Source organism: Desmodus rotundus, chromosome 6 (genome assembly GCF_022682495.2).
Source record: "Desmodus rotundus isolate HL8 chromosome 6, HLdesRot8A.1, whole genome shotgun sequence".
Taxonomy (NCBI): domain Eukaryota; kingdom Metazoa; phylum Chordata; class Mammalia; order Chiroptera; family Phyllostomidae; genus Desmodus; species Desmodus rotundus.
The window spans coordinates 139,144,486-139,259,142 of NC_071392.1; the positions used below are offsets into that span (position 1 = coordinate 139,144,486).

A 114,657-nucleotide genomic window follows, 5' to 3' on the forward strand; every position below is an offset into this window, starting at 1 on the left:
ACACACATGAGGGGTCCAAATCTGCCTCAGTCAGTCACTGAGAAGTGCAGGCAGGGCCTGGATGCAAGGACCTTTTTATTCCCAAAGCCCTCTTGTGGGTAAAGAATTTATTGTCATACAGAAGAAGTGTGACTGCTTCTCACACAGTTTTGCCCACCTGGATCAGGAGAAATTGTCCCAAGCAATGTGTCCTTCTGACAGAATAACAGCACGCACACACACACACACACACACACACACACGAGCAAAACGCCATCCTTTAACAGGCTCCAGGTAGCAGGAGCTGGAAACTGGCTAGTCCTCATATCTAAACATACCAGGTGCTCCTGCAGAGAAGGCAGAAGCTGGCAGCATCTAATGGTTTGATTTACAAAGTGTCCTGCAGCGGGCAGCCTGTGTATGTGGCTGGAATGCAAAAAACAAAACAAAACTAGAATTATCTTCTGGAGGGCAGGCCCCTTGTAGTACAGGCTTCCCCAGCAAGGTAAGTGTCCTAGGAACCCGTCTGTATCAGTGTACCAGTTGGTGGTGTTGTGAGAGGCTGCGCTCAACTTCAGGGAACTTTTTTGAAGACTCAACACATTTGCACGTTTCTTGATGGGTGATTTAAGAGTGCACCTAACCACACCATGCTGAGTGTTCAGCAGTTTTGACCAAAAACGGCATGACCTCGTGCCCCACCCTCCCTGTTCACCTGATCTCACCTGGAGCAACTTTTTTTTGTTTGATGTGTAAGAGGGGGAATAGAAAATGGGAGAAGCACTAAAAGACATCAAAATTGACGAGTTCAAACACTGTTTGGAGCAGTGCAAAAAACATCTCGATAGGTGTATTGCCTCAAATGGAGAGTACTTTAAAGGTGACTGAAGCTTAAACATGTAAGAATAAATACACAATTTTTTATAAAATAATTCCGGTTTGGGGGGAACGCCACTCATATTTCCATAGACATCTGATGTCTTCAGAGGAAACCCACAGTGATTACAATAATAACTCACACTTCTGATGGTGGTGCTTGTCATGTCTCATTCAATCCTCTGGGCACTACTTTTATCTTCATTTTACAGTGAGGGAATTGAGCCTTGATAAGCAGTTCACTCAAGGTCTCACAGCTGAGTGCGGCACAGCCTGCACTTGGAGTCAGGGATGTCTCACCCCAAAGCTCATGCACTTTGACTGCTGCACAATAACGCCTCCCTAAAGAGAGAGATTTGGAGAGTGCGCCCTCTGTGCCAGGCAAGGTGCCAAGCACTCTACGTTCCTAGATGACTGAATTTGAGCTTCACAACCACCGTGCATGGGAGGTATTATCAGCCCCAATTTTTAGATGAGGCATCTGGGGTTCAGAGAGGTTGAAGATCGTGATCTTAACCGGGTATCAAACTCAGATCTACTTTATAGCAAAGTCATGCTCTTTGCATCCCACAGACTGAAGAGTGTGACACTTGTGGGGGTAGGAGGAGTGTGGTTCTGGTGTCATCAAGTCTGGAGCTCTGGGTGCCACTCCTGGTTCTGCCCCTAAGGCTTTGTGTGCCTTCAGGCAAGACTTCTTCCTCCCATGGCCTCAGTTTGCTCATCTGACAAATGATGGCACCATACTGGCTAATCTCTCAAGCTCCTCCTCTCAGCCCTAAAGTTTTTCTAGTTTCAGATTTAAGAAATTCACTTTGGACCCTGTAGCCTGGCATCAGCTTGATGCCCAGGAGTGAGGATGGGGCATGCAGCCCAGCCTTTCAGAAGAGAGCTGGTCCATGCTGTACTGTTAAGGGCTGGGCTTCACCTCGGCCCTCAGGGTGGAGGGCCCCAGCTGGACAGACTTCCCAGAAGTCTTCAGGGATCCACGACTTCCCTCAGGTTCCACATGGGGAGGCTGGAGGCCAGATTAAGCCCACAGGGGTGTTGTAGTTGGCTCTCACAGTGTTTTAAAACAATTGGTATTACTTACCAATGTTTTTACATCAAAAGAGACATTACCTAAAATCTGGATTTATGGATTCTCCTGAAAAGTCTGAACATTTGGCCACTTCAGGCCCATGTTCCCACTGGCCACACTGGCCCAGGTTGCTGGCTTCCGGCCTTTCGGCTGGGACAAGCTGCCCTGCTTTGCCACTGCTCCCATGGCTAGCCCACACACAGCCTCCCGCCTATCCCTGCAGGTACTGCAGTCTGTGAGCCTCGTTCAAGGAACCAAGGGTGCTCTTTTCTGGAGGGAGGACCCAAAAGGAGGGGTGGGCTCTGTGCAGCATTTGGACATAAAAACAAAAGCTCCTTTTCCTCCAGATATGACCAGAGCACTGGGCTCTGTTAGCCATTGACACCATGCCCTGCGCCTGAGTGCAGGTAGGAGCCCCTACCCAGGAACAGAAACTGAAGGTGCAACAAAAGGAGGGGTTTTCATCCATCCGTGAAACTCTCTTTCTCCCAGCCGCCAGCCAGATCTCTATCTGCCTTCAGGGACTCAGAGTAGATCAGCAGGCATGTGTCACTTCCCTGGATAGGGGCTATAATGGCAACATTGTGCTGAGTGGAACAAGAGCGGTTTTCATCCAGCGACCAGCACTGAGCAGACATTCGAGCAGGGGGTTCTGGGGCTCACCCTGCACAAAGGAGCTCAGGAGGGGTCCCTGAGATGAGGAGAAGCCCCATGAGTTGAGCTGCATGTCTACAGCATGAGGCAGTGGGGGTGGAACACAGAGAGGCATCGCTCAGGCAACACCTCATTGTGATGTCACTTCCCTCTGCAAGTAAATAAGCAAATACACAACCCCAGAGGCTAAATGCACCCCCCATGACACATGCATCCATAGAAGCCTCCTGAGACTTGAGCATTTATTCTCTGACTCACTCTACCAGCCATTAGCACTCACTAGGTGCCAGGCATGCACTAAGGATCTAGCAGTGAGGAAGACGCAGCACCCACCCCGCAGTGCTTGCAATCTGGGGGAACACGGAGAGGTAAGGAGAGGAGGAAGTAGGAAACTGTACGCTGGTGACCCAATGGAAGAACGGAGGGTCACAGAGTGACAGAGTCAGCTCAAAAATCCAGATTCGAGCCCCCAATCTGTGGTTTTTCTTCTTCTTCCCAAAGTATCCTGAGATCAGTGTTTGTCTATTCTGAGGAATGGCGGGTTGGGGCTCCATAAAGAAGGCACCCTAACTACCATAATAATGAGGGCAAGGGGGGCCATCACATATTTTAGGGGGCATTTCATAGGGATTGTGGAATGGTCACTCTGGTGGCCAGGGTAGAAGCAGGCCTGGGGCAAGGTGACAAGTTAGAAAGTTAGAGTATGTTTCTGTCACTGGTCTCCAAATTTTCCTTTCCCAGGGCGTCCCAGTTCCACCTGATAAGCTAAGAATGAGACTGAAGAGTACCATTTGTTTTCACAAGACCGGAACGTGAGGGGTTGAGAGTGTTCTTCCTGGTATTGTTCACTGGGACTGAATCTGATATCTTTGGGAAGGGCTGAAGCTCTTCACACAGAATTCTTTAGACAAGCACCAGGCTTTCCTTGGTATGGAGCAAAAAGGAAAGGGAAGATATGAGGCAGATGCTAACAGTCCTTCCCAGAGAGTTGCACTCTAACAGGGAAATGGGAAGGGGAGGAGAAAACCAGGCCTCCACAGCCTCCCTCCCCATCTTCTGCCCTGTGCTTCCCACCCAACCCCACAGTCCAGCCAAACCAAACAGCGCGGCAGACGCCCTGCAGTTCTCTATCTCTGTCTTTGCGCTTGCTGTTTTCTCTGCCTGTAACGTCATCTCCTCCGAGCAGCTAGCTCGCCAAATGTCCGTCACCCAGTAGGTCACCATGATCAGTGAGACACTTTTGCTTTGTCTTGGTGAACTCCAGAAAGCACTTTATCTCTATTCTGGTTTTCTTCCCATAATAATTTGTACCTGCATTTATTTTATACATATTTATTTCCTCTACTACCTTGTGGATTCCTTGAAGAGATTACTCCTACTTAGTTCTCCCAATAGAAACTTATAGAGTACAATAAATATTCCTAAATGAACTGATGAAAAGGTGTAGCTTTTAGGGTAACTGTAGACCTCATTCAAAGCAAAGTACAAAATATATATACAATTATTCCTTATCCAAAACCCACAAGTTGCCTCCTCCTTCACCTCATTCAGTGTCCCTGACAACCAAGCTGTAGCCAACTCAGTCAACAGTGCCACCCAGTGTACGTTATGGGTAATTATCTAAAGAAGAACCACTACACCCAGGGGTGTCCAACCTGATGCTGCCCAACACAAAGTTGTAAATTTACTTCAAACATGATTTTTTTGTGCTTTAGTGTTTGTATATTTAATGTGTGGCCCAAGACAACTCTTCTTCTTCCAGTGTGGCACAGAGATGCCAAAAGGTTGGACGCCCAGCATTGCTAATCCTTAGAACTGTACGCAGTCTGTGCTCTCCCGTTTTTGCGTCTTTCCAGACCACAGCTTGGTGAACCCACCTCACGCATCCTCCTGCAGATGCACGCTCTCGCATAACGTGCTTCTCACCCTTCTGACTTTTCCACTTTTCTGATAAACCTCCAGTGTTCCTGAAAGCTTCTGAAAGTTAATCTACCCAAACCTCCATTTCTAAAATATTTTGTTCTCTACATTTAAAATTATTTTAAATGAAACATTATGTTTTTAAAAGTATTAACGGGCAAGCCTGGGAACCTAACTATAATTTTTAGCCTTAACTCCAAGTGTCTGAGAGTTCAAACAGTGAACTTCTGGAACTTCATCCACTTGTGAATTGTTGGTTGTCCGCATCAGAATTTAAACTGACCTTTTCAAATGGGGAAAGTGGCAGGAACAAAAAGGAACTTGGAAAATAAGAATGGCTCACATTTGTATAGCTATTTATGGCTTATGAAGTGGGTTTGTATCATTATTTCACTTGCCCTGTGCACAGCCTTGTGAGGTCAGTGTGAGGTTATCGCCCCCAGCACAGTGAGCAAGCAAGCCTCACACGCTAAATATTACACATTTAGAAAGGAGCAGAGCAAGGGCTCACACACGTTTCAGACTTAAATTCCATCGGGGGGTTTTCCCTACACCACATCTCCTCTAAATGCACACACAGGCACACTAAACAAACTACCCGTGCAATTTTGGAAAGCCAGCATTAATTTCAACCTGCCCATAGAAGCAATGGAGAAAGAACTCCCCAGTCCAGGAGGGTGCAGGTTGCCCTTTCCCAGGACCTTCCTTGTCTCTCTGCCTTTGCACAAGGTGTTGGGTTTCTTAATTATTATTACTTCACCCCTCTTTCACACCGCTGTTGACACCCCTGCATAGCACCCGGTCCACTCACTGGGTGTCAAGGAAACCTGTTGGCTGGAGACCATAAACCCAAAGCCAGGAAATAGGTGGCAGCTGCAGGGAGATAGGTTTTCATTCCATGGTGGGGAATGGGGGAGCACGTTCTAACGATCTCGGCAATCTGAAGACGGGTGGGCTGGGAGATACGATAGTGAGCTCCCCATCACTAGCAGAGAGCAAGCAGAGCTGAACACGGCCTTGGTTCGGGTTGGAGGGGGACGCGCAGCGCGGGACCCAAGCGCGGCAACCGGGAAGTGAGTCCTGCGGACCTCAGCGGGAGGGGCGTGTGGAAGGAGTGTGGAAGGCAGGGCGTGGCACGGGCGTGTGTGGGACAAGGGACACCGGCCGGCGGCCCAGGGGGCGAGGCGTGCTCCGGGTCTATTCCGGGAGAGGCGTGGAGGGGCGGGCGGGGGTGCCGGGCTAGCATCCTGTTTGGGGGAGGGGACGCGCGGAGGGCGCTCCCGCGGGGCGGACTGGAAAGCTCCGTGCGCCCGCCGCCAGCAGCCCCGCCGGAGCCACCGCAACCTGAGCCACGAGCCCTGGGGATCGGCCGGCGCCATGGACCGAGGCCGGGGTAAGAGGAGCGGCAGCGGCCGCACTTGTTGCTGCGCCGAGCAGGGAAGGGAGAACCGGGCGATCTAGAGGCCAGAGAGGAGGGAGAGAGGGATTGTGGAGCCGGGTGTGGGGAGTGGAGGCCCGGCGCTGTGTGTGCAGGTGCCTCCTACAGCCCCTGGCAGCCCGGTGTCTGTTAGTCCCGGGGATGAGAGGCCCTCTACGTGTAAAACCGAAGTTTCATACACTCGGACTCCTAACCTCGTTAAACAATCCCCCACAAGATTCCTGAGTCCGGTGAGCTTTCCCACCTCAGTCTCCTCAGGAAGGGTACAAAAAGGTTGACAGGCTACAGTCCAGAAACACCCAGCTTGTGAAGACCCCTCTGTGTGCCTGGGGAAAAGCCCCAGGAGTCCAAAGCCTGCAGCTGCCTAGGGCACTGGGCGGAGGAAGAGCAGGCGCAGGGGTGTCCTGGCTCTGTTCCTGACAAGCTCGGTGACCTTAGACCAGCCCCTTCTGCCCTCTGGGCTGCTGACAACGTTGGACTAGATCGTCTCCGAGGCTCCTTCTTCCTTGAACTCTCAGGAGATGAGTGTGTTTGATAGGAATGTCACAGAACTGTTGGGGGCTTGCAGAAATTGGAGGCGACAGGAGAAAAGCGGGCCGCGTTCATACAGGGCTGTGCTTCAGAAAAGGCCCAGCCGTCTCAAAGAGCATGGGTCTGGAAAGCGGTGGCCTGCTGGGACATGGGGACTGTGACTAAGGCTGGGACACCAGGGTCCTAACCACCCACTTCTGGCGTCCAAAGAGATTACAGGTGTGAATATACTTGGTACGTTAGTGAGTGTGGTACCAACAAAAGAAGCATGATTATTCTTGTTATTATTATTAATGGAAAATTCTTCCCCATCCCTACAATAATCTTACACACTTTCTCCATCTGCCTGTTCGCTGTGCTGAGGCCACCAGTGGGGAAAGGAGTGACCAAGGTTGTGGAAGCAATTAGGAGGGCATGGCGGGGGGGGGGGGGGGGGGGGGGGCAGAGATTCCACAAGAGCAGTAGGTGTCAGGTTCACCACCCCTGCACGCCCATTATAGATTAAGCTGGAGTTCAGAGGGCTGGAGGGGATCCCTGGCTTCCAGTTCAAGATTTATAAAGCAGTTCTTGCTGTTCACTGACTCCTAGACAAGTCTGCAAAGAGTATGCACACTCCCAGAGGAGAAAAAAAAAGAAAGAGACAAGAGGCACTGATGTCCCTCAGTCCTCCATCCCCACCTCCCACATCACACTTCTAAAGCAGAGCACCAGCCCCCACCCCCTTACCTCCCACAAGTTGTCAAGTTCCGCCCTGTCTGGTCCCCAGCACAAAAATCCACAACCAGCCACCCCAAATTATGGAAAGCAGAATACGTCCTCCTCAGGCACACCAGGGGTGACAACGATTCACTTAGTTTTACACATGTAATAGCCAGGGCTTCACTTCACTCCAGAGCACTCTTCCTAGGAAGCCAGACTTCCCAGGAATCTGTTAGGGCTCCGAATGTTCTAGGGCTCTGGCCCTCTACCTACTGAAGGCTTTCCGGAGCCACTTTCCTTCTCCACAGCTGTCGTCACAGTGCGCCCTAACTAAGAGTTAGTTATCCAACTACCTGTTAGTGTCTACCTCCCCTGCCCCACTGCAGCTTCCGGAACACTGGGGGCGGATCTGCGGGGTCAGTGTGCTGACGGGGTGCCTGGCACACCATAGGAGCTCCCTCACTAACAGTGGTTCAGTAGTTAGTGATAGGAAACATAGTTTACAGTGCGCCGCAGGTTAATTGTAATGCTGATTTTTTAAAAAGAAGAACGTTACTATGTCCTCACATCAGAACAGTTCTTTGTGACTCACAAAGGCTTTCCCAAAATGCAAGCAAAGTAGACAGGCACACAGGACTGGGTTATCGATCCTTGGTTGTAGTTGTCTGCCATGATAAATTACTGCAAGCACTTTGTGAATGAAAGCAAACATGACTAAGTATTAATTAGAATACAAAAATCTATGTGTTTTAAGATGAAACATGAGACTTGAAAAATCATTCCAGCAGATCTTTCTGGTGACCCTGCCCCCAGGTGAGTGTGTATGCACATACTTTCTGTTGTCAAGGAAGCTTTCAGAAGTGCAGGCCTCGTTTCAAGCCCAAACCTACCATGTGGGGAGTGGGACTGCCATGACCAGGGCGCTGTGGAGGAAACCACACTTCGGAATCAGTAACAATGACAAGTGAAATCATCGAACTCTTACCATACACCAGGCACCACATTCAGCTTTTTACATGGCTTCTCTTGGAACAAGTGATGAGACGGGACCGTGATCAGGTGTTATCATCAATGCCAGTATCACAGGACAGCAGGTGTGGCCGGTATATTAGACAGCTAGGGCTGCCTAACAAAATACCATAGTCTGGATGGCTTAAACAGCAAAAACTTATTTTCTCACAGTTCAGGAGGCTAGAAGTCCAAGATAAAGGCGAGATCTTTGTTCTGAGTGTGTAGATAGCCTCCTTCTCACTGTGTCCTCACATGGCCTCTTCTCTGCAAAAAAGCAGAAAGAGCTCGGGTGTCTCTTCTTAAAAGAACACCAGTTTTAGAGGATTAGGGCCCCACCTTTATGCCATCATTTAACCTTAAATACCTCCCCGAAGGTGCTATCTCCAAAGACAGACACACTGAGAAGGTTAGGGCTTCAACATATGAATTGGGGGAAAGGGAGACAATTCAGTCCATAACAAGAGGTCACTGACAGTAACTCCCATAGTCAGGCACCGTGACAGAAAGAGAGCTGGGTCAGAACTGAAGTCCTGATGGTAAGCTTGCCTCTGACTGCCTCCATGGTGGCAGCTAACCTGCCCAAGTCCTGGAGCAGGGCTTGGATGCCAAATATTCCTGCGATGAGCACCTGCCCTCCACCCCGTGCCTCCAGCGTGCCGGGGGTGCACTCTTCAGATCTTCAGTAGCAGTTACAGCATCAAAGTCAACTGGAAAGTGGAAATAAACCTGGGAAGTAGGATTTCTCTTCTGACAGTGTATGTGTCTTTCCATAACTAAAGCAGGATTCGTATGATGTAGTAATGGACTTCGAAACCACTTATAGAACTAAGGCCTGCTTGAGTGTGGTTGGGAAGGTAATAATATGGACATAGTAATTTATAATTCTAATTTGAACGTTTCACCTAAAATGTCATATGGCATGCTTGAGTGTGATACTGTTATGTTACAGAATTACATGCTTACGATTTTATAATAAACATGGGGCATTAGTTGTGCCAGACCCCGTAATATAATGAAATTCATTCCAGCAGGATTTCCTGATTCCTGAATATTGTACAAAGAGAATTAGCCTTTGGTGAAGGTAACACCTTCACTATAGACTAATAATACACCACCTTCTACAGGACAAGTAATTAACTTATCGTCTTATTAGGGTAAGATATAGATACTGGTAATACCTATTTCTTGGGGTTGTAAATATTAAGTGCGTGGAAAACACTTCACACAATGCCTAGCACATGGAATCCACTCAATAATGCTTGCTATTGTAGTAATTACAATCTTTTAAAATCAGGTTTAACATAGTAAAATTGCTTTATAGAGCTCTGCTTGGTCTCTCCACACGCTGGTCTGCCTCTGATGACACCCTCTGAGTCCCCACTTTAAATAATGAGTTGGTCAGCTGTTGTACAACGCAGAGACAGGGCCCATGTCATAATCTTCTCTGTATCCTGGAGTTCCCTTATGGTGCTTGTCTCTTGGAAATGCAAGTTCAATAACTGGACCACTGTCCTACTGACATTTCTGAGAGTCCATTTTCTCTTATTTATTCCATGTATTCATGCCTACTAACCATGGTTGGATCTTCACAATTTTGCTTTTGCAAACTTTCCAGTCTTCTCAAGTCATCTTCACTTTGAAATCTTTTGTCTAGATTTTCTTTGATTTTTTAATATGCCTTCTTAATGTCCAAGGTTATGTCTGATCTGCCTGGCTCATATGCAGTCATTGATTGCCCCAAGTTTCCTTTCCTTTCTACTTTACAACTAATTCTTTCTCAACTAATCAAATTCAACCCAAGATGGGAGTTTCTTTCGCTGCATTCTATATTTTTGGGAAATCATATTGTCTACTGGGCAACTCAAGAAATAATGTGAAGCTCTGCTTTTCATTAAATGAAAATTTTATTGTTCAAGAGATGATAGAAGAACCCATTCTGTGTCTTGCCTTCTGTTACACCAGCTAAGACATGATGGTGATGACAATGATGACTGAAGCCACATCTTCCCTATCCATAGCATTGACCAAGCAGCCTGTAGCCATTCCCCTGAGGAGCCCATCCCCATGGCTGTGAATCCCCATACCTCTCCCCTGACATCCGAGTTCATTGTCTCCACCATTTCTATCAGTTACTGGCATTCTGAAAGAATACTCATCCATACTCACCTTTTCCATCCAAATGCATTCCATAAGGTCACCTTCAACAGCCTGGTGACTCAGTAGAACTGAGTGGTTCAGTTCAGAGAATGGACAAACGGGTTTGAGTTTGACTGCAACTTTCTAGCCATATGATCTTGTATGCATTGGGTGAATTACTTAATTCCTCTGACCTCCAGTTTCATTTCATCTGGAGTGTCATGGGGAAAGCTAGCACTTAGGAAGTATTCAATAAGTGATAGGTGTTATATTTATCAAAGATCATTACTTGGATCTTAGCCACACTCTGCAGTGGACATGTGTGGTCATATGGGGCCATGGTATTTAACCTCACACTCGTCCCTGCAGAGGTTTCTGCTGGTCACTGGGCACCACTTCCATTTCCTTGTCCCACTCAGCCTCCTTTGTGTGGCTTCTCCATTATAGTCAGGGTTTTTTTCTGCCTCTCCCTCAAATATCAGTTTCAGGCCCCACTTCTCACATGGGTGAGCACCCTGCCAATTAAGTCCCTCCCTCCCCACCCTCTGCCAAAAGCATTATCATTTTTCCATTCTGATCTTTGGTTTGGAAAAACAATCCTGTTTTGGGATATCACCAGCTTCTCATACCCATCTTACCCTCTAAAAAAAAATGCAACTAAACAAAAAAAATTAATCCCCTGTGCAGACACATACCCCCGCCACGCTAAGCATTTTCCTCTTTCCTTTCCCAGCCAAATTTCTCAAATAAATGATCGGCACTCACAGCTTCCTGTTCCTTCCCACACACTCTTTCACTGCCTGCAGTCTCACTTCCAATCACACCTTCTGCTGAAAGCCCACTCTTAAGGGTTACCAATGGTTTCCGTTTTGTCTAATCTTGGCCTATTCAAAGTCCTATCTTCTGGACTTCTCTGTAGCTCTGTTGATCTTCTACACTTTTCTAAATGCACTCTCCAACTTTGCAGAGATGGGAAAAGCATGGATTTTGGAGTCAAATAAGTCTAGGTTAAATAACCACCACTCCATCCCTCCCGAAAGCCTTTTCTGCCTCTCCCATGCCCCAACCCCAAATTTATACTTGCTTGTACCCTCTGCTTCTCCTGCCCTATGGCCAGTGACCCAAATAAGCCTTGGTCCCTCAGTCTGTAAAGCAGCAAGAACGATATCTAGCAGTGAGGGGCTGAAATGTGGTCATATTTTCCCAGCACCCAGTACCTGGCCCACAGTGAGCGCTTACTAATTGTGTCCCATATTTCCCTCTGACTCACTTGCCCCTTCTTCTTTGATGTCTCTTGCCCTCTCTCTCCTCCCTTATCTCTTCACCAGCTCAGCCCCCTCTCTCCATACTCACTCCTGTACAGAACCAAGCCCCTCTAAGAGGGGGACTCTCGATGTCTATCTTCAGCCATGGGTTACTCCTGCATTACCTCCTGCCTGTGGTATATTTCCATTCAGAGGTCAACTCAACCTCTGAGTGACCCAATTTTGAACTCATTTTACTCACCACCAAATCAGATGACCCTTCCTGTTTCTCTTTTTCTGTTAACACAACCACATGAGGAACTACTGAAGGAAATGGGGCTGTTTGTAGAATGAGACTAAATTTGAATGGGGGGACATGGATTAGTCCTGTAGAAGAGGTAATAGTGTCTCCAGGAAGCTAGACAAGAGGTTAAACAAAGAATTATTTGGGCTCAATGTAGGAGGAGCATACAAATAAAAAAGAGGTATTCAATGATAGAATTAGAGTTGCCCAGGGACATCATGAAGCGGAGGCTGAGTGGCCACAAATCAGAGAAGACACAGGATGTCTACTGTGGGGACCAGAATAATATATAGGTTAAAGACAACTGTTACTTAATATTCACGTTGTTTCCACAGACATGGCCCTTTTGCACATTATAGGGAACAGGACTTCTAAGAATGTATACTTCAGCCTGAAGCACTGATCTTTTAAATATACATTGTATCATAGATTTTATTGGACTTAAGAATTATCTCTGCTAGTGGATGGAATTTGGGAAGAAGGCAGGATGCAATTAAAGACAGTTATTTAAAACTATAAATCTGATTATGCTTAAACCCTTCAGAAGTTTCCCAATATTCTTAAGAAATAGACTACAATCCTTGTGGTAGCCCTCAAGGTCCTGCCCTGTCTGTCACAAAGTTACTTTGGGCCCCTGTCCGTCTCTTACTGTGGGCTCTCCCCACACTGGCCTTTGTACCTGCACCTGTTTAGCTCCTACTCATCCTTAGCAATCTGCTCAAGCATCCCTTCCTCAAGGCAATCTTTCCCAGTCTCCTAAGCTACATCCCTTTTAAAGTGCTCACAGCGCCCTGTATGTCTCATTGGTCACTGTTTTCACAATTATAATTAGTTGTGGGATTGAATTAGCTGTTAATGTGAGCTCTGTGAGGGCAGGGCTCTTCTCACCTGCCCACAGCTCTTTCCCCAGCACCCAGTTTAATGCCTGGCACATAGTAGGTGCTCAAAAACTATCTGTTGAGATGTTGAATAAATGAAAGAAAAAATTCACAGGATGGGAATTGGATATGGCCACTTTCAGCTCCAGGATTCTCCATCAATGATTTTCATTTTAGGTATGGAAACGTAGACTTTGTGATTATTCATCATTTCCTTTGCCTTCATCCTTTATACAATAAGACTCCAAGTCCTATGGACTTTCATTGGAAAATCTACCTTGGATGGCTTCTTCTCCTATACCCCGTCATCTCCTATAGGAGCTTCCTCCTTGTAGTCTCGCCTTCTCCAGCCTGCTTTAAGGACCCCTCCTAATCTGTCTACAGCAGTGGTTCTCAGATCCAGCTGAGCTCAGAATCATCTCCTATGGAACCTACTGGAAACATATCCCACAATGGATCTGATCACTGGGTCTGGAGTGAGGTTTTTGAACGTGTATTTTTTGCAAAGCTCCCAAGTGAGTCTGATGTGCTCACTGTTGTAATGCACTGCTTTCGTCATGACCCTTGACCCTGCTCAAACACATTCTGGGATTCCCTGTTGCTCACTCTAGCACTGTCTTAGAAGGAACCCAGGTAACATAAGAATATTCAGACTGAGAATTGACCACTAAAATGCTTTCTCTGGGGACCCTTGCACCCTGCACTTCTCTTGTGTGGCTTCTCTCACCCCTGGCAAAAGCCATGTGAAGTGGACAGCTGAGACATTTTTCCCATTGGACAGGATGTAAAAAGTGAAATTCAGAAAAAAAGACTCTGCTCTTCCCCTTCACTGAGAGAGACCACTCAGCATCATCTTCCTGGGAAAACTCCCCTGCCACATCCCCTCTTCAACCTCCTCTCTGACTTCAGGTTACCTCCACCCTCGTTTAGGAGATTTCACTGCACTAACTTAAATGCTTCGTCTATGCATATGTGAGTCCTGTGATCTGAAGCTGTCTTTTTATCTCATTGCCAGTGTCTGACATGTAGCATAGGTTTAATAACAGTAGCCATGAGTGCTCACCATGACAGAGGCAGTTTACATGTGTGCACTGAGCCATTTAATACTCTCCACAAGCAGGAAGTTGAAGTAGTTGGCTTTTGTCTTCACAGAATATGTCACTGACTTTATTGGGGGTGAAATCCCACCCAAAAATGTTGCCTACAGCTATGAGTTCAGAGTGTCTGTACAATGTGTAGCTTCTATTTTCTAAAATCACAGATGCTGTATATGTGAATTATAAATGTATAAACATAATTTTGTATTAAAAATTCTGTCATTTTTGGCAAAATCTGGTTCTGTGGTAGGCTAATGAGGACAGCCCTGTGGAGGAATGTTTACGGCAATATATGAATGCATAGACTATTGGAAGTTTTTGATATTAATATATTTGTGATATTTATCTTCCTTCAGCACTGCAATCCCATCCCACCAAAGGAAATCAAGTGGGAATGTTTATTGTGACGTTGTCCTCTGTTACATTCAAAAGTTATTTCCTGTTATTTATTTTCATTACATAATTACAAATTTGTTATACATATAGTTATATATTTAATTATATGTATTTAAATTTCCACATTTTACAGATGAAGAAACTGAAGGTTAGAAAGTTTTATTTACCCACCCTGCCAACCTCCAAACCCAAGTTTTTTACCACTGCTTTCCACCACTTCTCCATGAATGCTGGAGAGTGACTCCCAGGTCACTCCTGTGAAGGACTTGTTAGATAAGCCACAGGGACTTACCAGGTAAAGATTTCAAGGTGAGGACAAGGAGTCTGCCAAGAAACAGAGGAGGAAAAAGGAATGTGAACAGTAGGGCCAGGCAGCTGCCAGTGAGGTTTGATTTCTTACCCTTCACACTCCGGCTGTGGCCCTAGGAGTTCTGGTGTTTAGAATTCGAGAAGCTCTGATCCTCCTGGAATTAATAGAGGCTGCCCCAAAAACACCCAGACAGGGCTTGTCCTCCATGTAAAATTCCACTCAGGAATCCCAACCACACCCCAGGTCGGAGAGGAGGTACAGAGCCAGCCAGGCAAGACTCTTCCCCCTGACGCAGTTGTCAGGCTGCAGTGGGGGCACAGCACACATTGCAGTCATTCCAGCTCTGGGGAACTGACTGACAACAGGAGACAAGCCTGGCTTTTTATAGCCCTCTAGGACCGAGGGCAGAAAACTGATCTCGGTTCTGGGACCTCTAAGAACCGAGGAGAAAACTGATCTTCTGAGAGGGAGAAGTGGGGCACGTGTCTTTTCCAGGCACCATTCCCTCAACTCTAGTTCTGGGGTCAGAGTCATGGTTAAGTGAGCAATGCGGGGGGGGGGGGGGGGGGGGGGGGCGGGGGGAGTGAAACCGCACTCACGGTCCGGGAGATGGAATCACAACCAAACCTAGTTCCTTGAATCCTCTCCTTGGGCTTCAATTTCTTCATCTGTGAGGTCGAAGTAATACAGTGCAGGGGTCTGCACACCTCAGCCTATGAACCAAATCCAGCCCACCACCTCTCTTTGTAAATAAAGTTTTACTGGAACACAGCCATGCCCATTCATTATGCATTGTCTATGGCTGCTTTCTGACTACAAGGGCAAGAGTTGAGCAGTTGCAACAGAGGTCATGCATGGCCTGCAAAGCCTAAAGCATGCACTGTCTAGTCCTTTAAAGACAAAGTTTGCCAACTGCTGGGTCAGAATGCAGGCAGTTGGGAATGTCTGCCTGGAGCACTGTGGTGAGTAGGATTCTGAGGATATGTCCAGACTGAGGAATGAGGCCCTGTCCTTGTGTTACAGAGCAGAGGGGGGGGGGGGTTCACGATAAATTATTACAGAAAGGATTCCCCCTTTCTGTCTCTGGAGGTTCCTTCCCCCACGCCCACCTGCTAGGTTTGAAATGCCCGCTGCCAGAGGAAAGACGTCTCTCAATGCCAGAGACTGGTGAAAAGGAAAGGAATTGTTTATTTAAAAGTTACACAAACTTAGAATAATGACCTAATGTCTTCAATAAGATAATAAAGTCCTTTAGAATACCCACAGATGCACAGTCCTTCCCTCTCCCTGTGCCCAGTCCGGGGTACCGTGTCTCAGGAAAAGAAGTAGAAGTCCGTGATTCAGGCTCCCGGCACCATCAGCTGTGTGGCTGCTGCAATCTCCAGTTAATCCAAAGCCATGTGGCACCTTCTCATGGCCCACTAGCAAGAGTCCTTTCTCCCCTTTCTTCCTGGCAAAGTCTCTCCTGCTGCCTAAGCCGCGTGGCAAAAAGAAGCACTCCAAAACCTCGTGGTCCTCTTTACTCTCCTTCAGAACCTTGTGGTACTTTTCCCCATTTACTTCAGAACCGCATGGTCTACTCTTTACTTTGGAGCCGCGTGGTCTACTCTTTCTTTCAGAGCCGCATGGTCTCCTCCCCATTTACTTTGGAGCCGCGTGGTCTCCTCTTTCTTTCAGAGCCACATGGTCTCCTCCCCATTTACTTTGGAGCCGCGTGGTCTCCTCTGTATGGCTGCCGGGCCTAGGTTTAAATCCCAGCGCCCATCTTCCTTTGCAGCCCTTTTCTGACTCCTCCTACAGTCAGTTACACCTGCCAGCATCCCCGTATTCTTCCAGCTTTACTGGGCTGCCATAGTAAGTCTGGGCAGGTGTGGCCCCATGGCATGGAGCCAATCATCTCCATGCTCTCACAGGCCCTGTAACCAGGGGGAGTTACTTCCCAGTCCCATCCTGGGTGGAATTTGGTCCCATCCCCCTGGCTCAAAGCATGGCCACAGCTACTTAACACATCCATGAAACCAGTTAAAGGTTATAGATATGTTAAATGACTGTGCCAGGGGTTAGCTGCAAAGCTCTTGCTACCCAAAACAGCTCTGAATAGCCCTGTTCCATGTGTCCCATCCCCCCTGGCTCAGGCCTGTGGGGATGAGGACATCCTACATACATTTTTCTAATATTTCCTGGACACCCCAAGTCCTGGACCCCATTACAAATCCCTTCTTGGGGCCCTCCTCTTGGCTGCACCCTGCTTCACTTGGACCATACACGAGTGTGTATTCAAGACTAGTGTTGGAGGAGTATCACTTACAGTGGTTTTTGAACTACATTTAGCCCCAGAATCTTTTTGCAAACAGAATCTTAAGCAATAGAGCTGCTTTGGGTGAAGCAGAAATGAGAACACTGAGTACAGCCCACTCCATCCCTTCTACTCCCAAGGCAGCTCCTAAGGAAGCTATACCGATCCCGCGGTTTCATCAGCATGGCATTTGAAAACCACCTATCTAATCCTAGGCCCCTCGTTTTACAACTGGGGAAACTGAGGCTCAATGGGTGGCATCTTGCCTAAGGTCACATGACCATCTCCCAGTTGGCTTTCCACAGAACCAATAATGTGGTCATAAGTTATCAGCAGAACACAGACACATCTCTGCTGGGGAGAAAAACCTATCCAATGGCTTTGGGGGCTTCCAAGCTGCCATCAGTGCTGGTGGCCATGACACGCCCTCACTGACCCAGGAGCCCATAGGGATTCAGGGCTGGGACTTGGCCAGGACACATTGCTGATGCCTATCCGTGCTTCACAATGACTTGGTCAAGGCTTGGGAGCCTTTGATCTGAGACCAACAGAGACAAAAGAAGGAAATAAAAATTGAATTGGACCATATTTTTTAAATTTCATTGGTACCAATTTTAAAAATCAGAGCACATTTGGAGCTGTTCCTCTCAGGAGCACACCTGTGCTTTTCCCTTCCCCCTCTTCTTCCCCTCCAGGTGGGTTACCTTTGCCTTTCTCTCTCCTAAATTCCAAGGGCCCTTCTTTCACTTCTGTAACTTGTTTCCTGAGCCTACACAGCAGAGCTGATTTACTTCTACTACCTCTATAACTTTCTAAATAAACTTTCTCTTACAATTTGAAAAAGGAATCAGAACATTATCTTATAACTGATATATTAATCTATTTCTTTTTCTGCACTTTTTCCAAAAAGCTGGGTTTTTTAATAGATAAAAACATCTTAAAATCAGTGGCATCTTAAAATAGAGAAATTATGCTGATTTATACCAAAGCTTTCTTTTGAAGATGGAATTATATTTATTCATTTGTAGAATAAATATTTATTCTTCCTGCCCTTTCTTACTGGAGGGTTTGCTAAGAGTAGATCCAGCTGATATGAAAGCAAGGGGGAATTTTTTTAGCTCCACTTGAACCAAGAAGAAAACTGATCTAGGAGTGTGCTGGGAAGCCAGGGAGATAGGTCGTTTCCTCACCTCTAGCCAGAAACCAGGTGCAGCTCTGAGAGATTACAGAGAAGAAACTCAGGATCCCTGTACCCCAGAATCTCCTAGTGAGGCAGAGAAAGTAAGACTAGGTCACCAGTGCCTATGCCATGAGGTCATACCTGGTCATTGTCCTTCAAAGAGAATATAAAGAGACCAGAGGGCTCAAGGGACACTTCCTAGCCAGGAACCTCAGAAGCACTGAGAGATGGCATTTTAGGTGGAGAAAACAGCAGGGGAAGAAAGGCACAGAAACGTGCTGAGGGTGCAAATCGAGTCAGCATCCCTACAGCCCAGAGGAGCAGGTAGAAGTTAAATGGAACCTCTCGAGTCCTTCCCAAGAGAGGGGACTTATCCTCCAGGTCCTTTTAACTGAGTGTGCCCCAGTCCCTGAGAGGCTATGTTGCTCGATCTGTAACTAATAATAGAGACAGCATACTGTGGGAACTGAGTGCTTTGCCTATGGTGTCCAGTTGCCGGGTTTGAATCACAGCTCTACTCCTTCCACTTAATCCCCTGAGTTTTGAGTTTCTTCCACTAAAAATGGAGATAACAATCTCCTGCCTACCTATTGGGGATCATTGGACAGATGCAAAGAAAGCACTCAGCACTACGAAGCGTTCAATTAAAAAAAAAAACACTAAAGCTTAAAATACAGGTTTGTAAATGATCACCTTTCTTAATGAATTAGAATGGAATCCAAGTTCTCTCTGTAACACTTTCCCTGGGCTTCTCTCTTCTCGCCTGCCCATCCAAAGGATGGAATTACAAAGGAGTAGGGGATCAGCCACAGGGAGCGCTGGCAACATGTGGAGTTCTTTCATCATCTGTGTCACAAAGGAAACTGGTGTCTTGCCCTGGGGAGTTCCCGAGGAGGTGTGGGCGGTAGGGTTGTGCTATGTGTTGCCATTTGGGGAATTTATTACAGCCAGCAGTGAGCTCACATCAGAGCAGAAAGGGAGTATTGGCAAGAAGTGAGCAGTTAAGAGCTACAGCAAATATTGCTGGTGAGAAGCAGACTGAATAAGATTAACATGTTTCAGTTAAGAACAAGGTGAGATGCAACTTCAAACTCTGTCCATTTTTAATAGCATTGATTGTGTAGAATTGTTGGTCTAATGGAACAGCAGAGGAGACATTTGTCTGGGGCTTGTCAATTCTCAGGACATTCATTCCCAACATCTTCAACCATCATTTCCTTGATTCCTACCCCTAGTCCTAGAGGCAGAAATCACCCCAGGGTCTTCCAAAGTCTGCCCCAGGATGGCTGGGCTTCCTTGGAGCTGGATTCCTGGGCACCTGGTCCAGAACCAAATCCAAAGTTAGCACTGGGAGGCTTTTGCAAGTGAGGAGAATGAAGGAAGGGAGGGACTTCCTACCTGGACAGCAGTCAAGGCGGGCAAACTGAGCCTGACCTTTAGCCTCCCATCTGAAACAGTCAGGCTAACCCCCAGGTGACGCTTGAATCCCCTGTGACTGCCAATAACATCAGTAGTAACAACCAAACTTGACAGAAAGACTCCTGTGTGCTCGGCACAATGCTCAGCACTGCACGCCTCACCTCCCTCTCTGCTCACCACAGCCTTCCGAGGGGGGCGCTCTCATGACCACAGTTCCCGTTTTAACAAATGAGACAGCCAGGCTGCCATCACCTGCCTGGGGCCACTGGGCTAGGGTTTGACTCCAGGTGTTTTTTAACCCAGTAACCCAGTGTCTCAACTACGCACTGTACTGGTTAAACTTTTGGAAGGGACATCTGCTTCTCAGTTCAGATTTCTGCCCTCCAGTGCCCCCAGTGGCCCAGTGCTCTGCCCTCCCTCTCCCCGCCCCCCAACATGAGCCCTTCTGCTCTGGGAGACAGTTGTCATAGGCAGGATTTACAGCCCTCTCCCTGGTCTGTGGTCCTTCCTCTGAATTCTGGGTTGTCTGTTTTTCCATTCCCAGTCACCTGCTATATACCCATTACTGCACTGGGCACTGGGCAGTGGTGGCAGGTATCAAATCAGACATCATCTCTGCCCTCATGGGCTCACAGTTTAATGGAGAAGAACACTGAACAAGTCATCTACCTTGAAGGGTGTAACAAGATGACCTCACCTGTCCAGGAAAGCAGGATGGGCCCCCTGGAGGAAGAGGTATCTAAATAAGCAACTCTCAAAGGGTGTGTGGCGAGTAGGAGAAATTTTAAATAACAATAATAGTCAACTTGGCATGTATCAGAAACTGCTCTAAGCACTCCCTATAATACCTTACCGGGTCCACATGACAACCCGATAAAGTGTCGGTATTGTTATTATCCCCATTTTGCAGATGAGGAGACATAGAGAAGTTAAGTAATTTGCCCAAGGTCACACATCCAGTAGTGGGTAGCAGAGGAAATAGCATGAGCAAAATGTACTGGGGTGGGTGGAGTCCCAGATATTGAAAATAGGTAAAAAATAATAAAAAATAATAATTTTTTAAAAGACCCATCGAACATAACAATGATGAATTCATAGTATGTTCCTATTAGTGCAACCTGAAGCATCTATTGAGGATTTCCTGGTTCTTTTATCACACTGAGGTTTCTATCGACTGTTGTCAACCTAACCTTTGCTCTTCAGAATAGAGATTATGTTCATTCTCACCTCCTGAATCCTACACAGGTTCTGTTGTTTGACTGGGGAGAGGGGGAGCAGGTGGCACATATACTATTAACCACAATTTACAATTGACAAAACTTCAGGGTCACATGCTCTCACTTTTCACATACCTGCCTGAGAGGCAGGCACAGCAGTTATCATCACCCTCTTCAGCGTTCAGGAAATTGAGACACAGAGACATGAAGTAATTTGCCCAAGGCTACACAGCCAGTAAGTATGGAGCTGGGGCTTGAGCCCTGGGCTTTTGACTCTAGCTCCTGTGTTTTTCCCTCTATACCAAATCAGTGTTCCATGGGAGAGCAGAAAGATTCACACGTGGCACCTGCGACCACCCGAAAGTTCCTGAGCCTCTCTAGGCCTCAGAGGTTTGTCAGTAAAACTGGGATAAGAAGAGCTCCTGCCATATAGGGTTGCTGTGAAGATTAAATGAAGTAGTAGGCACAGAGTATTAGGCATGGAGAATGTTCCCACAATGAAGTATCACACAAAACAGTGAATAAACACAGTAACAAGAAACGATTGGAGGAATCTTAGTAATATACTAATAGTAAAGAAAAAAGTCACAAAAGATTACCTCTAGCATTATACCCTTTTAATAAAGTTACAAACAACTTAAAAATGTTTAAATGTGTACGGGCACATCTACTTGCAATGACACTACATACAAGGGAAGGCAAGAGTGTGGAGAATGCAGCATTTAAGACGGCAGCTAGGTTAGGTGGGGGAGGCAGAAGCGTGGGGTCATGGGGGGACATAAGATACCGTCCAGATCCTGGCTTTTGCTTTGAATGGTAGATTCATGGGTGCTGACCACATTAGCAAAAATAATGACTACATAAATAAGCAACTATATATGAAACTATATGGAGTATGCATGGACCAATGATGATAATATCTCATGAAGCAAGAATTAGAATTAACCCAATTTTTTCTATCTGAAGTCCTATTTATAAAAAGAAATAAAAGTATTAGGCACAGTGCCCTGCTTATAGGAAATATTCAATAAATGTTCTCTGGGAGAACATTCTCTGTCATTCTTGTATATTTTTATTATTATCTGCATTACCTGCCTACCCCCGGCCCGCTGTTCTTTCTGTCTGCCCCAGGCTATTGGTGAGATAGGTCCTCCAACTCAAACTTCTCAGAAGCAGAAAGCCCAGCCCCAGCCAGGCCTCAGGGCAGTGCTCATCCTGTGAATGGACACTGCTGGGGAACAGTTCTGAGGTGCTCACTGCTGGTTCCAGGAAGCTGTGGGAGTTGGACATCCCTGTCAGAAGAAGAGAGCAGAAGGTATGGTGATGCAGCAATAGGCAGCTTAGGCTCTAGGGCTGGGCCTGCATTTGAGTCTTGGTTCTGTGACTGAGCCTCACTTGGTTTAGAGTAAAAACAGTGTTTCCTCACATGGTCATTATGAGGATCAAATGAGGTGATCAACACAAAATGCTTAGCACAACATCTGGAACACCACTTATGAGCTCAAAAATACTACCTGCTTTATCATTGGGGATCCCAGCACCCGCCCCCCTCCCGGGACTGCTTCTGTTTCCCCAGCTTTGGGTGAAGGAGATGGTGCAGACTGCGGAAAATGGAAACAGCTGCCATCTTATGGGGGTTGGGGGTTGTGAATGTGTGTGTCACAGCTTTCCACTTCCTCCTGGAACCATTTCCTTTGTGAGCTAAACGGGGAGGAATCTGCAGACAAAGGAACAATTCTGGGAGAGTCCTGTCCCACAGTCTAAAGTTATTTCCTTAGAAGTCAGTGGCTTTTCCCTCCTCCTGTGTAGAAATGGCTCAGTGAGAGGGAGTCATGGCTTCCCTGGTGCCCACGACTGAGAAACAAGGTGCCCAGAACAAGGCTGGTGGAGGACAGGACCCAGGCAGAACTAGAAAGACCACTAAGATGAAGGGCTTTCCTGACCCTGTCACCCTGGCCTGACTCCTGGGAAGAGAGTCACCCAGAAACAACCCTACTGACCTGTGGCCTCCTTGACCTCTGGCCTCCCTGTCTTCCTGAAATAACAGTAGATCAGAGAATTGTACTACCTACTAACCCTAACAATAATCCCCACAATTTACAGACCCTCTCCTAGCCATTCCCCATTGCGCCCTGGCACAAACCAACACGTGGGGATACAGAAGAGAAAAGGGACACTCAGAGGGGCTGACTGACTTGCCCCACATTTTACACTAGTAAGTGGAAGGAGTTAGAACCCAAACCAGATCCTCTTATGCCAAATACCAGATCTTCCACTTTTCTTTACCACCTCCCTTCATTGGGATTTCATGTTTCTGTCCCAAAGGGTCAAGCTCCTACGATTCTCTTCGGAATAAAGGATAGTCAGTTTCCTGCCAGAGCTTTAACTAACACACACACAAGTCTTCCAACGCGACCTCGCTCCCCTTGCTTTCCCTCACACCAGCACTATATTTAACTCCTGGAAAGCAGTAGGCACTAAGGCATCAACTTTGCAGCTGGGATTTCTTTGCTCCTCTTTTTTCATTTTTTTCCAGCCCCCATGAACCATCATCTTCCCTGCACACTCTGGGACAGCAGGAAGTGATTGTTTTAGTGATCAACAATGCCACTCCAACCAGTGTGGTCCCCTCCGAGTAATGCCACTGTTGGCCTTCACTTGGATTTAGAGAAGTGCTTCTAAATTCAGAGGAAGGAAGTGAGCCGTCCCCACGGCCCCAGATGGGTAGATTTGCAGCAACTTGGAAGAGACCCAGAAGAAAGAGACATCTCTGCACCCCTGAAGTGAAGGGGCAATGCTACTGGCCTCACCTGTGTTGCTAGAGTCTTCTCTGCTGGTTAACCCAGAGCTGCACATAGACAAAAGTAGCATCCTAAAGGAGCCCTGGGGGAGGCACCACTGAGTGGCTCCTCAGTGTCCTTCCCATTCTTCAATCCTCAGTTCCCTCACCTGCAAAATGGTGCTAGCCCACCTCTTTGTAAGAGTGAAATTATGTAACTAATACATGCAAATCTCTTACATAATTATAATGGAAGAGGATATAGACAGCTAACATTTATGGAGTACTTACCAAGTGCCAGCCACTGTTCTAGGCACATTCTCATGTGCTAAGGCCCATTCCCACTGATGAGCTAGGTGGGTGTACTCAGAGGTCACCGATGACATACATGAGGAATGGGGCAGTTGTGTAAGTATCCCAAAGGTGCGCACTAGGAAACAGGGAAACAGGACAAGAACTCAGGTAGTTTGGGTTGCTCAATACATGTTAGTTTTCATTTCCTAACATATGTCAAGGTTAAAATCCACCAACTACAAGATGGGCATCACTAAATAATGGGCAGCCATATCCACACAGGGACACAAGTTCAACCAAATGGGGCTTGGAGAGCTGAGCCAATGCGCTTCTGGTTCCTTTTGGTCCCCAGGGCTTTTTGTGTCCTCTTTTTTCTTTTTTTAAGCATCTTTTTACTATGCTGAGCCACTATGAGGACAGACATCGCTTTAAAATCACATTAACTAGCCAGAATACAGGGTCAGGCAGAAGTGAGGCCTGCTTGAGTGTGGTTGGGAGGGTAATAATATGGGTGCAGTAATTTATAGTTTTAATTTGAACATTTCACCTAAAATGTCATATGGTGTGCTTCAGTGTGGCATTGTTATGTTACAGAATTACATCATGCTCATGATTTTGTAATAAAAGATTATTTAATAATAGAGGGGCGTTATTTGTGCCAGAACCTATACTTTATTAACTCTGGAGAAAAATTTGCTTCAAGAATTAATTCATTCCACAAATATGCAAGCACTCATCTGTGTCAGGCACTAGCAACAGCAGGCACTGTTCCTGCCCTCAGTGAGTTCAGGCTCATGTGGGGGAAACGGACATGAATCAAAGAAATACATGAGTAAATGTAACATCTCACCGTGAAAAGCACCACAGGGAGAGTGGCGCTGTGATAGCATAACTGGGGGAAAGGTTGTGGTCCAGAAGACAGGGAACCTTTCCCTTAGGAAGTCCCGAGTGAATTAGAGCTGCAGGGGGGCAGGACTGGTCTCAGGAGAAGGGAGCTCTGACGGGCAGAGGGAATAAATAGCACATGCACACGCCCTGGGTTAAGAGGCTGAGGAACAGAGCCTGAGGCAGCCTGGAGGGAGCTCCCTTTGGCAGGGCCTGCAGGGTTGGAAGGCCACAAGAAAGGCTCCTCCTCCTTTCCTTCCCCACCCCCCCAAACACTGAGGTCACACCTGTAAAGTGTACTGCTTTCCTTTCCAGGGTGACTTGCCTCCCCACTGCCTTCATGGGTCATACCTCATTGATGTGCTAGCTTGTTAAAACACAACATACAGAGTCATCTCTAAAATCATGATCAAAACTCTTAAAATAATGCACTGGTTCTCTCTCCAGGCCAGGAGTTTTTGTGAGATGAAAAGTGGGTTAGTTTGCTGTTTGGAAATTAGAAAGGAAATCTGAGTAAACCCAAAGAAAAATTGTAGGCCCTCTATAAAACCACATTCTGACAACTCATCCAATTTTGCATATTTAAATCATGGCAGTAGCATTTCCTCTGACTTTGGAAACAAAGAAGGATGAGTTATCTTTGTCCCATAGATGCTTGTGAAGTAGTGAAGCGGGGAAAGGAGAAACTGTGATTCCATCTACTGCTTTGCAGTTACTAAAATTCTAACTTGTAAGCTGTTTCCAAGCATTTTTGTAAATTACAGAGTCTAAAAAATGATCAGGATTGAGATCAGAAGTCAGAGTACTCATTGAGCCTACCTGGCAGGAGCCAAAACAAAGGTTGTTATTCCTATGGTTTGCTAAAGTTTAATTTATTCACTTCTTTCTTGTCATGGAAATTAAGACTCAGTGTCTTTGATACTTCTAAGTAAATCCCACCTTCCCTGCACTAGAACTGTACTGGCAGTGCTAAACACCTTTTGCTTGAAGCTTTCCCTCAGGATGCATCAGGGGTATAGACTAGGGATGCAGTCCTGGGAGCAAGTATAGGGCTTAATTTCTGCTCTGTACCTTTTGATTTCAATTATGTAGCAAGGGTAGAGAAGAAGAGAGAAAACTGATCTTAGTTGGGTATTCACCAGGAACAATAAGCACGCTGTAGTCTAATCTTAGATATATTTTAAAATAGGTTTCTAATTTTATTTGGCAAACTTTTTTGCATCCCAGAGAACAGTTACAGCCCATCTTGGGTTTCTGTGCCTGCCCGCCCCACATAAAGAAGGACTGAAGATTTATAAACAATGATTAAACTATTTCTTCCTGTGCTTTTTCCTCATTGGAATTCACTGTACCTCCCTCCCTAAGGCTTAACTTAACCAAACAAGATCAATGAAATGTATTCGTGGTTCTAAATAAACTTTAGACATAAAAGACAGTCCTGTCCTTGGTGCCCCAGTCTGTCCTCAGAAAGCAGAAATGATCCAAACCAGGAGCAAAGACTGGAGGGGGCAGGTCAGTAATTGGTGGGGATCTTTCCTGACTGGGGACGGCAAGAATAGGGTTTCTGGGTTGCATTACAGCCCCTTCAACTGGAAGATGCTGTCCCCTCACCTGACATGGAGGGGTTCTTTAGAACATAAGCACCCTGAGGGAAGTAGACCCACTGCCTCCCACAGCCATAAGCACCCCAAGCTCATTGTCAGGCCCAGAACCATGAACAGTGGTAGGGCTGCAGAGTACCATGACATCCCCTTGCCCCCAAATACCACACTCCCTTGAGCTGCAGCTGCACCAGCAGCTGCTGGGAGTCACGTATGATTGAACAGAGTGCCTGTCGAGTACACTGAGCGCCACACACATCACTTCATCCTGTCTTCACAGTGACTGTGCGAAGCAGCCACTGTTACTACCCACACCATTTGCAGATAAAGAACTGGAAGCTTAGCAAAGCTGAGACACTTTCCCACTGGCCACCGGCTGGAAAGTGGCAGAGCTGGGTGAGTGGGGCAGACTGCACACAGCCCGCACTCCTCTGTGACTCCTCTAAGCATCAAGCTTTGTGTGAGTTTAACACAAGGTACTTTTAGTTTCGATTGGTTGTGTGGCCATCGCTAAGTCAAATGACCTCCTTGACCCACACGTCCCTCATCTTTAAATTGAGAGAGTTAAAATCATGTTCATTAAATAAATGCTCATTAAGCATCTACTAAGATTGAGACACAGTCCCTGTCCTCATGGAGCTTGTCACAACAACTGTAGCAAATCTGTCACGAAGTACTATCTGATCAATACTCTGGAGTCTGCATAGTCCTGGGGAGCACTGAGAATAGCAGCAGCAACAAACAATGGCCCTCATGCAGTGAGTGCTGTCTCCAGGCAGACCACCACAGTAAGTGCTTCACCAGCACGACCTGGCCTAGTTCTCCCGCCTTGGAGGCTGGACTGCTATGATTCGCAGCTCACAGATGAGAAAACAAGGGCTCAGAGTTCTCTAATGGGCCCACTTGTACAGCTTGGAGATGGCAGCACAGGAATTCCAATTCACACAAGTCTGACCCCACAGCCTCATCGTGTTCTTCTAAGCAAGATGTCATGCTCCAGCTAGTTATAATTTTCTGTAGAGACTCTTATTCCTACCTCAATGCTCAGTCATTTCAGAAGGGGACATCTAATGGTAAATTTTTAAGGAATGAGAAGGTCTTCCCATGTTCCTTATGGTCACAGACATGCCCTGTAGTATGTCTTTGCTGGTGGAGTATTTTTACAGATTGAACCTTGGACTGCCTACATCAGAATCACCTGGATGACTGGTCAGTGTGTCTTGGTTGGTTGACTGTCATCCTGGGCACCAAAGGGTTGTGAGTTCGATTCCCAGTCCCAGCACATGCCTATGTGCATTATATGATTTTTCTACAAATTAAATTCTCTGACAGTTTAAATCCCTGTGAATTATCTGGCCTTAAAGACAAAGCTGCCATCAAAGGCTCCTCTGTGTTCACTGCACCTGACAGCTGGCTTTTTGGGGGAGTTCTATATTATCCTTGAAAAACTGAGCCCTAGCTGGAAGCTTTCCTGTATGAAGTATAAGGTTCTCTCTGGGATGAGATCCCCCTATTAAGTCAGGTGTATGCTTTGAGTTACATGACTTTGAGCTTGTTCTTCGTCTATGAGATATTCACAATTAGGACTCTGATGTTCAAAGGGACCAGTGGGGAGAGGCCCGCTGAGCAGGATTTTCAGACCCACAATAAGGGTCTCTTACCCATCCAGTGAGGGGACCCCCAGGTCAGGAGCCCCAGTGAAGTCATAAACCAAAGCCCTCAGCAGAAGGGCTTTGAGGGGCTGCCTGGCTGCTCCCCACCCCAGCCTGGCCTCTGCTTGCTTAGAGCCAGTCTTCTGATGGAGGATTAGAGAGCAGGGGGGCAAGCTTCGAAGTCAAACAGACCTGGACTCAAGGCTGGGCCTTACTGTTTACTGGCTGGGTGACCTCACTTCTCCTAGCCTCTGTTTCCTGCTTCATAGGGCACAGACAGCAATAAAACATACCTCTCGTGAGGTTTATGAGGATTAAATGAGATGACACAAGCTAACTGCCCAACACACAATAACGGTCCGGTTCTAGGGAAGGGTGCTTGCCCGTTCACTGTCTACAAGCTGTGCCTTCCCCCAGGGCTCACACTCCCTCTGCCACCTGCTGCCACCAGCTCCTCCCAGGCTGCAGAAACCATCACTAGCCCTGGGCAATCCTTCATGCCCTCTGCTTCTCCCAGAGTCACTTGGCTCCCTCATTCTCCTTTGCACTATCTGGACTTTTACGATCACATCTCAGTTAAACAAAAAACACTTAAAGTCAAGGTCCCATGTTAGGAACCCTATCAAGCAATAGGAGAAAAAAGAAACCCCCAAAAAAGTGTAACAAAGCTTGACTGCTATAGTTCATGTTTGTATTTTTTAATTTTTATTTATTAATTTGAGAGAGCGATTTCTTGCTCCACTTATTTGTTGACCCTTGTATGTACCCTGACCAGGGATCAAATCCACAACCCGGGCATGTTGGGATGACGCTCTGACCAACTGAACTACCCAACCAGGGCCTAGCTCATGTTTCTTAATGCAGAGAACTCACTCACAACCTAATAGCCATTACTTTAGAGACCATTATAACAAAGCTTACATTGGAAGCAGGACTGCTGCCACACACAGGCACTTGCTGATAGCAGTGAGAACTCTGTGGGACCTCTGTCGCAGCAAAGGGAAAGAGGAGGAAAGGCAGAGGCGGGGTGGGGGAGGAGAGGAAAGGAGGGACAGAGGGGATGGCTGATATGAATATTATTCACCAGTTAAAAGGAATAAAGTATTGATTCACACTGCAATATAGATGAACCTTGAAAACTTTATGCCACCTGAAAGAAACCAATCACAGAAGGCCACATTGTATTTTTTTTTCTTTAATTGACATGAAATGGTCAGAATAGACAAATTCATATAGACAATAGATAGGTAAGCAGCTGTTAGGGCTGGGGACGAAATGGGAGTTGGGAGTAATGAAATTGTTCTAAAGTTTATTGTTGCAACGGTCTTACAACTCTGAAAATATAATGAGAACCAGTGTATGGACACTATTTTTTTAAAAAGTCCAAAAAGTTTGAGGTCATTCATTGAAGGACAGTAATTCTCAGGAAGGTGTGATTGGGGAGAGGAATGCCTAGGAGGTCCCCAAGATGCTTTCAGAGGGTCCATAGGTCGAAACTACTATCATGTAGTACTAAGGCCTTACGTGGCTTTTCACCCTCACGGTCTCACTGGCATCCAATGGCATTTTCCAGAGGCTCCGTGCCATGTGATAACATGGTAGTTCTGAAGGCTCATGGGCTATGTGCCTGGGTATTGTTGTGCTTTAAAATTTTCTCTATCTTAATTCTTAACACAGTCAATGTTGATAGATATAATCCATATAAAACAAAAGCTCTCTGGGGTCCTCAATAATTTTTTAAAGTGTGAAGGACTACTGAGGCTAAGAAGTTTCAAAACCACTGCTAGAAGGATAAAGAGCCACTGCCCCCATAGCCCTGACTTTCCTTCATGACAGTGGAGCTGTGTCCTGGATTCCCAAACATGAACTCTGCCTGCAGGCCCCAGAGAGCTCCGTGGTGCCCTGCAGTGCTTCCTCTGTGAGCAATTATGTGTGTACGGGGGAAGTCAGAGAATGCCCACTGGAACAATATTTTATTCAATTTCTAATTCTCCAAGGGCCACATAATTAGTGCTCAGGAAGTATTTTGGAATTGAGTTAACTGACTTTTGGTGTGTCTGTTGAGGGTGCTGGAGAGGTTTGTGATTCCATTTGAAAACATTTCCTTCACAACAGCTAAGATGATTTTAAACGATTTCCTACTTCAAAGAGAGACTCCCCCTCTACCCCCAGAAGCCTCCATCACACGCCACACCACATGGAATTGCAAGGATGCAGGCCCTGAAGGCAGCAGGGCCTCGGGCCCCTTTCACTCAGGATCTGAGTTGCAGGTGCCCCTTGCAGTTGCGTGACTCAGAAGCTCTAGGAATCACACAAACTTGAACTCACCCTGGCTCCCCCTCTTTCACACTGTGCAACCATCCCATAGCTACTCTATCTTCTGGAACATAGGTGTCCTGATAGGACCTGCTTACAGATGTGGGCATAAAATGCAACATTGCACGGGAAGTCTAGACCTCAGTGCCCCAAGGTAGAGAGAGCTCATGAAGTAGTAGCTGTCAGCCCTCAGCTCATTTCCAACAAATTCAAGGCGATTTCCACAGAGAGAGGCAATGTCACATTTTTCCAACAAGTAGCACTATCTATTACCTAAGATTTCTATTTTTTAAAAAGTCCTTCTGTGGTGACCTGCTCATTCCCTCTCTCCTCAAACCCACAGAGAGCATCCCCACTAAGCAGGCCCCAGACTAGATGCTAAGGAAGCTGAGATTCACAGTACCGTCTACACTTGTTAGAGCCTTGCAGGCTGCGGAGGGAGACAGATGCTCACAGAGATCTGCACAGCACAGACCAGCGCACTAAACACTACGATGACTGTAAAAACAGCTGACTTGGCATGAGCATTTACTACGTATGGGGCAAGGCACTTTTCATGCACGGCATAATTCATCTTCACAGTGACCCTAAAAGGCAAGTACTGTTATTACCCCCATTTACAGAGAAGGAAACTGAGTCACAGGCTACGTAACTTGCCAAAGGTCCCACAGCTAATGAATGATGGAGCCTGGACTTGAACCCAGGTTGTCTGGCTCCAGGGCCAGTTCTCTTGTGCAGGATGTTATAGCCCCTCTTACCCATCAGACCCTGTGGTGGTGAGTCAGAGTCTCACCATCTCCTCAGGAGGGCCCAGGGTGGGGAGAAACCCGTGGAGCTGAGAGTCAAGAGCCTAGAATGAAAAGTCCTGGCCCTTCTGCTTGCATCTGTGCAATTCCAGCAGGTTACTCCATGTTCCCTGAGCCTTGGTTCCTTCATCTGAAAAGCGAGGGCGATCATGGGGCCTACCCCACGACTTGTCGGTAGGGCTGTATAAAATACTGCCAGGCAACACAGTGCTATGGGCAAAGGAACAGAGCAAGGTACCAGGCCCAGTCAAGGCTGTGCTGGCTGAGTTACCCTGGGGAAGTTATTTAACTGCTCTCTGAGCCTTAGGGTCATCCTCCAGATAAGGGAGATAATAAAATTCTTGATATGAGATTTAAATAAGACCACAAGTATGAAAGGGCTTAGCACAGCTCAGCACAGGTTAGCTTTTATTATTTTGCACAAAGGATGGACAGGTTGCAAATCAGGACAATGCTACTACTGTAATGAGGCTGGTATTCAGCTCTAAGGCAGACCAAGTTCCTGTGACTGTTCAGGACAGGAAGATATCAATGACATCATAGCCTTGGCACACTCCAGCCTTTAAAGGGTCCTGTGCTCTAGGATTCTGCAACCCCATGTGCCTCTCAATCAGCAGCAGCAGCAGCAGCTGGGAACCTGTCAGAAATGCAGTCTCAGGTTCCATCCCAGACTTCCTGAGTCAGAATCTGCACTTTGACAAGATCCCCCAGCTAACTCCCATATACACATAATCAAGTTTGAACAGCACTGGTATAGCATGGAAAGAAAGAATGGTAATGTGGGCCTGGGATGGAAAGGGTTAATGTGCAGTTTGGCTCCTGACAAGGCACCGGAAACAGAAGTTTTCAGAGATTGAAGTGTATGAACTGATGGGACAGGAAGGCTCCCTTCCTGCCAGTGTCCAGGATGGCCAGGGGCTCCAGCCTGGAACCTGCACTGAGCCCCGAGCTGTGATGAGGAAGGACCCCTGGGCCTAGAAAGCAGAGGGCATGCTGGGACAAAGGGTGGCCTGAGTGCCTCTTCTCAGGCTACATTAGTCCTCAGGCTAAGGCCATATGAGGTCTGAGGCAGAGTGGAGGAACCCAGAGGAATGTCACAGTTAACTGAGCAGGGTTCTCCCAAGGGAGGCTGGGAAGCCAGCACTGGGACAGCTGTGTGAAGCCTCTGAGGCTTCCCTGTTGCTCCCAGCCCTACCCTCTGTCCCCTGCTTCGCTGCCCTCTCATGGGTGTGAGCAGGACCGGCATCCCGGATGCAGAGCTGTGACCATGCTTCCTCCTCAGCACTGGAGCAGCTGCTCCCCGAGCTCACAGGGCTGCTCAGCCTCCTGGACCATGAGTACCTCAGCGACAAAACCCTGGAGAAGAAGATGGCTGTGGCCTCCATCCTGCAGAGCCTGCAGCCTCTCCCAGGTCAGACATCAGCACTCTGCCCAGAACTCTTCCAGAACCTTCAGTAACTCCCCAGGGCCTGCAGGCAAGAGGAAGCCCAACCCTTGTGGCATAGCATTCAACACTCTGCGTGGTCTGGCCAATGTCCTTATCTACTCAGCCCTCCTCCACACAACCCTGCCTGTGCTCTTTGTGCTTCTCCATCCTCAACCCACTACAAATTCCCACTCACAAGGTACATGCCACACACATGTACATACCACATGCACACCACATTCTCACATATACCTCACATGCATAGCACATCCATAACAAACATGCACTGCACAGGACACACTGCACACACATGACACACTCTCACCAACAGCATGCACTCGCATGTACGACACACAATACATCTCTCACACCCCACATGCTCTCACACACAACACACATATACACAGAGCACATACACATCACACACTCCTACACACAGACACTCTCACACACACACGGCCCCACATCATATCCATTCCCCTCCCTCTACTTTCCGCAGCTCCTCTGCCTCACTGTCTCCCAGCAACAAGGCCTCCTCACCTGCCCCAGCCTTTCTCTGCCCCAAGTCAGCCCACAAGGTGATATGTGTAAATCAAGAGCCCAGTGAACTCTAATGAGCTGTACCCACGTCCCACACTATTGGAGGGGTCTGAGTGATATGGTGGGAAGTCTCTACTGGATGACTCACTGAGCCTTACTTCCCAGTGACAAAGCAGGTCAATGTCCTTGGCTGCCCTCAGAGGACTGGGAGGAGGAAAAGGGCAGTGGTTTGCTGAGCTTGCTGGAACTCCTGTCTGCTGGCCAACTCCAGAGCAGCCCCTGTATTCTGTTTTCTGTACTGGGCTCTGGGCACCCTTTCACTGGGAGAAGGAGGTCCTCAGTAACAACGTAAAAGTGAAAACAAAGTTTGAAAACCAAGGAAATCATTTCGGTTGTGCACATGCTTTGCAAACTGAGTGCTGTGTCCTGTGTGGGACAGCCGTCCAAGTGGGGCAGGGGAGACCTGGCCCCTCCTCGTAGTCAGCAGCCTCCAGTCCCCTCCCTCCTCACCACAGAGACATGGCAAAAATGTTCTCCTTCCTCGCAGCAAAGGAAGTCTCCTACCTGTATGTGAACACAGCCGACCTCCACTCCGGCCCCAGCTTCGTGGAGTCCCTCTTTGAAGAATTTGGTAAGTGACTATCTCCCCACCTCAGGCTGTGGAAGGGTCCCAAACTGTGCAGGGAAATACCTGCACCCGGGCCTGGCTCCAACCTTACAAAAGTGATCAATTAAGCAAGCTCCTGGACCTCTCTGGGCCCTGCCAGGTCTGAAAGTCTAGTCAAATCTGTATAGTTATGGGAAATCACCCCTAAAATTTGAGGAAAGGAAGGTATGAACATGCAGGCCCAAGAAGGTATGGTACGTAGGGTGCTGTCTTGCCTGCTTCTTCACATTCATCAGCAGTGGACTCCTGGGACCCTGGGTTGAGCAGCTCAGTGGCACCATAAGCATGGGCACAGCTGAGCCGGGCTTTGTGCAGGGTGTGCACAATGCCGGTTCTATCTCCAGGGAAGACGGCACTATTCAACACAGGGAGAGAGCTGTGGGTCGGGTGAGGGACCGTCAGGGGCTGACAGACTTAGGGAAGACACTGTGCTTTCATGACATAACCCTTACACATTCCCAGAGCACTGCACCAAAAGTAATTTCATCGGATCCTCTCCATAACCCTGCAAGATAGACAAGGCCAGGTTACAGCTGAGAAGACCAGGTCTCAGAGGGAGGAAGCCACTTGCTCATTAGGGTTACTGCCAAAGTGGATGGTGAAGGCCTTCTGACCCCAATCCTGCCCTCTTTCTGCTCTGCCACGCTCATCTCTGCCCAATGGCCTGATGCTTCATAGACTGTGACCTGAGTGACCTTCGGGACATGCCGGAAGATGATGGTGAACCCAGCAAAGGAAATAGCCCTGAGCCAGCCAAGAGCCCGTCTCTGAAACATGTGAGTCATGGACGGGCTTCCCACACCTTCAGTCCCTTTGTTCCTCTGGAGGGGGGAAGGGAAGCTCTCCCCCTGATGCTGGGGTGCTCCTGGGTGTACAAGACCCTGTTCTCTCTTCTGTGTGGTAGTCAAGGGCAGAAACTGCACCATGGGACGTTTCAGTGACTCATATTCACTGTGACCCTGCTGAGCAGGCATAATGGTGAACCGACCTGTCCCCACCCAAAGGACATCCCCACCCAAATTTGTGCTTGCAGCAGTACACGTGGAGTCATAGGGAAAGCTCTGGACCAGAAGTTTGGTAGCCTCTGCCCTCTTCCCTACTGCTTTGGCCTTAGGCAAATCACCTGTTCTCTCTGAGCCTGGGGTTTTTTACCTACAAAATGAAGGCTTGGATCATATCTAGGGTTCCCAGCCTTGGGGCCATAGAATTAGGGCAAGGGACCCATAATCACAGCAAGCATTATCTGTCAACTGTATAATTCACTTGTTATGTCCTTTCCATGCTTGCAGCAACTGAGTGAGGTTGGTAGTGTCATTATCCTCAATTTACAGGTAAGGAAACTGAGGCTCAGAGAGAGTCAGTGGCATGTCAATGTTCCACCCCTGGAAGGTAATACAGTGTAGCTGTAGGCCAGGATTCCCTGGCCCAGGAGCCTAAGCTCTTGGCCACGAGGTGATACTGCCTCTCTAAATTACATGTCTCACACTTGTCCTGCTGTTCCTCCTATATATGCAGAGATGGTTGTAGGGTTTTGTAGAACTCACAGTAGCTTTTGATAATTCTGCATGTGCTCATTCAAGAGTTTAACTACTCCTCTGTGGCAGTCTACAAAACTTTTAGACATTACAAAGGAACCCTAAGGCTTAAATAATTTAGATAAGAAACACAGGACCAACCAAATAAATTCAAGGTTTCCCAGCTCTGCCCTTCTGCAAGTCTATTACATGTTATGGCTTCAGTCACATTCTGCCTTCTAGGAGCTCCTGCCTCCCTGTCCCCAGCCTCCTTCCTGTCACTCTGCTGCTCCCCTCTGCTCTCCTGGCCTTCTTAGTCTCACACCCACCCCTTTGCCTTCCAGGCAGTGGACCTGCCTCCACCACTCCCAAACAGGCCTCCACCTGAGGACTACTATGAGGAGGCCCTTCCCCTGGGGCCAGGCAAGTCCCCTGAGTACATCAGCTCTCACAGTAAGTTCTGGTCCCCCTGGGAGTCAAGGGCAAGGAATAGGAGGCTCCTCTCCTGAAGCTCCAAGCCTTGCCCTCACCCAGCCATGCCCACCTCCTGAGTAGGGGCTGCCTGAGCACCAGGCCTCTTTAGTGACGTCCTGGATGGAGGGTCAGTGTGTGCGACCTTGGGGGTCAGGAGTTCGGATTCCAGTACCAGTTGTGTGTGGCCTTGGACAAGCCCCTTCACCTCTCTGGGCCTCTGTTTCCCTGCCCTAAAGTAGGACAGAGGGGCTAGATGCACACATGTAAATGCTCCAGGATGGAGGTACACAGATCGCCACTAGAACACAGCTCCTAGCACTGAAGCTGGTACTAACCTAAGTGCTCCTCTTCCGGGGACTGGGGAAATAATGTATGTTTCAGCAGAGTCACATCTTACAGGTGGACTGGGTTGTCAAGCCAAGGCATATGATAAAAAAGCATGTGGTCAAAATCAGAAGTCTTCAGAGTAGAGTGTGGGCACCCCAGGGGGTTTATGAGATGATGTAGGCAGATGTAGTAGATGCTCTATTTATATTTAGATCAACACATCTTTTTTAAATTTCTGTGTGAATGTTTATAGTATTTATAACCTAATAATAGCATGATGCTTGTAATTAGTTTATATATAATTGTGTATATATAATACAAACATGCATAATTATAAATACATATGTAATTTATACACATAAGTAACACAAGTGTATTTCATGATTATATGTTTACTGATAGGTGAGCACAATAAAATAATTTAGAGGACACTGGTACAAACTACCTCTAAGAAATCTCTTAAATTGGCCACAAAGGAGAGTGTTTAGTTCTAACTTGTCCCTCGGTTGGTTTCCTCCAGTGTTGTAAGAGGCGGCTGTTCCTTTGAGGATCAGATAAGGCACTGACTTGGGTGTGGGACTTGTGTTCCATACAAGAAAGCACATGATGGTTTTGGACAGCCCAGCAGGGTAACTGACTTGTATACAGTAACGTTTGTGTGCTTCTGTCCTATCGTTCATCAGCACACTGGGATATTTCGCAACCCCCCAAAAGTAAAGAAAATAGGTCCTCTGTGCTGATCAGAAGTGAATCCCAAGATACATTCATTGGGAAAAACCAAGCACAGAATACTGCATATGACATGACTCCACTTATTTTTTAACAGGACACACACACAGTATATTCATTTTAACAATTTTTCTAGGATATGCAAGAAACTCTTAACAGTACTGTACTGTGGGGAATGAAGAGAACTCTAGATGAGGGGAACATATATTCCCAAATTCTTTGGTGCTGATTGTGCCTTACACCATGGGTGTGTGTGTGTATTTGTAGTAAAATACAGGTAACAAAACATTGACCATTTCAGCCACTTTAAAGTGTCCACCCAGTGGCCTTTAGTACACTCACAGTGCTGTGCAGCCATCAGCACTATCTAGCTCCCAAATGTTCCCATCACCTCAGAGGAAGACCCCGTACCCATTAAGCAGTCACTCCCTACACCCCTCTCCCCTGGGCCCATACCAATCACCAATCTGCTTTCTGCCTCCATGGTTTTGCCTCTCTGGACATTTCACATAACAGAATCATACAATATGTGGCCTCTTGATTGTGGCTTATTTCACTTAGCATGATTTCAAGGTCCATCCATGTCATTGCATATAGCAGTACTTCTTTCCTTTTTATGGCCAAATAATATTCCACATTTGGTTTGTCCACTCATCAGCTGGTGGACATTTGGGTTGTTTCCACCTTTGGCTACTGTGGCATACTATTGTTATACTTACTAAACTAGTTAAAACAGAGTGAAATAGCCAGGTTGGACCAGGTGACCAGTGGCTCTCTTCAGCCTTCACGGTCTTGGATCTCCCGTCACTGTGAGCAACTGTTTGTATGTGGAGCAGGTGACTTTATTTTATCTACTGAAGAATGGGAGAGGAAGAAGGGAGTGAAGTGCTGCTGGGCCCTGACTCCCAGGTCAGCCCTCAGCTGGGTGAGGCTGCTCTGCCTCCCCAGAGAGCTCGTGACCCTCCGGGCTGGGACAGAGAAGCCACCTCTGCAAGCAGCAGGGATGCTGGGGCAGCAGGGAAGGGAGGGCCTCAGGAAGGGCCAGGGACCTTGTCCAGGGAGAGGGCGCCAAGCCCATTAGGGAGTATCCTTCCTCTCACACCGTGTCCGGCCCTGCCAGGTGTCCGAGCACTTTGGCCAGGGTGTCTCCCCCCTCTTCTCCAACATGCTTCCTCCCCCACCCCCACACCTCCAGTCCTGACTCCCCCAGGCCACCTCACAGTGCATGTCACTCTGAAGCCTCAAGAGTGCCAGCTGGGAAAGGCGTGCTCTGAGCCTCACTGGGAGATACAACTGGACGTCCCAGGTGCTGAGAATTTGAGCACTGCCATCCTCTGGGAACAGCTGGGCAGCAGCGTGTGGGGCGCAGAGCAGTGCTCCAAAGACAGTGGGCATGAGAGCAAGTGGACTGCATGAAGGAAGGCTTCCTGAGGGGGGATGTGCCTCTACACCTTAGGCTGGCAACCTCTGTTCTCATCCAGGGCCTGTGACCAGCAAACGTGTGTAGCTCAGTTTCCTCATCTATAAAATGGGCACTGGTGAACTGGGTTGTGGGAACTGGTGGACACAACGATAATGATAGCTGGCCTTTTTCGAGCACACTGTGTCATGCCCTGTGCTGACAGTCAGCATGCATTGCATCACTAAGCCAAGATGGGACTGTTCGTGTCACCTTAAGGTGAAGAACCTGAGACGCAAGGAAACTGTTACCTGTCCAAGGTCACTCAGTAAATGGTGGAGATAGATTTAAACTCAAATCTGATCAATCCCAAAGCACATGCCCTTAACCCGCAGAACTTCAGGGTGTGTTCCAGAGACTGTCTATATCAAAATAACCTTTAAAAATCACTCCAATATACATATTTTCTATTTTTACATATGTTTTTAAATGTCCTATTAAATAGTTAGGATTTCCTAAAATGTAGATTCCTCAGCTGAATCCACAGCAGTGAACCAGAATTTCTAGGGATACAGCCCAAGGATCTGCATTTAAAAAAATGCCTGGTAACTCTGAAACAACACATTTGAGGTAGCCCAGCCCCTTACGGTGCTGCAGCCCGAGTGGGACTGTGTTGCGGAAACTCAGCCCAGGCAGCTGCTGCACTCACTCTTATGTACATCATTATTACCTCCAGTCCGTTTCCCCCTCTGTAGTCGCAGAGGCTTAGGAGGAGAACTGCTCTGACAAAAAGAGGGGATGTGTTAGGTTGTGAGCACAAGGGCTGAGGTGGCAAAGAAGGAGGCAAAGGCAGAACAGGGAGGGGTCTGGGATACCACTCTGTGCATACAGGGACCCAGCTGTGACCAAGACACACAGTTACATGCACCAGTGCTCTGGGGTCCTTGAGGAGGGGCTGACCACTCTCTGCCAGCAAAAGTCAGAGAAAAGATCTCTGACCTGGGTCTTGAAGGGTGAGTAGGAGTTCTCTGGGAGAAAATAAGAGGGCACAGGGCGTATCAGCCTGCACTCTGCCTGCATTTCTCCAAAGCTCAGCTCTTTCTGCCAACCCCACAGATGGCTTCAGCCCAGCCCAGTCCACTGTGGATGCCTACTACGAGGACGCGGACAGCAGCTACCCCTCAACCAGCATGAACGGAGAGCTGAAGAACTCCTGTAAGTTCCAGCAGGCGGGCCTTCAGTGGGGTTCTGTCCCCTTGACCTGACCTTTGACACGCACGTGCCCACCACCCCCTGGACCTCCCTAGGGCCACCAGGGAGGCCCCAAAGCCCTTCCCCTCAGTGACCTCAAAATTCAGTGTAAAGATTACTGGCACAGGAGTCTGGGACCCCCAATGGGGCCCTTGCCCTGACTCTTGGTGACTGCCCTTAGATGAGCCACCTGTTCTCTTTGAGCCTCTGGTTTCCTCATATCTATGATAGGGACTTGCTGGAATGCCATGAGAATGACCTGAGACAGTGGATGCGGAGATGGTGGGGTAGTGACCATCACTGATGGTTACTGAGCACTCACTGAGTGCTCCGCCCTTAGCTAAACTCTCCACCTTCACTGAATCTCACAACAGCCTGATCTGGTGGATACTATGGTGCTGTTGCTCATGAGGGCCATTTTACTGAGGAGGAAACTGCAGCTCTGAGGAGTAAAGTCACCAAGGTCACAAAGCCAGTGGTGAACGTAAAACACAGTGCCCGTGTGGAGGTTTAGTCGTTACCGTGATCACAGCTCACACCCACCCCTCACAGTCCCGGGGCCCCAGAGCAGGGATGCCTGTGGAAGGGGCAGGAGGGGCCTCCCAGCTGATGGCACAGTGGCAGGTCCTTTCCCATGGCACCTGCAGACAATGACTCTGACGCAATGAGCAGCTCCTACGAGTCCTATGACGAGGAGGAAGAGGAAGGAAAGGGGCTGCAGCCCACGCACCAGTGGCCCTCCGAGGAGGCCTCCATGCACCTGGTGAGGGACTGCAGGATATGTGCCTTCCTGCTGCGGAAAAAGCGCTTTGGGCAGTGGGCCAAGCAGCTGACGGTCATCAGGGAGGACCAGCTCCTGGTGAGTGGGCGCGGACATGTTCCTCTTGGCCTCACGTAGGTGGGTGCATGTGCATCTGGGGGCAGGGGGGGAGGCGCCTGCCACGGTTACTCTGGGCTTGTGCACGGAGGCTCAAAGCCTGGCGCTTTGAAGACTGGAGCAGAATTTGTTTAAAAAACCAAACACCTCAAAAGACCTGTCATGGACTTTACCAAGAGTTTGTTTTGCCAGAGACGAATTGTTTTTATCACGTTAAAACAATGGTTATTGTTTTTCATTATGCAAGTAAAGTGTTTATTTATAAAATAGAGCAAAACAAAATGAAGAAATGATTTTTTAAAACACCACCTATAATCCCATTGACCAAGAGCTAACCACTGTTAATTTTTTTTTTTTTTGAGAGTATGTTTACTGAAGCTGCAGATAGTGAAACAAGGAAGGGCCTAGGATAGAAAAGCATCAGGAGAGAGCCTGGGCGGGGGTCCACTTTACTGTCTAGGGCTCCTGTCAGCTCACTGGAGTCAGAGAAAAGGGGGCCTTGGAGACAGATTCAGGGGGTCAGCCCAGGATGAGCTCCTGCCACCCACTGCTCCCCTAGGTACAAGTCTTGTGGGGCCCTTAAGAGTTTAGGAGAAAGAAAGTTTACTCAAAAAAGAAATTCAGCTGGGCGTACCTCAAGGAGGGTATGCCTTTTAAGTTTCAGTAGACGTATTTCCACCTGCCTTTTCACACACACATCGGTCTCTTCCAAAACGGAGCCCGAAGCAGCCCCTGCTTTCTTAAAAGTTCTTTTTAGTTCACCATCTCTCATCACTATTATTTCATAAAAGAAGGTGTACCCTTAATTGCAAAGTAGAAGAATGGGCATAACTTCAGGAAAAAAAAAAATAGTTCTTTACCCAAAAGTCTGTTGACAAGCCTTGCCTCACATATATTCTTTTGAAACAGGACCTTTCTCATCCTGGAGCAGTGAAAAGCTAATCCTAGTCCAGAATTAGTCCAGGGTCATGACTTATTCTTTCCATTCTGTACACCCTCTACTTTTCTTGACTTATTGCACTGCCCAGGAATTCTCGCACAAGGTAAAAACAAATGGTAAGAGTGGGCATCCTTGTCTCAGTCCAGATTTCAAAGGAAAATTTCAGTAATTTACCTCCAAGACTGATATTTGTTGTGGGTTATTTGCAGATGTTTCTTATTATCACATAAAGGAAGTTCCCTTCCATTCTTAGTTTAGGAGTTTATGTTATAAGTAGGTACAGAATTTGATCAAATACTATTCCTCCTTCTATTGAGACAAATAGTTTGTCTCCTAATTTCTGTTAGTATGATAAATGATATGGTTGGTTTTTGAATGTTAACCACTCGTTCCTAGGATAAACCCTACTTGGTCTAGATGCAGTATGCTTTTTATATGTATATGAATTTCATTTGCTAATATTTTGCTTAGGGCTTTTGCAACTGTTTATGAGAGAAATTATCCTGTAAATTTCCTTTTGTAAAGTCATTGTCAGGTTCTGGTATCCAGGTAATGCTGGCCTCATAATAAGAATTGGGAAGAGAGAATCATTATTGATAAACTATTGACTTACCAAATCCAACCCTCTATCTCTGCTAGAATTCTCTCTCCCACATTCCTACCATGTAGCCCATTAGTAGCAGGGAGCTGACTTCCTCGCAAGCCAGCCTATTTCTTCTTTTTAGAAAAGTACTTTAGGCCAGAAGTGGTCTTCCTAGACTAGAATATCGCTTCTTAATAGGTAGCTGTGCCCCCTGGGGCCCCTCAGCAGCCCTCTAAATCTGAAGATTGCCCAAAGATATCCCCTCTCCTCTGGGGTGACCAGCCATGGCCCCTGTCTTCATGCAGTACCAACAGTTGGGCTGGGTGGGGGAGCTCTCTGAGGGGTAGAGTTCCTCCGAGCCTTTGTGCAGGGTGTCTTCCTCCTCCACCCTCCACTCCAGGAAGCCCTGACCTCTTCTCTTCCTGTCCAGTGTTATAAAAGCTCCAAGGACCGGCAGCCACATCTGAGGCTGACACTGGATGCCTGCAATGTCATCTATGTGCCCAAGGACAGCCGGCACAAGAGGCACGAGCTGCGCTTCTCCCAGGGGGCTACTGAGGTCTTGGTGCTCGCACTGCAGAGTCGGGAGCAGGCTGAGGAGTGGCTGAAGGTACAGGGGCCTGTGCCCTCCACCCACCTGCCCTCCCTTCCTTCCTCTCTTTCCAGGGAACAGCCCTCAGCGGGGTGGGCTCCAGTCCCTGGAAGAACAGGCTTTGCTCAACTGAGGGGTCAATGCCTGTGCACGGCCAGGGCCGATGTGTGCAAACGGGCCTCGGACAGCTCCAAGAGACAGGCTTCAGGGTGGAGGCCTGTGTTTCTTCTCATTATTTGAATCCCCTTCCTAACATCCCTACTGTGGGCTTGTCCAGCCTGCACTTATATACCTCCTGGAATGGGGAGCTTAATATCTATAAAGGAAGCTGATTTTATCATTAGATAAGCTAATCCTCTTTTTTTCTTTTAAAAAAGGAAAAATCCTTCTTTGTCTTATGTGAAATGTGCATCCTTATAACATCCACTGTGGTCCAGCATCTGCATCTTGCAGCTACACAGAACTATTAGAGGTATCATGCACTGGGCACTTACTTTGAGTCCTGCATTGTGCTAAGAGCTTTACGCACATAATCTCATTTACTTTTCACAATGGGACTATTATTGTTTTCATTTTACAGATGAGGAAACTGAGGCACAGAGAACTTACATGACTTGCCAAAGGCCACCCAACCAAGTGGCTGGGGCCAGGATTAGATGCTAACAAGGAAATCCACACCGAAGGTGTAGGCCAGGTGTAACAGTGATGATAAGGGAGGTCTTGGGTGACACACAAACTTGAGTTCAAGTCGAAGGCCTAAGTGGCTATGTGATTGATCTTCTATAGATGACTTCACCTCTTTCCTGCTCCATCTACTGGTCCTTGTAAGAATTCTAGAGAGCACTCAATATAGTGTCTGCCAGGCAGTAAGCGCTTAGTACTTGTCAGGGATTACTGTGCAATACTGGGGAAGGCCACACCCCCAGTCCCTTTCCACTGGCCCTCCAGCCCTACACGCTGCCTCCATTCATTCTGACACCTTTCTCTTTTCCACTCTGATCTTCCTGCTGGGACCAAGAAACCAAATCCCTCCCTCCCCACCCGCCCTTCCTTCCTGTGATAACCAGCTCTCCCCCTGGAATGTTTAGTGTCTCCTGTTACTGCCTTTGTTTCAGGAAGGGAAGGAACGGAGAGAACCTGACTGCTCCTGGAGCCTCTGGCCTCAAGGGGCAGGGCACATCAGAGGTAGAAGCCCTGGAAACAGAGTTAAGAGGCTGTCTTAACTTCTGGTTCCTGGAGGCCATTAGCCCAAATGTTAAGGGAGGCAACTATGGCTCCTTCTCTTGGAGCCTCCTCATCCTAATCAGTAACTTAGGGACCACAGTTGTCCCTGCCCCACAGGGCTGCAGTAGGGATACAAAGGTGACCATTGTTATTTCTTGATTTGGATGCTGATTCTGTGTGGCCTTAGATGAGTAAGTACTGCATTTTGCCATGTATAATGCATACTATTTTGCCCAAATTTTTGAGGGGAAAAATAAGGATGTACATTATACATGGGTATAATATTACATACCAGGGTCTAACAATCCTGAGCATAATGTGCACAAAATGTGGGTGCGCACTATACATGGCAAAATCCAGTAAATGCCTTGGAGTCCCAGTTCCCGTATCTTTGAAATGGAAGCAGTAGCCCTGGCTGCCCTGCGAGCTGTTATAAACATCCAACACAGTCAACAGGAACAAGTCCCTCACCCTGTGTAGGGCATCCCGGTTCCTATGGCCCTGCTTCTCACTGGTCTCCAGACAACCGAATGAGGTTATAACCCCTGTCACATGTGGGAAATTGAGGCCCAGAGTGGATAAGTGGCTTTCCTCAAGGCCACACAAATACTTAGCAATAGAGTGAGGTCTAGAAGCCAAGCCTCTTGGCTCCCAGCCCCGTATCTCTTCAATTCAAGGGACAAATACAGGAGAAACCCTCTGTAAACTCTGATGTATCCCACATATGTAACGGCATGCCTCATCAGCCTATCTCTTCCGTCCAGTGGTCCCACACCTCTGCTCAGTGGCCCTGACCGCACAGACCCCTTCTTCCTTCTGCTTCTACAGCACCCCTGCCTCCTGCCCACATCTGTGCATCCTCTTCACAGGTCATCCGAGAGGTGAGCAAGCCCATCACTGGGGCTGACAGGGCAGACGTGCCCAGATCCCCAGTCCTCCTGTGCAGACTGGACCTGGACAAGGTACATCTATCTCCACAAGGTCTCCTCTGGGGCAGGCAGTGGGGACTTGGCACAGGCTGTCCTGTGGGAGCACTCTGGCACTGGTGGTGAACCAGGCACCCATGGTGGTGGTGTACAAGCCATGAGTGCCCAGCACAGAGCTGGCAAACAGTAAGTGGAAGCAAAGGATAGGAAGGGTGGGAATTATGCCCTGTATGCTGGAGAAGAAGCCCAACCCTATCCTCACTTAGCCTTTGCAGTTTGCCTTAGCTATTGATGGTATGAGAGAAAGCATATGTGTGTGTGTGTGTGTGTGTGTGCACCTGCAGGGACATACTACTGTGGTGCAGTTCAGAGGGTACATGGAGAGATTAAAGAGGCAAGCTTGTAGAGATGAGCTCTCCTATGGTTGTGTGTACAAGGGAGGGTAACTAAAATGTTTAGGGTGGTTTTTCGGAGGACAGTGGGAGTGGGGATGTGGTGTTGGTAGGTCTGTCTCTCCATGGAGTCATGTGACTGAAGTGCCACCAAAATCATGAAGTCAAGTCCAAAGGGTTCACAGTGGTTCTGTCTTGATGAAAAACTTGCCATCTATCACAGAACAAACAGAACCATAACTTCTGTTTCACAGTTTACAGGGCTGGTTCTTTATACCTTTGCCAGTCTATTCCATATCTGACAGTTGCCAGGTTTCCAGCCTATGGAAACTGAGGGGGGCACACGGCCTCTCCTATCCTCCCTACACCCCAGTACTATATTTACAGGGAAGCATCCCTGAGCCTGGTCTGCAGGGTCCTTGGCAGGAAAGGCAGAGGGGCTGCAGAGCTCTGTAATCCCACCTGGTGGGTGGGTGTCATTTCATCCTGCCCTGAGTCTGGTTGGCACAGTTTAGTTTCCTAAGTGAGATGACAGCACACCATGAAGGTATTAGAAATGACAGTGCGCTGACCTAACAGTTTCACTTGGGCTCCTGGTGCCTCACAGCAGCCCAGTGAAAGAGTGTAACTCGGGTGAGAAAACTGAGACTTGGGGAGATGAAAGGATTTCCCCACATTCCTGCAGCTAATTGGTGGCACTACAGACATCACTTCTTCCAAGGTCCGTCTGATTACTCTGCGCCACAACCCACTGTACCTAGTAGGCACTTAATTGACCTGTCGTGAGTTTTTAAAATGCCACTTCATCTCTTTTTCTCCATCCCCACTGTCGTTTTGGTTCATCCTGTTGCCCAGTCTCATCTTGCCCAGGATGACCCTCTGTTAAGTAGCTCTTTAGCTTCTAGTCTTGCTCACTCTTGCTCACTCTTGTCCATCTCCCATGATGCCACTGGACCCAACTTGCTAATCTGGTTGCATTATATTAGTATCCCACTTAAATATCTTCCCAGCTCCCTGTTACCTGGTCCAAACTCCTAGGACATTTATCTCAATGTTTTGTAATTCATTGCCTTACTCCCCAAATAGACTGCGAACATCTCAAAAATACAACCATCCTAAGTCATCATTGTCCCCCAACCCCATACCTGATATGGTATGAAGTACATGATAGTTGCTAACAAATATTTGTTAACTAACCTCACATGCAGGGGTTGGGGGGAGACTGAACTAACAAAGGGGACCTCTGATGTGTGGCTGTCTGTGTCCCTTCCAGAGGTTGTCCCAAGAGAAGCAGATCTCAGACTCCGACAGCCTGGGCATGGGCGACAACTGTTCCACCCTTGGCCGCCGAGAGGCTTGCGAACACGGTAGGAGCCTATGGGCGATTGGGCAGATGATGCCAGAGCTGGGAGGGGTCTTGCCACATGTATGCAGTACAGAGCAGGTCCTGACCACCCTGGAGACCTGGGTGAGGTGACCTGACCCATCCACATCTCGAGCTATGGTCCAAGCCCTTGTGTATAGGCTGAAAGGGACTCTGGGAAGGCTAGGGGTGGGTAGACCTGGGACTTGGGGCTCTCTCCCCAACTCTGACCCATCTCTGCAGCAACAGGCAAAGGGAAGAAGAGCAGCCTGGCAGAGCTGAAGGGTTCAATGAGCAGGGCCGCAGGCCGCAAGATCACCCGCATCATCAGCTTCTCCAAGAGGAAGGCGCTGGCCGATGACCTGCAGGCGTCCTCCACAGAAGAGGAGGTTCCCTGCTGTGGTGGGTACCGGGTATGCCAAGGAGAATTCAGGCCCTGTGGACACGGGCAGCTGGGCCCAGGCCAGGACACCCTCCAGGCCTCATCTGCCTTGCCCCTAGAACAGAGGAGAGAATGCTCCCCCTGGATAGCTAACTTCCACCCCATCAACAATCCATGACCTTCCATCACTTCTCTCCCCAAGAGGCCCTGATGCTCAGCAGAAAGGAAAGCCAGCTGACTCCCATGTTTCTGTGCTACCTGTGACCTTAATTCCTATCATTACCTGTTTCTGGGCCTCAGTTTCCTCCTCTCTGATGAGAGTATCTTATTTCCCAGCATAGAACATGCCAGATATGGAAGTTACCACCCACACTTATATGGAAATTTCTTGGATAAAAACATTTAAGTACTTTTTACTATAAATGCACTCAATGTGAGTTAAAAGTGGTTTGAGAGGGAAGACATATTAATTTATTCATTTAAATGCAGGGTGTTCCATATGCTGGAATTCAATAGAAAATCATATATTTTAGATATACAGTAGTATTCTAACCTTGAAAGAATATTATAAAGGCACATGGATAAACAGAAATATTTTGTAAGCAGTGGATCAGGTCATATTATGGTAAAAATAAATTTAAGTCTAAAATGTTAACAGAGAATTCCAAACCCATTGGTCATCAGACTGTACCTGCCCCATTTAACAATTCTTTACCTTGGTTAGATGTTTTTATTCCCACATGCTGCCACCAGGTGTCAGCATCGCCCACTATTTTCCGTCCTCACTAATAGTTTTAATAACTTGTAGAAAGGGAGAGCTGTGTCTTTTGTTTATTGCACATAGCAGACCCTCCTCTTTTCATCAACTTGGCACAACCCCAAGGCTACGTGGAAATGTACACACGTGATCATCAGCCCCGTTTCACAGACGGAAACTGGAACTGAGAGAGAGAAGAGGATGCCTCAGATCACAGGCCGGGAGGGAGCTGCTCCCAGAGGCCGCCTTCTAGCTAGAGGGCAAGGGCTGTCCAGGCGCTGTGTCCCTGGAGTCTAAACCCATGCATGCCCCACCTTGAGTTTCATCACAGCTGGGCTATGGGGAGGTCACACCACCCGTCTCCCGTCCCAGGGTATCTGAATGTGCTGGTGAACCACGGCTGGAAGGAGCGCTGGTGCCGCCTGAAGCACAACATTCTGTATTTCCACAAGGACCGCACAGACCTTCGGACCCACGTGAATGCCATTGCCCTCCGCGGCTGTGAGGTGGTCCCGGGCTTTGGACCTAGACACCCATTTGCCTTCAGGATCCTGTGCAACCGGCAGGAGGTGGCCATCTTGGAGGTGAGAGGAGAGAATCCAGGAGGCCCTGGGTGGTGGGAGCAGAAGGGAACACTGGCCTGGGTGTTGGCTTCTGCCTTGGGGGCCTTGCTACTGACCATGTGGGGACTGAGTAAGAAAGAAAAGGAAGCCAACTGCTGCCAAGTGATCAAGCAGACTTGCCAATTAAAGTGCAGAACACCCACTTACATCTGAATTTCAGATAAACAACGGATGTTTTTAATACGATAATCCACGTGACATCTGGGACATAACAGCCAAAACATTATTGACTGTCTCTGAAGTTTGGATTTAACAGAGCATTCTACTTTTCATTTGCAAAATCTAGCCACCCTAGAACCAAGGTTTCTTTTTGCTCCCTTATCTTAAAATCCCAAGTCTGAACCCAGACTTGGTTCTGTAATCTCTAAAGCCTTCCCACCAGGGTTCCTCCACCTCCCATAAACCACTGCTCTTCCAGTAGCCTGCCCCTCCTACCAAGCAACTCAAATTTTTAGACAGACTTTCTCAATATTGAGTTGAAATCTTTAAGCTTGATAAGGCAGTAATCACACCTGGTCTGCATGCTTTTGTTTTTCCAGAACCCAGCATGATGCCCAGCACAGACTAAGGGCCCAATTAATATTTATTGGACAAATGGCTGAACAAAAATGTGATTTCCTTTCACCCATTCATTGTCAGCCCTACCCAGTGGCACAAGCCTTCCGCACTGAAGTCAGGCAGAACAACTGAATCCCTCTTCTACGTTTCAATCCTTTGCCTATTTAGATTTAAAATCTTAGCAGTGGAGGAAAATGTAAATTACTAGCCCCTCACATTACAGATAAGGAAACTGAGCCCAGGGCAGCCAAGTGTTTTGTCCAAGGCTCCAGAGAGGGCCAGTGACCTCCTGCTCTTACCCTAGAACTAACACACAGCCTTCTGGTCTTGTTTTCTTTGCCCAGGACCCACCACCTCTCTTGGTTCTTAAATTTCAAGAAATACCACCTCAGTAGCTCACTTTAATTGTTGATAGTTTCAGATGGGTCTCTTATTTCTCTTCAATTGCACACGGAGATCCCTGGCAGAAAGTGTACTTTCTTTATTCAGTTAGCATTTGGGGGCTACATTGAGTTTATAATAATGATCTTTAAAAATGAGAACTAACATAAGTATGCATTTAGTTGGCCAGCAATTTATTGAAGATCTTCCTGTAAATAATTGGCAATTATAATACAAGAAAAATGTGATTGTGTTATGTGAGAAGTAGTCTCCTCTAATAAAAAGTAACATGTTTAAAGACTATTCAGGGAACACCCAAACACCCACTCATTGTTTTCACATCAAAATGGTCAGGAAGGCTCTGAGGATAGTGAGCAGAGACCTGAACAGAGAGACGGTGGGAACCACTTGGACTTCTGGATGTGTGTTGTAAACTTGTTCTCCTTGGATCCCTAAGTATTGGGTGCATAACAGGCATCAGATAGATATGGGTTTGGCTGAAGTGAGAGGTAGCCAGAGTCCCTGACAGTGCCAATGTGAACTCAGCTTGTGCCTGTCTCCCTCAGGCAAGCTGCTCAGAGGACATGGGCCGCTGGCTTGGGCTGCTGCTGGTGGAGATGGGCTCCAAAGTCACTCCTGAAGCGCTGCACTACGACTACGTGGACGTGGAGACCTTGACCAGCATTGTCAGTGCAGGGCGCAACTCCTTCCTGTAAGAGTCGGCATCCCAAGGCCCACGTCTGCCAGGGACATTTCCTGTCTTGGCTCCCTCTCAGAGGCTCTGCATCCAGCCTGGGGCACTGGGAGGGAAGGCTGAAGAGGGCTCTACTGCCTTGGGAAGTAGGCAGGAGTGAGCTGGTTAAAGGAGGGAGCCCAGGGTCAGGGAAAGCTATGGATGGAATGAGCGAAAGTGGAGAAGCCCTTTTTTGTAATGACATGGGCTCTGCTCTGATGCCATAAAGCCTTAGGTTCTCACACCCTTGAGCATCTGGGTGGGCAGGCATGGGGCTGGTATATAGAGTTCAGTACTAGAAGAGGCAGGTTCAAGGCAGCTCTATCACAATCAATAGTTTGGCTGGTTGCGTGCCAGCTTGGATGCTCTGTTTTCTCACTTCTGTAGTGGAGGCACTCCTTTTGGAGTTCCTATTACCTGTTTCCTGGGTTGTTGTGAGAATCATATGGGTCCCTGCCCATAAAGCCCTTAACACAGCAATGGCCCAGTGCTGCTTGCAGTGGTTGCTATGACTAACCTTCCAATATCCACTGTGAGCAGCTGCCAGAATCAAATGAGAGAGTAGAGTGGCAAGCACTGCAAGCTGCAAGGTGTCATCGACATCATACCTTGTATTTTCTAGATACGCAAGATCTTGCCAGGACCAATGGCCCGAGCACCGTGTCTATGATGAGGTCCCTTATGAAAAGATGCAGGTATGATCCCTTGGGGCTGCCCAGGAACATGGCAAAGCCCACATCTTAGCTCTCCCTGTCTCTTTCCCTCACTACAGTCATGCGCCACTTACTGCCAGGAACACATCCTGAGAAATTCATCATTAGGCGATCTCAACCTTGTGTGAGCACCACACAGTGCGCTTACACAAACCGAGATGGTCTAGGTACTACATGCCGAGGCTACATGGTGCAGGCTACTGTTCCTAGGCTACAAGCCTGTATAGCATGTTACTGTACAAGAAAACGGGAAATCAGATGAAGCACAAGAGAAAATGATGTCATCGAGAGACGAGGCAAACACGAGATGTACGAGGCTGCAGATGTAACACGGTATACTATTTTACAGCGCACTTTTTCTTATAAGTAGGAAGAGAACACCCTAAAGTAACAATTAAAAGTATAGTAAATACATAACCAGTAACAGTCATTTGTAACTATCCAGTGTTATGTACTGGACATAACTGTATGTGCTATACTTTTATAAGACTGGCAGCGAAGCAGGTTTATTTACACCAGCAGCACCACAAACAAGTGAGCAATGCATCACATTGCAATGTTAAGACAGCTATGATGTCACCAGGTAACAGGGACTTTTCAGCTCCAGTACAATCTCACGGATTGTATGTGCCCTGACAGAAGCATCAGTGTGCAGCACATCACCATACTCCTTTTTTCCTTTGCCTCAGAGAAATTGTTTTGATTTAACCAGCAGCTGATCAGATGCTGGTGGGTGGATCAGACCTGACAGGTAGGTAGGGGAGGGGGGGAAATCAAGCTGCCCAGGAAAGCAGCTAGGGCAGAACCCCTTGGGCAGTGCTAGATGATACCCTGCGCTCACCCCTCTGGAACTCCCTTTGCATGGTCTTTCTTCAGACACAAATGCACCAGGAGAGGCAGCTTGAGATCTTTCTCAGCTGTAGAGTTTAGTAGCAAGACAGCTTAGTACGTAAGGATGCAAACTTTGGACTCATGACTCAATCCAGGTTACCTTTGGCTTCACTTCTCTGGTCCTCACTTCCAGGCTTCAGATGGATATGATAAAACCTACCTGATTGGACTATTGCAAGAACTAAGTGAAATATTTTAAGGAAAGAACTTAACACAGTGCCTGGACAGGAAGGTCTTATACACAAAAGTAAATCATACTGCTGTTACTAATATCATTATTATATAAATATCATATTCTGCTCATGGTTCCTGAGCTTTGACAGAATTTTGAGAGTTCTTAATACTCTTCAGGCACAAATGTATTGTCAGTCTAAGTTATATAACTTCTACAATTGGCTGATCCCATCCACAACCTTTTTTTTTTTTAACAATCATGAAATTTTAAGGATGCTTTGACATGAGGTGAGGACAAACTAAGAGAAATTATACATGGTCACCCACAATCTTTTCAGACTTCTTAACTTTCCTCCCAGCAGATATCACAATTTAGGGTTATCTTCGGCTGCCCCCCACCCCACCTCCAGAGGCTGGGATGAGGATCCAATGATATACTGCTAGTGAAAGTGGTTTATAAGCTATTGAGTGCTGCACCAGTTTAAATATGTGAGGCCAGGATCTCAGAGGTCCCGCACCCTCACCCACTGAGCACGGACCAGAGCATACCCGTGTGGATGACTCTGAGCCTACCTGCACTTCATCCTCTTCCTCCATCTCCCGCCCAGGACGATGAGCTGGAACGCCCCACTGGGGCCCAGGTGAAGCGCCACGCCTCCTCCTGCAGTGAGAAGTCCCATCGCGTAGATCCACAGGTCAAAGTTAAACGCCACGCCTCCAGTGAGTTCTGTGTGGGAGGAAGGAAGGGAGGGAAGCAGTCCATGAGTGGAGGGAGTCTCAACATCATATTCCTCCAGGGATCAGGCAGGTAAATAAATGAGTGCAGTGAGATGTAAGAAAAATAACATCACAAGCACAGAGATTAAGGGCAGCTAGCATGTGGTCTCAGAAGAGAAGCAAAGAATGGGGTGGGGGAGACTGTAGGAGACTGGCCACACCTCTAGTTGATGGCCCCTATGCAACACCGCCAATTATTCAAGAGAGACCAGAAATCCAGACTCTATATGAAGTCTACTTATTTTTTACTAGTAGCAACTAATTTTTAAAATTTTAACATCAAATAATGTCAAATATACATACATACATATATGCACACATACATATGTATTTATGTCCTTATAAAGTTCATCCTCAACTGTGTCTGTTACAGAGGCTAACAATTTATCATTTCTGATCTGGGGTAATTAAGTGGAGAGCTGAATTCCTCCAAATACCCTTGAGGCAGCTGCCGCCAAAGGTATGGCTCACCTCTGTGTCCCAGCCTGAGCTCTCCCTAGCACCCCATTGGGGCTCAGTTAATTGCCTGACGGCCACACTACACAATAATGACTAAGTATGCCAGACAACTATATAATGAATTCTGTTTGATTTCCAGTGCTAATCCCTGCTCGTATATGATTTATCTTTATGAGCAAGCCAACTTCCTGTAGGATAGCATGTTCCAAGAGTCTTATATTTGTTGCTTTACATTTCTTCCCCCTGCACCTAAACAAAGTCAAGTTCTATTCTTTCCTTTTTGAAGATTTATTTTTAAAAATACCTTTCTTTATTGTAGCTCCATTTTGTTAGCATAGATGATCCCTTCTGGAGGCCAGGATACCTGTATTCCTGGTATCACTTGATCACTGAATTACTAGTATCCCTGGAGAAGTCCCTTCCCCTCTCTGGGTCTGAGTTTTCCCTCGGAACAATCAGGGTTATTGTGAAACATTCCTTACATGCTATGCTCAAGGACACTGGAAATATAGGGCCTTTTGGAATGCCCATTTTAAAATGGAAAACTAACTGAAATAAGCATGTACAATTAAAGAAATCACAAAATGTATTTTTTACAAACCTAATGAAAACAGACTCATATCTCAAATCAAATCTTATTTTAAAGCCCGGTTATAAGAGATATAAAGGTGGAGCTGCTCTGGTTGGAGCCAGAGGCCCACTTGGCTTACCTCTGCCTCATACAGGGCCAGTTGGCCACCCCTGTGAAATCACAGGGCAGCTGCACACCAAAGATCTAGTCCAACCATGTTTTTCAGATGAAGAAACTGAAGAACATAAAAGAGAAAGTTTTGCCCAAGATCATGTATTAATTACTGTTGCTACACAACAAATTACCCAAACTTTAATAGCTCAAAAAATAAGCATGTATTATGTCACAGTTTCTGTGGGTCAGAAATCCTGGAGCAGCTCAGTTAGGTAGTCTGGCTTGGCGTCTCTGCTGGGGTTGCAGTCAAGAGGTTAGCCAGTCCTCTGAAGTCCTCTGAAGGCTTGACATGCCCCAGGATCTGCTCCCAAGGTAGCGCACTCGCATACCTGGCATGTTGTGCCAGTTGTTGGAAGGAGGCCTCAGTTCCTTACTGTGGGGACTACCTGTCCTCATGATAAAGACAGCTGGCTTCCCCCAGAGCAAGGGACCCAGGTGGGAGTAACAGAGAAGAAGCTGCAATGTCTCCATCATCTGGCTTTGGAAGTCACACTCTGTCGTGTCTGCCATATCCTAATGGTTACACGAGTCAGCCCTATCCAGTGTGGGAGGAGACTGCAACAGAACATGAATACCGGAAAGCAAAAATCATGGGGGCCAAGTGGATGGCCGAGAAAGAGGTAGTGTGAGAAGCTCCACAGACCCACTTTCCAGCAAAACTGCCAGAACTGGGGGAAATTACTAATACAAACATCTAAAGGCCCTGGAAAATTTCCAGGGCACACAGCAAATGAAGAAAGGTAAGAACAATGAGAGTAGCTCCACGAGCACAGTAAATCAAACCAAGCTAGTTCATCGGAGAGATCCAGGGAAGGAGAGAGCTAAGAAGAGCCCTCCTGGGGTCAAAAGAAGACTGACCTCAAAAGACTGGCCCCCAAAACTACACTACAAAGGGACTGAATTTAATCAGATCAATCCATGGAGCAACTGATACCACGGGAAATTATCAAAAACAACAGAGCCATCCGCTGACAATTACAGGGGCCTCGCAGCTCAGTTTGATACTGACAGAGGCAGACAGCTTCACAGCAAGATCAGGAAGAGAATCAGAGCCCATCAAGACCCCTGTCCTCACAGGGTGGCTGTACACATGCCCAATGATGTACCTCTGAGGAGCAACCTCAGAGGCACTACAGGGGGAAACGGGCTTCTCTGAACAAGCCATCTAAGTCACTGAACAAGCAACCTGGGGGTGGGGAGGTCAGTATCCAGAGATGCCACAAGACAGTATCTAAAATGTCTAATTTGCAAACAAAAAATATGAAACACCCAAAGGAACATGAAAGAGTGACCTATACAGAGGGGAAAAAAGAATGAAGGAAAGCGAACAGAACCTCAGGGAAAGGTGGGCCACCATCAGTGCACTAGCATATGTATAACGGAAGTATCAGGAAGGGAGGAGAGAAAGAGTGTAAAAAAGGATTAAATACTGGCTGAAAACTTGCCAAATTTATTGAAAAGCATTATTTATATACCTAGTACACCAGTGAAGTGCAAATAAAATAAAAGCAAAGAGGTCTATGAAAGTCACATCATAGCAAAATGCTAAAGCCCAAGACAAGGAGGAAATCTTGAAAGCAGAAGAGAACATGGATTTGTCATTTACAAAGGATCCCCAATAAGATTAACGGCTGACTTATCAGAAACAACCGAGGCTTTCCTCTTAAGATCACCTGGAATACTATTCAGAAATAACAAGGAATGAAGTACCGATATATATTACATTAGTGCAACAGTTACATTGGTAACTTGGACACTAAACATTCCTTTTTCTCCCCTCCACTGTCGAAGCCCAGATTTTTCTGGCAGGTACCTGGGCAGTTCTCACTAACACTATGAGGCCCACTGAATTATAGCTCCTTACTGCAGCCTGGTTTCCTTTTTCACCACCGTCTGAGTGACTCATGTGTCACAGTGGGAGTGTGAGATAAGTTGCTCTCCGTGGTGCTAACATATTACGGCAAACCAGGGCAGTGGCTCCCCAAAGTGAGCCCACTCACTGGTTCAGACCCTAAGAACGTTTTCACTCACCAGCAGCGGAGTGATAAACATAAGCACAGTGCATGAAGGTTTTCCAAAGCTAAATCTATTCAATGTAAATGACTACTTTATTCTGCATTTGTGTCCTTTCCAACTCTGGGGGTGTTAAAATATTATTTATTTTATAAGTTATTGGGAATAATTAGATGGTAGTTGGGCTTTTTAAGGGCCTTATCTGATACGTTAACAACCCTTAGTTGGTCTGCCCATTTTCTAAAATTTTACCATTCTATAAAATTCAAAAGCCTGGGAGCCAACTCCTCTGATGCGCCATGTATACCTGGGAAGTTGGAGGATGTATGGGCCCCCTTCTCTGCTCCCCCTCCATGCTTTACTTATGATCTGGCTTGAACTGCAGGGTAGTTGTAGCAGGAACTAAGTTTTGCATGGGTCACTGGGTAGCCACTGCAGTCTCTACAAGAACTGGAGAGACAAGACCCACACAACTATCAGTAAATCATGGGAATCACTCCACACACATCCAGCTTACAAAGGACTATGTGTGGCTGTCCATGGCAACAAAATAAATAATACTTTCCCTGAGAGGTTGGACTATGGCCTTGCCCCAGCTAGAGCAGTGTTTCAGGGCACAGACCCTGGAGTTAGGTGGACACAGGTTCAAATCTAGGCTCCGCCATCACTAGCAGTGCCTGTTTCCTCAACAATAAAATAGAGCCAATAATAGTAAGATTTTATGAAAATTAAGTGGAAATGCATATAAATGGCCTGGTATATAGTAAATACTCAGTAAATTTTTGCTATAATTATTTGTTGTTTTTGCCTATCATCATAGTGTAGATCCCAGAGTAGACTACTAAATCCCTCTCTACCCCCATCCATTTCCCAGAAGTAAAATGGGTAATACCTGGCCCTGGCCAGGTATCTCGGTTGGTTAGAACATCGTCGTGACTCACCAAGGTTGCAGGCTCGATCCCTGGTCAGGGCACATACAAGAATCAACCAATGGAAAAAAAAAAAGAATCAACCAATGAATTCATAAATAAGTGGAACCACAAATTGATGTTTCTTCCTCTCTCTCTCTCTCGCCCCCACCCCCTCCCTCCAAAATCAATAAACAAAAATAAATCTTTAAAAAATGGGCAATGCCTGACTTTAGCCCAAAGTCTCAATTCTCTACAGATCTGACTTATATATTCCTGTCTCTTTGTCTTACGTACACTTGAGAGTTAACTACAAAACATACCTTTTTAAAACCAAGGTATGTTACACATCACAAAATTTGTTTTACATTATTATTATCATTATCATTATCATCATCATCATCTAACTTTTACTAAGCACTTACTATTTTTCAGGTACTACACTAAGTACTTTTCATGAATTATCTCATTTAAAATCTATGACAATGCTAAGGGGTAAATGTGATCAATATCCACATTTACAAATGAGGAACCTAGGGCCAAGGGCGAAGGCACAAAAACACCACCCTTCACTTTTGCCTGATGTCACCTAACTGGTAAAGGGCAAAAGAGAACACAAACCTCTGTCTAATTCTGAAGCCCTTCTCCTCATCCCTGTGCTCTACTACCTCCCTTTTGCTCCTTGTTTCCTTAGAGGAGCCACACTAAATATGTCTAGGGGATTAGATCTTAATATTCCCATTGTGTAGATGGAGATGATAAGGCTGAGAGAGAAGCTAACACTACCCAAGCACCTTTATCAGAAGTCAGAACTGAGGGCCTTTTCCTCACATCTCCACAGGTGCCAATCAATACAAGTACGGCAAGAACCGAGCTGAGGAGGATGCCCGGAGGTACCTGGTAGAAAAAGAGAAGCTGGAGAAAGAGAAAGAAATGATCCGGACAGAGCTGATGGCATTGCGGCAGGAAAAGAGGGAGCTAAAGGATGCCCTTCGGAACAGCCCAGGTATCTGCATGGGTATGGCCCTGAGGGCTCTTGGGAGGCTCAGCCTCAATACTTCCCTAGCACAGATCACCTGGGTCTAACCCAGGACAGATGAAGAAATAAAAGATCATTTTGAACCTCACAGTAACTCATTCATTCACAAGTGCTGAGCACCTGACTGTGTGAAACATTGGTCCAGGTGCTGGGAACTATGAACAGTGACGATGTGTCAGGATCTTCTTCCAAAATCCAGGGCCATAACCTCCATGGGCGCTGCCAGCTCTGGGCTCCTCTGAATCCCAATTTCTGCTGTTTCCTCTTCATTCTCTCTATACCTACAATTCAGCTCACTTTCAGTACTGTGTGAGATGTTGGTCCAGGTGCTTGGAATGGTGGACAGTGCCTGGTACATAGCAAGTACTCAGTAAGTATTTACTGAATGGACAATTATATGAATGAACCTGTCACTACCAGAAACACCCCTAGTGCTTGCCTCAGGACAAACCATGGAGCTAAGTTTTAAACCTGGTAAGGCCCAACATAGTTCTTGGCACAAGGAATGTTCTAATACAGGCTTGTTCAGTGAGACTGAACAAGCAGCAAAATCCTAGTAGGAACCCTTGGTCAATGTAGAGCCCTATGTTGTGACTCTTGGTTACAAGTAGAGGAAACCAATGTTAAACTGGCTTAGAAATTAAAAGAAGAAAACTGCAATTGAAAAATTGAACCATCAGGTATAATGAGGTCCAGGGAATTAAATGATATCACTGGAAAGCATATTTCTCTAACTCTTCCTTCTGCCTTCCTCTACGTTGGTTTCGTATTCTTCCCCTCATGGTGAAAATGGCTGTGCAGCTCCAGCCCTCACCTAATCCTCTCGGCCACCCCAGCAGAGAGAACTTCACTTCCCAATGGCCCCCACAAACACTTCAAGATTCACTCTGACCACCTTTGATCCCTAAACCAATCACTGTGACCAGAAAATGAGATATGATTATGGCCCAGGACTAAGTTATGTGCCAACCCCTTGAACTAGGAGTGAGGTCAGCCCCATCCAAACTATAAAGAATGAGAGAGAAGAGGTGGTTTCCCAGTGGAAAATCAGGGTTCTGTATCCAGAAGATGGGAAAATGGGTATTGGGAAAGTAAAACCCCAGGCCCAAAGTCCATCTCCATCTCTTAATCAGGACTGGGGATAGGAAAGGCTCTTTGGGAGGGTCAGACTAGGGCCTGAGGCCCTGCCAAACTGCTGGATGCTTCAGGCCAGACCAGCTATTTTTCATCAATGTCTTTGGACACAGGAGCAAAGATAAAGGTTCTGGAGGAGGCCATGGCCAACCTGGAAGCTCAGTGCCGGGAGAAGGAGGAGCACCGGATCGACCTGGAACTGAGGCTGGTGGCTGTGAAGGAGCGCTTACAGCAGTCTCTGGCAGGTGGCCCAGCCCTGGGACTCTCCATGAGCAGCAAGAACAAGAGTGGGGTGAGTCTGCTCCCTGCTACACTAGGGGCAGCTGCTCCTTCATTCCCTCATATGCCACACATGTTGATCATTCTTAGTGTCTAGGAGTTATGCTCACTTACAGGTGACAAAACAGTACCTAAGGGACATGCCCTTGGTGGCAGAGGTAGGAAGGGGACCCTTGCAACAAGTTCTCTGGCCTGTGTTGTCTCCACTGACACATCACCAGTTGACTCTGCATTCTGAATGTGGTCTCAGAAGCAGCTTTACTGATAATGATAACTACCATAAGTTGAATAAGAATAACAGACTAGTGTTGATCAATTACCACAGCCCAGGCCAGCATCTTAACTGGTATTATCTCACATAGTCTTCACAGAAGTCCTATAAAATAGTACTATGTGCATTCACCCCATTTTACAGACCAGGGATCTGAGGTTCAGAGGTGTGAAATATGACCTTGTTCAAGGTCACCAGCTAAGTGGGAGACAGGATCCCAAGCCCAGGAAGTCCAACTCCAGAGCCCTGTGTAAGCCACCTCACACATGCCCTCCTCTGGGATCCCCAGTGTACCAGGCCCTGTACTCAAGGTTTTACATCCATTATCTAACTTTCCCAGCAACCCTGCAAGGCAGAGATTCTCACCTTGAATGAGACTTCCTCAGGGAGACTTTACTGACCTAAATTTATGTCACAGTGTCTCATCTGCAGCGCTATTGACATTTAGGAGTGATAATTCTATTCATAGGGGACTGTAGTGTACATTGCAAGATGTTTAGCAGCATCCCCAGCCACTAACCCCTAGATGCCAGTAGTGCCATGCTCCCAGTTATGACAACCAAAAATGTCTCCAAAAATTGCCAGATGTCCTTGGGAAGGCAAAAATTGTCCCCCCATTTGGGAACCACTGGTCTAAATTATCAACATTCCCATCCTATCTGTTATTCTTCCTCATAGCACTTAACCACAATTTGTGTACATATAGATAGAGAGAGAGAAAGATAGATATATTTCTATCCTTACTTGCCCAGTGTCTGTCTCTTCAACTAGATAGTATTTTTATTAAGAATTGAACTGTGTTTTTTATCATTATAGTGCTAGCCCTTTAAATAGTCTGAAAAATAGTAGGAGTGTAATAAATGTTTGTCAAATGAATAAATGTTATACTTGCTTTCAGACAAGGAAATTAAGGCTCAGAGAAATGAAGTAATTTGTCTGATAAGTCTGCATTGTCATTTAATCTCATTGTTGTCCAAGGTCACAGCTGGTCAGACCATACCCTATAACTGGGAAGCTAGGGCTCTTTCTTTCATCCTACACATCCTCTCCATGGGGCATTTCCAACCCCATTTAAAAGTGAAGAGATTAAGGCCCAGGGACCAAATAACTTTACAGAGTCACAGAGGGCTGGTGGACAAGCAACAAGTGGTTCATTCATCCCAGCTGCTTCCTCCCACCCGTATGCCCTGATGTTCACATTCTAGAAGACTTTCCCTCCACTTTTGATCCTTTCCATGGCCTCTGGACATAATGAAAAGTCCTCTCTAAATTCCCTGCAGGCTAAGCTATGGATATGTCCCATTTAAGGAACGACATCCACTAAGGTATAAAGGGCAATCATCTGGAAATTTTAAGGGGTCAGGGCAGTATAGAAAATGGGAAGGGGGAGAGGGTAAGAGATAGAAGGACAGTGGGGTAGGAATCCCAGCTCTCCTGCTTACCAGACATGTGACCTTGAGCAGTGATTTGACCTTCCCATTTTTCTCATCTGTAAAACAAGACAACTAATAGTACCTACTTCATAGGCTTGAAAAGGCTAAATAAGCTAATCCTCCCAATGCCTAGTACATAGTGAGGGTTCAGTAATTTTAGTTGTCTTTCCAATGTCCTCCAGTGTCTTCCTCCCCTCACCCTGTTTGATGCTGGTATGTTTGCATAGTGCCTTCTATTTGCATTCTTTTGAGGGCAGGCTGGGTATAGGTAGCCAGCACTAGACTTCACCTATGTGATTATTTATCTACAGGAAACTACGAATAAACCCCAGAATAATGCCCCAGAGCAACCTCTCCCTGTCAACTGTGTTTCTGAGCTGAGGAAAAGGAGCCCATCAATTGTAACCTCCAACCAAGGACGGGTGCTGCAAAAAGCCAAGGTACAGCAATAGCTCAGCTAATCAAAATTCAAAGATCTGCCAGCCTCCTTTCTATGGGAACTCACCAAGAAACAAAAACAGTCAGCTAGTGAGAAAGGCAAAGAATTGCCAATACACAATTGCAATAAAATTCCTGACCTTTGCTCAGAAGAGAAGACCCTCAAATCTCATTCAGAACCTATTTAACTCTTTCTTAACACATAGTTCTAACAAGCTGTGGTCTCCGAGCCTACAGTGTTTTTGAGACAGGAAGGGCACGTTCCATAGGTAAGAAAACTGAAGATCGGGGAGTAAAGGGACTCACCCGGGGTCATGCAGGGCACCATTGTGAGAGCTGCCCTGCAGATCCACCCCATCCAATTCCAAGTCCAGGGCTCACTCTATGAGACTGGTCCACAATCCCATCTCTGAAACTCTTGGGGCCTGCTGTATTTCAGAACATTTTTGGATTTTAGAAAGGTAATATCATGCATATACTATATGTGATGAAAAACCCCTACAGGTTCTCAGGACATACCCCATACGCAAACATGTTAATAATTCTATAACAAGATACATGAATATTCACACCATGTGGAATAAAGAGATTATAAACAGGTTTTGTGACCACATGAGTTTATGCCAAAATACTTGAGAAAAAATTTGATCTCTGAGATTACTGGATTTCAGAATTGCAGATAAGAAAGCGTGGACCTGAAAAGCAAATACCCAAGCATTAAAGTAACCAGCCAGAAACCAGATCACCTAAACCAGACATCAGCAAATTTTTGATGTGAAGACCAGACAGTAAATATCTGAGGCTCTGTGGACCACATGGTCTCTTTCATACAACCACTTAACTGCTATTGTAGCAGGAAAGCAGCTATAGATAACATGTAAATGAATGATGAACATGGCTGTGTCCCAATAAAACCTTATTTATGGGCACAAAGATTTAACTTTCATATAATTTTCACATCATAAAAAATGATATTTTTTAACATTCAAAAGTGTGAAAAACATTCTTATCTTATAGGTCATACAAACCTAGCCCACTAAATGTTTTTGTATAAACATGATCCTTGATTCTTGCAGGCCGCTGGAAGAGCTTTGGATTTTGTTCTAGCATAATGGGAAGTCACGGCAAATTTTGAACATGGAATTTTTGGATATGAATTACACTTTTAAAAGACCATTCTGGCTACTATGTTGAGAATGGATGAGGGGATGAGGGGATGATAGAGGCCAGTTAGAAACAGATGAGAAATGTTTAGTGGAGTTAATATGAAGTGGCTGACTTTGGAGGTAGAGCCAAAGGATTTGCTGATGAGGATGTGGAGGGTGCGGAAAAGAAAGGAATCAAGGATGACTCCTAAGTCACTGACCTAAGCAACTGTGGTTTGGGTAGCAAATACTGGGAGAGGAGCAGGTTGGGATTGGAGAATCCTCCCACCAGTAATTATCTAACTACCACATTTTACTTTGGCTTACACCATCACTTCCAGGACTGGTTAGAAACCCCATGCATTGTACATAGGTGAACAGCCGTCCACTGTTAGCCATGATTTCAATATCCTCTCAGACAAACTCCTCGACAGGCCCTAGAGGAGGAATGGAGCCCTGTGAGATGCCCTCACTGTTCCTTAACAACCTGCTTTGGCTCCTCCTCCATCAGCCTCCTATCCCACCCCAAGGTCCTGTGGAACAGCAGTGGAGCCAGAGGCAGTCCCCACTCCCCTCTTCATTCTGGGCCTGTTTTCTTATCTGAGAAACATGCTTTGTGATATTTGAGCCCCCCTGAGAAATAAGACCCAGTGTGGAGAAATGACTTATCCACAGCCAAAGAAAGAGAGTAGGACTAGGACCTATGGCTCTCTAATATGGCCAGTAGAGATCTTTATACAGCTAGGTGCAATGAAGTGTTTTTATCCTACAAGTCATGCTAGACTATTCAACAAACTGCTTTGTCTTGTCTTTCTGTACTTCAGGAATGGGAAATGAAGAAGACCTAGAAAGAGGATGAGAATTTTATCCAAAGGAAACATCAGCTTGCCCATCTAAGGCGGAAATGCTTTTCTCATAAGGCGGTATCAGAAGACTGAAAGTAGCCCCCACTCTCTGGGGCATCCAAAAGACCAGCCTTTATTGTCTGCATGATTATAGGGGATATAGGGAGGGAAGAAGTAGAAGGGAAGAGGGAAATGAAGGTCATCCCTATATAACTTTACAGAGGGTGGAAAATGGGGGTGGAGGGAGACAGAATATGCACAGTTGTAAAGGTTTTGTTAAATATCTCTGCCTTCCCTTCTGAAGAAATGAAAGCACATGTGAATAAGCCATTCCATCCCATGCTGACATCCCATGGAAAAGGGCAAAGGAAGGCAGTGCTGAAGCATCAGTCGGGCAATACAGAGAGAGAAGACTTGATCATCCAATCACACTTGCGCCAGTTGGATTTGTGTTGGCATTACGGACAGCCTTTGGGCAAGATAAATAGGCTGAAAAATTAATAGAACTATCCCTGTCTGCATAAAGGTGAACAAAAGCTATAGAGAACATGCAAATTCTACAGTCATTCCATATCTGCTTTAGGCAGATGCAGCTACCAGAACTCCAGATTTGAGTTGTTTTCATATCAGAGATCTGATTAAGCAGTAGGTAAGGCTAGGTTCAGTGGCAGGAGCACGGATTTCTAATGTCCACAAGATGATGCAAACTTTGTGGGGTGGAGTCATTTGCTGTCACTTAAGTCTGTTAACTATTTTACATGACACTCGGGCTCTAGGAGTTATGATGAGAAATGTGACATTTTCATGTTTATCCTTATCTTGCACTCAGAGGCCCAACTGTCTGTTCTTCCTTATCTGCTCTCAGGAAAAACTATCAGGTAGAACCAAGGGGACAGTGGCTCATTTCTGCCACATGAGTGCCTTTTAAAACACTTAATACTTTTATAGAGGAGCAAGGACCTAAGTCCTGGGCAGTCCCCTCACTGTGCCTCTCACCGCTTACTCAACACTGTAAGCACTTTATAAGTCTTTAACACATTTCCCTCCAACAAAGATAAAATTATTTAGCTGTGTGCACTCAGAGATTAGCTCAATGAGAGAGAAGGGAAATACCATGATAACTTCTGGGCACTTTCCTAGAGGCTTCACATACTTCACCCTGCCTAAGGCTCCACATACTTGAGCCTCATCCAAACTTTTCCATCCTCTGACGTTGCTGGACACCACAGCAAGAAGAATAACCTGACCCAAAGTACCCAGCTGGTCAGTGGCAGAGCATAAGGCTTAGGGCTTATAGAGCCCAGATCCGAACAGGGCTGGGTTTGAGCCCTGCCTCTGCCACTTAACGGCTGTGACTTTGGGAATGTTACTTGACCTCTCTCATTCTTGTCTTCCTTACCTATCAAAAAAAAGGTTAACAACAGTACTCTCCTCCCAAGACTGTTGGGGGAATTCAATGAGATAATAATACATGGGAAGCATCTTGCAGTGTCTGAGAAATATTAAATGCCCAGTCATTAGTGGTTCTCACTATTAACTGGATAAGAAATGTCTGGCTCAAAACCCTGTGTCCTTTCCACTGAAGAAGAAATGACTTTTGCATGGTAACTACAACCAGCAAAAACTAGAAGGCAACCAATCTGAAACTGAGTTTTCATCCAGATTCCACCTGAGTATCTTCAATGACAAAGGCACTCACATAATCTGGATTATCAATACACTTTTTAAAAATGTGGATCTGGAATGTCACCTGACAACCCAATTGTGCCCTCATTGTTTCCCATGCAGTTATTTTGAAGCTAAGTATCTTTTCCACCAAAAGATCTTAGACTCTTTGAGAAGTGGGACCCTAGGAAATTAATAATTAACATTTATTGAACACTCACCATGCATTAGGCACTATGTCATCCAGAGCCTGATGCACAAGCATGCAGCCTGCACAGTCACGCTTAGCAGGGCTCTGTGCTTGGGTGATTGCTCTGCTGCTGTACTCTTCATATGTTTAGAACAAGTGGCTCCACGTATTCCTTTTGCCCTTTAACTTAGGTAAGCAGTCCTGGTGTTAGTGACTTTTCTAGGCATTATCCCTTTAGTCTTCACTAAAATCCTGTGAGATAGGTACTATTATCCCAGTTTCACAGTACAGGAAATGGAAACCCAAAGAGGTTAGGTAACTGGGAGCCAGCACGTGAACGCAAGGTCTGATTCTAGAGGCCTTCCACTCAGTTCCAAGGCTCCATTTCATCCATTTCCCCCCTCCCCTTGCACTGTAGCATTTAGAAGCACACTGGCATTTAATGGATGAATGGATGCATGTATGCAATACATTATAAGTTGGACAGCTAAGAGAAGTGTAAAGAAAATGGCTAAAGCATTGATGCCAGCTCCTGGTTGTAAAATGCTTTGTTTGGTTATTTTTCAAAGTATAGGCTCATGGATCTGAGGTGAACTGGAAGCTATCCTTCCCTACACTACCAGAGGTTTGGACTATCAGATTTCTAGTGTCACTAATCCTCAGTGGGGGACCTTGAGCAGGTTCACCAACCTCTCTGAGATTAATTTTCTTATATGTAAAAGGGAATCATAATCCCTCAAGTCATGGTGCTCTTTTCCTAAGGCCAAAAGGAAACGTAAGTTGTTGGCTTCAACACATCTGAGCTGGGCCTTGGATAGAATATAAACATGCAAAAGACTACAGCTCTGTCCTCATGGAGTTCACAGAAAGGCAGGGCGAAAATCTGGCCCAAATAGCTACAAGTAAGCCATCTCGTGGCAAATGCTCACAGAATGATGCAAGCACAACTCCCATCCCTTAATTTTTTTTTTTCTTTTTAACTTTAGGGACCATCCAGTAACTAGTCTGGCAACTCCAAATGCCCAATCATCAGTTCATCTTCACAACTGGGCAACTTCCCATACTAAATCTCTCTGAAATACAACCACTTCTTCCTATCTCCACTCATCTTCATTAATTCATTCCACAAATATGCATGGAGCACCTACTTACTGCACTAGATGTGAATGAGACAAACACCCTCATGAAACTCACACTCTAATTGGGAGAACAAGCAAAAAAGAAAACAAAGCAAATAAATTACTAGTATGAAAACAAAAATGCGCTGGACACACCTAAAATAGTAGCTACTTTAGATAAGGTGGTTACAAAGGTCTCTGTTGAGGAGCACCCTTGCATGTACTATTCCTAACAGCTTGTTTCCCTACATCCTCACAGCCTCACATCCCGAGATCTCCTCCCTACAGTAAATGGAGCCTTTGAACATGTAAAGGCTTTGTAACATGCTCTCATTGCATTCAGTACAAGACTCAGGTGCATTCAGAAAAATTGTTGAACTACATCAGGGTACTGATTGTTGAAAATGAACAGACAAAAAAAAAATCTCTACCCTTATGGAACTCACATTTTAGTGAGGGAAAATGAGAAAATTGGAGGGGAAAAAGAGGGGAAGAGTGATGGAGGAAGGAGGGGTTTCAAGCTCCTTTTTAAATCCCTGAAGTGACCGTATGGCCATGCCTAACCCTACGTCTAATGTTGTCTCTCCCCTTCCTCCAGTATTTCGGTCCCTTACTCGCAGTACTCTTCCCTCGTCGTTGGGTCTTCGTAGGGTCTTACTTCTACCTGAACTGCTTTCCTACTCTTTCATCTACTCATTCTTCAGCTTTCAGTTAAAATATTATTTCCATTAGGAAAACTCCCCACGTTCGGCCATATTGTATTCTAGGCGTCCGCAGCACCATGCCCCTCACCTTTAAACCTCGGTCCTATATTGACTTTGTATTGCGTTTGCACTTGTTTGTTGTTTGTAATTTCACATAAGCTTCAAAAGAGCACAGCTGGGATCCCTTTGTTCGCCGTGGACCTCACGGCTAGCACTGAACTTACACTGTTGTGACAATAACCCATAGTACGCGCCGAACACACTCGAAGACCGGAAGTGTTACGCGGGAAACGGGACAGCACCGCGCACCGGAAATGCATGTTAGAGTCCGGCGTCCCTAGACGGAATCTCCCGCGAGGGCTGCCGGGAAGCGTGGTTTTTTGAGCGAGGGTATCTCGTCACTCGCGGCTAGTGAGCGTGCGCTGCCTCTGTCGGCCTAGATCGGAAACATGGCCGCGCGGTCCTTGTGGGCGGTCCGGCGGCGGGTGCAGCGCCTGATCGCCTCGAGTGCCGCGTCCGGTGGCAGGTAAGCAGGCGAGGCAAGCCGTGGGTCGGGGACGTGAGGACTCTGCGGGGCGAGCGAGCCGGAAGGCCAGTTGCGGGCGAGAGGACCCGTCAAGCCTCTCTCGACCGCTCCGATCAGGCGCTCACTGCCCCATTATACAGAGGTGCAAACTGAACCCCACAACCGCGCTTCCTTGCCCGGCGGAGAAGGTGGGAAGATCTAACGTCACGTCCTCGGAGGTGGGAAATCTTTTCATCCCCGAACGTAGATTGAATTGGGGAGGTATCTCTCCCGGCCCGTTCTTCGCCTCTGTGGTGTCTGCAGGTAAATTGGGATTTTCTCCCCTGACTCCTGAGTGACTTTATGCCAGTCCCTTCCCCATTTTCCGGGTATCACTTTACCTGTCCGGAAAGGAGGGAGTTGGTTGTGGTCTCTCCCCATAAGGCCCTTGCACCTGTTTTTCGGGAGTCTGTGAAGTTCCAGTAACTTTTTTATCAATGGGCTGCGGCACTTTTATTGATCACTTATGCCGATTGCAGAACTATGGGTAATGATTTTTATTAGGCCCTTTTTAACGGAGGAAACTGAGGTTTGGGAAAGTTGAGTAACTTTCCGCGATAACATTCGGGGAATGGTGGAACCCAGGCTGGAAACCAGTCAGGACTCCAGAGCCGGCGCTTTTAATTAGTAAACAATGTCAATTATTTTCCGGCAATATTCCCTGTTAACTACTACTTCCTCAGAAAGAATAAAATAGGGCTGAGTAGGCGGGTGGGTAAAGTTCGGCGTCTGAAATGTAAATTAATCCGCGGGGGATTCCGAGAATTGCTGTATGCAAAACTGTATCACCTTTTTGTCCTAGCGCACCTGACCAGCACCCCGCCCTAACACCTGGGTGAGAGGTTGAATTCAGGGTTTGGGGCTTTTTTTTTTTCCAATCGTGATTAATTTTTTAAAGTCTTTGTGTCCGTTTGTGATGTAGGGAAGTGACCACAAGAAAAATGGCTTCTTCTGATAAAATTAACCCGCGCTCCAGAAGCAGTAGGAACTGAAAGGATCCCCCACAGCCACCCTCTCTTTCGTGACTTGTGTTCTGGCCATTTTCCCGTTAAACTGGCCCTGAGGATATTGTGACCTGTTTTCTGTGAATAAATGCGGCTTGTTGGGAGTTTATGAGGAAGAAGTCATTTCATATGTATAATCTGACACCAGATAACACGGAGTGGACGCGGGACTGGCCTGGAAAGTCTGGGAATAAAAGTCGTGCCGGGCACACCTTAGGCCGGCCGTTCCCGCTGCCCTTTCTGGAAGCAAACTCCTATTTACCCTCTTAAACCTTTGCTCGAGTGTCACCTTAATGAGCACTCTTCAAAATATGCTAGTTTATACAAATACACTTTTTTAAAGAGCTTTGGTATTCACAGACTGATTTTCTTGATGATTTTACTTAGCATCACATTATCCAGCAGGTATATTGGAAACTTCATTGCAGGAGGGGCAGAACTGCCTCAATCCAAGATCTACAAACTAGTCCCTACTCCAAATTTCCTCTTATGTAAACTGAATGAAATGTCAAACATTTTAGCTGTATAAAATTGTAGATTTTAAGCATAATGGAATACAAAGATCTCTCTTATTCATCTGTTTATAATTCTCAGTCCATAACATAGTGTTTTATGCATATTTAATTGAGTTGATTTTACATATAGGTGAGTTACCATCTCAGAATTTTTTCTTAATTCAGCACAGGGTCTCCTCTGTAAAAGCCTTACTAACAGCTTGCAATCGAGAAGGTTTAGAACTCGAGGCCTAACTTCAGTTTGATAAAGTCCCTTTACAGGGCTTTATTTACCCCAGCTATAAAATGAAGCATTGAACCAGAGCTGTATGGCTTTTTGGTTTGAATTCCCACTATGAAAAATGCCCCACTGGTTCTGAGTATCAGAACTTGTTCTTTCCTTCGTAATTTTCGTGTCCCCATTTCTGGCTATTTCTGTTGTCTGGTGCTTAGTATCCTGGCTCCATCGAATACCAGCTGTGTGATCCTGAACAAGTCTTAAGCTCCTCTGAGCCTCCGTTTTCTCATCTGTAAAATAGGGACGCTAATAGTGCTTATCTCACACATTATTATGAAGTGAAAAGATGGTTTAAGTAAAATCCTGAAAACAGTCTCTGGTACTTAGTAACCGCTTTACAATTGTTCATATTGTTACTGTGACTGAAAACACTTTGTCTGGAGTTCAGTCTGGAAACTTCCTGGTCTCTGAACGTGGCTGTAACTTTGGCTGTCGATGGCGGCATTTCTTCATTCCTCGCTCCCTCCCTCCACTTTAGGGGATGTCCGCCTCCTTTCAGCACTGCCACCCAGAGCACTGCAGGGGAGGACTGCGGATCTGAGGACCCTCCCGATGAGCTGGGGCCCTCTCTTGCAGAAAGAGCCTTAAAGCTAAAAGCTGTGAGACTGGAGAAGGAAGTCCAGGATTTAACAGTGAGTAGATTTTGTCTGTTCAAAATTGTTTCCCCTCATTGACTCTTTACTCCTCACCCACTTCCACTCCCTCACTAGACATACTGGGCAAAATAATCCATAGTAGTTAAAAAGTATCACGAAGGATAGTCATCTCCTTCAGTTCCCTGTTGTGTGTCAGTCCTTGGGTCTCTGATATTTGGTAGCTTCAGAGGAACTACAGGGCCTGGCAGGTAGTTGACCGTATTTGTTGACTGAGTGAGGTCATTTATCATTACACTCTGCCAGTCAGATTACCTTTGGCACACTGTGCCCAGTGCTGGGCTGACAAACGCACTTTGAGGAAGATAGATATTAAAGTAATTACAAACAAGACCAACTGGAAAGGTAAGGCAGTTGGAAGGTATGTTTTATGAGAGCAGTAAAGGAACCAGAGATTGTAAGAATGAAAGAGAAAAAGACTAGAGAGACTGAAATAACTGCCCTCAAATAGATGACACATTTTTAAACATACTCTTGGTTGTCTTAGAGTTCAATTCAGAGAACAAAAGTTGGACGGTGGTAGTGCTGGCTGAATGTGAAAAAGAAGGCTTTTTCTCAGATGAGCTTGAAAACTGGCAGGCTAAATGACCGCCTTTCAGGGCTTCTGTAAAGAGTAGATTCCTGCTTCACCTGGGCATTTGGAGTAACTGATCTGGCATCCCTACAACTCCTTTTTGCTTTTTTAATTTAAGACCTGTCATGAGGGTAAAATTTGTCAAATAAACAAAACCATTCTTTCCTACCAAAAAGCATTTGTTTTCTTATCATATTGGTGGTCAGGTGAGATACCAGAGAGCTGTAGCTGATGGTGAAAATATAAGAAGGCGGACCCAAAGATGTGTAGAAGACGCCAAGATATTTGGTGAGAGATTTATTCTTACTTAAGACCCCTTACTAACCCCTTATTAAGACCCCTCTGCAAACTGAACATAGTGAAAACACATCTGAGTCCTTAACCGATCCCTCCCCTTCCCTTATTCCCATAGGCTTTCTGTGCTGCTTATAGCGAATGTTGTCAGGTGAACCATTCACTAAAATACTGCTTATCTTTAGTTTGACCACACCTTGGTTATTTTCTTTTTCAAGCATGTACACTTAACATTCTAGTGCTCATACAAACAGTTGTGTTTAACTCATTAACAAACAAGTGAATCAGCAAGATGCTCAATGGAGAATTCAAGAAGCAGACACATTGGCAATCAGGGCTGCTGAAATTGCTTCATAGAAGCAAAATTGGTCTGTATCTGTAGTACAATAGTCCATTGTATCTCCACCAGACAATTTTTACAATTGCGGACAAGAATTATTTATATTATTCTCAGTATTTTTCAAATTCCTAAGTTATAACAATAACTCAGAGACAAAAGCTTGGACCCCATGGAAGCAGATAACCCTGGAGGCTGTGCTAGATCACATTAATTTTCACTGATGACATTGAGTAACCTTTTTGGTCCATTTCAAAGTGTTTCAGAAGTTTTTCTACACATGCACCACATCTTGTTCCAGACGTGTTCCTGAAGGTGTTAGTTGAGTGACAGGGCTTCAGGGGTAAAGGGCAAATCTGTGGTGACTTGCCATACTCACAATTTAATATGTAGCATTGTACTTCCACTACACATAGAAGGGAAGTGCTTGAAGGGGCCTTTGGGTCTATCTAGTCCAGTCTTCTTTTTCAGGTAAGGTGACAAAAGTGAGTTTGTGATAAATGTGGACATGAGCTCGTTGTGTCCTGACCCCTCAGGGATTATTCTTTCCCCTGTGTCACACTGCTTCCTTCTCTCTGGATTTTGTCTGTTTGTGCCCAGGTTCACTTCATTCCTGTCCTATCCGGCCCCAGTACTTTGGCATAGTCTTCTGCTTTTCTTTCTGTGCTGTGGACATCATGTTTCAAGGCTTCAATTACCGGCTAAGTACTGACCCCCAAATTATATTCCTGATATTTCATCCAAATTTTAGTCTCTTATTTCCAACTTCGAGACTACAGCTTGCAATCCAAGCCTGTCACCTCTTAGTCCATAAATAAAGTTCTGAGTTTCATCATTAAAAACTCAAAAAAAAATTTTTTATATAGTCAACTACATAAAATCCTTGATTTTACCTCTTGTCCCACAAAACATAAAATACTTACTATACAGCCCTGGCTAGTGTGGCTCAGTTGGTTGGGCATCATCCCGTAAACTGAAAGGTCACAGGTTCGATTCCTGGTCAGGGCACATGCCTAGGTTGCAGTTCAGTCCCTGATCAGGGCGTGTACAAGAGGCAACTGATTGTTTTTCTCTCACATTCATGTTTCTCTCCCTCTCTTTTTCCCTTCCCCCCTCTCTAAAATCAATAAGCATGTCCTCGGGTGAGGATTAAAAATACATGTGTATTTACTATATGGCCCTTTACAGAAAAAGTTGGCTGACCTCTGAGCTACAGAGAGTTTTTGTAGTAAATAAGCCACTTGTGATGACAGGGGAAGACTTCCCACCTGCTTGAGGGGAGCAGGGTGAGTTGGCTTACCACAAGTCAAGCTTTGAGTTAGGAACTAGCTCATATCAGTTTCCTCAAGAATTAACAAGGTCCCCAGAAACAAGTCCATATTAACTAAACTCAAAAGAATTTAATAGGTAATTTAATTTGTTTACAGAGCAAGATGTGTCTAGCAAAACATGCCATATAAGTCATTTCCTTAGGACATTTCTTCCTTGTGACCAGGAATACTTAGAAAATTGAAGTGAGCATGGAAGTGTGAAAAAGTAGAATGCTTTTAAAGGACATGGCATGAGTCTGTTCTCCTTCCAGGGATGGTTTTATCTCAGTAACCCTTATTCTCTTAAACAGTTCCCAAAGGATCCTTTTTTTTCCACTAAAAAAATGATGCAGAACCAACCACTCTTGCAATAACAATAATTGGAATAGAATCAAAGAGTGGAAAAGAACCTAGGCTTCTATTTACCCAAATTTACACAACTTTACTGACTAGAAGCCAGGGCTCTTTGTACCACGCAGCACGCAAGTCAAGCCCAGAAGCTTATAGCTTTCAAAATGCTATTAGAGTGTCTGTCTTCTTTTGAATAACCAGGGGATACTTTTCATGTTCCTGATTGATCTTTTTAATTCATTCTTTTCTCTTGGATGAAATACTAATCTTATGGGCATGCTTTTCAAGCCTTTGGCCAAGGTCTTCTTTCACAGCTGATCTCATTAAGAGCCATTGATATTTTCTGGCTACCATCCCTAATGGGGGTCAGGGAGGTATCTTCCACAGCTTGGATCATACCAAGTCTGGTTCCCTGGAAATACCTCCTGTCTTCACTGTTTCCTCTCCATTGCCTCCTCTCCTTCAGATCATATCATAACAAGATTACTTCAATTGGCTCCCCTAGTTTTTTTTGATGTCTTCCCTGCCTGCCAATCGATCATGCTGCCGGCCCCCAAAAGTCCATTCTGAAGGTGGTTATTAGGCTAATTTGAATCCCAATCCACTTGTTTGGCTCAAGAAGCTTTAACGGATCTCATCCTCCCAAAGTTAGAGGTAGAATTCCCACCTCGCTGTCAGTCATTCCTTTGTCTGTAGTCTTTTTTATTGCTTACCTCTTGGTGGTATTCTGATTCCCTCTGAATACAGTTGAGGTGGCTTCTTGTTTGGACACAGGGCCTTAAAACTCGGCCTGGATTAAAGCTGGATCAATAAAGTCCTTTGCCCCCACCAACCCCTACCAGGGCTTTGGCGTTACCATAGACAGCTGTAGTGGTGGCATTGCTTCTCCTTGTGGGAAAAATCGAGATGCATTGGGAGTAATGAGATTTCTCAACACCTGAGTTTGCTTTTACAGCAGTTCATGTGACTCTAAAAGGTAAAACAGTTTTGGCTCATCTCTAGCAAGTATGTATGACTTTATAGCAAGTGGTTGGAGACTCATTATGGATATGTCTTACTTTCCTGTTCCTACTTAGCCAGTCCTCAAAATAAACCACCCTTTTGATTCCCCTTCATCTGGTCTTGTCAGCTAATTTTTTATTATGGCCTCCCATGAAACACTAACATCGCTATTGCCTCAACATAACTGTGATAGACAGGAATTTTCAAAACATGTACACAACTCAATGCTAAAAGTGAGTAGCAACAAAAATACAAGAAGCATAAAGATGGTTTTAAAGGACTGGTTCCCTGAGCCTATTGTAAGTAGTCAGTTCTCGGGTTCTACCCTCTTCCCTATTTCCTAGGAGGCCTCCTAGTCAAATGCCTTCCAAGGGAAACTGGCTTGTTGCTTGGGTTGATAATGATCCCTGAGTCCTGTGCGGCAATCGTCCCACTTCCTGGTGTGCCCAGCATACCAGCCCTCCCCGGGCCTTCCCCAGACCTCTCCCCCAAAGGCAGAGTGGTTTCCCATAAACAATAACAGTGCCTGGTTTCTCCGTAGGAATTCAGAGTTTCTGTAAGGACCTGGTAGAGGTGGCCGACATTTTGGAGAAGACTACAGAGTGCATTTCTGAAGTAGCAGAGCTCGGAGACCAGAAGCTGACTCTGGAGAAGATCTTCCGAGGCTTGTCACTTTTAGAAGCAAAGCTGAAAAGTGTGTTTGCCAAGCACGGCCTGGAGAAAATGACCCCGATTGGTGACAAATACGACCCTCATGAGCATGAACTCATCTGTCACGTGCCGGCTGGTGTGGGGGTGCAGCCTGGCACGGTGGCGTTAGTGAGGCAAGATGGCTACAAACTTCACGGCCGCACCATTAGACTTGCCCAGGTGGAAGTGGCAGTGGAGTCCCAGAGAAGACTGTGAATGGGCGGTGAGGAGCTGGATGCTCTTCACAGTGCAGCCACCTATGTTCCTTTATTTATTAAACTAGGTTTGTATTGTACATGAGCTACTTCATGTGGTCTGTTTTGGATTTAGTCATATTGGCTTTATTTCTAAGATACTGTATTGATTTACGGTGACCTCTTTGGTCTCATCAGAAGTCTTGCCATTGGGCATTTGAACAATGTGACAAGTGTTCCTGTGGCCTTTATCAAGATATGTTTAAGAAAATTATTTTTAAATTAGTGCTCTGATGACTTTCAATCCAAAATCTTTTCAAAAGGTAGAAATGAGTATATATATGTTTATGTGTTTTCAACTGATTGTTCCCCTCTAATAGTCCTGTAACAGGAATTGTATAGAACCTGGTGTTTGTGGGGGAAAGGATTAGCTCAACATTTGGGTACTTAGGTGGTGAAGCTTTATAGTTGAGTGAATTTAGATCATTTGGGTTGGTTTTTATACGTATGGATTTTCAGGACTGTACCTATTCTTATTTTATTTTCCTTTTAGCCATTTTTTGTCCTTATAGCACCTGCCGGGTAGACTCCATCTTCACACTCATTGTCTTTTCCGATTCCCATTTACAAGGGCTGAAGACCCAGACAAGACTTGGAAGGCAGGGAACACCAAGAAATCAACCCAGTTCCCTGTCTGTCACAGAAAGTGCAAGCATAGCACTCTCCTTGTGTGTATGGCCTAGAGCAGTGAGCCTGTGTTTGTTTTTGATTTTTTCAGGCCTGCTTCATATGGCTGGTGTTTTGTAAAAGGTTTGTTCGATGTATGAGTGAGGGAATGGGTGATACATCAGACTTCAGAAAGGAGGTTACCTACAGCCATTTTAATGCTAGAAGAGGCCTTAATGACGATCTCATTTCACCCTTCCCACTTCTTCTGGAGTATGAAAACAGTGTTTTTAGAATTGGACTCAAAAAAATAAATCTCTAAAACTAGTGGACTAAATTTCAGTGAGAATTTGAATAAGGAACAACTAGGCATCAACTTCAATCAAGATGTAGTAGTTCTTCGATGAACATGCAAAGGTGCCCCCAGCAGACAGTTAAGTGTTGGCTTTCCAGACTGCATTGGTTTAGGGTTTGTTTGGTTTTTTCCTTAATGTGTTTTCATTGCATAGGGTTAGGTTGAAGTTAGTTACCCATAAAATAAACCCACTTCTCCTGGAACTCTGTGACCCATTCCAGTGGAGTGGTAAAAATTAGACACCATATATAATTCTAGGACACTACATAGACTTGTATAAATAAAGCCATCCCCCAATGGGCCCTACAATCTCCACAAGATTTAGACACTTAAAAAAATATGCATGCTTTTAAAATGCAAACAAAACACTGGTGGTAAGACTTAAACCAGAACCTCTTGGCGTCCCACTAAGTGCATGGTGTAAATTTAATGAGCAGTCAGAGTTCACAATAGGAATTTGTCTTTATTTGCCTGCATTCCTTTGAAATTGACAGATGGTGACAGTAAGAAAATGAGCCCTTTATAATTATTCATGTGTTCTTGGATTACTAGCTGTTATTACCATTGAATTAAAATAACCGTAATTTGGGGTATGGAATGTTCTGATTACTTGAAGAATTTTCTGATATTCCTTGTAACTTCCTGTTTTAGCTAGTAGATTGAGAATAATTTTGGATTCTTATTCAGTAGTTTTGCAGACTTAAAAGTGTAAATTTAGAAAATGGAGCTATAGCAGTAAGAATCTCAAAGTTGAAGGGCTTTTGGGAGCTAGGGCAGTGTCATCGAGCATAGGCTTGTAGGCATAGACTTAACATAAGTCCCAGCTCAGTCATCAGTGTGACCTCAGGCCCCACTCATTTCACCGTTCTGAGCCAGCTTGCTTATTAGTAAAATGGTTATAATTTTCTCACAATATTGTGAGGATTAAATGAAATGTGTAAATTGCCTATTATAGTAGGCCCTCAAATATTTATTTTTAATTGGTTTTTATTATACACATTGTCTTTCCAACATTTTTATAGCTGCCTTAAAATCTAGGAAAAAGGGGAATGCTGGTTAAAAATGTTTAACTATTAAAACTTAATAAGCTAATCAGAGTGGCTTATTTTCCTTCCAGCTTCTGGTTGTTTTGGTTGGGGGTTTTTTTATTTCTTTTGTTTTACCATAGCACAAGAAATTCATGTTTTTAGGCTGAAGGAGCAAGAAAATTGTGTTGGTGCTTTGAATTATTTTCATCTGGATTATAATGTGAAAAGACATTGGCTTACAGAGGGTATGTAAGGAAGCTTTGGCTCACTTGACGAGGGGATATCGGTGTTTTAGTCCTTGGGTTCTACAAATCTTACAGGTTTCCCTCACTGCCATAAAGGAATCAGTCGATCTGATGCTGATGGAACTTCTTCGGTGCTTTCATGGCAGAGGATTTGATAAGTGAACCAAGGTTCTTAAACACTAAAGCAAAATGAAATAGGGAAAACTAAGGATAATATAAAACATTCAGAAATAAATAACTTTAATAAAACCTGACTTGAAATAACTGCAGTTCACGTGTTTGCCTAATTCCCGTTGTGTGTTGGCTTGCCGTGGTCACGACTGTGACTGCCAGCCCACCTTGTTTGGTGCTCAGTGGAGGCACCTTGAGATTCTGCAGCGATCCAGCCAAATGGATGCATTGTAGACATTCCACACCCTCCCCCGGTGCTGAAGTCTTGTCTGTTCTTACACCTCCCTGACTCGCTTCTTTCTCATTCCTATGTGTTATTTAGCTCTGGACTCCTGTTTCTGCCTTCCTCTCTGGAGTTGCATTATTTTCTTCTGCTTGCTTCTTGGTTATAATTGTCTTATCTGCTTTAACCACTTCACTGGAACTGCTGGACTTCTGATGATCCTTTACACCAGATTACTAACACATGACCTTGTTCTGCCGTGTCCTTCCCAACCACTGCCTGGCCTTGTCTTTACCTCTATTCAGCTGGCTTCTACATACCCAGCCTCCATAGCGGCCCTCTTTGGAGCCAGCCTTTCCTGAAGTGTGGCCTTGCATTTTCATTCTAACAGTCTTGTCTGCACACCCTGGTTCCATAACCCATCGTCTCCCATATTCTTAGTCTCAGTCAGTAAGTAATTTCTTGTTCCTGGGCACTCAGACTTCATCCACACTCTTAATTTCACTGTGGAGGTTTTAAAACATGGCTCTAAATTTCCTTGAATTGGGACTTTGTGATTGACCAATAGAATAGAGTAGAAGCGACACTGCCAGTTTCTAGACACAAGCCTTTCTACCTCTGGATGCTCACTTGGAACCCAGCCATCAAACCAAGAGCAAACCGAAGCAGCCTGAGGGCCCTAGCTAAGCTTTCAGCTGACAGCCAGAACCTCCTTGCCAGTCATCTCAGGGAGCCATGTTGAATGTGGATCCACCTGATACCACGTGGAATAGAGATGACCTGATCTCACAGCCCTGCCCAAAGTAGAGAATTTGAGGCAAATAAATAATTGTTGTTTTTAGCCCTGGCTAGTGTGGCTCAGTGGATTGAGCAGTGGCCTGCAACCCAAAGGGTTACTCGTTCCATTCCCAGTCAGGGCACATACCTGGGTTGTGGACCAGGTCCCCAGCTGGGGGCGGAAGAGAGGCAACCACACATTGATATTTCTCCCCCTCTCTCCCTCCCTTCTCTCTAAAAATAAAGTATTTAAAGTAAAATAATTGTTTCTTTTAGCCACTAAGGTTTGGGGTAGTTTGTTATGCAGCAATAGATAACATACCCAACCTCACTCCCCCAAGGACCCTAAAATTAAAAGCAAAGCAGAGTGAAGAAGTTAATGTGATTTACCCTACCCCTCCCCCCAAAACCCCCTACACAATCAGATTAAGTCAGCACGTAAAAGAACTTCACACAAAGTTATCAATGAATGCTTTGTTAAAAAAAAAATTAAGGAATACTTCGACTCTTTAGGAGTGAACTTAAAAGGTTTTGCATTCTGATACAAATATTGCCAAGAAGTTTTATTTTTTTCAAGATTATGAGGAATGCATGTTCACGTTCCATTTTACTAGTAATCCAGTTTGGCCCTCTTAAATCCAGACTCACAGCTGATTTAGAACCCCAGCTATATGCACTTTTACTATTCTCCGAATCCCTTGACAGTTTCTTCTCTCGGCCGTAATCTAACGGAATAAATATGGAGTTCACTTATTCTGAAATTCATCCCCAACTTTATTTTCTGCTAGAAGAAATCTGTCTTTCGGTGCGGTAAACTAGCCACGCTGACTGGTCTTGGTTTCTTAAGAGGGTGAAAATGGGAGTTTATCCCTTCCTCCCCTGTGAGTAGAGAGTGGATGAAGACCTTTTGCTTTGTTTGGGGTTGTTTGGTTTTGGTTTTGGTAGAAGGCAGAGATATTAGCTGTATATAGAAACTGCAAATAAACTGGAACAGCAGCCTCAAATGCATCTGGCCTTGCTTCAGCCTGGTCAGCAATTTCCAGCGCTAGCAGACACTGCCAGCAGTTTTCACCTTCCTTACCTCACGTGATTGTCTCAATCACCGAGAAACGTAGAGCAGCAAAACTTTGAATGAGACACAAAGAAGGTACGTTACAGTTAGTAACTGTCAGAGGTTGGCCTTGAACCGGGGAGGTCGACGCTTCGATTCTTTCTCTTCCACCAATCTCCTCCCGGCAGGCCCCTGGTCCTGATGCTGAGCACCCGAAGAATGCACACCTGCCCCGGGGCCCCACGAGCCAGCCAATGAGGAGCCCACAGTCAGGAGGCGGGATGGAGAAGCTGCCAATGACAGAGCCTTCCCGGAGAGAGGTGCAGCTAATGAGGGCCTTGTGCTGCAGAGGGATGGCTACTCGTCCAATGAGAGGCTGTAAACTGCGAGTCTGGAAGGCGGGACGGCCAGTGGCGCTCCGGGGCGGGGCGGTGAGCACAGCGCCAACACACTAGCACCCCAACCCCGGCGTGCTGCCCCAGTCGCCCGCCATGGCCCGCACTGCCAGCCTCATCGCCGCGCTGGCCGCGCTCCTCGCCACTGTCGCTACAGGCGGAGACGCCCGGCCCAGTAAAATCGGTGCGGGAAGGACGTGATGGGGTGCTGAGCTGGGGAGGGCTGCGCGGGAAAAGGGTTCTCAGCCGGCGGCAGTTGGGTGGGGGATGGGGAAAATAGATGGGTGATGGAGGGGTCCTCAGGAGAGGAACTGGGTGGAGAAGAGATTAAGGGACTGCGTCGGGGCGAGGAAGGGGACTGCCCAAGGCAAGGTGCTGATGCGGAGGGTGGCATGGGCATTTGTCCCAGGCTGTCTGGGGCGGGAACTAGGCTTGGGGCAGGACCGGCCACTGATATCACCGAAAAATTCAGAAACAGTGAGCATCTGCCATGGACCTGGCTTTTTGCCAGGTGCCCCGATGACAGAGAGGACAGAATCTGGAAGGTTGTCAAACACAAAGGTTTACTGAAGGCCTGGGTAGTACGCACGGTGCTCATAGTTATGCAGAAGCCTGCATAATACATGGAAGTACATACATACAAGGCTGTAAGTACCCTGATATAGAGGAAGAGCACTTCACCTCAGCCTTTGATGGCTCTGGGAGGGCCCTGGAGGGCTTCCTGGAGGCAGCATCTAAGCCAGAACCTAGCAAGAGTAGGAGACAGCCTTACTGGAGACAGAACCCATGGTAGTTCTTCTGGAGATGGATTTTCTGAGTGACAGAGTGGGGAACTTTTTGACAGCAGTCATTTTATTTGAAGTTTGGTTGGGTTTTGTGGGGGGTTGCTTTTTTCCTCAATATTTTATTTCAAAAAATTTCAAACATACACCAAAGTTGAAAGAATTATGCAGTAATCATCCGTATACCCATCGCCTGGTTTCTGCCATTAACATACTGCTACTGTGCTTGTTTTATCACATACCTGTCACACATCTATTGATCCACCTTAATCTTAATGGATTTCAAAATAAATTGCAAGCATCAGGACACTTTGCTAAGTACTTCATTGTGCATATCATTCACTAGCATTCCATATTTATTTATAGTTTTTTCCTCTTAACAATTGTCATTTTAACTCAAGCTGACTTAAAGATTGTCATGTTCCTCACATATAAAATGTCCATAGTAGGCAGAGATGTTGGGCTTCTGTCCTGGGGGAGTAGGGGTCCCTTCTCTACTTATCTGCCCTCTGTGCACCTCACTTGACAGGGAGGGGTACACCACAAACTTACTGTCAGTGCAGTGCTAAGGCTTCGTGGGTCACAAAAGCGCAGCTCGGGCCACAGAGAGTTGAGGCTGAAGCCTGCCAGAAATCAGTTTGGGACTGAGAGTTTAGGGTTTTCAGAGGAAGGAGAATCTTGACAGCTAGAGTAGTCAAAGAAGACATGGAGAAAGTAGATTTTGAGCCAAGCTTTGAAGGTTGGGGAAGAGTTAGGCAGGCAGTGTGTGGAGGTGCTGGCCACTCCTTCATCTCTTGGGAATGGACAGCAGAGAGGGGCACTCCCCACAGACCGCTGGGGAAGGCTTGGGGCCTCCTCCCAGCACTACTGTTTCTGGCAGTACAAAGCTTGCTACCTGCCTCGTTCCTGCTGGACCTGCCTACCTTGCCCCAGGGGCATTGGAGCAGGACACTTGGCAGTGCCAGCCTGCCCTGTAGTTTCCAGATTGTCCTCAGCCCTCTGACAGGAGCCTCTGTCCTCCTTTGGTGTTTTGGACTCTACCCCCATTGAGAATGAGGAGCTTCCTGTTAGCACAACTTAACCCTCAGACTGCTGCAGGTTCAAATCTGAACGCCTCGGTGTGGCATTGGACCCTTGAAATCCCATAGTTCCACACACTGCCCTGCTCAGGCTCTTCTCTCTGTGGAGAAAGTGTTTCCGCTCATGGACAAAGCCGGTGTCCTCCAAGGTCCCAACCAAATGCTTCTTCCCCTTTTGTCTACCCACCCTCCAGCAGAACTCATTGCTTCCTCCTCAGGATTCCCTGGAACCCTGTTGTCTCACTTACTCACACATTGTCATAGCTGATTGTGCAGCAGTCTGTCCACCCACTCCAGCCTGGGCTCAGGAGGGCAGAGGCCCTGTTTGATTCTACTTGTGCCCCAGCACATCTTACCGTAGACCAGAGAGCCCATGTCAGTTCATGGGTGTTGAGTGAGCAAGGTCTTCTGCTGCCCTATGACCCTTGGACAGCTTCCAGGCGTTGTGATAGCAGGTTCTCTGGGAAAATGTGTAATTTGGGGCTCTTGCAAATGGAGGGGAGGTGAGCACACTGGTTTAAAAAGGTTAATGGCATTCTTGGAAGTGACTTTTTAAACACTGAGAAAGAGGAAGTGTTTTGTTTTTCAAGGTACAACAAATACTTAATGAACTCTACTGCCTGCCAGGATCTGGGGGCATAGTTACGTGCTCTCAGTCCTTAAACAGACCATTTAAGCAGAACAAGCCAAGGACCAGGCCAAGGGTAAGGAGAGTGTTATGCGGAAATATGCTGGAGGGACATCTGACTTGTCTTAGCTGGGTCAGCCAAGGCAAGCGATGACGTGAGGGCCATAGGAGTCAGCGAGGCAGAGGGTCACAGCGCATTCCTGGAAAAGTGGGCAATGCAGCCAAAGGCACAGGCAAGAGAGAGCACAGTCACATGCTCCACAGCAGAAGTGGAGACAGATGAGAAGGTGGAGTATTGCAAGGGCAGGGCAAGGAATGGACTAAGTAAGTGGAGGCCAGATGATCAGGAACCTTGTATTTTTTTTTGCCTTCTTGGCAGGTGCTGGTGGTGTTAGTGTCCAAAAGAGGTCTAGCAAGGACAGATCACACCAGGTTTATCTTATTTTCTTTTTGGATAGGGTTCCTAGACTGTCGGATGAGAGGATCAGATCCATGGTGGGCAAAAACAGTGGGTATGGTGTCAGGCCAGTTCGGTAGCTCCACAGCTGCTTTACTGTTCTCTCAGTCCTATTCAGTATTAGTGTCTGTCTGGCCAGTGATTCCCCATAGCACCTCACAGCCCTGGGCAGTCAAATGTTTTTTACCAGTGACTTGGATAAGAATACGATGGCATATGAACAAAGTTTGCAAATAACAGGAAAGCAAGAGGTATAGGAAAGACAATGGATGATAAGACCCACAAAGACCTCAAAGCACTGAAGCTTTGTAACAGGTGTCCAAACTGGAATAAAGTACATTATAAGGCAATGAGCAACCCATCACAGGGTGCATTCCAGTCTTGGCAAACACAGATACAGAAATGATGTGTCAGGTAAAAGGTTGGACTAGACCGAGGGTTGGCTGACTTCTTCAGTAAAGGGTCAGAGGATAACTATTTTAGCCTTTGCAGGCCATACAGTCTCTGTTGCACCTACTCAACTCTGCCTTATGTGCACGCAGCCAGAGACAATAAGCTAAAGAAAGTATTTGGCTACATTCCAGTAAAACTTTGTTTGCAAAAACAAGCATCTGCATAGATTGGGCCTGTGAGCTATAGCCAACCCTTGGATTAAGAAGTGATTTCCAAACACTGATCTGCTTAACAGTACCTGTCAGTGACTAGGTTTTCATAGTGAAATAAAAATAGAATGCAATGAGGTTTGTATCAAGTGAAATTTATTGTCTTCAAATGATCATCCTGAATTTTGAGGTTCCTGTTTTTTGCTGCTGATGTGTCATTTTCCTTACAAAGGGGGGGTTACAGGAGATGGCAGTTTTCAGATTGTCCTTTGCTCTTTACTAATAGCTTTACTAAAAACTAGTCTGCAGATTGCCTTTTTTGAGATGTTACAAGCCTAGGCAAGCGCCTGGGAATCACTGGCCCAGGAGGCCGAGAAGGTGTGGCCTGCAGTCTTATGCCCATCCTCTTGTCTCTTTCCTTGCCTGCCTCCCGGGCCTGCTGACAGCCGTGGTTGGAGCTGGAATTGGGGGCTCTGCAGTGACCCATTTCCTCCAGCAGCATTTTGGTGCCCAGGTGCAGATCGACGTGTTTGAGAAGGGGACGGTGGGTGGCCGCTTGGCCACCATCTCGGTCAACAAGCAGCACTATGAGAGCGGGGCCGCCTCCTTCCACTCGCTGAGCCTGCACATGCAAGACTTCGTCAAGCACCTGGGTGAGTGTGCTGTCGGGGACTCCATTGTCCAGCCTCCAGGGCTGGTAGCAGCCATCAGGCCCCTCCCAGATTGCCCCAGTGGTCAAGGCCAGAAGGTCATGTAGCCTAATCTCCTCGTTTTACAGATGGAGCAGCTGAAACCAGAGAGGGGAAGGAACTTGCCTGAGGTTACACAGTGAGTTAGTTGCAGAGCCCGGATCACAGCTCAGGTTTGACTCAAAGGCCAGTTTCTTTCCCTTTTAATTTGCTGCCTCTTAATAATCATAATCAAAATGGCTTGCACATGCTATGTGCTTGCCAGGTACCTGGCATCCTTGTAGGTGGTATGTAGACATCACCTCTAATCCTCCCTACCAGCCTACAAGATAGGAGTTATATCTCCTCCTGAGGAAATTGAGGCTCAGAAAATGTATATGCCTTGGCTAAGGCCATGCAGCTAAAAAGTGAGAGAGCTGGGGTTCTCTCCCAGCAGCATCTTTCAAAACCACAAATACATATGCTGCCTGACACTGACATTCCACTTTGCAGAAGTGGCACTCGCCCATGCGCAAAGAGACACACGTACAAGCTTACTCATCACAACAATGTTTGAAACAGCAAAAGGTTGAAAATACCCTGTCTGCCCACCCACTGGGATCTGAGATTAAATAAATTATTTATGTACACAGGCTGGTCAGCCAGATTAGGATGCCCTTTATGTCCAGGTGTAAGACAATCTGCAAGACGCAGCATGTCAGTAAGGTGCAGAACAGTGTATAGTATGTGGTGGGGGGGAGGGGGATAACTCACAGAGATACACCATGTATGAGTATTTGCACAAAATCTCTGGAAGGATGCTGAAGGAAGGTGCTTACTGGTGACTCAGAGACAGGAATGAGAGGGAAAGAGACAGAAACCTGTGACGTGGGGCAGACCCTATAACCTCTAAGCCTCAGTTTCCACACTTTTGACACCCACCCTGCCTCTTTGCAGGCCATGAGTGGAAGGAGGGAGACACTCCTGTGTTCTGTAAGCTGTAGAGGGTGGATGGTCACAAAGAGCTGTGTTTTGTCCCATGTGGTCTTGGTGCCCAGGGCTGCCCACCCCTGACATTCCTGGATGATATCTGAATTTCACTTGTAACTAAGAGGATTCCTTTTGGGGGAAAAAATGTAAAATGGTACATTATTTTCATTTGCATCTCTTTATTGACTAGCCAGGCCCAACACTTCCCCAGTGCATTTGCTTTCTGTTGTGAGCAAACAGCACAGATGAACAAACCATAGCATTCATATCCCCGTCAATGGAGCCAGTGCATCTGCATCCTTCAGGGAGGCCCCGAATTTCAGCTTCAGGCCCTGCTAGTTCTCCTGGGTGGCCCTCTGAAGGGAACCTGAGGGGCTCCCCCTTGTCTCTGCAGGGCTGAAACACCGGCGTGAGGTGGTGGGCAGGAGCGCCATCTTCGGCGGGGAGAACTTTGTGCTGGAGGAGACTGACTGGTACCTGCTGAACCTCTTCCGCCTCTGGTGGCACTACGGCATCAGCTTCCTGCGACTGCAGATGTGGGTGGAGGAGGTCATGGAGAAGTTCATGAGGTAGGGCTGGGCGGAGCTGGGGGGCTTCCAGAGGAAGAGAGAAAAAGATGGGGAAGGAACCTAGTACCATTCCATCCTGGTCCTGAGCAAGCCCCCAGCGTGAGACACGTACTGAGTTGGTACAGGCATGGTCTCTGGTATTGCCACCATAGCATTGTCTTTCCCTCTGCTAAACTAAGCATGGGTTGTAAACTCAGGCACCTGGCCGGGCCAGCCTGGGATATGCAGCAGCTGGGTAGGAGGGAAAGGTAGGGAGTGGCTCAGAGAGCTTTTGCACCTGTCATTCAGCAGAGCCCCAGTGTGAAGCCAGGTCTAGTGGGATTCTGGGGTATTTGCCCTTCCCTCTGCACTGTCCCTCTAGATGGGACAGGCCCACCACAGCTAGTGAACAAGCCAAGGGGAATGTAACCCATCTCTGACCTTTACATGGAGAGGAGGGCGGGTTCCTGCTGGGACTCCCAGATGTAGTGACCCAGTAGCGGGTGGTCAGCCCAGGTGCAGTGACCCAATAGCAGGTGGTCAGCCCAGATGCAGTGACCTAGTAGTGGGTGGTCAGCGCAGGTGCATGACACAACAGTGGGTGATCAGCCCAGGTGCAGTGACCCAACAGTAGGTGGTCAGACCAAAGACCCTCTGGACAAGGGCTCCAGCTCCGCCTATCTCCCAGGATCTATAAGTACCAGGCCCACGGTTATGCCTTCTCGGGTGTGGAGGAGTTGCTCTATTCGTTGGGGGAGTCCAGCTTCATCAACATGACCCAGCGCTCTGTGGCCGAGTCCCTGCTCCAGGTGGGCGTCACACAGCGCTTTATTGATGACATCGTCTCTGCTGTCCTGCGGGCCAACTACGGTCAGTCAGCAGTGATGCCTGCATTTGCTGGTGAGCCTGCAGCCCTCAGCCTGCCCACCTGCCCTTCCCTGACCCACGGTGCCCAGCATGGGCTGGGATCCCCATAATAACCTCACATCTACCCAGCTCAGTACAGTTGCCCGAGCACTCTGTTGTCCCAACCCCACTTGATTCTGGCATCGGTCCTCTGAGCTGGCAGGAAATGGTATTTACCCCACTTCACGGATGGTGAAAGCGAGGCTCAGATCTCAGGTCTAATGGTTTTCTACTACTCCTGATTAGGTCAGTTTCAGGAACTACTCCGTGGGGGTCTCTGGGCCCTGGGTATTCATCTCTTAGCCCACCTCATCTTCCCAGCTCAGAACTGGGGCCAGTGGGCATGTGCGCAACCCCCTGTCCAGCACAGGCCACTGAAGGGGTCACAACTAAATGCCTTGGAGGGCCATTGGGGCCTATCTCCCCCAAGGCATGGCGACCATTCTGGGCTTTGGAAGATGTAGGATTTTGCTGGGGAAGTGGGAGGATGAGGGGCTGGGGCATTTAAGGCCAAGAAATTGCACCAGCACTCGCTGGCCTCTCCTCCCAGCCTTCTGGGCTGGGCCCTTCTCTTCTACCAGCTTCTTAACAGGGAAGGGCCCAGGCTCCGTCCTTGGTCCTTTTCTCATGCTCCCTTGGTGAGCTCAGCCAGTCTCAAGGCACTAGATTCCATCCACCTGCCTCCTAAATATGACCTCCGTCCCTGACCTCTCTCCAGAACTGCAGTCTCATGTGTCAGCCGCCACCCCTTTGTCTCCACTGGGAGGTTTAGTGGGCGTCTCAAACTCAGCATGTCCAGACCTGAGCTCCTGACCTTTCCCTGCAGGCCTGCCCCTCCCAACTTGGTTGGTAATTACTCCTTTCCATTGGTCTGGCCAAAACCTTGATTCATTTCCTTCTGTCATATTCTTCACCTGGTATGTCAAGAAATCCCATCTGTTTTACTTCTGCACGTACCCAGAATCCAACAGCTTCCCACCACTGCTTCCTCCCCAGTCTAAACCACTAGCATCCCTCACCTGGGTTACTGCAAGTCTCCCACCAGCTCCGCCCACGCACATACCCCCACCGCCCCCTCCAGGCTATTCTCAACACGTCTGCTGAACGAGCCTGTTAGAACAAAAGACACCGTGGCAGGCCCGCGTGTGAAACTCCGTAAGGGCTCCTCTTTCCTTCAAGAGAAACCCAAAGTCCTTTCAGTGGCCTGCAAGGCCCTGCATGGCCTAGGCTCCACCACCCCACCCGCACTCACCCCAGTCCACCCACCCTGGCCTGGCCCTACCTGAGCGCTTTCGTGTGGCCCTCCCTCTGCCTGGAACATTCTTCCCTGAGTCACAGTCACGGTGAACTCTTTCCTCATCGTGTCTTTGTGCAGGTGATACGTTTTCATTGAAGCCACCCCACCTCCCAGTTTTAAGTTATACCTCAACCCCCCACCCCCGCCCCTAGCAGTCCCAGTCCCTCTGCCCTGATGGTATCATCTTCCAGCAGACTGCTAAATTTACTTATTTTATCTCCCATTAGAATTGACGCTTCCTGTCTCCCTTGTTTACTAGTGTATCCCTAACACTTAGAACAGTGCCTGGAGAGACCATTGTAGGCACTCAGCCCATTTTTGTTGAGTGAATGAATGGAAAGATTTGGAATTAACAAGCACCTCCCGCGTGCCCAGGATATGGTTCCTCTAACTCCTTCCCAGCCTTCAGATCCCACCAAGTGCCCCATCGTGGGGCTTCCCTGTTCACTCTTTAGTATTTTGTGTGTGTGTCCTTCAAGATACAATTCACATAACATACCACTTACCCATTTAAAGTGTATACTTGAGTGGTTTTGAGGATATGCACGGTTGTACACCCACCTCCACAATTTGGAACATCTTCATTGCTCCCAAAAGTAACCTCATACCTTTAGCTTTAGCTGTCACCTCTCCAGTACCCCCAGCTCTCCAGCTCGAGGCAACCACGAGTCTGCTGTGTTTCTGTGGATTTGCCTGCTCTGGATAGTCTATAAATAGAATCCTACAACCTGTGGTCTTCTGTAGCTGGCTCTTGCATTGAGCATAGAGTTTCCACTTCACAGCATTGGAAATGTGTTGTATTTATCTTTGTGTGTGTTGCCTCTCCATGCCCATGGTTGGGAGGCGTCTTGGCCTGGGAGGGAGGCCCAGGCAGTGTAGTGGTGGATTCCTCGGCCCCACTGCCCAGTGATTCTGAGAACCCACCAACCCCCTCCCCGCTTTGCCCAGGAGCCATGGCGCTAGCCGGGGCCCAAGGCACCCTCTGGTCTGTGGAGGGAGGCAACAAGCTGGTTTGTTCCGGTCTGCTCAAGCTGTCTAAGGCCAACGTGATCCATGCCATGGTGACCTCTGTGACCCTGCAGCATACAGGTGAGTGGACAGAGCAGGGGGCATGGCCACTCCTCTCTTAGACAGTGAACACTTACACCCCTTCTGTCCCTAAACCCTGGTCTGTGATGTGCCTGGGGGGATTCCAGAAAACCATTGGGAAGCCCCAGCACTGCCAAATGACACCAGAGGGCACTGTTGCCCCAATTCAAATGTCAGAGCTGGAACACTGAGGTTTGTATCAATCTGGCTTTGTTCTTTTGACCACCGAGGATTTTGAGCCACAGTCAGTGGCAGAAGCAGAGCCAGAGCTTGAGTCTCCTGACTCTCGGCCCAGTGCTCGCCCTGCAGCCACACCAGCATAGAGAGACGAGGACCTGCCATTGGGACAGCCCAGCTGTCCCCAGGGTCTCATAGCCTCTGTACTGGGCCCCAGGTGGGAGATCAGTGGGTAGAAGCCAAGAAATAGGTTGACTTTTATGCTCTGTTCCAGAAGGGAAACCCTTGTACCTGGTAGAGTATGAGAACGAGGTGGGCATTGGCTTCGACTTCTACGACATAGTGGTCATCGCCACCCCCCTGCACCTGGACAACAGCAGCACCATCACCTTTGAAGGCTTCGACCCGCCCCTTGACATCACCCAGGACTCTTTCCAGCCCACTGTTGTCTCCTTGGTCCATGGCTACCTCAACTCTTCTTACTTCGGTTTCCCTGACCCTAAGCTTTTTCCCTTCGCCAACATCCTTACCACGGATTTCCCCACCTTCTTCTGGGCCCTGGACAATATTTGTCCCGTCAACATCTCAACCAGCTTCCGGCGGAAGCAGCCTCAGGAGGCAGCCGTTTGGCGAGTCCAGTCCCCTAAGCCCCTCCTTCGGTCCCAGCTGAAGACCCTCTTCCGCTCCTATTATTCAGTACAGACAGCCGATTGGCAGGCCCACCCTGTCCACAGCTCCCACCCCACCCTCCCTCGGTTCGCACTCCATGACCAGCTCTTTCACCTCAATGCCCTAGAGTGGGCGGCCAGCTCTGTGGAGGTCATGGCTGTAGCCGCCAAGAATGTGGCCCTGCTGGCTTACAACCGCTGGTACCAGGACCTAGACAAAATTGACCAAAAGGATCTGATGCACAAGGTAAAGACTGAACTGTGAGGGCTCTGGAGCGAGCCTGGGAACGTCCATTCCTGGCTGCAGATGATTCACCGCCCTCAGCGGCCGAGGCTAGGCAGGCCACACTTGCCTGCCAAGCCTCCTCCTGGCCTCTCCTGTGTCGAGTGTCTTCTCCAGCGTGGGTCCAGGCGGCCTGCTCTCTGCCTCTCTGTCTTAGGGCTTCTCAGAGTGGTTGTTCCAAGAGAGAGAGTAAGAGGGGAAGGAAATTCAAATCAGTGTATTCACTTTATTTATTTTTTTAAAAGAAGAAATAAAAATCCATCTTCTCCAGCTGCTTCTAACTTGGTTTTCTAACTAGGAAACAGGGATAACAGTGGGAGGGAATGTTAAGACAGAGAACTTGGATTCCAGTTCTTTATTGGGTTTCACTGCCCACTCCCAAAACACCTGTGGCAACACCAACAGCGACAGTGTAACCAGATGGTTACAAATAAAGTAGGAGGGGAAACCAGAAAACAGAAGGCATGATAATAGCTCCCATTTACTGAGGGCTTAATGGATGTGAAGTACCTCGTTAAATTGCTAGACACCATCCAAGCCTCTCGGGAACACCACCTACTCGGGGGAGAAGACTGGCAGGACCCAAGGAAGAGGTGGTCACCCCAGCAGCGCTGTCAGTGTGGCTGCCTGGCAACCAGTGGAAAACAGGAAACAGACCCAGGCAGTAGGAAGAGGACCACGCTGTCCTTTATGCAGGGGATGTGGAATGTAACACAGTCTTGCAAGGAGACAAGTCCCCAGATGGTAGAGGGCAGTCATACCTGACCCCCAAACATTAACCCCAGCAGAGTAAGGAAAGAAAGCTGTTGGGACGGAGTTCAGCTTTAACCTGATTCAACGCCCAAGTCCCACCCAGACCTGCTGAATCCGGCTTGGGTTGGGCCCAGGAGGATAGACACTGCCAAAGGACATTGATAATGGGGCTTTCCCAACAGGAACAACCCCAGAGGTCATCCAGCTAACTTCCCTTTTTTAAAAAAAGATAGAGATAAAAGCCCAAACTGACTAAATAACTTGCCCAACGTCTCTTGGTGAATTCATAGAACAGACCTTAAATCTGGAGCTTCTTAAAATTACATGAATTCCATGCCAAGGTGAGAGTGGTGGTCGTGAAAGAGAAGGTGCCTTTAAAGTGCGAGAACTGTGCCCTTGGTCATTACAGGAATTGTGAAGTTGACGCATAGGGAAGATGCCAGACTTGATGGAGTAGAAAGCCAAAGTCACACTGTCCTAAGCAATGAAAGGGCCTTATTGGTTATCACTACAGCCCAGGCTCAGAGCACTGTGCAATGCCAGCGTCATTTCTTCTCTCATGGTCAAGGATGGCTGCCAACAGCTCCCAGGGCAAGTGGGTCTTCTCCCACGACCTCTGAACCACAGTCTGGGCTCTGGGCCAGTGGGGGCCCTGCTGAACCAGTTACTGTGGCCAAGTGAATGCCACATGCTGATTGGCTTAGGACTCAGCTGGGATGAGATTAAATTGATTGGCTTAGAATAGTCAGAACCCACCCCTGCCTGCAGCAGAGGTGACCCAAACTCTAAGTAAGGTAGGAGGGGTAGAAAAGGTGGAAGAGAGAACCACAACATCAACCACGGGTAAAATGGGGCTGTGCCCTCTTGTTCCTCTCAAGTCCAGTGAAATCCATGTGTAATGGTGTATTTTCATGGTTTGTCTTTAAAGTGAAGATGCCCCAGCCTATCACGTTGTAACTGATAATCATTGGTATTGGGCAGGGCGAAGGAGGCCAATACCAAACTGCTTCTGATAACCACCCAGTCTCTTGCATCCCTGAGGATGTGCGCAGAGGAAAAAACCAGGGCTTTTACATTTGATCCCCAAAGCTGGCACTTTGGCTCCCTGCTCCAGCCTGACTGCAGTGGAGCTGGCTGCTTCTTCAGGAGCTTCCTTTGTCTGGATAGGCAGGCCTGAACAGCTCAGAATCAAACCTGGCCAAAATGCCCATGCTGCCCGCTTCCCCAAGCCCAAACCTGAGAGCTGGATCTCACCACCTTCCCACCTACAAAAAAAGGGCAGAGATTCCTGAAGGCAGGGGAAGGGAGCATGAGAGCCAGCAGGAAGCCTCTGTCCCCAGGCCCACCCTCCCCTTCAGGCCAGGACAGAAGCCCTCAAGGATCCACAGAGCTCTGGGAGAAGAGAGAGCATTTGCAAAGACAGAGTCCTACAATCTGCCAAACAAAACAGGAAAGAGGCCACACATTCTCAGCAGTCCTGGGGCAGTATAGTACATGTCCAAACTCCTCAAAGGAACTTTGCCCCTAGAGCAGGTGACTCAAGCAAGATTTCAGCTCTTTCTGGGGAGGAGGGCTGTGGAGGGTAGAGTTGGGGATGGGTGAGGAACAGTGGGGAGGGAGGAATGCCTTGCTCCTGACCCACCTTTGAAGGAGCAACAGAGGGAGCTGGGGACAGATCTTGGGCTCCCCTTGAGGCCTCTGTGCATGAATGCATGCATTCATTCATTCACCAAGCGCTGCACCCCTGTTTTGCACATGGCAGTGTGCTAGGTGCTAGGTATACAACACTGAGGCTAGCAGATGAGGCACCTGTTCTTACAGAGTGCGGGATTCTCACCAGAGAGGGGAAAGCATGAAACGCATTTGAATTCAGACCAAAGGAGTTTAGGGGCACAGTGCAGACCCATTCTCTAAAGGTGCTGAGCTCCCTGCTGCGGCCTGCAAACCAGGGAACTGGGAAGGGCTGATGCCAGCCCAGGCTCAGGAGACCAAGCTCCTGAGTCACAGAATAATAAAACTGCAAAAAACCTGGAGAGGCCTAAATGCCACCTGTTCATTTGACAGATGAGAAAATTGAAGACTGGAAAGAGGAAAAGACAATCTCCATATGAAACTAATAAACTCACTGGTGTTTATTGAAGATCTCTCTGTGTCTGATGCTCTGGCAGGAGTCCCACCAGGTGAGGAGTTTCCCCAACCAATCCCCATGCCCCAGGATACCTGGGGTCTCCTCCCAAAACTGGAGCAACCCATCTGCCATTTAACTCTTCCCTCACCCTCACCCTCACCCCACCAAAAGGCCTTGGGAGTCATGGGTCCTTCATGTGCAGCTCAAGTCATAAGGACTGAAGAGCAGGCTGTGGGGGCCTCAGAGATAAGCAACCCCCATGGAGGAGACATAGCTGCTGAAGGCATCAGCTTGGGCTGGCACAAGAAGTCTATTTTCCATGTGTCTGGAGCCAGGCCGAAGCTTCCTGGGGTAATTTTAACCAGTATCCACTCTAGAACAATACCAAAAAAGGTAAGTTACTTACCACCCCAGACAGACACATAACTAACCAGTGCCCTTTCATGAATTATAGAGCCTTAATACATTCACAGCTAAAGCTGCTTTAAGCATTGAAGTTAGAGCAGACAAGTATTTCTATACTGGCTGTTGGCCCTTTTATCGAAATTAACTCTAAAGTGCCAGCTATTCTTACCCTCGGAAAATAGCTGGAGCCCCTCAGCTGTCCTGGGGGAGGGCAAGTATTTTTAGATCTAAGAGCAGCTGATTTAGGATTTGTTGCAAGGGCTAGGAGGGCAGGGGAAGGATTGAATTGCAAGGGGCTGATGGGTGGGTGGGAATTAGTATCTACGGGACAAGGAGCCATGAGAAGCTTCAGGGCAAATCTATCCCCACTGCCTTTTTGATCAGCCAAGTGTCTTGATATAAGCCAGTGGGTCTCCAGACCAGCAGCAGGAAACACTGCATTAGGAATGCGAGCCTCAGCCCCCACCTCGAACCTACTGACTCTGAATCACTCTGTGAGGGCCCAGCAATCTGGATTGTAACAAAGCCTTGGGGAGGTACTGGTGTTCTCTCGAGTTTGAGGACCACTGATGTCAGCAAACCATACAACCAGAACCCCTTGTGGGTAAGGCTGGATGAAAGAATGATTTGTGTTGATGCTTCTCAACTCCAGTGTTTGTTCAAAGCCAGAAATCCCCAGCCCCGAAAAAATTCATTCCCACATGAAAATTTCAGGGGCTTGCTGGCCCAGGTTAGAAACGCCTGCTCTTTGGCAACCCAGAGGCTCTCCTCTGGTCTTAGGTGGACCTGCAGAGAAGCTGAGTTGAAAGAGATCTTATTCCACCCAGAGCAGGAATCTGCTCCACGATATTCTTGAGAGGCTCAGCCTTAGCTAGACCCTTCCGGAGATGGGGAGTTCACGGCTTCTGAAGAGATTGTTTGCAACAATCCTGAGCTTAACTGGGGAGAGTTAACGCTTGGTCACTCCTACATAGGTTTATGCCAACCAAACTCCAGCAGCATGGCTGAAGTAAGGCTTATAAACCCAAATTAAAGGAAGTATGTGACCGTCCTAAATGGTAGAAATAAATACAGTATTTTTTTTTAAATAACCTATTTCAGTGTCAGAGAACTCTGAGTGATGAAAAATCCTCCTTTATATTGATCTGAAATCTACCTCCATGGAACCTCCTACCCCCACCCTGGTTTTGGCATCAGAGCCGCAAGGAGCAAAGCCATAGTCTTGCTTTAGAAAGACAGCATTTACTTTTCATTTGCCTTGCATGGTGTAGGGATGCAGTGACGATGGTCTCCAGCTGCCCACGGGCTCTGAGCCTGGGCGGTTCAGAAGATGCAGGTGCAGCCCACAGCAATGGTCTCCATGACTGTGCGCTGGCGGCAGGGCCCAGTGCGCGGCGGCAGTGGGCAGAGGCGGCGGCGCACAGGCACCTGGCTGAACACCGGCACGCTCACCATGCTGCGGTCCTCCTGCATGGTGAAGGGGTTCACGCAGCCCAGACACAGGCACCGCGCCTCTGGCAGGTCCTCAGGGATGCGGCTGGGGTCGTGGTTGATGCTGCAGGAAGGCAGAAGAGAACAGAGCTCAGGGAGCAAATTGGAGCCCACGCACCATTCCCCTACTTTTCCTAACCCGGGTTTTCCTTCCCACAGCAAGATCAGGCTATGCCACAGGGAGAGCAGCAATCAAGTCTGTTTTCCAGGTGAGAAAAGGAATCTTGGAAGGCAAGTCAGGTGCCCCAAGGTTATCCAGGTTCAAGGTCACCAGTCAATCACCCAGTTTTCTTCTTTCATTCAGCAAGATCCCTATCCTAATACTACATGGTGCTATGCGGTCACAAAGAAGCTAAGGCCCCTCTGTTTCCCTCCCCCCCTCCCCCTTGTTTATAGTCTTGAGAAATTTAATTCAGAGGAAGTAACATAGAACATTTATGCCTAATTTCCACTGCAAGAGGAGTCAGGAGGCCTGGGGTCTATTCTGACTTAGTTTCTATTCATGCAACAAATATTTTTCACACACCCACCATGTGAGTGAGTCTGTCCTTGACATCGGGTGTTCACTGGTGGGCAACACAGAGGACTTCCCTCCTACAGATGGGAGTATAGGGACTTGATTTGGGACCTTGTCTTCACTGTGACTCAGTTTCCTCAGCTGCTAAATGTAGGCAGTGAACTTGACCTGTGGATCTGCAGTGTCAGGATCACCTGGGAACTTATTAGAAATGCAGAATCTCATCCTCCCCAACCTCTTGATTCAGAACCTGCATTTTTATAAAATCCCCAAGAAAGCCAAGGACATAGAAAAGTGAGAGACCTAGCTTTGGAGGATCATTATGGATCCTTTCCAGACGCCACATTCCAGATATGGCAGCCACTAGCCACGTGAGTCCAGCTGGACTTCACATCATCACAGAAAATTCTATTGAACATGATATTCTGGAGTCTCAGGACATCAGTTGTGTAGCCTGGGTTTGTGAGTGAGGACCCTTCAGGGTTAGCCTGTGTCTTCATTATTCATTCAACACATACATAGGTGGCCCCTTCTGTGTGTCAGGTGCTGGGCTGGGATGTGGAGCTGCAAACCAAGGTAAGACTCACCTCTGTCATCTAGAGGCAGCAGGTCATGATTCCCAAACCCAGCTGTGAATCCTAATCATGGGGCAATGTATTAAGTCTCACTTTCTGGGCCTCAGCCCTGGAGGTTTTAACTGGATGGAGCATGAGAATCCATAGATGATTCTAGTGTAGGCATTGGGAAGGTACAATTCTAGCATGAGTCCGATATGGACACAGTTAGCTCAAAACCACCTGGAGGCACAGTAACTGAGAGGTGCATACAAGACACTCCAAGCTGGAGAAAGCGACATTCAGGGAAGGCCTTGCAGGCTCTTCTGGGGGACTTAGAAAACAATAACAGCAGCGCTCTGCATGGATGTCTCTTTGCAGAGAGTCTAAGCAACTTGCCCAAAGCCACACAGCAAGCAAGAAGCAGAGCCAGGATTCTATCCCAAGCACTCAGGCCTCTGCCTTCAAGGTCTTAACTCTTAACAATGATGGGGACCATGCACAAGGTGTTTCCCCCTTACCCCTGCAGCCCTCAACATGCAACCCAGCTTGCCCACGGCTACCCAGGCTGGCCTACCTGTAGCCCCAGGGTGACAGGCTTCTCTTGTTGGACAGCCACAGCTGCAGGTTAACCTCACACTTCCTCCTCACTGGCTCGGAGCTGTTCCTCAGCTGGGCCACCATCTCCCCAAGGTTTCTCTCGTATTCCTCCATGCGGGCGTATGGCTTCGCCCGAGATACCAGATCCAGTGGCACCTGATGAGGCCCAGGGGCCAGGGACCCAGGCCGCCCTTGCCCCTTCCTCTTGCTTTTGGGGTTCCTGGGCTGGCCCAGCCCCAGGAAGATGGAGATGGTGAGAAGAAACAGCTAAGGAGGAAGGTCACAGGTCAAAGGTGAGAGAGCCAGGAACCCCTGTAGGCCAAGACTCAGCACCCAGAGAGGGGAGAGGGAAGAGGAAAGGCCTTATTGGGCCGCGCCCTGCCCGGGTCCCACCAGCCCACTGCACACCTGTGCCAACACTTCCATGCACCACACTCACAGCTCAGTCCTGTCTGGAGCACCTTTGAATACTCTCCCCACCCATCTGAATTGATGAAAAGGTTTTTAAGGGCCAAGGATGGATCTTTTCTAAATGTTATTATTTGTAAATAAAGTCTTCCCCCTGCCCTTGAAATAAAAATCTCCCCACCCTCCCACTTTTCTCTATCTGCACCACTTCCTCACTTCCCTGAACAGCTCAACAGTCTCCCACCTGGTCTCCCCAAACCGCCCTTGTCTCCTTCCAATCCATTTTCCACACCAGGGCTAAGAGCAACTGTTTGAAATGCCAATCTAATCAAGTCACCTTCCTGGGCCCCTGCTTCCTCTCACACCCATGCTTCAGCCTCTCCTTTTCTCAGTTCCTTCCTCTCACCATGCTCTTTCCTGCCACAGGGACTTGGCACAGGCCATGACCTGCAGAGTCCTGCCTCTCCTCACTTTCTAAGTGCCTCTCAGCCCTCTAGGGTCACTTCCTGAGGGGTGCCTCAGCGGGCCTTCTTGCGCCCTTAAGTCCTCATGCCTCTTGCTCATATGACTACCATCTTACAGTCTGTATATGTGACTCTTTTCTATGTCTGTCCCCTGCTAAGCACAGACTCCATGAGAGCAGGCATGGGGTCAGCTTCCACACCCTGTCTTGTCTCCCATGTCCAAGTAGATACACAGCTGTGACCATCCCTGCCTTCTGCAGCTTAGAGTCTGGGAGAAATAACAGATGCTGAACAAAAAAAACAAACACCTAAATCTCACTAGAGACGAGAGTGATGGTGGGACCGTGCAGTGCGTGGTTAGAAAAGAACGAGACCACCCATGTAGCCAGGTGGCAAGGTAGGGGCCCCGCAAAGCCTTTCTGAGGTGTGGGCATGTCAGGCAAATTTTGGAGGATGAGAGGGAGGCAGATGGGAAAGAGTGTGAGATTTGAGTTGGGTAAGAGCTTTGCTGAAAGGAAACAGTGAGGCTGAAGTACAGTGTACAGAGGGAGGGGAGTGAGATGAAGCTGGGGAGACGGGCAGGGGGAAGCCAAGGATCTCTGTTGGACTCCCTGACACCTGTACTCCCCTCCTGCACCCCCTAAACCCCTGCCTGCTCCACCTCTCGTCCTCTCCTCACCCACTTGTATCCACCCCCACCTGCCGCCATCCACTTCTGCCCTCAGAGCCGGGAGTGTCAGGAAAGCGTCTGGCTCACTCCAGAGAGGACCCAGACTTCTCAGGAAGCCTGGGAGAGAAGGGCCAGGACTCGGGTGGGGCCAGGGCTGGCTAGATGGGAGGGACCTTCAGGGGGAATTTCATCTCTTCCCGGAATCTAGCCAGGCTCCTACCTGACCTGTGTCCCTCACCCCACAGTTTGCATGGCCCGTGCCTGACTTATCCAGGCTACCCAGCAAATCTTGACCCTTGGAAACAAGTTCCATTGAAGTCCCTCTTGGCAGAGCCATTTCCTGGAGCAAAATCCACAACAGAGATTCGAGACGCTAAAGTCTTCCTTTTTGGTCCTAGATTGTGGTACAGAAAACTGTCTTCCTAACAATAGACTTTCTCATCTCATCTGAGTTTTCACCTTGTGTTCTTAAACTCCGGTTCTTCATTCAGAGAAACCCAGAATGGAATTGAAGTCCCCCTTCCCTCATGTTGCAGATAGGAACCAGAGGCACCGAAGGACTTGCCCAAGGTCACACAGCCTGGCTCTCAGAACCCAAGGACTCTTTGGAAAAACCCCGATAACTGAGTTTGCCAGGATCTCCCCAGATGCCTTTGGCCTGAAAGGGCTTCAGTGTGGACAGGCCGAGCCCCATTCAGAGGCCTGAGCTACTGGCCATGGCTGCAGTCTGTGAGACCAGTCTGTTTCTCTCTAGTCCTGGGGGAGAGGACAAGGGGTGAACTCTGCAGGTTCCAAGCCAAACAGAGGCAGACATTAATCAATAGGAAAGAAGTACCGAAACACTCGAGCCCTAAAGAGGGGTGGGGGTGGGGGCGTGGGGAAGCGCCACGTACCAGGTTGTACAGCCAGTCCATCCTGACGAGCCAGGCAGTCAGCCTGCAGCTGCCGCCCGCCTGGAACCCCAGATGCCTCCACCAAGAGAATGGCAGCGACAGGATGGAGCGAAGCAATTATAGCTCATCAGGGGGCTGCTGGGGGTGGGTGGGCTCGTCCTCGCTGGGAGCCTTGGGCCCCCAGCTGGTTGGGCCTGGCTCAGTGGCAGGCGGTGAGGGGCGTGGGGGCAGGCCAGGAACCGGCCGTGGTGCCCAGGGGCTGTTGACTGAGGGACAATGCCCTGTGTGTCTGGTGGGGCTCTGGCGGGTGGCACCTCCGCCTGTGGCCTGCGGCCGGCCAGCCGGCCAGCACCCACAGGGCCGGTTAAGACAATCAGCTTCGTTTGCCTTGGGGATGGCAAGGGGGTGAGGGCAGAGGAGGGACAGGCTGTCCGTTGGTCAGGAGAGCAAATGTTCTCAGAGCATGCTGGCCAGGAGCAGGATGCAGGGCCCTGGGCATGCAGGCCTCAGCCAGTCTCAGGTGAGCTCAACAGCCCTTGATGACCAGAGTGCCCCCTCCTTAGTTCACAGGTGGGGAAACTGAGGCCAGCCGGAGCAGACAGGGACTTGTCCTGGATTACACAGTGAGTTACAGACGCCAGAACTGGGGCTCCTCCCTGGTGCTGTGCAGGGCTCTATCCACCAGCCCACATTGTTTTTCTTGGGATATTTTCTGTGCAGTTCTGGCCTGCTGGGAATGTGTTTCTGAATCTGTGTTCTCACACGGGCCAAGTCTCAGACCCATGAGGATGTCGTGGCCGGTTGTTCTGGCCTTCCTGCTGTCACGTTCCCCCTTTCACAGAAAAAGTCTCCACTCCAGGGACCTGGCTCCATGTGACTGTCTGTGACTTTGATTCTTGCTCAACCTCAGTTTCCCTCTCTGTAAAATGGGTGTTGCACCCAGGAATCAACAGGGGCCTAGCCCGTTTCTCCCTGAAATCGGTTGAGGCTTAGTTCCCACGTCTCTAGAATGGGAATCATCAAGGCATTCACCATTTGGGACTGTTATAATGACTAAAAGAGATAACCCATGTTAAACAGCTGGCACAGTGCCTGGCATATAGTAGCTGCTCAATAAACACTTAACGGTTTATTATGAAAATTCTTATAATTTTACAATTGTTTTTTATAAACATCAGCTGTTCTAACAAGCCTTAGAGCTACCACAGTTCCCACTGCTCAGCCAAGGCTCCTTTCTACCCCGTCGGGCCCACCCTCCTGGCTGAGAGAGCTCTGGGCTTCACAGACTCTGGGGACAGTTTTGTGAGCTCAGGTGACCCTGGGGTCTATGTGTCCTGGAATCACATGCTGAACTGACCAACCCAGCGGGTCACTGGTCGAGGTATCTCACTCAAGTGAATGGCCCAACCAATGGTGAGCGAGCAAGTCCACCCGGGGAGGCAGAAGAGGGGCTGGAAGGGAGTGTGAAGAAGGCAGGGGAGGGGCACTGTGAACAGACGTCCAGGACTATAGTGTCTTGTTGAGGGGCCACTCTTGGCCATTTACAGGAATCGGCTGAGGGGAAGAACACGGGGTGCGAGGCCCTCCTGAATGTCACAAGATTAATCTGTCCAGGGCAGGTTTCCACAGCATAACCGAGAAGCTGGCTGGGGCTTGAGCTCATCGAGAGATACCACCATATTTGGTCAAATACTAGACAGGGCTCCATTCTATCACTGGAAACTCCTGAGGGAGGGGGACTCTGAAAATACCTCCTCAGGCAGCAAGAGCCCCCACTCCCACCCCCAGCTGGCCCAGCCCCACTGCTGCTGTCCTTTGAACTAGTGAAACAGCCAGAGAGACTGCGAGAAGGATGGGGGCTGCCTGGCTGTGCTCTGTGCATCCGACCCCTCTGCGCAGCTGGCGGCAGGGCCTGCAGGCCGGCAGCCGGGCAACCCCTCCCGGCCTCCACAGAAAGGCGGGAATATTCGAGAAAGAGACCGGGTTGCAGGGCGTTCCTCTGCTTCTCGTGACCCCTAAAACCACTACACTGTCCTCATCGTTTCTGTCTCCCAGGCAGGAGTGATGACCAGCTTCCGCAGCTTCCAGCCTCAGCGTGTGTTGATGTAGATGCCACAGTCCTGGCCCTGGAGTTCTGACTGGCCGACCTGCGAGCTCTACTTCACAATAATAGCAAGTGTGGGAGCCGCAGGGACTATCGCCATCCTCTTGCTCACTCCCCCACCCCACCCCCATTTTACCACAAGGCCACCAAGGCCCAGGGCAGGCCAGGCCCTCCCAGACTCCTACAGCATGTTAGTGCCAGGGCTGGGTGAGGCTGGATAGAGCACAGCACAGCCTCCTAACCCTTCCTGCTCCTCCCGAAGCTTCATACACACAGCTCTGGGCCCGGCTGGGCCTCTGTGCTGGTCTGGAGGGGGCCCAGAAGCCAGGCCAGTCCCTCTGAGGACCCCAGACCCCTCCCAATGGAGAGGGAGGAATGTGGGGTACTCAGGCAGGTGCTGCAGGGAGTGTCCGTCAGGGGGTTTCCCATTTCTGGCCAGCTCAAGGCCAGGAAAGAAGCCCCTTCCTCCAGCCTTGGTTTCTAGAAACCACTGGAGGGTTATCTGCCTTCAGGGATATGCTGAGTGTGAATTCTGGCAGACCCCAGAGGGACCCACCCCCACAGATCAGAGCCAAGCCAGAGAGGGAAGCATAGTGACTTGGACTTCAGCGGTTTCTGCCCCACAGCAGAGTTGGGGTCCTTAAGCCTTTACACATGGAAAGTGGTCGGTACATGTGAATGAGGGAAAGGGCAGATGGACTGGATGGCGAGCAAGGGGCAGAGGGTGGTGGCTCTCTGAGCCACCAGAGCCCTGGCTGCAGAAGCAGTGCTGCGCTCACCACTAGGTGGCACCACCAGCCATCCCTGAGGAGCCCGGCAAACTGCTGGCAGTCCACACCAGCCACCCACTCTCTGGAATGGGCCCCGGGGCTGCAAAGGAGGGGGAGTGGGTTCAGATCCTGTGCCCACCCCTGGCTGCCCCAGTGACCCTACTGTCAATGAGGACCAGTGCCCTGGACGCCTTCCTCCTCAGGGCAGGAATGGCACAGCTGCTCAGGAGTGGGGACAGCCTGGCGAGGGATAGTGTGGGGGCTCTGTCTGCTGGTGGGTGATTCCCTTCACTTGGAGAACCTCCTATGTGCCAGGCCCGAGGCATGTGACCCCAGGACACTGTAATTTCCAGAAAGTAACAATTAGTAATAATAATATCTATTCACCGACTGGCAGACTTTGTGCTAAGTCTTCGTGTGCATTGTTTCATTAAATCCACCCACCCACATTTTATGCTCTGATTTTTCTGTACTCGGGGTAAAATTAGGTCCTACTTTTATCTTGAATGTAGAATGGGGAAACTGAGGCTTAGGGAGCCAATGTCACAGAGGCTTCAAAGGAAGCTTGTCTGGTCCATGAACATGCTGTTCCCTACAGTGGGACAGGAGAGGAGCAATGCAACCAGGACAGGAGGGGGAATGTCGAGCCGGTCACGTGGTCATTGGGGGGTGCCTATGCTTGCTTCAGCCTCACCCTAATATCCTCAGACAATCTGGACCCTGCATGTCAGGGAGGGCCCTGCGCCCACACCCAAACACAAGTCCTCCAGGGGATCTGAGAACTCCAGGGTGTGGTCATGGCACCCAGCAATGTCCCTGGCACAGAGTAGGCCTTCAGTATTTCATGCGTTGGATCAAACCAGCGATCTGTCCTGCAGGGTGATACTCCTGGGGTGGAACGTGGGAGGCCAGAGCAGGCGGGCCCAGGAAGAGTGGGTGTAGCCCACGGGCTGGTCCAGAGGGCAACAGGCTTGAGTTTTAATCCTGCCTCTACCAGGCCACAACTGTGTGACCTCGGGAAAATTACTTGACTTCTCTGAGCCTTAGTTGCTTCTGCACAGTGGAGAAGCTTGGCTCTCAACAGATTGTTGTGAGGATGGAATGAAATAATGTGTGCAAAGCACTCAGCAGAGTGCCTGACAAAAGTGAGCACTCTGTGAACAGCAGCTCCAGTTGTCTCTGTCATCGTTAAAACAGGTTTGAGTTGGACCTTCAAGGATATTTCTGGAGAGTTCCTAGGTAGGAAGGGCATTGTTAGGTGGGGACAAGGACAGAACCAGCAAAAGAATGCAGAGGCCCTCGTGCCCAGTGGGCCTGCCCTGGAACACCCGCTGTGCCAGGAGGACCCGCAGGATTCCGTCTAAAGACCAGTCCGAGTGGACCCAGTAAGGGGCTGGGGAGGCCAGAGGAGACTAGCTGGCGCCTCTGCTGCCAGATGGACGGGGGCTGTGGCCAGGAGGGCGCATCCTCCGCAGGAGGTCTTGGCTCTCCTGCCATGCTGCCCACCCCACCCTCTACCCTCCCGGGTAAGAGTCCTTCTCCCAGGCCCTTATTTGCACAAATGCCTGCCTCACTGCTCACTCCAGAGCCCCAGCCAAGAGGCACTATTTTAAGCTCCCTGGACGGGAACGCTGTTGGTGGGAACAGACCCAAGAAGCTCCCACTTCTCAAAAAAGGGAAAGGCCGTGGGGAATGGGCGGCCCCTGAGATATACAGAGGGGCTGCCACATCCGCAGGACCCTCTGCCCAGGCCAGGTGCCAATGCCTCCTCCCACAGAGGGAACAGACAAGGAAATGTGCATCGGGGTAGGAGGCCAAGAGGTGGGCTTGTGCTCTGGGACTGGGTGGCCAAGGCCTCCTTTCAGCTCAGCATCCAGCCTTGAAAACACTGAGTTTGTTTCTGCATTGCATACTGACTTTGCATTGCACCTCGTCTCTCGTTAGCACTCGCCACCCATAGAACCTCAGAGCTGGGGGTTGTCTTGTGTAGCTCCTACTGGAGTAGGGACCACTTCTAAAGCACCTCTGCTGGGCAGCCTAGAGAGGTCATGTCTCCCTGAGGACACACATCCCCTGTTTTAAAGCTGTAGTAGTTGCAAATGATCATTATAATTATACATGTTTTCTCTCTTTATGCCCAAGTTCACTTCCCCCCACCCCTGCCCCGTGATGCACTGGGAGACCCGCTGGTGTGGTGGGAGTCAGCAGACTTCAGAAAAGGTGGCTGGACACTTGCTCCACCCTTTCTTATGTAACCACGTCCACTCTTTCTAGCCTCAACGAGCCGCACTTTCCCCACAGGGTTGTTAACATGGCTGTATCATAAAAATTGTGATTTGCCTGGTACACAACTAGTGCTTCATAGTTGGCAAGTTGGGGCTGTTTTTATTGTCACTTGTTTGATTTTGTATGTCCCTGTTTATTGTATGGAGTTTTGTGGGTTTATGTGCTATTTTTGTTTTTAATTGGGAAGACCCAGTATAGACAAAGATTTAAAGCACAAACTTTGAACACAACAGCTGGGTGGCCTTGGGTGAATGGCCTAACCTCTCTGAGCCCATATGTCCTCCTCAAAAGGAAGGGGGATTTAACCAGATAAGTGCCTGTCACAGAGCAGTGCCCAATGGATGGCCTGGCTATTGTTTCATTGCGAGTGTTTAGCTCTGCCCAATCGGTTCACACAGAACAGTTATAGTTAGCTCTTTTCTAGAACTTTCTAACTACCCAATTCCAATAATAGAATGGATTGCCCTGGGAAAGGGTAAACTCCCCATCAGCCAAAGGGTTTCAGCAGAAGCCAGAAGACCAGTTGGGAATGCTGTGAGGCAGAGTCAAGAAGAGAAAGGGGTTGGGCTTGTTGAGCTTTGATAAATAGTTCCCTTCCAGCTTGGAGAGGTTTAAGTGTTATGTCCAAGACCTCCAACCCCTACCCACCCCCATTAGGCAGCTGTCCTGCCCGCCTTGACTTGCCCAGACCTGGGGCAGGCAGGAGCCCAAGAAGGCCTGTGAAGGATGTGGAATAAACAGCCTGTCCCTAAGGCAGACAGAGGCGCCGGGGCCCCTTGCCCCCCAGCCTATCGCCCCTCAGTCCCAGGGGATGTTTATACTCGGGTCGGAGTTTACAGGACGTCTGGACTTACAAGATCCAGAGTTCTGGCTTTCCCCCCAGAGCTGTCGGGCCCTCCTTTTGCAGGGTGGATCTGCGTCTATTTTGGGTGGGAAGCGCCATCCTCAGAAGCAGGAAGAGGGTATAGCATGATAAATGTTCTCTTCAGGCCCCCAGAGTGCAGACACTGGTGGAGGAGGAAGCCTGGGCTGGGGAGGATGGGAGAAGGGGGTTGGTGTCTTCCAGGCTGTCATAGGCAAGGAGTCCCGGGAGGGGGAGAGGGGACTTCCTTTGCAGCTTGGGTTCAAAGGCCTGCTCCCCGGAACAAAGCTAAAAATGGATGGTAGTCACCAAAATCTGCCTTACATATTGGCTTCTGTTACTGCCTCAGACAGTGCTGGTTTTATTGCACTTGTTTTGGTATATATCTGTGTGAGTGCAAATTTGTGTATGGGGTCTTATGTGCGTGTTGTTAATTTTTTGTTTGTTTTGAAGAGTCAGACAGAGGCTTATCACAGGCAGTCAGCATGACTTATTGACACATGTCCCTCTCAGAGCCTGCCTTGGGGACCTGTGACCATGGCAGGTCTTGCTGAAGAGGCAAAGAAACCCTGAGAGTTACTCACTACCCACCACCTAAAGGACAGGCAGTGACTCCGAGACACATCATGTCACACTTCAGCAAGGAGCCTTGCTGGCCATTGCCAAGGTCTCCGTCCCTAATCTGCCTCCCACACAGAAAACACCCTCAAAAATGTGCACCTCTTAGGGCTCCAGTGCCTCCCAGACCTGGTCTCCACACAAAGGCTGCTCTCTGTGGCCTGAAGCTGTTGAGAGGTGATCTTGAGAAGATGCCCCAAGTGGTGGTTTAAGTAGGTTCCTAGGTTGCCTAGGAAACTCTGGAAGTTTCAAGATATGGGCAATGGGGACCCTTGAGAGTTCTTGAGGAGGGTTCATTCACTTCATTGGACAAATATATACCGAGCATCTACTGTGGGCACACAGCAGTGAACAGCTAAAAGAGTTCCTGAGCTGATGTTCTTAGAAAGGATGGCAGACATTACAATACTGATATTTGAGGACCAGCCTACGGCAGAGACTCTTGCTGGGCACCTCTCCTCTCAGTCTCCGGTACCTACTGCATCCTCGGGAACTGCCAGATCTCCTGCACAGCCCATGATCTCAGCCCTTGGGGTACATGGAGGAAGGCACAATGTCTCCAGAAGGTGAAATTTTGCCAAATTTCCACTAGAAAGTCGGTTCTTGTAAATATTATATTTGTGAGGAAAGAGGAAGAAATGGCTCCTCTGGAATCTGACCATTTCCAAAGTCTTGTTCCCGGGAAAGAAGCATCTGTAATTGTTCTAATGTTAGAAGAAGATGTTTTCAAGGTTCCTGGCCCTGGGAGACAGAGATGGTCCAGCCAAGGACCCAGGCAGATGCGGCCAATTGTAGCCCTGGTGGTAGGAGTGATACCCTTGGTAGGTGTATAGCACTCTACAGTTTACGAAGCACTTTTATATCTGTGACTTTACTTACTCCTTGTATCAACCCCATGTGAATATAAAGATTTTTACAAGAGGAAATTGAGGCGCAGGGATGGGAAATAACCTGCCCACGGTCATATAGCATGGAAAAGGGGCAAAGCTCAGGATCCTGAGGCCACTTCTGACCACCACCCACCGTAACCTTTGCCCCAGCTTAGGATTGAGCTTTGGAGCTAGGCAGCAGTTACAGGGGGGCCCTGCCTGTCATTAAGCAGTGTACACAGAGTGCCCAAGGCCATCCAAACAATTGCTCACATGGCCTAGCTGTGTTCTGTGGACAAACCTACATCAGAGGGAAGTGTGTCTGGCAAGAGGGCTTGTGCCAGGGAGATGTGCTTTCTCAACCTGTTCCAATGAAAATTCAAGTGTTGGGATGACCCCAATCTTCCTCTCTCCGGTAGTGTTCTTGGAAACACTGGGGTGGTTTGGCTCTTCAGTCTGGGGGTCACATAGCTATGTCTGTCATTTTTGTCTCCCATGTTGGGATTCCCTTGCATTCTGTCCCATTATCCCAACCACCAAGCTAGCTCTGACTTCATCATTTCAGATTCACTTCCAAATTTTCTCATCTTTTTAGACCATTTATTAGAGTCTCAGGTTCAACGAGACCTTACTGGTCATTTTGCTGGATTCTCAATGATACTTGTATTCAATGCTCCCTCGTCTCTCATTAGTCTCTACTTGTTTCAAATGTCCACCTTCCTGCTTCTTCCATCTGCTGATAACTAATTTGCTCTTTGAGAATACCCAGAACAAGCTGCTCCCTCTGTCTTAGGACAAGGAATATCAATTGGGAGGAGCCAGGTTTTGCTGTAGTAACAAACAGCCCCCAGTTCTTGGTGACTTAGCCCAGGGAAGGTGTCTTTCTCACAAACACATGCTCTGTTCATCAGAATCACCCAGGGACACAGAGTGATGGAAGCTTTTTCACAACGTTGGCTTCCACAAAGGATCAGAGGTTTATAGGCAACAGACTTATAGAGGTCAAGAATAGGTTGAAACAGGAACCTCTGTTCCAACCACTTATCTTATTTCCTTTGGGCAAATTCTTTCATCTCTTTAACTCTCAGTTTCTTATCTGTACAATGAGGATGATGAGAAAGTACCTACCTCGCAGATTTGCTACGAGGTTAACTGAGAGGATGGGTGTGAGCCCTCAGCAGAGTCTGGTTGGTAGAAAGAACTCAATAAATGTCAGCTATGGTGGTGTTAACATAACGTTAAAATGTGAACTTAACTTGGCAGTGGCTACTATCTCCAGGCAGCACAACGCTGGTTCTTGGCCCTGTTCCTCATGTCGACCAGTTTGAATTCCTCCGAGGATTTGAAGAGTTATTTTTTTCCCCTGCAAGTCATTTTCACATTGTTTTTTTACGTATTTAATCTCATGAAAGAGGCCTTTAGGGGTTCCGAGCCAAGGGAGGCAGAGGTATATCAATGTGTCTTGCCAACCCCAGTTAGATTTACCCAGTTCAAGCTCCATTACCAAGTCCTTCTGTGAGGTCCAGAGCAGGGAGGTCCCATTTGAGGAAGAATCCTTGCTTGAGACAAACTCAATGGCAGAGAGACACAGAATCAAACTGCAGAATGTCAGAGTTGGAAGGCACCTTTAGAATAAGCAAGTCTCATCATCTCTTCTCTTTTTAGATGGGGTGACTGGCACAGTACTTTACAGAATTTATAAAGATTTAGTTTTAACTGGAGAACCAAGATGGCGGCGTAGGTAGACACACTGCGCCTCCTCGCACAACCAGAACTGACAGAGAATCGAACAGCAAGGGGGACCAACACCAAGGAAATAGAAAATAAACATTCATCCAGACTGGTAGGAGGGGCGGAGACAGGCACCGGGGTGGAGAGGACTCGCGTGGCTGTGGCGGGACTGAGACTGGCGGAGTGTGGGACAAATGGCGCAGGCAGTCTGAGCACTAGCAGACCCTGCGGCCCCACATTGGCACAGATAAACCGAGAGGGCCGGACTCAGAGTGGCGGAGAACGGGGCAGGCTGAGCAGGGGGTAGCACCCTGCGACCCCACATTCGAACAGAGATAAACTGGGCGAACTGTGGGGAGCGAAGCAGACCGCGCAATCCAGGGCTCCAGCTCGGGGAAATAAAGCCTCAAACCTCTGATTGAAAACGCCCGTGGGGGTTGGGGCGGCAGCAGGAGAGACTCCCAGCCTCACAGGAGAGGTTGTTGGAGAGACCCACAGGGGCCTAGAGTGTGCACAGGCCCACTTACTTGGGAACCAGCACCAGAGTGGCCCAGTTTGATTGTGGGTAGCGGAGTGAAACATTGAAAGCCGGAGGAGAGTGAGGCGGGCGCCATTGCTCCCACTCGGCCCCGCCCCCACGTACAGCGTCACAGCACAGCGACCAGCGTTACCCCGCCCCGGTGAACACCTAAGGCTCCGCCCCTTAAAGTAACAGACGCGCCAAGACAGACAAACAAACAAAAAAAAATGGCCCAAATGACAGAACACTTCAAAGCTCCTGAAAAAATACAACTAAGCGACGAAGAGATAGCCAACCTATCGGATGCTCAGTTCAAAGCACTGGTTATCAATATGCTCACAGACTTGGTTGAATCTATTCGAAAAACAGATGAAAAAATGAAGCCTATGCTAAGAGAAACAAAGGAAAATGTACAGGGAACCAATAGTGATGAGAAGGAAACTGGGACTCAAATCAATGATATGGACCAGAAGGAAGAAAGGAACATCCAACCAGAAAAGAATGAAGAAACAAGAACTTGGAAAAATGAGGAGAGGCTTAGGAACCTCCCGGACGCCTTGAAACATTCCAACATCCGAATTATAGGGGTGCCAGAAGGAGAAGAGGAAGAACAAAAAATTGAAAACTTAATTGAACAAATAATGAAGGAGAACTTCCCTAATCTGGCAAAGGAAATAGACTTCTGGGAAGTCCAGGAAGCTCAGAGAGTCCCAAAGAAGCTGGACCCAAGGAGGAACACACCAAGGCACATCATCATTACATTACCCAAGATTAAACGCAAGGACCTACATCCAAGATTACTGTATCCAGCAAAGCTATCATTTAGAATGGAAGGGAAGATAAAGTGCTTCTCAGATAAGGTCAAGTTAAAGAAGCTCATCATCACCAAGCCCTTATTATATGAAATGTTAAAGGGAGTTACCTAAGAAAAAGAAGATCAAAAATTGGAACAGTAAAAATGACAGCAAACCCACAGTTATTAACGACCACACATAAAACAAAAACGAGAGCAAACTAGGCAAAAAACTAGAACATGAGGGTTGCCAATAGGGGAGTGGGAGGGGGAGAGGGGGGGAAAGGTACAGAGAATAAGTAGCATAGATGATAGGTGGAAAATAGACAGGGGGAGGGTAAAAATAGTGTAGGAAATGTAGAAGCCAAAGAACTTATAAGTATGACCTATGGACATGAACTATAGGGGGGGAATGTGGGAGGGAGGGGGGTGGGCAGGATGGAGTGGAGTGGGGGGGGAAATGGGACAACTGTAATAGCATAATCAATAAATATATTAAAAAATAAAATTAAAAAAAAAAATTCAAAACTCCAAAAAAAAAAAAAAAGATTTAGTTTTAAAAATCCAGTACAGAGAGGGAAAGAGACTGATACAATGTCACACAGCAGTTCAGGGTCAGATTTGGAGTCAGAGCTCACTTCTTTTAATCCCAGACTTGGGGCTTCTACACACTCCATAAGGGGACAACATTCCTTGCCATTGGGACAGGGTGGGGTGGGGACAGGGGTAGGAGGTGTCTCTTTGGAATTACGGCTTGTCTTTGTTTCACAGTGTTGTATTCCAGGGGAGTTGTAAAGTTAACAACTTTGTAAACATTACCTTATTAAGTCTTCTTGGACACCCAAAGTCGCAGATCCTCTGGGTCATGGGACAAGCACTGAGCACCCAGTGAACAAACAGAGGGTAGTGTTACATTTTTCATTTCATTTAGAAAACCTGGCTTCTAATTATAGGGTTTGTTTAACAGTCCTGGGTGGTTTATAAAGGCTTGGAGTCAGCCTGCCGTCCTAGGGGCTGGCTGAGGAGTGTCACATGGGAAGACACGGTCGGGTGGGGACAGGGAGGCAGGGAGGGGGCCTCAGCAGCAGCAGGGAGTGACGGACGAGCAAAACTTAAGCCAAGGCCTCAAGGGGACTGACTTTAAAGTAACTCTCCCTAATCCCACCAAACAGGTTGCTCATAGCTGGAAATTGTCTCTGATAACTCCCTTCTGTCACCCCAACCCTCTCACACACAGGCAGTGAATATGAACCTGTTCCACGGTAAGCAGGTGAAACTGATCACATGACCCTTGGGTTCGCTGTCACACCGAGGCCCCCGCAATTATTAGCACAACCCCTCCCCCTCCGGGGAAAAATGGGCTGAGGGCTGGCTCCATCTCCATGATTACTTAAATAAATTGAAGTAACTTATTTTTTAAAATAATTCCTTATAAAGTCTATAAAGTACTATTACACTGATATGTTATATTCCCTTAGCACAAAAAAATAGAAATTAGAAAAGATAGAAGTAAAAATAGAAGTCCCTAATGTTCCATGTAATTATAATATAATATATCACTAAAGTCCCTGTAGTCAAGCTCATTATCTAAGGAGGCAAGGGACTTATCTAGGGGACTCTGGGTGGAGAAGGAGATCATGGTGAAGCTGAAAGGCTCCCCCACTCATGCGGCCCAAGTTAGGGTGCAAGGATCTTGCCAAACTGCCCTCAAGACAAGATCCTGAAGGTCCAGCCCATCTACCACACAGCCACGGCCCCTCCACACAGAGGGTTCCAGTGTGAGCTCAGCCCAGGCCCCTGCCTCTCAAGAAAACCTCCCCATGTCCCAAGTCTCCCCTATCTCCCAGCACGTCCATTGCTGAGTCGGAACATGAGCTCTTGCGCACACACACAAACACACACAGCCCTCTAAGTCCCTGGGACAAGCTGGCTCTATACTTTCCTGAAGCCAGGCCTGTGGTTTCCAAAATGGGGTATCGTTCCAGGCTCAGGAAAAATATTAGGGACTTCTATTTTTATTTCTACCTTTTCTGATTTCTATTTTTTATTTATGTATTCCCTCTGCCCTACCCCATGCTCCTCCCAGGCTCTCACCCCCTGTTCTTTCTCCCCCAGGCTACCGGAGGAGGGAGGCTAAGAGGCCTCTCCTCCACTGCTGGGGGAGGCCACATTGGTTACAGCCTCTGTGGGGGGACAGGGGACAATGCATCTCAGGATCACAAATGCATACGGCCTGTGGTCCAACAACGGCTCTTCTAGGCCTTTGTCCGAAAAAGGCGTCCCCACGTAGAAAGGACACAGGCACGAGGATGGGCTTTGCAGCATTGTTAATGTCAGAAAGGGATTAGAAGCCCTCCATGGGCTCATCCATGCATTCACGCAGGACCAGTGGCATCCACCCAGCGGGACACAGCTCTCTCTGTGACGATAGGCTGCGTTATCTGAGCTGCGTTATCAAGGAAATGAAGTAAAGTTCAGAACGGTGTGAACAATAGGCTCCTGTGTGTAAAACAAATTGCAGGGACTGTATTCATGCCTGTGTGTGGGCGAACTTGCTAGCATGTGCCTAGGCTTCCTCGGGAAATAGACACAAAACTTGGTAAAGAGATTTCCTCTGGGGAGGGGAGGTGGGTGGCTAGGAGGTGGGCTCAGGAGGAAACTTACTGTTCGTAGGACACCATTTATACCTTTTTGATGGGGACAATAGGCAGGTGTTATGTATTCTAATAATAAACACTATTTTTAAATTAAAAAAAAATACCTGTCACTGTATGATGAGGACCATTTCATTCCCCCTCTTTCCCTCTTCTCTGGGATGGGCCCAGGAGGCCTTAACTTCATGAGTCAGCAGAGTCACCTAGAAGTGAGTCAGGTCTCGCCCTTCGCCCTTCGAGGCAGGAGCAGCCACATCCAGCATGCGTGACTGTTTTCTCCGTCCCGTCCTCAACAACAAGTTGTCCAACCCCACTGTGGTACAAATGAAAAACCTGGGGCCCAGACTGGGGTACCCCACTACCCACCATCCCCCAGTAAGTGGTGGCAGGTCATGGTTCAGAGAAAACAATCATCTTTTTTAAAAATTTCAGTGTATCAAGAAAAAAATAAAGAAATGAATTTGGGTGGGCGAGCCGGTGGGGAAACGTATGCTGCTAGCTCCCAGCGTGCGGCACACAGGTCTGGAGCGTGGCGATGACAGCGAGCACCGGGCAGTGGGAACTTCTGCCAATGGGTTTTGGTGAGCTGCCGTTGCACCCTGTCACTTGAAGGGGAGGCCAGGCCTCTGACTCTCAGCTCCTGCTTTCTGAGACAAGGCTGTTTCTAGTTCCCCAAATTCATCTGCTCAGAGGTGTGAATTGTTGCCAGCTGCAAAATGACCGGAGTGGGGTGACAGGTAGAGGGTTTGGGATTTAGGAGGGTGGTTTGGTGGCTTGGCAGAGTGTCCATCCGACCTACTCCTAGAATGCCTTCATTACTGCAGAGTCATAATAAGCTGAAACCATTTCCCAGTCCTCCTAGGGCTCTCAGTAGAGGTCGTATCCCTGCTTCTTCATTTTAGCTGACATCAAGCACCACCATGTGGGTTTTTCCAGAGCAATGTTCCATTACTCATGTACGGGCTGAACTGTCTTTCCCCCAAATTCATATGTTAAAGTTCTAACCCCCAACACATTAGAATTTGACCTTATTTGGAAATACAGCTGTTGCAGACATGATTAGTTAACATGAGGTCATATTGAAGTAGTGTGGCCCTTCATCCAATATGACTGATGTCCTTATGAAAGGGGGGGAATTTGGAGACAGACACACACAGGGAGAACACCATGTGAACATACAGCCAGACAGCAAGCTGGTGCATCTACAAGCCAAGGAACGCCAAAGACTGTCAGCAAACCACCAGGAGCTTCTAGAGAAGCCTGGAACAGATTCCTCCTCACAGCCCTCAGAAGGAACCAGCCCTGCCACCCCTTGACCTTGGACTCCTAGCTTCCAGAACTGGCAGGCAATACATTGCTGGTTAAGTCATGGAGTCTGTGGTACCTTGGCTCGGCAGCCCTGAGAAACTAAAATAGCCATCGCTGGCCTGGTGGGTGTCGAAAGGCAGTTGTGGCAGACGTGAGAGTGGCTTCCTGACCCCTTGCAACATGTGTTCTCTAAGTCAACAGCGGAGCGGCCCTTTCTGATTCCAGCACTTCTGACGGCAGCAGAGGCAGCAGCTGCCCTAGCGTGGCAACTCAGTGGGGTGGTCGACCCAGTCACATCCAGGGCCCTGCTGGGAGCTTCTCCAGCCTTCCCAACAATTGTGTCAGCACCTAACTCGCTGTTGTAAGTCCCTATCTGCTTAAAATAACAGGAATGCTTTCCCACGCTGAACCTTGTCAAACGTTCAGCACTACGTTAAATAATCAGTTTTACACACTTGGCATACATAAATTCTAACACAAGGTAAGTTGTCCAGGAAGGGTATATGCCTTTTTCAATGTGATAATCCCCTTTTTGTTTCTGATAGTGAAAACAACAAATGCTCAATATGTGTTAGGAAAAAACCAAATACAGAAAACAATAATGGTGTAAGCCAGAATCACCCAAACCCCCACACTCTTTCAAACATCTAACTGCATTTCCACACACATGTGCAATCACATGCACACACACGTATTGCTGGGGTGTTCCTTTGCACAGTTCAGAGTGCCGTTAGTGAGGCCTCACTGGTCACAAGGGTTCACCTGCTCAAGGCCCACGTGCTGGTGACGGCAGGAGGTCAGCCCTGCAGTGCAGCCGCCCTCCGCAAGGCTCTGTCCGCCTTCCTCTTACGCACTTGAGGGTCTTGGGGGGGGGTCTTGTCCAGTCCCATCTGGTGCCCTGGTGCTGTATCAACATGCTGACCACTCTAGGCATGAATGTCTAAACAGAAGCTGGTTTTGGTGAGTCACATCCCAAGTCGTGGGTCAAGTCCACAACCCCCAAAGCAGCCACAGAGGTGGAAGCTAATATTCTCTCTCTACCAGTGAAGGGCTCCAAGCCACCCACCCAGGGCCCCTTAACACAAGCTGTCCCACTCCCCGTCAGTATTCAAACACCAGGGAGTCACAGAGACTTGGACTGTGCACACCGCTGTGCCCTCCCCCACTGCCGTTCTCCCTAGTGATCCCCACTGATCCCCACCTTTCCCAGAGATGCTCCCTTTGGGCACTCCACCATGGCCGTGTCCCCTGGCCTGTCTGTAGACGAGGGTCTGGCAAAATCAGCCTCCAGCAGGGCGCCTGGCTGCATCCACCCCGTCCCCTCACACAGGCACATCTTTCATTTTAATTATGGTAGAGGACACATAGCATGAAGGTGACTATTTTAACCACTGTAAGTGTAAATTAAGTGGTATTAAGTATAGTGTGGTGTTGTGCAACCATCATCACTGTCCATTTCCAGGGCTTTTTCACCATCCCCAAAAAGGAACTTTATTCCCACTAAACGGTAACTCCCCATGCCCCTCCCCCTAGCTCCTGGCAACCACCATTCTCCTTTCTGCCTTTGTGATTTTGTTATTCTAGATACCTAATAGAAGTGGAATTGTACAGTATTTAAGTATCTAGGAGGTTCTTCTTCTTCTGTTATTATTATTATTATTATTACTACCATCCTAATGGGTTTGAAGTGGCATGTCATTGTAATTTTGCAGACACATCACTCTACCTAAATAGGATTGGACCATATATATTCTTCTGTACCATGATTTTTAAACTCATTAATACCTTGTAGACAGCTTTCTGTGGAATGACA

The 114,657-nt window shown here is 47.7% G+C and overlaps 4 protein-coding genes across 7 annotated transcripts; 3 read left to right on the forward strand and 1 right to left on the reverse strand.

Moving 5' to 3' along the window:
- The first annotated feature begins 5,733 nt into the window (after nt 1-5,733).
- AFAP1L1 (actin filament associated protein 1 like 1) lies at nt 5,734-66,325 on the forward strand. Of its 3 annotated transcripts, XM_045185044.3 has the most exons (20): nt 5,735-5,900; nt 30,534-30,784; nt 32,279-32,407; nt 33,510-33,593; nt 34,308-34,405; nt 35,488-35,596; nt 39,189-39,287; nt 39,971-40,182; nt 42,154-42,333; nt 44,409-44,501; nt 46,131-46,224; nt 46,464-46,622; nt 47,732-47,943; nt 49,488-49,633; nt 50,277-50,349; nt 52,041-52,152; nt 57,176-57,340; nt 58,621-58,799; nt 60,802-60,930; nt 62,898-66,325. In XM_045185044.3, the coding sequence occupies exons 3-20, from the start codon at nt 32,365-32,367 to the stop codon at nt 62,919-62,921; spliced, it is 2,211 nt and encodes a 736-aa protein (XP_045040979.1). In that variant the 5' UTR covers nt 5,735-5,900; nt 30,534-30,784; nt 32,279-32,364; the 3' UTR covers nt 62,922-66,325. The 3 variants fall into 3 exon arrangements, with proteins under 3 accessions (XP_053782991.1, XP_045040979.1, XP_045040978.1); XM_045185043.3 differs by lacking the exon at nt 30,534-30,784; XM_053927016.2 differs by lacking the exons at nt 30,534-30,784; nt 32,279-32,407 and having other exon boundaries at nt 5,734-5,900.
- Nucleotides 66,326-66,963: 638 nt separating this feature from the next.
- Nucleotides 66,964-76,919, forward strand: GRPEL2 (GrpE like 2, mitochondrial). Its single transcript, XM_024577011.3, has 4 exons — nt 66,964-67,121; nt 69,435-69,588; nt 70,390-70,471; nt 74,019-76,919. The coding sequence occupies exons 1-4, from the start codon at nt 67,045-67,047 to the stop codon at nt 74,381-74,383; spliced, it is 678 nt and encodes a 225-aa protein (XP_024432779.2). The 5' UTR covers nt 66,964-67,044; the 3' UTR covers nt 74,384-76,919.
- Nucleotides 76,920-79,312: 2,393 nt separating this feature from the next.
- PCYOX1L (prenylcysteine oxidase 1 like) lies at nt 79,313-89,716 on the forward strand. Its single transcript, XM_024577057.3, has 6 exons — nt 79,313-79,456; nt 83,267-83,473; nt 84,873-85,047; nt 85,715-85,926; nt 88,178-88,318; nt 88,770-89,716. The coding sequence occupies exons 1-6, from the start codon at nt 79,369-79,371 to the stop codon at nt 89,426-89,428; spliced, it is 1,482 nt and encodes a 493-aa protein (XP_024432825.2). The 5' UTR covers nt 79,313-79,368; the 3' UTR covers nt 89,429-89,716.
- Nucleotides 89,717-93,954: 4,238 nt separating this feature from the next.
- IL17B (interleukin 17B) lies at nt 93,955-98,420 on the reverse strand. Of its 2 annotated transcripts, none has more exons than XM_024577082.3 (3): nt 98,330-98,420; nt 95,872-96,161; nt 93,955-94,287 (listed from the first exon to the last, which is right to left on the reverse strand). In XM_024577082.3, exons 1-3 carry the CDS (start codon nt 98,348-98,350, stop codon nt 94,056-94,058), a joined length of 543 nt encoding a protein of 180 aa, XP_024432850.2. In that variant the 5' UTR covers nt 98,351-98,420; the 3' UTR covers nt 93,955-94,055. The 2 variants fall into 2 exon arrangements, with proteins under 2 accessions (XP_024432850.2, XP_045041059.2); XM_045185124.2 differs by lacking the exon at nt 98,330-98,420 and adding an exon at nt 96,547-96,586.
- Nucleotides 98,421-114,657: the final 16,237 nt, after the last annotated feature.

Coding starts and splice junctions, on each gene's coding strand:
- AFAP1L1 (XM_045185043.3), top strand. Junction 32,408..33,509: donor GAGCCTGCAGCCTCTCCCAG/GTCAGACATCAG, acceptor CCTTCCTCGCAG/CAAAGGAAGTCTCCTACCTG. Junction 50,350..52,040: donor TCCCTTATGAAAAGATGCAG/GTATGATCCCTT, acceptor TCTCCCGCCCAG/GACGATGAGCTGGAACGCCC.
- GRPEL2 (XM_024577011.3), top strand. CDS start 67,045: ATGGCCGCGCGGTCCTTGTGGGCGGTCCGGCGGCGGGTGCAGCGCCTG. Junction 69,589..70,389: donor AGGAAGTCCAGGATTTAACA/GTGAGTAGATTT, acceptor ATTGGTGGTCAG/GTGAGATACCAGAGAGCTGT. Junction 70,472..74,018: donor AGAAGACGCCAAGATATTTG/GTGAGAGATTTA, acceptor GTTTCTCCGTAG/GAATTCAGAGTTTCTGTAAG.
- PCYOX1L (XM_024577057.3), top strand. CDS start 79,369: ATGGCCCGCACTGCCAGCCTCATCGCCGCGCTGGCCGCGCTCCTCGCC. Junction 83,474..84,872: donor AGACTTCGTCAAGCACCTGG/GTGAGTGTGCTG, acceptor TTGTCTCTGCAG/GGCTGAAACACCGGCGTGAG. Junction 85,048..85,714: donor GTCATGGAGAAGTTCATGAG/GTAGGGCTGGGC, acceptor CCTATCTCCCAG/GATCTATAAGTACCAGGCCC.
- IL17B (XM_045185124.2), bottom strand. CDS start 96,585: ATGGATTGGAAGGAGACAAGGGCGGTTTGGGGAGACCAG. Junction 96,162..96,546: donor GGGCGGTTTGGGGAGACCAG/GTGGGAGACTGT, acceptor CTTCCTCCTTAG/CTGTTTCTTCTCACCATCTC. Junction 94,288..95,871: donor CTGTCACCCTGGGGCTACAG/GTAGGCCAGCCT, acceptor GCCTTCCTGCAG/CATCAACCACGACCCCAGCC.